The following is a 143,372-nucleotide window of genomic DNA, read 5'->3' on the forward strand; positions in this document are numbered from 1 at the left end:
CACGTAGATCTTTGTACAGTTGACTTTTTGACATAGCAAGGCCAAAAATAACTTTCTGAATATTTTTTTTCTTCGGTATAAGTTGAAAGGGCATTTTTCACACATAAGTGGGCTGTTATTTCCAAAAGAACTTTATCATTGTGCAACTAACAACAATAACCAGCCCTTAATTCAGGCGACACTTCCTTTTTGATGTGTGTGAGATTACTGTAGCAACTATTATTGTATAACACAGTTGGATGACTCCCCCCCACACACATCTCATCACCCAGATAATTTATAGGTCTATTAACAGTGAAATTAATAAAGTATTACTGATTTTTAAAAAGTAAGATAATCTAAGGGGAAAAAACAGAAAATTATTTGGTGAGGCCATCTTACATGCTTATGTCTTATACAAAAAGCTTAATATGCTAGCAGTGGTGTAATGCCAAGTTACAGCTGACTGTTGATGTACGTATGCTCTGGTACACAGATGTCATTTGTTGTCACAGCACTACAGTGAGATACATAAATAAAATCTTAAATTCATGTAATGACCTAATTGTATTATGTGTTAGAAGTTATAGGGCTGGGGAGATGGCTTAGCAGATAAGGTGCTTGTCTGCAAAGCCAAAGGACCCAAGTTCGATTCCTCAGTACCCACGTAAGCCAGATGCACAACATGGTGCATGCATCTGGAGTTCATTTGCAGTAGCTGGAGACCCTGGCATGCCCATTCTTTCTATATCTATATAAATATATATATATATATATCTGCCTCTTTCTCTCTCATAAATAAATAAAATTTTTTTAAAGAATTGATATTATAAACTACTTTTGCTTTGAAATTATTTTAAGCTTTAGTAAAATCATACTGAAATTTATTGTCTTACATATTGTTATCCCCGATAAATGGTTGTTATCTGATCACATAATTCTATGATTCACCACCATATTCGTTTATTTTGGGGTTTTTGTTTTGTTTTCTGAGGTAGAGTCTCACTCTAGCCAGGCCCTTGGCACACCCATTTATATTCTCTTTTTCCCCTCCATCCTGCTCTGAAAATATTTTTAAAATAAGACAGAATTTTTTTTTTAAAAAAGACCCTAGTATGGCTTGAATATGAATTGCCCCACCACAGGCTTGTGTTTTGGGCTACTTTGTTGGCAGCTGAGGGACTTTGGGGGAGTAATTGGATTATTAAGGCTCTGACTTCATAAATGTAATTAACACATTGGTGGTGTCATCACTGAGAGGTGATGGAAATGGAAACATTAGGAGGTGGGACCTAGTTGGGAGAAGGTTACTGGAAGTGTGACTTTGAAATTTTGTGTGTGTAAAGTGTGTGGTGTGTGCATGCATGTGTGTGCTAATGCACACACCCCACATGTGAATGTACAGAGGGCAGAGGAGAACATCAGCATCTTTTTGTTTAGCTCATCCACGAGTTTACCTGAGACAGTCTCGCTGAACCCACAACTACTGTTTTCAGTGAGACCGGCTGACTTGTGAACCCCAGCAATTTTTGATTCTCTACTCCCCATAGGACTGGGTTACAGACATGCATGGCTGCACCCGGGGATTATGTGGGGAGGGAACACATTATTTGCTTATTTTTTATTATTAGAATGGGTGCACCATGGCCTGTAGCCACTGCAAATGAACTCCAGACATATGTGCCAACATATACATCTGGCTCACATGGGACTTGGAGAATCAAACCTAGATTCTTGTGCTTTGGAGGCAAACACCTTAACCACGAAGCCATCTCTCCAGCCCTCAAAAGCACATTGTTAGTTAGGCCTGCACTTTTGTGCAGCAAGTACTTTTGCCCACCAAGCCTCCCCAGCCATGTAATTATGTTTTCTTTTTCTTTTTCTTTTTTATTTTAATTTAGTAGGGCTGGAGAGATGATTCAGCCATTAAATGTACTTCCTTGCTTAGCTTGCTGGTCTGCATTCAGTTCCCCAGCCTCCTAAAAAAGTAGATGGGCATTCATTTGCATCAACTAGAGATCCTATCACACCACACACAGAATTTAAAAGAATGTATGGGGCTGGAGAGATGACAGCAATTAAGGCACTTGCCTGCAAAGCCTAAGGACCCAGGTTTGATTTCCCAGAACTATGTAAGCCAGATGCACATGGCACACACGTCTGGAGTTCGGTTGCAATGGCTAGAGGCCCTGGCGTGCCCATTCTCTCTCCCCCGCTCTCAAAAAATTAAGTTTTCTTTTTTCTTTTTGTTTTTTTAAATTTAAGCCAGGCATGGTGGCACATGCCTTTAGTGCCAGCACTTGGGAAACAGAGACAGGATCACTGAGTTCAAGGCCAGCCTGGTACTACAGAGTTCCAATTCAGCCTGGACTACATTGAGACCCTGCCTCAAAAAAAAAAAAGCATGGTGGTGCACACCTTTAATCCCAGCATGTGGGAGGCAGAGGAAAGAGGTTAGCCATGAGTTCGAGGCCACTCTGAGACTACAGAGTAATTCCAGGTCAGAGTGGGCCAGAGTGAGACCCTACCTCAAGACTCCACCTCCCAAATTGCCACCAGCTGGGCACCTGAGGCTGTGGTTATGGAGCACATTTCACATTCGAGCCATCACAGGATTATGAGCTGAAAATAAAGCAAATATTTCATGCCTGCTGCAGTCAGGTTTGCATTGCTGTCAAAAAACACCTGACCAAGAGCAGCTTGGGGGGGGGGGTATTTTGGCCTCGAGGGGAAGCTCCATGATGGCAGGGGAAAACAATGGCATGAGCAGAGGGTGGACATCTCCTGGCCAACGTCAGGTGGATAACAACAGGGGAGTGTGCCAAACACTGGCAAGAGAAAGCTAGTTTTAACACCCATAGGCCTATCCCCAACAATGCACCGCCTCCAGGAGGCAATAATTCCCAAAATGCCATCAGCTGGAAACCTAGCATTCAGAACACCTAAGTTTATAGAAGACAACCTGAATCAAACCCACCTTTTTTTTTTTCTTTGTTTTTCTCACATCTTTCTTCCAGAGAAGAAAAACTTACGTCTCAAACAAAAAAAAGTGGGGGGGGGGAGGTTGCTGAGGCGATAGTTGGCTTAGCAGTTAAAGGCACTCATTTACAAAGCTTGTTGGTCCAGGTTTGATTCCCCAGAAACCACATGAAGCCAGATGCATGCATCGAGTTCATTTGCTGCAGCAGGAGGCCCTGTCCAGATAACTCTAAAAAGAAATATAGCCGGGCGTGGTGGTGTACACCTTCAAACCCAGTGCTCTGGAGGCAGAAGTAGGAGGATCACTAAGCTGGAGGCTAGCCTGGAACTACAGAGTGAGATCCAGGCTAGCTAGCCTGAGCTACACTGAGATCCTACCTAGAAAATGCTGAATAAGAAAGAGAAAGAAAGAAAAGAGGGGAAGGAGGGAGGGAGGACGAAAAGCAAAGAAAAATGGCTTGTAAGCTACCTACGTGAATCTAAATCTTGAACTAGTAATCTCATTTTTAATAATTTTATTTATTTGAGAGAAATAGGCAGGGAGAGAGAAAAAATGGCCACACCAGGGCCTTTGGCCACTGAAAACAAACTCCAGATGCATGCACCCTCTTGTGCATCTGGCTTATGTGGGTCCTGGGGAATCAGAGCTGGGTCCTTTGGCTTTGTAGGCAAGTGCCTTAACTGATAAGCCATCTCTACAGCCCCCCTTTTTACTATTGTTTCTTGACATATTTTTAAAAGGTTATACAGTTTTTTAATTTATTTATTAGAGAAAGAGGCAGACAGAATGAGTGTGCCAGGGTTTCCAGCCACTGCAAATGAACGTCAGATGTATGTGCCACTTTGGGCGTGGGAATCCTGTGGCGTGTAGCTCCCGAACACTTTTTGTCCTGCAACTTCACCTTCAGGCATCCCACACAGTCCTTAGCGTCGTCTCCAAGCACACCATGCCATCCCTGAGTTCACTGGGAAGCAAGTGAGATACAGCATGAGATGACCGTTGCAGCCATACCCAAGAATAAAGGTAAAAGACTTAGAGGTAAGAATGAAAATCAAGAGGTGGAGTTCATGGGCTGGAGAGATGGCTCAGTGGTTAAGCGCTTGCCTGTGAAGCCTAAGGACCCCAGTTCAAGGCTCGAATCCCCAGGACCCACGTTAGCCAGATGCCAAGAGGGCGCATGTGTCTGGAGTTTGTTTGCAGTGGCTGGAGGCCCTGGCACACCCATTCTCTCTCTCTCTGCCTCTTTGTCACTCTCAGAATAAGTAAATAAATAAATAAAGAGTTGATGTGCAAGAATAGGCTCATGTTGGCCCAGTGTGGTGCGCACACCTTTAATCCCAGCACTCGGGAGGCAGAGGTAGGAGGACTGTTGGGAGTTCAAATACCCTGAGACTCCATAAGTGAATTCCAGGTCAGCCTGGGCTAGAGCGAGACCCTACCTTGAAAAACCAAAATTAATAAAATAATTGATTGGTTCAGGTAATCCAAATGATGATAACAAAATTCAATTTGATGACCTTGGAGATGAAGAAGACATTGATGATACCAAGAGAGAACTCAGCATTTTACATTCCAGTCTTTCTGAAACCTGTCTACAAGTTTGGAATCTGGCTAGAGACCTCAAGAAAAAGTTTTTGCTCACATGATTGTAATTTGTTGAGGCAGAGTTATTTGTTACTAAAGTCACATCTTTTAAAAGTGTTAATGCTGAACTTTTTTTATTTTAAGGTAGGGTTTCATTCTACTTTTGGCTGACCTAGAATTCACTATGTAGTCTCAGGGTGGCTTCGAACTCATGGCGATCCTCCTACCTCTGCCTCCCCAAGTGCTGGGATTAAAGGTGTGTGCCACCAAGCCCAGCCTGATGTGTTTTTTTCTTAATAGTGTGCCAGGTCCTCTAGCCACTGCAAAAGAACTCCAGGGCTGGAGAGATGGCTTACTGGTTAAGCACTTGCCTGTGAAGCCTAAGGACCCCGGTTTGAGGCTCAGTTCCCCAGGACCCACGTAAGCCAGATGCACAAGGTGGGGCATGCATCTGGAGTTCATTTGTAGTGGCTGGAGGCCCTAGCACAGCCATTCTCTGTATACCTATCTGCCTCTTTCTATCACTCTCAAATAAATAAATAAAATTAAAAAAAAAAAAAAACTCCAGATGCCACCAGGTGCATCTGGATTATATAGGTTCTGGGGAATTGAATCTGGGTCCTTAGGCTTCACAGGTGAGTGCCTTAACCACTAAGCCATCTCTCTAGCCCCCTGAATGTTTGATCTTTTCATAGTATCCCAAATGTCTTGAAATTCCCATTTGTACCTGTTAGTTGGTATTTCTGTTTGTTGGACTGTATTAGATCTGCCACCTGGTCTTCTAGTTTAGATATTCTGTTCTCTCCTTCATCCATTCTAGTGGTGAGACTTTCTACAGCGTTTTCTATTTGACTTACTCTGCTTTTCATTTCTAATATTTCTGACTGGTATTGTTTCCTTATTTCTTTTTTAATATTTATTTATTTGAGAGCGACAGAGAGAGAAAGGCAGATAGAGAGAGAGAGAGAGAATGGGCATTTCAGGGCCTCCAGCCACTGCAGACGAACTCCAGATGCGTGCGGCCCCTTGTGCATCTGGTTAACGTGGGTCCTGGGGAATCCAGCCTCGAACCAGGGTCCTTAGGCTTCATAGGCAAGCGCTTAACAGCTAAGCCATCTCTCCAGCCCTGTTTCCTTATTTTTATTTCCTTACTCATGTCTTGTATTGACCTCCTTATTTCATGAAGTTGGTTTCCTGTGTTCCCCTTCAGGAGTTTATTTTCTTCTCTGATTCCTTTGAGTATAGACACAATCATTTATTTAAAAAATCTTTGACAGGCAATTCATCTGAAACAGTCTCACTGGAGATCATTTCTGATGATTTATAATTTTGGGTGGGATTGTATTGTCCTGATTCTTTGTGTTTCTTGTATTATAATGTAGAGATTTTTTGCATCTTGAGTTAATTTGATACTTGGATTTTCTAATTATCTGCAGTATTCTTAGTCATGTAAATCTGACTTTATATATCTTCAGTGTAGGAGCTTAAGGTGCCAGGTATGGCTCTTATGTTACAAGAAAACAACAAACGTGACCCCAGGTATTGAGTTTACCTGTTATTCAAGTAGTATAGTAGACTGGGTGGAACAATTTACTGGGAAATTCTAAAATTCAACTGAACAGTGTACACATTCAATCCAAACCAGCACAGAGTATTTATGCAAGAGTGGTGATTAAAACAAACAGATAGTCTAATAATTGCCAAAGTCCCTAAGGATGTGTGCTGCCCCACCCTTAACGCTGTCAACCGGCAAGTTGAGATTTCTGGTCTGAAATGGGCTCCAGGGGCCAAGTCAAACCCTACCCCCAGAAATGACAGAAGAAAAACACAAAGACCCTATGAATCAGAAAACTTTAAAAGCAATAACAGTAACCCCCAAAATACAGCTTATTTCAGAAGGGTAAAGCCAACCAGGAATATGTAACACATAACCTGCCCTGACATGGAAAGAGAGATCAGCACTTCCAGTACAGGCCTATGAACCTGGCTTTGGTTAAGAAGCTCCTGTGGAAGCCTAAGAACTCATGTTAGAATCTCCAGGTCCCACATAGAGCCAGATGTAGTGATGCAAGTGTGCAATTCTACACATGCCCACAAGGGGGCGCGTGCATCTGGCGTTTGTTCACAGTGGCTGAAAGGCCCTGGCGCCCCCCATTCTCTCTTTCTGCCTCTTTCTCTCTCAAAAATAAAATAATTAAAAAATAAAAAATAAAAAAAAAGAAGAAGAAGAAGCTCCTGTGACCTTTTGGGATGGCTTCCAATCTCACCCACTGTGAGTACTCACCTCGATCCCTCTCTGTTGCGCTGTGCACCTAGTGGTTCTGATCGGCTGTGCTGAATGCTGTGTGTCCAGGGGGGATGAGTTCTCCGGAGGTGCACGAGGTTCATGGCACTGACGGTTGAGAGATGGGAGACTGTGAAGGATGCCTGGAGTTGTTCCTGAGTTGCCCAGCCGGTCCCCGCTGACTTCATCGTCAGGTGTCCTTCACTTTCGAGGGGGCTGATGTTAGTGGAAAATCCCTCCAGCTGCTTTCTGCTCCTGCAGCTCTATCCTGGCCAGGTGGGTGGGTGTGTGCACAGACTGGGGTCGCTGGGGCCTTGGCAGGATTCTGGCCAGCTTCCTCCTCTCTGGAAGGTCTTAGTCTCTCCTGCTTCTTAGCTGTGGTTGATAATAACTTATACATCTTCACTTTTTGGTAAAAGATTGTATTTTGCTGCTTTTCTGCTTATTTCCCTCCCTGAGCTGCTTTGACGTGACTCCTATACCACCATCTTACCCAGAAGTCACCTAATATTTTAAGTCATTGTTACTTAATCATTTAAAAAGGTATTATGGACCCTTTTAAGGCTAAACTGAGCCAGGTGTGGTGGCGCACGCCCTTAATCCCAGCAGTTGGGAGGCAATGGTTGGAAGAGCCCCATGAGTTCAAGACCAACCTGAGACTACAGAGTGAATGCCAGGTCAGCCTGGGCTAGAGTGAGCCCCTACCTCAAGAAAACAAACAAACAGGGCTGAAGGGATGGCTTAGGGGTTAAGGCGTTTGCAAAAAAGGACCCAGGTTCAATTCCCCAGGACCCATGTTAGCCAGCTGCACAAGGGGGCGCACATGTCTGGAGAACATTTGCAGTGGCTGGAGGCCCTGGAGCGCCCATTCTCTCTCTCTCTCCCTCATTGTCAAATAAATAAATAAAAGGAAATCATTTAAAAAACAAACAAAAAGGATAAACAGAAACATGCCGAAGGATAAACTATAAAATATGTGGCACCATACCTCAAAAAACTATAAAACAAAACAAACAAGCAAAAGAAATTGGCAAACAGAATACAAGAATATATCAGAAAGATCATTTACCCTAACCCCTGGTGCACTCATTTTTTCTCTCTCCCTGCCTATTTCTGTATCTCTCTCTCAAATTTATAAATAAAAATAAAATATTTTTTAAAGGATACAGTTTGGAAAGGAAGAGATCAAGTTAACATTATTTATAAATGATATGATTGTATATAAGGGACCCTAAAGATCCTACAGCAAACTGTTAGAACTGATAAATACTTATTGCAATGTAGCAAGATACAAAGTAAACACACAGAAATAAGTAGTCTTTCTAGATGCTAACAATTCCCATCAAAATTCCAATGACAGCTGGGTGTGGTGGCACACGCCTTTAATCTCAGCACTTGGGAGGCAGAGGTAGAAGAATCGCTATGAGTTCAAGGCCACCCTGTGACTACGTAGTGAGTTCCAGGTCAGCCTGGGCCAGAATGAGACCCTACCTCAAAAAATGAAAAAATTCCAATGACATTCTTCACAGAAATAGAGAAAACAATCCAAAAATTAACTTGGAAGCACAAAATCCTCAAATATCTAAAAAAATTTTGAGCAACAAAAATAAGGCTGGTGGTATCACCATACTGGATTTTAGCCCATATTACAGAGCCACAGTAACAAAAATAGCATGGTGCTGGCACAAAAACAGACATTGTAGATCAATGGACGAGAATAGAGGACCAAATGAAAGTCCAGGTAGCTACAGCCACCTGATCTTTGACAAAAATGCAAAAAATGCTTTTTGGAGAAGAGACAGCCTCCCCTCAATAAATGGTGCTGGGAAAACTGGACATATATCTGTAGAAGGATGAAAATAAATCCTTCTCTCTCTCCATGCACAAGAATTAAGTCCAAATGGATCAAAGTCCTTATTATCAGACTTGAAACTCTGAAACTGCTAGATGAAAAAGTAGCGGAAAGCTTTCAACAAATTGGTCTTGGCAAAGACTTTCTGAATATAAGCCCACTTGCCCAGGAAATAAACCACTGATCAACCGCTGGGATCTTAGAAATTTGCAAAGCTTTTATATAGCAAAGGACACCATGAATAGAGCAAAGAGGCAACCTACAGAATGGGAAAGAATCTTTGCCAGCTACACATCTGACAGAGGATTAATATCTGGAATATACAAAGAACTCAAAAAACTACACGATAATAAATCAAACAACCCAATTCAAAAATGGACTATGGGGCTAGAGAGATGGCTTAGCGGTTAAAGCACTTGCCTGCAAAGCCAAAAGACGTCTGTGCAATGCCCCAGTACCATGTAAGCCAGCTGCACAAGGTGGCACATGCACCTGGAAGCCCTGGTGCATGCCTATTTTCTCTCTCCTTCTTTCCCTCTCTCAAATAAATAAATAAAAATTAAAAGAAATTTAAATGGACAATAGAACTAAATAGAGAATTTTCAAAAGAAGAAATGCAGATGTACAGATGGTATAGAAACATCTAAAAAATGTTCTATATCCTTAGCCATTAGGGAAATGCATATTAAAACTACTTTGATATTCCATCTCACTCCTGTCAGAATGGCTACTTTTCAGCTCACTTAATCAAACCTGTGGATGGTATTTGCTAAGTCTACACTGCTTGCTTTCCTTGGCTGCTCCAAGAATCTGTTCCAGAGCCCAGGTGAATGAATGGTGAATAGATCCCACTGTTCTGGAAGAAGGGAACCCTATAGGGAACTGACTGATCATGACCAGGCCTCAAGGAGAAAAGTTGCTCTGAAAAAGCATGGAGATTTTCTTTTCTTTTTCAGTTTAGTGACTCCTATCCCTATGTTCTCTTTATGCCTTTGGATAAAGGAGATTTTCCCAGAATGTTTTATTCCATTTGAACCTTAGGGACAGATAGCCGTTTCAACAGGCTTCACATCTTGGTGTTCTTTTACAGCCACCTGCACAATTAGTCCTTCAGCTTTTCAGAGCTTGGCTGGTGAGCCAAGCTCAAAACAAGCCTGACTGCATTTTGAGCGAAGATCAAATGTCCCTGTCAGAAAAGCATGTTGGGTTTTATGTGAGGTTATCCCTGATGCTTACAGCTGCAATAGCTTGTATTTTCTTTTCTTTTTTTTTCAAAGGTAGGGTTTCAGTCTAGCCCAGAGCCAGACCTGGAATTCACTATGTAGTCTCAGGGTGGCCTCAAACTCAAGGCGATCCTCCTACCTCTGCCTCCCAGGTGCTGGGATTAAAGGCGTGTGCCACCATGCCCAGCTAGCTTGTATTTTCTAAGATCCACCTGTAGTCTTGCCCACTGTTCGGCCACACAAGACCAAACTTGAAGAGAGGGTTGGAGAGATGGCTTAGTGGTTAAGGCGCTTGTCTGTGAAGCTTAAGGACCTAGGTTTGATTCCCCAGTACTCATGTAAGCCAGATGCACAAGATGGCCTATGCATCTGGAGTTTGTTTGCAGTCACTAAAGGGCCTGGCGGGTCCATATTCTTTTTCTCTCTTAAATAAATAAATAAGTAGTTTCTTTAAAAAAGCGAGATTCTTTTAAGAGAAGAAACAACTTGAAGGAAACAAAGATTGTCATTGTCATCTACTGTCACTTTGAGAAGATGGCCTGGAAGGCCAGTCCCTTTTCCCTGATCAGAAACTCAGAGTTAAAATTTACTACTTTCTCCACAGTTAACATAAAAGAAGGGATTATGATAACACATATTTTCATTTTATGATACACAGCCTTTGGACACTGTATAAAGCCTTCATCTGTGGGACTGGAAAAATGGCTTAGAGGTTAAGGCACTTGACTGCAAGTCAAAAGATCCAGGTTTGATTCCCCAGAACCCACGTAAGCCAGATGCACCAGGTGGTGTGCATGGGTCTGGAGTTCATCTGCAGTGGCTAGAAGCCTTGTTGTGCCCATTCTCTCTCTTTCTCTCTCTCTCTCTCTCTCAAATGAATAAAATTTAAAAATTTAAAATTTAAAAATTTAAAATTTAAAAATAAAATTGTTGGGCTGAGGAAATGGCTTAGCGATTAAGGCATTTGCCTGCTAAGTGTAAGGACCCCAATTGGATTCCCCAGGACCCATGTAAGCCAGATGCACAAAGGGGTGCATGTGGCTGGAGTTCATTTGCAGTGACTGGAGGTCCTGGTGTACCCATTCTTTCTTTCTATCTGCCTCTTCCCCCCGCCTCTGTCAAATAAATAAATAATAAAATATTTTTTAAAAAGAGAAGGAATAAAGTTGTTAATTCCCAATTAAAAAAATAAAAAGGCCTTCAACTGTGAGTCTTAATCATTTGAGTCATTTACAAGCTCTTTTTCCCTTCTTCCTTCCTAGAGATCGTCCCTGAAAAGAGATGCCAGCTCTTGTTTTCTATTATCCTGAAATGAGTCAAGAGAAATTGCAATGGGAAGTCAACCAACACACACACACACACACAGCTGGCCAGAGCACTAGTTCTGAGTTTATTGCTTGCCCTGTGGCTTCCCTGTTACTTGAGGGAATCGGAGAGAAGCTTGTGCCTGAGTCTGGCATCCCGACAAGGGACTTTGGGACCATATGAACCCTGTTAGGAAGACGACTTGGCTTTTTCAGGTACTTGTCTCTGCCTCCTGCGTTTCAAATGACGTGGAAGGGTGATCAGAGGATGCAGGCACACCTATTCAAGGAAGCAGCAGGAGCCAAGAGATCAGGATGTGGCTGCATTTCTGAGGAGTCACCCAGCGGTGAGCTGCCCCAGCCCAGGAAGGGCTGAGGGCCTCAGGCCCCAGGGAGCCCCTTCCCTTCCAAGGGACTGACAAGCCCTGGGACTCCAGCCCGGAAGACGGTAACCTCAGTTTTCCATTCCAGGCAGGATCTTTGTCTTCTAGAGGCCTGGACCAAAGCCAAAGTGTTTTTGGAGAAGAAAATACAGAAGTAGCCCAAACGGAACTAGGATTGGTTTACAAACCCTGTATTGACAAAGCTCAGAAATAACCCAGAATAGAGCTGGGCATTTAATCCCAGCACTCAAGGAGGCAGAGGTAGGAGGATCGCCATGAGTTTGAGGCCACCCTGAGACTACACAGTGAATTCCAGGTCAGCCTGAGCTAGAGTGAGACCCTGCCTCGAAAAACAAAACAAAACAAAACAAACAAACAAAAAAAAAAAAAACAGAATAAATTGCCTATAGCAAATTTCTGCTGCTCAGAACTGGCATTCAGAAACAACACTGTGGGCTGGAGAGATGGTCTAGTGGTTAAGGTGCTTGCCAGCAAAGTCTAAGGATACAGGTTCTATTCCCCGGTCCCCCACATGTAAAGCCAGGTGCACAAAGTGTCGCACATGTCTGCAGTTGGTTTGTAGTGACGAGAGGCCCTGGCACTTCTCTCTTTCAAACAAACAAACAAACAAACAAAATTTTTTTAAGAAAGAAACCATATTGTGTTAGCCAGGCACTTGAGAGACTGAAATAGGAGGATCATAGTGAGTTTGAGGCCTGCCTGGGTTACTGAATGAGTCCTGGGTGAGCCTGCTTCTGAAAAGCCAAGAGAACGGGGAAGAGGAAGAGACAGAACAAAAGAAAAGAAAATGACAAAGAGAGAGAGAAAAGAGATTCCCTCTTGGTATGTCGCAGGGAAACAGGTTGTTTAGTAACCCCTCCCTTCCTTAAAAAAAAAAAAAAAAAACAGGGCTGGAGAGATGGCTTAGCGGTTAAGCACTTGCCTGTGAAGCCTAAGGACCCAGGTTCAATTCTCCAGGTGCCACGTAAGCCAGATGCTCACAGTGGCACATGCATGTGGAGTTTGTTTGCAGTGGCTGGAGACCCTGGTGCACCCATTCTCTCTCTCTCTGACTATAATAAATAAATAAAAATAAAATATAAAAAAAACATTTTATTTCTTTTTTAAAAAGATTTTATTTATTACAGATAGAGGGGGAGAGAGAGGGAGAGAAAGCAAATGAGAATGGGCACACCAGGGCCTCTAGCCACTGCAAACGAACTCCACATGCATGCACCACCATGTGCATCTGGCTTACGTGGGACCTGGAGAGTTGAACTGGGGTCCTTAGACTTTGCAGGCATGCACTTCAACCGCTAAGCCATCTCTCCAGCCCACATTTTGTTTCTTTATGAGACAGAAAGAGAGAGAGAAAGAGGCCGATAGTGAGAGAATGGGCTCACTAGGGCCTCTAGCCACTGCAAATGAACTCCAGACACATGTTCCACCCCGTGTATGTGGCCTTATGTGGGTACTGGGGAATCAAACCTGGGTCCTTTGGTTTTGCCAGCAAGCACCCTAACTGCTAAGCCATTTCTCCAGTCCTGCCCTTGTTCTTGTTCTTCTTCTCCTTCTTCTTATTTTAAAATTTGATTAGTGCGCATAGGTCTCTTGCTAATGCAAAGGATTTCCCCTGCCTGTTTACATGAGCAAACTCTTTTTAACAACTGAGCCATCTTCCCAATCCCATGACCCCTTTTGTAAGGGTGTTTCTTTCCAGCTCTAGATGTGTTCAGTGCTACAACTCCAGAGGTGGCCAGCAGCTGACATGTTTCATGTAGTTGTGGTCTAGTAGATGTGTCCAGAGGCCTGTTGACCAGGACAGACAAGAAATGGTCCCAACCTCCTGCTTTTAGTTTCCTTTGTCCCGGGTTGCGGAAATTCTGACTATCCTGGTCACGATTTTTAAACAGTCCTGTAGAGGGCGCAGTTTCTTCGTCACTGAACCTTCCACTGTTAAGTATCCTCAAGTCCTTTCCATCCATCTGACAATCAGTTCAAAGCACCCAGAGCCAATATTGGAGGGAAAGTGTCAATAAGCGCATTAGGGGCCAGGCGTGATGGCACACATCCTTAATCTCAGCACTCGGGAGGCAGAGGAGGAGGATGGCTGTGAGTTCGAGGCCATCCTGGGACTACATGGTGAATTCCAGGTCAGCCTGGGCTAGAGTGACACCCTACCTCGAAAAACCAAAAAGAAAAGAAAAAAGAAGCAGCAGCTCATTGGAGGCTGGACAGATGGCTCAGTAGTTAATGGAGCCTGCTTGTAAAGCCTGCTGGCCAGGGTTCAAGTCCCATACTCATGTAAAGCCAGACGCACATGATGACACACACACACCAAAAAATATATATGTAATATGTATATGTAATATATGTATGTAATGTATGCGCCCACACACGCACACACACATGTAATTTTTTGTTGTTTGTTTTTTGAGGTAGGGAGTCCCTCTAGCCCAGGCTGACCTGGAATTCACTATGTAGTCTCAGGGTGATCTTGCACTCACAGCGAATGAATGAATGAGTATGGGTGTGTCAGGGCCTCTAGCCATTGCAAAGGAAATCCAGTGCATGCACCACTTTGTGCATCTGGCTTTATGTGGGTACTAGGGAATTGAACCCGACTCTTAGGTATTGCAAGCAAGCACCTTAAGTGCTGGGTCATCTAATTTATCTCTACAGCCCTCACTAAAGTTTTGCTTGTTTGTTAGTTATTTGAGGTAGGTTCTCACTCTGGTCCAGGCTGACCTGGAATTAACTATGTAGTCTCAGGGTGGCCTCGAACTCACGGTGATCCTCCTACCTCTGCTTTCGGAGTGCTGGGATTAAAGTAAAGGCGTGTGCCACCACGCCCAGATGGAACTCACTCTAGTTTCAGGCTGGCCTTGAACTCACAGCAATCCTCCTACCAACTGAGTGCTATCTTTTTTTTTTTAAATTTTTTTTGTTCATTTTTATTTATTTACTTGAGAGTGACAGAGAGAGAAAGAGGCAGATAGAGAGAGAGAGAGAGAAAGAGAATGGGCACGCCAGGGCTTCCAGCCACTGCAAACGAACTCCAGATGCGTGCGCCCCCTTGTGCATCTGGCTAACGTGGGTCCCGGCGAATGGAGCCTCGGACAGAGGTCCTTAGGCTCACAGGCAAGCGCTTAACCGCTAAGCCATCTCTCCAGGCCCTGAGTGCTATCTTTTATATTTTTTAATTTTTTTTTTTTTTGGTTTTTCGAGGTAGGGTCTCACTCTGGTCCAGGCTGACCTGGAATTAACTCTGTAGTCTCAGGGTGGCCTCGAACTCATGGCGATCCTCCTGCCTCTGCCTCCCAAGTGCTGGGAATAAAGACGTGCGCCACCACGCCCGGCTGACTTTTATATTTTTATTTATCTTTAACTTTTTACTAACAACCTTCATACATATGTAAAATATAGCATGACCATAATCTCCTCCCACCACTTCCTCTTCCCAAATCCCCTCTCCACTGAATCCGTTCTTATTTCCAACTAGTCTCTCTTCTACTTTGATACCATCACTTTTTCCTTTCCTATTATGCATGTCTTATATAGGTAGTGTCAGCCACTGTGAGGTCATGGACTTAAAGGCCACTTCAAGTCTGGAAGACAGTTTTGCAAAGCACTCCTCCCTTTCCTTTGGCTCTTATAATTTTTTTAATTTTTATTTCATTTATTTATGAGAGAGAGAGAAGGAGGGAATGGCCATGCCACTCTAACCACTGCAAATGAACTTCAGATACACGTACCACCATGTCCATCTGTGTTACTTGGGATCTGGGGAATCGAACCTGGGTCCTTAGACTTCACAGTGAGTACTTTAACCACTGAGTTGTCTCTCCAGCCCCTGACTCATCATTTTTCTGCTACCTCTTAAGCAATGGTTCCTGAGCCGTGGAGGGTGTGATAGAGATGTCTCACTTAGTGCTGTACACTACACTGTTACTTCTCAGCACTTTGGGAGTCTTCAGTCTTGCCAGTGGTCACCCGCATTTGAAAAGAGAAGGTTCTCTAACCAAAAGTGAAAGTAACATTCATATATGGACATAAGTATTTAGAAGGCAGTTTGGTGGGCATAATATATCCAATTAGCCGGACAACAGTAGTAGTTTCCCACTCACTGGGGCTTACGACCTTCCCAGCTATAGGCTTTTTTTGTTTTCTTTTGATTTGTTTTTTTGAGGTAGCGTTTCACTCTAACCCAGGCTGACCTGGAATTCACTATGTAGTCCCAGGCTGGCCTTGAATTCAGGGCGATCCTCCTACCTCGGCCTCCCAAGTGCTGGGATTTAAAACCAAAAAACAAACCACCACCACCAACAACAAAAAACACAACACTGGCTGGACAGACAGCTTAGGGGTTCAGGCACTTCCTGTGAAGCCTAAGGACCCAGGTTCCATTCCTCAGTACCCATGTAAGCTAGATGCACAAAGTGGCATATGTGTCTAGTTTGTTTGCAGTGGCTGGAGGCCCTGGCCTGCCCATTCTCTCTATCTCTCTCTCAAATAAAAAATAAAAAGTAAATTATTAAACATTGCCAGGTGTGGTGGTGCACACCTTTAATTCCAGCACTCAAGAGGCAGAGATGGGAGGATCACCATGAGTTCAAGTCCACCCTGAGACTACATAGTGAATTCCAAGTCAGCCTGAGCTAGACTGAGACCCTACCTCCTAAAACCAAAATAAATAAATAAATAAATAAAACAATGTCATTGTATGTGGTAATACTCTAAGCATTTTATTAACTCATATAATTCTCACAATATCATTATAATACTTAAACCAGTCTAGCATGGTGACACATCCCTGTAAGCCATCATTTGACAAGTGGAGGCAGGAGGATCAGGATCAAAGTCAGTCTGGGCTACACAAACAGTCAAAGACCAGCCTGTTCTCCGTGAGACCCTATCTGAAAATTTTATAATGCTATTCACGGACTGGAGAGATGGCTTAGCGGTTGAGGTGCTTGCCTCAAAGCCTAATGACCAAGGTTCAATTCCTACATGTCTACCTAAAGCCAGATGCAAAAAGTGGTGCATGCATCTGGAGTTCAGTTGCAGTGGCTGGAGGACCTGGCAGATCCATTCTCTCTGTACCTCTTTCTCCTCTCTCTATGCTTGCAAATAAGTAAATAGATAAATATTTTTAAAAATAATATTCATGTCTGTCTCTCTTTTTTCTTGTTTTTTTTTTTTTTTCTTGTTTTTTGAGATAGGTTTTCTCTCAACCCCAAACTGAAGAGCTTTCTTTTTTTTTTTTTTTTTTTTTTTTTTTTGAGGTAGGGTCTCACTCTAGCTCAGGCTGACCTGGAACTCACTATAGAGTCTCAGGGTGGCTTCGAACTCTCAGTGATCCTCCTATCTCTGCCTCCCAAGTGCTAGGATTAAAGGCATGTGCCACCACACCCAGCCTGCTTGCATTTTTATATGTGTGAAAATTGAGGTCCTAGAAAGTAAAGCAAGAATTTTGAGCCCAGGTAGATTGACTCCAGCATAGCTGCTTTTAACCACCAACCTTCACAGCTGCTTTCTAAAGTTTCCTTTGTTACTTTCTTGTCTTTTTTTTTTTTTAATTTTTATTTATTTATTTATTAGAGAGCGACAGACACAGAGAGAAAGACAGATAGAGGGAGAGAGAGAGAATGGGCGCGCCAGGGCTTCCAGCCTCTGCAAACGAACTCCAGACGCGTGCGCCCCCTTGTGCATCTGGCTAACGTGGGACCTGGGGAACCGAGCCTCGAACCGGGGTCCTTAGGCTTCTCAGGCAAGCACTTAACCGCTAAGCCATCTCTCCAGCCCTCTTGTCTTTTTTTTTCTCAAATTTTTATTTATTTATTTGCAAACAGAGAGAGAGAGAGAGAGAAAAGAGAGACAGACAGAGAGAATGGGCATGCCAGGGCCTCCACCCACTGCAAAAGAACCTCCGATGCATGTGCCTCTTGTGCATCTGGCTTACGTGGGTCCTGGGAATTGAACCTGGGTCCTTTGGCTTCACAGGCAAACACCTTAACCATTAAGGCATCTCTCTCCAGCCTCCCCCCCTTTTTTTTGAGATAGAGTTTCACTGAAGTTCAGGCTGACCTGGAATTCACTATGTAGTCTCAGGATGTCCTTGAACTCACAGTGATCTTCCTACCCCTGACTCCTGAGTGCTGTGATTAAAGGCGTGTGCCAAAACGCCCGGGCCTTTGTTACTTTTAAAAAAAAATTATTTATTTATTTGAGAGAGACAGAAAGAGGGAGAGAGAGACAGAAAAGAAGGGATGGAGAGAGTGAGAATGGATATGCCAGGGCCTCTAGCCACTGTAAAGGAACTCCAGACGCATGTGCCACCTCGTGCATCTGACTTACATGGGTCCTGGGAAAATGAACCTGGTAATGGCTAAGTCATCTCTCCAGCCCTCCTTTGTTATTTTTATGGCTTCACAGTATCTCACTGTACGGTTGCTCCATCATTTACCCAGTCCATCCCTACTGGTGGACATTTAAACTGCTTCTAATCTGTTGTTGCAAAAATGACAATTACTAGCTGGGTGTGCAGGTGAAGACCTGTGATCCCAGCGCTTGGGAGGTGGAAGCAGGAGAATTAGAAGTTCAAGGTCGCCACCATCATCTTCCAAGTTTTATATTGGAGGGGATGTGGGAAGGGGGAGGACGCGAAGGCTGTTAGGTAACAGAAGCACAGTGCCCAACACTTGAAAGATTAACTGCAAATGCTTATCAGCGTTTCGCACTGGTGTCAGGGGAACTTCCTGACAACTGCATCCTGTCTTATTCATCCACGCCTAACGCATGGCGCTTTGTGTCAAAAGGGCAATTTTCTTTTCTTTTTTTTTTTTTTCCCAAGGTCTCGCACACACTAAGCAAGAGCTCTACCAGAGCACTTGAAGTGGATTTTATTTGCAATCTTGGCTTTAAGTGAGGGGTTTGTCAGCAACATGGGAGAGAAGATAAAATTAGTCTCTTAAGGGCTTTTCATATTGTACCGCTTAGAAAAACAACGGAACAAAAAGTTTGGAATATTTGGGCTGGAGAGATGGCTCAGCGGTTACAGGTACTTGCAAAGCCAGGTGGCCCACATCCAAAGGCACTTGCTGGCAAAGCCTGACCACCCAAGTTCAATTCCCCAGTACCCTCATGAGGTCAAATGCACAAAGTGGCTCATTGCATATGGGGTTCGTTTTCCGTGGCTGGAGACCCTGGAGCCTTAAAAAAAATAAAATGAAGTTGGCAAAAGAGATTTTATGATCATTTCAAGCTACTTTCATTTTTTTCTTCTTTAAAAATCATGTTTATTTATTTGAGAGAAATAGACAAAGAGAATGGGTACACCAGGGTCTTTAGCCACTGCAAAGGAACTCCAGACACATTCGCTTCCTTGCGCATCTGGCTTATGTGGTTACTGGGGAATCGAACCTGGGTCCTTAGGCTTCGCAGGCAAGCGCCTTAACCGCTAAGAATCTCTGCAGCCCCTCTTTCACTTTTTTTTGGTGGGGGGGCTTTTCGAGGTAGGGTCTCATTGTCGCCCAGGCTGACCTGGAATTCACTATGTAGTCTCAGGGTGGCCTCGAATTCATGGTGATCCTCCTACCACTGCCTCCCGAGTGTTGGGATTAAAGGCATGCGCCACCACGCCGGGCTTTCAGCCCACTTTTGGACATTATTCTAATGCAAAGAGCCGATGAAAAGGGAGTAACGACTGCACAGCTACCCACAACTCAGTGACCGCAGGACCATTGGACGACGGCGATATTCTCACCGCCCAATCGCCGCGAAGTCCGGAGAGAACGCTCTTTGGATTGGTTAAAGCAAATATGTCTTCAGGCAGGGAGGGGCACGGGCTCGGTAGGGCTTCCGACCAATCAGAGGACGCCTGGGGGGCGGGTCCTGTGTAATAGGACCAATCACCGAGGCCACAGCCTACCGTCGCGCGGCGAGGGGGTGTGGCCTCGTGCTCCCCGGCCGGTGGGCGGAGCGAGCGGTGTGTCAGCTCGGAGCCGGATGCGGGCGGCGCCGTGCTCGGCGCGGCCCTAGGGATGGGCGGAGCCCGGGCCGCCAGTGCTAGTGGCCGCGGCCACAGCCGGAGCCCGAGGCCGAGACCGATCTCCCGCACGGCGCGCGCGCGCTGGCCTCCCAGGGCGGCGTTATGCTGGGCAAAGGGGTGGTGGGCGGCGGCGGCGGCACCAAGGCGCCCAAGCCTTCCTTCGTGTCGTACGTGCGCCCCGAGGTGAGTGCTCCGGGTCCGGTCGGGGCCAGGGGGCCCCGAGCTCCGTCCCTGCGGCGGCCCGGGCGCTTCCTGCCCGTGTGCCGGGTGGGGCGAGGCGGCAGGACGCACCGGGGCCTCCCCGGGACCGCTCCGGCGGGGACGGCAGGTGTCGTAGTGCGGAGCTCCGACTCCCGGGGTCACCCGGCGGGGGAGTGGGGGGAAAGAGGCCCGAGCCGGGACAGTCGTTGCGGCCCGGGGGCGTCCGGGCGCTGTGGGATGCGGGCACGGCTGGGAGGAGAAGGGCTGCGGAGTGAGTCTGCCCTGGACCTCGTCCGCCACCCTGGAGAGCTCGCCTGTCCCTGTGGCTGGCTTTGACTAGCGTGCCATTGGATGCTGCGAGCGGGATGCGGTGCTCTGCCTCCCCATCACTGCGGCGGTGGGGGCGGGGGGCGGCCCCGGCCAGCCTCGGTCACTTTCTGCCTGTCCCCGGTGGATTCCTCTGTCGCTCCCGAAACCCCTTTCGTCTCTCCTCTTCTTGAAATCCATCTGCAGTTTTGCTATCAAGAAGTTCATTCATTCAGAAAATCCTAGATGAGCTCCTACTGTGTGCCAGGCGCGGTTCTAAACGCCTGTGCTCGACATCCGGGAAACAGAGACAAAGCTCCTGTTACTCTGGGAACTCATGTAGAGGCAAGAATAGAAGCTGGATAAACTGTAGAAAGAACATAGAAGTACGTTGTATGATAAAGGGGATGATGGGAGAGAAAAGGCATCCTTTTCATCATTGGGAAAGATGGCATTTGAGCCTCTTGAAAAATGGGAGAGGGGCCCTGGAAAGATGGTTTAGCGGTTAAGGTGCATGCCTGCCAAGCCTAAGGACCCAGATTCTCCAGGTCCTACGTTAGCCAGATGCATCAGGTGGCGCCTGCATCTGGAGTTCGTTTGCAGCTACAGGCCTGTGGCGTTCCCTCTCTCCCTCTTTCTCTGTCCTTCTCTCAGTCTCTAATAAATAAATAAAAATAAGCCGAGCGTGGTGGCGCACGCCTTTAATCCCAGCACTTGGGAGGCAGAGGTAGGAGGGTCGCCGTGAGTTTGAGGCCATCCTGACACTACAGAGTGAATTCCTGGTCAGCTTGGGCTAGAGTGAGACCATACCTTGAAAAACCAAATAAAATAAAAGTAAATCAGAAAAATCAAAAAATGGGGGAGATCTGGGAAGAGTGGTCCAGGTAGGGGCCCTGCCCAGGCGAAGGCTGCTGGGGGTAGTGGTGGTGGTGGTGGGTGTGTCTGGAGGCCCAGAAGAAGCTAGCATTGCAAACCCCGCGGTGGGTTACAAGACAGCACCGATTGGAGGTTAGATCAGAACTCAAGCAGTAGCTTTCAGTCTTTTTATCAATGCCTAGTTAATGATGCCCTCTTGTTTTTAGATTTGCAAAGTATTTTCTTTCTCTGCTCCTTTTATCAGTAGCTCCCAGGTGCATTGCTAAATTCATGGTCCTCCTCCGGTATCTCTCCCATATCCCCCCCCACCACCACCCCATGTAGGGTCACACGGTAGCTCAGGCTGACCTGGAATTCATTATGTAGACTCAGGATGGCCTTGAACTCGGCAATCCTTCTACCTCTGCCTCTGGAGTGCTAGGATTAAAGGTGTGGCCCACCACACCTGGCTCTCCCGTTTCTTTTCATGTCTAAAACAGAAGACAGGTGGATGGAGGACAAGAAATCAGAGATCTGGGTCCTGCAGCCTTTGCATATGTTTCTTAAAAACAAGCAATCTTGGGCTGGAGGGATGGTTTAGCGGTTAAGGCACTTGCCTGTAAGGTCAAAGGACAGATGCACAAGGTGGCTCATGCTTCTGGAGTTCCTGTGCAGCAGCTGAAGGCCCTGGGGTGCCCATTCTTTCTCTATCTTCCTGTCTCTAAATAAATAAATTAAATAAATAAACAAGAGATTTGCGAGACTTGGTGGCACAGGCCTCTCATCCAGCACTCAGGAGGCTGGGGTAGGAGGATCTACTTAAATTCAAGGCCAGTCTGGGCCCACAGAGTGAGTTCCAGGTCAGCCTGGGCTAGAGTGAGACCAATCTTCAAAACAAACAAACAAACAAAAAGATCTGTGCTCTGTGGAGAGTACTCTTGAAATGGATCCTATTTTTAGACCTAATTTTCAAATATAAACCACTTCCTCTGTCAGCCCCTGATGGATGCAGGGTCATCTTAATGTTTTCAGCAGGCTTCCTTTGTATCTTCTCATGTAAGTAATAGGGCTCTCTCTCTTGGTTTTCCGAGGTAGGGTCTCACTTCAGTCCAGACTGATCTGGAATTCACTATGTAGTCTCAGCTTCCTACCTCTGCCTCCCAAGTGCCGGACGCTGCTCCACACCAGGCTTTCTAAGTCTTTTTTGGTTGGAAGCCTGGTTGGAAGATAACTGATCTTTAACCTTTCCTCTTCAGTGGGATTAAACTACAAGTGGAAAGGCTTCTGAAATGTGGCCAGAGTTCAAGAATGTTAAAAATCCTTCACCTCCAAATGCACAGCATGTAATGAGACATACTGTCACTCTTCCCCCACAGGATCTTACATATTTTCTTTGAGGGATATCTAGGGAAGGGGGATGGTTCAGCCTACAGTGATCATATTTTTTTCAGGTCCTTCTATTTGGCAGGTTTTTATTTTTTCGTGTGTAAAAATAATGCCTTGCAGATGCTATGCTTCTGACTCTAAAAATATTTTGTAAGAGGATAAAGCTCTCACCTAAATTGTACATGGTTTATTAAAAGATAATAGTAGGAGGAGGTGAGAAAGTGATTTATTTTTCAGTAGACATCACATTGTGGGAAGCTGCATTGAGGCATTGCTTTTGTACCTCAGAGCCATCCAGAGGAAGAAGTCCCTTTTTTTCATTTTAGCCCCCAACAGATGGTTTTTCTCTAGTCTCAAGGTGGCTTCGAACTCATGGTGATCCTCCTACCTCTGCCTCCAAAGTGCTGGGATTAAAGGCATGCATTTTTGTCTTTGAGGTAGGGTTTCACTTCACCCTAGCCCAGGCTGACCTGGAATTCACATGTAGCCAGGCGTGTGTGCATGTGTGTGTATGAGTGTGCCAGGGTCTCTTGCTGCTATATTGAATGTTTGTGTCCAGCTTTATGAGGGTGACTGAGGAATTAAACCCAGCAAATACCTTTAAGCCACTGAGGCATCTCTTCAGGCCTATAGGCTGGCTTTGAACTCACAGTGATTCTACTATCTTAGTAGCCTTCTGCGAACTGGGATTAAAGGCATGTGCCCCCATGCCCAATGACACTTATTTTTTTTTTGTTTTTTTTTTTTGAGGTAGGGTCCCACTCTAGCCCAGGCTGACCTGGAATTCACTATGGAGTCTCAGGGTGGCCTCGAACTCATGGCAATCCTCCTACCCCTGCCTCCCGAGTGCTGGGATTAAAGGTGTGCGCCACCACTCCCAGCTCCCAATGACAGTTTTTAACCTGTGTATGTGTGTGTGAGAGAGAGAGAGAGAATGGGTGCGTGTGTGGAGTTCAAAGAACAACTTTAGCTGTTGGTCCTTGCCTTCTTGAGGCTGGAGGTCATTGATGGTGACTGAACAGGCCATCAACGAATATTAATAGTTCTTCCTAAAACAATCACTTTCTTAGCTGTGGCTTTAGCCTGATGATCTGTCCAGAGCTTCCGCTTTTTCTCTCCTGCATGTGCTTCCTGCGGCATCTCCCTGGGTCAGCTCCAACACCACACAACTTGTTTTTTTTTTTTAATTTATTAATTTTTTATTTTTATTTTTGATTTTTCGACGTAGGGTCTCACTCTGGTCCAGGGTGACCTGGAATTAACTATTGTAGTCTCAGGGTGGCCTCAAACTCATGGCAATCATCCAACCTTTGCCTCCCAAGTGCTGGGATTAAAGGCGTGTGTCACCACGCCCAGCTATTTATTTATTTATTTGATATAGTGAGAGAAAGAGGCAGACACACACACACACATACACACCCACACACACGCTCGCGTGCGCACGCACGCACGCGCACACACACACAGACCAAGAATGGGCACACCAGGGCCTCCAGCCACTACAAAGGAACTCCAGATGCATGTTCTACCTTGTGCATCTGGCTAACGTAGGTTGTGGGGAATTGAACTAAAGTCCTTTGGCTTTGCAGGCAAATGCTTTTAACTGGTAAGCCATTTCTCCAGCCCTGAAGCACAAGGCTGTGCAAGCGGTACTTTGTGCGGTCTGATCAAACAGCTGTGGCTTGCACAGCCATCCTCCTAGGGTCAGATACACCTCCCTCCCTGCCTCCACCTCTCATGTTAGGCAGGGCTCTCGGGGATGGAGACTTTGGTCCGAGGTAGAGCTGTAGCATAGGCAAGACCCAGGCTTTCATTTCCAGCACCGAAAGGCAGAGAGGAAGGAGGACTATGTCACGATCTTGGGATGTGAGAACCATATAGTTAAAAGTTTAAAGTTCTCAGGCCTGGCGTGGTGTTGCGTGCATTTAATCTAGCACTCAGGAGGCAGAGGTTGGTGGATCACTGTGAGTTACTACATAGTGCATTCCAGGTTAGCCTGGGCTAGAGAGCAAGACCCTATCTCGAAACCCCTCCCCCAAACAAAATTTTTTTTTTAAATTTTTTATTTATGTATTTGAGAGCGACAGACACAGAGAGAAAGACAGATAGAGGAAGAGAGAGAGAATGGGCGCGCCAGGGCTTCCAGCCTCTGCAAACGAACTCCAGACGCGTGCGCCCCCTTGTGCATCTGGCTAACGTGGGACCTGGGGAACCGAACCTCGAACCGGGGTCCTTAGGCTTCACAGACAAGCGCTTAACCGCTAAGCCATCTCTCCAGCCCAAATAAAAATTTTTTAGACTTCTCTCTCTTTCTCTGAACATCATCAGCAGGGTATTGGATGTATGTGGAATATTTTTGCATGGAACATCTGTGGGAGACAGCGTTCTTTAGAATCTGATTTTCAGGGCTAATGTTTTTTTTTCCCTCAGGGCTAATTTTTTTAGGTAGGGTTTCATTCTAGCTCGGGCTGACCTGGAATTCACTATGCAGTCTCAGTGTAGCCTCGAACTCACAGTGATCTGCCTCTGCCTCCCAAGCGCTGGGATTAAAGGCGAATACCACCATTTCCGGCTTTTATTTATTTATTTATTTTTTTTTTTTTTTGAGGTAGGGTCTCATTCTAGTCCAGGCCGATGTGGAATTAACTCTGTGGTCCCAGGCTAGCCTTGACCTCCCACCCATCCTCCTACGTCAGCCTCCTGAGTGCTAGGATCAAACCTTACTATGATAAAAGTAACTGTAACAAAGCTAGAGTGATACTTGGGGAGTTTAGAAAAATAAAGCTAATTTTAACTATGGTACCACAAATACAGTAGCCATTCACTTTTATTTTTTTGGTTTTCTGAAGTAGGGTTTCACCCTAGCTCAGGCTGACCTGGAATTCACTATGTAGTCTCAGGGTGGCCTTGAACTCACAGTGATCCTCCCACCTCTGCCCACTGAGTGCTGGGATTAAAGGCATATGCCACCACGCCCGGCTGTGATTCCACTTTTGAGTATGTCAAGTGGCTTCATCCATGCACGTGTGGCATGTGTAAGAGTTTCCGGACAGCACGTGGTGTCAAGTTTGAAGATGGCTCTGTTGATCTGTAGTGTCAGAGCATAGACTTTGAGTCTTTTCCAGCCAGGGAGCCACCCTTGTGTTTCCCATCCGTTGGTTTGCAGCTTTGACATGAGTGATAAAGTCAGTTCAGGGAAGGATTGGAGCCGCATCCCTGGCCTGTGGAGACTTACATGAAGTTCAATAAATAGTAGAGGTGGATGTTCGAGAGATTGAGCTTTGATCACATACATCTTCCATATTGGTAAAGCAAAGTCTTAGTCTAACAACCCGAGTTTGCTCACACTGAGATAGGTTTTATGGTGGACGGGAGTCATATAAAAATGCTTCATAAATCTTCAGGAATCATTTAAGAGGCTTATGCTTTACTGACTGAGCTAGCTGGGAAGCTAGGAGTCGTTGAAAACAAACTTACTTACATGAGACTTCTTGTGTCATGGAGCCCAGGCTAGTCTCAAATGCTTTAAAAATGTTTTATTAGGGCTGGAGGGATGGCTTAGTGGTTAAGGCATTTGCCTGCAAAGCCAAAGGACCCAGGTTCAATTCCCCAGGACCACGTTAGCCAGATGTACAAGGGGTTGCACATATCTGGAGTTCGTTTGCAGTGGCTGGAGGCCCTGGGGCACCCATTCTCTCCCTCTTTCTCCCTCTTTCTGTGTCAAATAAATAAATAAAAACAAAAGATATTTAAAAGTATTTTATTGCTGGGCATGGTGGCACGTGCCTTTAATCCCAGCACTCAGGAGGCAGAGGTTAGGTTAGGTTAGGTTATTAGTTTATTTGAGAGAGAGGTAGAAAGAAGCAGAGAGAGAGAGGGAGGAAGGGAAAGAGAGGGAGGAAGGGGGGAGGGAGAATGGGCATGCCAGGTCCTCCAGCCACTGCAAATGAACTCAGATGCATGCACTTACTTGGGTCCTGGAGAGTTGAACTGGATCCTTTGGCTTTGCAGGCAAACACCTTAACTGCTAAGCCATCTGTCTAGCCCAAATCTTATTTATTTATTTGAATAAGAGATTATGGGTGTGCCTGGGCCTCTTGTTGCTGCAGATGAACTCCAGACATGTGTGCCAGACTTTACATGGATACTAGTGAATTGAATTTAGGCCAGCAGACTTTGTAAGCAAACTCCTTTCACCGCTAAGCAATCTCCCCAGCCCAATAATAACAATAATAATTTTTTTAAGTAGGGTCTTGCTGTAGCCCAGGCTGACCTGGAATTCATTATGTTTTGAACTCACAGTGATCCACCCACCTGTGCCTCTTGAATGCTAGGATCAAAGGTATGCGCCTCCACACCTGGCTCCAAGAATAATTCTTTGAGAATGTCTTAATTTTCTGTTGTTTTGGGAGGGAGATAAAAAGATGTAGAAGTGGAGATGTTCTCTAGGAGGAAGTCAGGCTATCAGCCAGGTGGAAGGACTCAAAGGCATCACACTGCACACCTTTGGGTCACAACTCTTAAGGACAACAAAACTTTGTCAGTGCCAGCTGAGGATAAGGACAGTTACTTAAACCTTAGGTTTTTTTTTTTTTTAAATATTTTAATTTATTTACTTGAGAAAGAAATAAGCAGAGAGAGAGAATGGGTACACCAGGGCCTCTAGCTACTGAAAATGAACTCCAGACGCATGTGCCACCTTGCGCAGCTGGCTTACCTAGGTCTGTAGGCTACTCAGGCAAGCGCCTTAACCACTGAGCTATCTCTCCAGCCCGTCTCAGCTGTTTACTCCCTGAACATTTGGAATGGTGATAGCACACATCTTGTACCACAAGTATGTGTGAACATTTATGATTGTTAACTGTGATTGTGCATGCAAAGCCTTTGGCAAGGTAATTGGCATATAGCCTTCAATAAACCATAGACTCTTATTCTCAAGTCGGCTCAGAGTCAGGAGGAGGGCATCATAAAGTACTTAATCAGGAATCTTAGCTACAGAACTCTTTCTCTGCTAAGTGGCAATGAGTGGAGTATTTTGTTGGGGTTGTTGTCATGGTGTCATGCCAGGAAAGTTCACTGGGTGGTAACTCTTTCTTGGAATATTTTTCACTATCTCTAGAAGTTTCTTTTCCTCTTTTCCTTGTTCCTTCATACATTTGAGAATGATTAAATTTAAAACTCCAACCTAGTGAAAACTGTTCACTGTTAGATTTTTCCTTTTCCTTTCTTTTTTTATTTTTGGTTTTTTGAGGTAGGGTCTCACTCTAGCCCAGGTTGATCTGGAATTCACTACTCGAACGCGTAGCGATCCTCCTACCTCTGCCACCTCCTGATTGCTGGTATTACAGGTGAGGGCCACCACACCTGGCTAGCTTTTTGTTAACCTTTGGCCTCTGACATCGGGCTGGTTTCATTGTGTGGACTTTGTTTTCTTTTTCCCTCGTTTCTAACGGGCCTTTCTATCAAAGACCAGGTTTTGTCCATTCATCATGTGTTGAATGATTCATTTAGGATATTAGTGAATTATAATTAGCCTGAGGAAAACAGAATCATCTTTGAGAGTAATAACTTTATTTCAAATACGTTTGTGAGACTGTTTTGGTTACATATTTATTTAAATGCCTTTCCATAAATAATACCAATTTCTCTTCTTTTGGTTTTTGGGCTGGGGTCTCACTGTAACCCATGCTGACTTGGAATTCACTATGTAGTCTCAGGCTGGCCTCAAACTCAAGGCAATCCTACTTCTCTGCCTCCAGAGTGCTAGGATTAAAGGTATGTACCACTGTGCCTAGTGCTTTTTAAAATTAATATTTTATTTATTTATTTATTTATTTATTTATTTATTTATTTATTTGAGAGGGAATGAACATGGGTGCATGTTCCAAAAGCAGGGGCTAGAGCGATGGCTTAGTGGTTAAGGCACTTGCCTGCAAAGTCGAAGTACCCAGGTTTGGTTCCCCAGGACCCATGCCAGATGCACAACATGGCGCATACATCTGGAGTTCGTTTGGCCAGATGTCCTGGTGTACCCATTCTTTCTCTCTCCCTCCCTCTCTCTCTGTCTGCCTCTTTCTGAAATAAATAAATAAAAATTCCAGACACATACACCATCCGGTTTTACATAGGTACAGGGGAATCAAACCCAAACCATCCGGCTTTGTAAGCAAATGCCTTTAACTGCTGAGTCATCTTTCCAGCCCCACTGGTGCTTTTTTTTTTTTTTAAGACTTAGACTTTACTGGGTTAAGGGAAGGAAAGGTACAGAGAGCTGCTGCCATTGGAAGGCAGGAGGGGTAGAGAGCCCATGTGGGAGCAGGGATCTGTACTGATCTCACCAGAGCTAGGGCCTGGAAGCTCAGGAGAGGCAAAAAGCCAAAACAGCCCTTATGGCTGGGCGTGGTGACACACGCCTTTAATCCCAGCACATGGGAGGCCGAGGTTGGAGGATTGCTGTGAGTGTGAGGCCAGCTTGGGCTACAGCAAGACCCACCTGAAGAAAAAGGACTCTTTCTGGGTGGCAGGCACACCCTGGAGGGACAGGAACACGGCTGGAACACAGAGACAGCTGAGAAGCAAATCAACTACAGTGGGAATTTGGGATGGGAAGAGATACCATAGGATCATGAAAACACCTTCGATTCTGGAGGTTTCCAATTCTGGTTCAGCCACTTGGTGGTAATGACTTCACTTCTCTGATATGTCTCCTCTGTGACATGTGGTGACTTTCTTACAGGTTTATTTTGAGGATGAGAAGAAAAATTATGGCTCAGGACCAGGCATGTTGGCAGATGGCCCACAGCTACTATATTCTCTTATTAATAATGCCTTCAACTGGAAGAGGTTTTATTTTTTATTTTTATTTTTATTTTTGTTTTGTTTTTCAAGGTAGGGTCTCACTCTATCTCTCAGGCTGACCTGGAATTCACTGCGTAGTCACAGGGTGGCCTCAAACTCACTGTGATCCTCCTACCTCTGCCTCCCCAGTGCTGGGATTAAAGGCGCGCGTCACCACACCTGGCTGGAAGAGGTTAAATTTGATAAACATTTTTAAAAATGTATTTAATTGGAAGCAGAGAGAGATGGAAGGGGAGACAATGGATGTGCCTCCAGCAGCTGCAAACTCCAGATGCATGAGCCACTTTGTGAATCTGCTTTACATGGGAACTGGGGAATCGAACTCAAGTTGTTAGGCTTTGCACACAAGTGCCTTAACCACTGAGCACTCTAGCCCTTCCTTTTTAAAAAAATGTTTTTAGGTAGGGTTTCACTATAGCCCAGGCTATGACCTGGAATTCATTATGTAGTCTCAGGGTGGCCTCAAACTCATGGCAATTTTCCTACCTCTGCCTCCCGAGTGCTGGGATTAAAGGCGTGTACCACCACGCCTGACTTTTTTCTAGTTTTTTGAGGCAGGGCCTCACCCTAGCCCAGGCTGACCTGAAATTTGCTACGTCTCAGGCTGGCCTCGAACTCCTAGTGGTGGTCCTCCCTCTGCCTCTCGAGTGCTGGGATGAAAGGTGTGCGCCACCACACATGGCTTTGATCAACATTTGTGTATCTACCTGCCACTTGCTAAGCACTAGATTAAAATTCGGAATCCCGGCTGGAGAGATGGCTTAGCACTTAAGTTGCTTGCCTGTGAAGCATAAGGACCCAGGTTCAACTATCCAGATCTCATATAAGCCAGATGCACGAGAGAGCAAACATGTCTGGAGTTCAGTTGCTGTGGCTGGAGGCCCTGGCGCGCCAATTCTCTTTTTCCCCCCTCCTTGCTGTTTCATTAAGGCGTATGACAGCACACCCAGCCAAACAAAAAAGAATCGAAAGATACAGTGGGCACATGGGCGCTTCATGCTCTGTTGGGCACACAGCTGGCTCTAATACACGGAGGTAGGTGCTGCTACTGAAGAGGGGTGTGCCCAGAACGCTCAGCACTAAGGAGTGCCTGTGCACGGTCCTCAGCAGCAGGGAGCTCATGCGAAGGCTGTGTAGGTCAGCCTTATGGTGGGATTTGGTGTGGGACCGACGGGTAATAATGACATGCAGACAAGAGAGTCAGCCCCCAAAGCTCATAGGTATCTTGGGACTGGATAGTTGTTGGAGCATCTGTCCCCATCGTTTGTGAATGACAGTAAGAGAAGTATTTTTCTTTTGTTTTTGTTTTCTTTTTGTCTTTTGAGATAGGGGCTTTCTCTAGCCCAGGCTGACCTAGAATTCACTATGTAGTCTAAGGGTGGCCTTGAACTCACAGTGACCCTCTTACCTCTGCCTTCTTAGTGCTGGGATTAAAGGCGTGCACCCACCATACCGGCTTTTTTTTTTAATGCTATTTCTTGGCAACTTCCATAAATAAAAACAATATACCATGATCATAGTCCCCTCTTACCACCCTCCTGTTGCCCCTTCCCACCTTCCACTGAATTCCTTCTTTCCATTCTTTCCAAGTATTCTCTCTCCTATGTCTGTGTGTATATATTTAATATTCTTTTATTTATTTATTTATTTGAGAGAGAGAAAGTCATGAGCTCACAGTGGCTGATGCTACCTACAGAGACCTGCATAATAGAGGAGAGAAATGATGGCATCAAAATAGGAGGGCTGGAGAGATGGCTCAGCAGTTAAGGCGCTTGCCTGTAAAGTGGCACATGTGTCTGGAGTTTGTTTGCATCTGGCTTACATGGGTACTGGGGAATCGAACCTGGGTGGTTAGGCCTTGCAGGCAGTGGCTTAACTGCTGAGCCATCTCTCCAGGCCCACATGCTTTAGCTTTGATTGATTGTAAGGCAGTGACAGCCCTGTAGCTGCCATCTGACACCTTTCTTCTGGCACGTGTACACGTCTCAGGAGGACTGTCTTTACGTGTGATATAGTTTGTTAAGAGCATGGCTTTGGAATGAGCCAGAGTGCTGCTTGCCATCTCCTGACCTGCAAAATGGGAATAATATCAGTACTATCTAGTTCATAAAGTACTGTTAGTGTTATGTGAAGTGATTCCTAGAAGGCTGTTAATACCTGGCATGTGCTGATGTTTTTGCTTACACTGACTTAGTTACTGGTGCTGGGGATTGAGCCTGGGCTTTTTGCATGCCAGGCAGGCAATCTCCAGATGCATGTGCTGTTGGTGCATTTGGCTTCACGTGGGTACTGAAGAATTGCACCTGAGCTGGCGGGCTTGGCACGCAAGCAGCTTGAACCACGGAGCCATGTCCCTTGTGAGGCTCTTTTTCTTTGTATCTCTTGGTGTGTGTGTGTGTGTGTGTGTGTGTGTGTGTGTGTGTGTGTGTGTGTTAATTATATTGGGTCTTCCGTGTGAACTCTGACTCCACAGTCTATGTCCTGTAATCATCTTTGGCCTTAGTTTCTTTGTGCTAAGATAGCCCTTTTACCTATCACTGTGAAAGTTAGTTGTTAACCCAGTCCTGGATGCCCGGAGCTCAGCTGCTCCCCTGGGATGTGTCTCTAGCCACCCTGTGCCCACCAGCAGCTAGCTCCATGTTCCTTGGAGCCTGCTGCCCTTCCTTGTGGGTGAGGCTCACAGAGCACAAGAGAACCAAACCAGTTAATTGCAGAGGCCATGCCTGTGGGCTCTTAGGCTTACATTGGTATTTAGGTCTTAGCATTTTTCTCTGACCTGAACTGCTTGGCTCGTTAAGAAGTGTGAATGAGCCAGGCGTGGTGGCGCACATCTTTAATCCCAGCACTCGGGAGGCAGAGGTAGGAGGATCGCCATGAGTTCAAGGCCACCCTGAGGCTACATAGTGAATTCCAGGTCAGTCTGGGGCAAAGTGAGACCTTACCTCAAAAAACCAAAAAAAGAAGAAGAAGTGTGAATAAGTTAAAATTATTTATTTAGAGAGAGGATATGATATGGATGCTCCAAGCCTCTTGCCACTGCAAATGAACCCCGACGCTTGCATCACTTTTGTACCTGACTTACGTGGATGGTTTGGGAATGGAACCCTGGCCAGCAGGCTTTGCAGGCAGCACCTTTAACTGTTGATCCCTAACCCTGAATGAGTAACTTTTTCACTGACTTCAATAAAATGCTGAGCTGCCAGAAAGAGTAATGGATTTTGTGTGTATTCCAATGAGCAGTGACTTACTTAAAAAAAAAAAAAATAGGGTGCTGGAGAGATGGCTTAGCAATTAAGGCACTCGCCCGCAAAGCCTAATGACCCAGGGTCAAGCTCCCAGTTCCCATGTAGGCCAGATGCACAAAGTGGCGCATATATCTGGAGTTTGTTTGCAGTGGCTAGAGGCGCTGGCATGCCTACACACTCCCCCCCCCAATCTGCTTGCAAATAAATAAATAAAATACTCTTTGTTTTTCAAAGTAGGGTCTCACTCTAGCCCTGGGTGACCTAAACTTCACTGTGTATTCTCAGGGTGGCCTTGAACTCACAGCGGTTCTCCTACCTCTTTCTCCCAAGTGCTGGGATTAAAGGTGTGCGCCACCACGCACAGCAAAAGAAGGATTTTAAATGGCCTCCTGAGTAAGTGTTGTTTTGCTATCAGAATAGTGCTTTGTCATAGGTCCTTCTCAAGCTGGACATGGAGGCTCACCTCTAATTCCAGCACCTAGGTATGAGGATTGCCCTGAATTCAAGACCAGCATGGGCTATGGAGTAAGTTCCAGGCCAGCCTGAGCTACAGTGAGACCCTGCTTAAAAAATAAAATAAAAGGGCTGGAAAGATGGCTTAGTGGTTAAGGCGTTTACCTGCAAAGCCAAAGGACCCAGGTTCAATTCCCCATGACCCACGTTAGCCAGATGCACAAGGGGCATATGCATCTGGAGTTCGTTTGCAGTGGCTGGAGGCCCTGGCATGCCCATTCTCTCTCTCTCTCTCTCTCTCTCTCTCTCTCTGTCTCTCTCTGTCAAATAAGAATAAAAATTTTTAAAGTTATTTTTAAAATAAATAAATAAATAAAAGATCTCGTGGAAAATGTTAATAAAAATTAAAAAAAAAAAGATCCATGACAGTTTAATTGCCCCAGAAATGAAAATTTCTTTTTTCTTTGGTTTCCTGTTTGTGTAGACAGTGGCAAATTTAGCTGAAACTAGTCTTGAAGATGTTATTATTAGATAAGAAAAAAAAGGCTTAAGGTTGGGGATTGCGATAAACACATTGTAAGTTTGGTTGTGCTGATGGTCATATAACTGTGTGAATGTCCTGAACACCACTTCAATACTTTATATTGTTAAACATCACAATAAACTGTAAGTGGGCAAATGGTGTGGTAAATGAAGTTTGTCTTAAAGCTTTTTTTTTTTTTTTTTAATTTATTTTTTATTTGAGAGCGACAGACACAGAGAAAGACAGATAGAGGGAGAGAGAGAGAGAATGGGCGTACCAGGGCTTCCAGCCTGTGCAAACGAACTCCAGATGCGTGCGCCCCCTTGTGCATCTGGCTAACATGGGACCTGGGGAACTGAGCCTCGAACCAGGGTCCTTAGGCTTTACAGGCAAGCACTTAACCACTAAGCCATCTCTCCAGCCCATCTTAAAGCTTTTTACAAAAACAAGAGTTTAAGGATCATGATTACTAAAGCTAGTATCAGGAAAGGTAGGTTGATAGCTTTGCCCTGTGTTTGCCTGTAAGAACCTAGGGCATATTTAGCCTCTTGAAGCTAGAGCGACATTGCTCTTTCCTGTGAAGTGGGACAAAAATACCTTACAGCTGGGCTGGAGAGATGCTTAGCGATTAAGAGCTTGCCTGTGAAGCCGAAGGACCCCGGTTCGAGGCTCGATTCTCCAGGACTCACGTTAGCCAGATGCACAAGGGGGCGCACGCGTCTGGAGTTCGTTTGCAGTGGCTGGAAGCCCTGGAGCGCCCATTCTCTCTCTCTCCCTCTATCTGCCTCTTTCTCTCTGTCACTCTCAAATAAATAAATAAAGATGAACAAAAAAAATTTAATATTTTTAATTTAATACCTTATATCAGGTTGTCAGGATAAATGAGGACCTCTGGAAGTGGACCCTGGAAAACTTACATTTTGATGCACATCTTTTTAAAAAACTATTTTATGGGCTGGAGAGATGGCTTAGCGGTTAAGCGCTTGCCTGTGAAGCCTAAGGACCCCAGTTCGAGGCTCAATTCCCCAGGACCCACATTAGCCAGATGCACAAGGGGGCTCACATGTCTGGAGTTCATTTGCAGTGCTGGAGGCCTTGGCATGCCCATTCCCTCTCTCTCTCTCTCTCTCTCTGCCTCTTTCTCTCTGTTGCTATCAAATAAATAAATAAAAATAAGCAAAGAAAAAACTATTTTGTTTATTCATTTATTTGAGAGAAAGAGAAAGAGGGAAGCAGGTAAAGATAGAGAAAATGGGTGTGCCAGGGCCTCTAGCCACTGCAAACGAATTCCAGACGCATGTGCCCCCTTGTGCATCTGGCTTATGTGGGTCCTGGGGAATCGAAGGGGGGTCCTTAGGCTTCACAGCAAACGCCTTAACCGCTAAGCCATCTCCCCAGCCCTTGATGCACATCTTTGTGTATAACAAATGCTAAGTTTGAAATGCTTTCTGGAGTTTCCAGCCTGCCCTGGAGTGAAGACTTCTCATGGCTGAGAACTGATTTGCGTAATGAGTAAACAGCAGAGCCTTAAAGACTAGGTACAGCAGTTACCTGTGTGGTCTGTTACCTTGAGCAAGACAGGGATTGTCAGTCAGCCTCTGCCTGCCTGCCTGGCTGCCTGCGGATGCTCTCTGTCAGTTCAGCCTGGAGTAATTGGTGCTTGCGGCTGCTGGGGGCAGGGAATAGTTAGTGGAGCCGAGCCTGATCAGCAGAAAGCCCTTACGCAGTCCTGCTTGCAGAGTTAAGAGCTTAGGATCTGGGAATCTGAGGGAGCCAGGCCTGTGGAAACTGCTCCAGAAACAAGACCTATGTCAAGTTCTAGCGCCCTAGACGTGCTCTGTGGATAGATCAGTCACACTGTCACCTGTATCAATGATGGGAAGAGGTCAGGTTTTAGAGTCTCACCTTGAATGATGCCCCTGCGCCATCATCAGTGACCCTAGAGGATATTTCCAAAAGCCAGGTAAGGCTGCAATGTGACAGTAATTAGGCTCCATCTGGTACTAATCATATCATTATTCAGCTTATCAAAGGAAGAGACTGACTTGGGCTCACATTTGGAGGGTCTAGTCCATGGTGGGTGGTCTTCGTTGCCTCTGGGCCTGTGGAGAGGCAGTTTTATTTTATTTTAATTTTTTATTTATTTTCATTTTTTTGATTTTTCAAGGTAGGGTCTCACTCTAGCCCAGGCTGACCTGGAATTCACTCTGTAGTCTCAGGGTGGCCTCGAGCTCACAGCGACCCTCCTACCCCTGCCACTCAAGTGCTGGGATTAAAGGTGGGTTCCATCACATCTGGCTTAAACAGACTTAATATTTTATTTATTTATTAGAGAGAAAGAGTTAGATAGAGAATAAGTGTGGGTGCACCAGGGCCTCCAGACACTGAAAACAAACTGAATGCATGTGCCACTTTGTGCATCTGGCTTATGTGGGTACTGGGGAATTGAACCTGGGTCCTTAAGCTTTGCAGGCAAGTGCCTGAACAAGCCATTTCTTTTTTTTTTTTTTTCCTCAATTTTTATTAACATTTTTTAAATAACATTTAAAAATTTATTTATTTATTTATTTGAGAGTGACAGAGAGGAGGAGAGAGAGAGAGACTGAGAGAGAGAGAGAAAGAATGGGCGCGCCAGGGCTTCCAGCCATTGCAAACGAACTCCAGACGCATGCGCCCCCTTGTGCATCTGGCTAACGTGGGTCCTGGGGAATTGAGCCTTGAACCGGGGTCCTTAGGCTTCACAGGCAAGCTCTTAACCGCTAAGCCATCTCTCCAGCCCTATTAACATTTTCCATGATTATAAAAAATATCCCATGGTAATACCCTCCCCCCCCTTTTCCCTTTGAAACTCCATTCTCCATCATATCCCCTCCCCATCTCAATCAGTCTCTCTTTTATTTTGATGTCATCTTTTCCTCCTCTTATGATGGACTTGTGTAGGTAGTGTCAGGCACTATGAGGTCACGGATATCCAGGCCATTTTATGTCTGGAGGGAGCACGTTGTAAGGAGTCCTACCCTTCCTTTGGCTCTTACATTCTTTCTGCCACTTCTTCCGCATTAGATCCTGAGCCTTGGAAGGTGTGATTGAGATGTTACTCAGTACTACAGTCACTTCTATCCAGCACTATGATACCTTCTGAGTCATCCCAAGGTCATTGCCATCTGAAAAGAGAAGATTCTCTACCCAAAGTGAGAGTAGCATTAACATAAGGGTATAAATATTGAGTAAGTGCTTACTGGGAAGTTTGATAAGCATAGTATATATGTTTTTCCAGACATCAACAGATGTTACATCCCTAGGGCTCATGACTACCCTTTATTTAAGTTTTCAGTATCAGGGATGTGTTCCCCCCCACCCAATGGACGGGCCTCCAGTCCAATTGGAGAGCAATTGGTTTCCACCATGACAGACGTGCCACTCTTGCACCCGTTGGCTCATTTGGCCTGGCTGGCAACAAGCCATTTCTACAACCCTCTTCCGCCTTCTTTAAATAAAAAAAATTTTTTTTGTTCATTTCTATTTATTTATTTGAGAGTGACGGGGGGGGGGGGCAGATAGAGAAAGAGAGAGAGAGAGAGAGAATGGGCACGCCAGGGCCTCCAGCCACTGCAAACGAACTCCAGACGCGTGTGCCCCCTTGTGCATCTGGCTAACATGGGTTCTGGGGAATCGAGCCTTGAACCGGGGTACTTAGGCTTCACAGACAAGTGCTTAACCACTAAGCCATCTCTCCAGGCTCCCCCCCCTTTTTTGTATGAGAGAAGGGGAGAGAGAAATGGCATGTTAGGGCCTCTAGCTACTGCAATTGAGCTCAGATGTGTTCACCTTGTGTGCATGCATCCTCTTGTATGTCTGGCTTACATGGGTTCTGGGGAGTTGAACCTGGGTCCTTGAGCTTCACAGGCAAGTGCCTTAGCTACTAAGCCATCTCTCCAGCCCACTTTTGTATTTTTTTCAGTCAGGGTCTTTCAGTGGCCGGAAGCTCACCTATCAGCCTCCACTGGCTGAGGCCCCAGGGGTCCTCCTGTCTCCGCCTCCCCAGTGCTGGCATTTCAAGCATGCTCCTGGCATTCTTACGTGGGTTCTGGGGACCAAACTCAGGTCCTCACGTTAGAGCAGCAAGCACTGTACTGACTGAGGTAACTCCCTAGCCCTGTTCTCAGGTACATAGTTTAGTAGATTTTGAATTTATTACCTGTCAGAGTTTAAATGCTAGGAGCTGAGGCTAAAAATTCATGAAGGTACAACCTAAGCCCTAAGTTTGCATCATTGGTTGACAAGATAGACTTAAGTACGAGGTCACTGCAATGCGGCGTCGAGTCCTTTAACGGCAGTGTAGGGTGAATGAGGTTTGGGCATCAGTGGTCTGGACAGGATGTTAGATGGACAAGGCTGCATCGGGTGGACCCAGTACATTCACACAGGGTCCACACAAGGCAATACTGGCAGTCACTGGAGCATACTGAGTGGCAAAGGGTGGTTGGCCTGAAGTAAGAATAACGGTAGGGAAGGATGGGCATGGGCACACAGGAAGCTGTTAACAAAGCAGAGCGTGGGGCTGGAGAGATGGCCTAGCAGTCAAGGTACTTGCCTATAAAGCCAAAGGACTCAGGTTCGATTCCCCAGGATCCAAGTAAGCCAGATGCACAAGGTGGCATATACATCTGGAGTTCATTTGCAGTGGCTGGATGCCCTGGCACACCCATTCCCTCTCTCTCTATCTGCTTCTTTCTTTGTTGCTCTCTTAAATAAATACATAAATAAATATCCTGCTTTTTTTCATCTTCAAGTGTTGGGATTTTGAAAAAAAAGAAAAAGCAGAGCATAAAGCTGGGCATGATGGCTCAGGCCTTTAATTCCAGCACTTGGGAGGCAGGTAGGAGGATCACTATGAGTTCAAGACCACCCTGAGACTACATAGTGAATTCCAGGTCAGCCTGGGCTAGACCCTACCTTGAAAAACAAAAAACAACATCATCCTCATCAAAGAAAAACCAGCGCACAGCACACGGGAGGCAGGGAACAGTGAAGAATGACTCCATGTTTCTGGTGTGACTAGTGGGTCATCCTGGGCCCACAAGTGACCCTTGTCAAGGGCTGGGGTTGGGAGAGGTGATGAAATTGGCTTTGAAGTACGGATTTGAAGAACCCAAGGGACATTCCAGTGCAGGTGTCCAGGGGACTGTTGGGGTGTCCAGGTTGGAGCTCTGTCAGTGAAGAGCTGGTTGGGGGTCATCAGCTGAACATATTGAAACATCTTGCATGCGAGTTCTTGTCCAGGGAGCACAGTGCTTAGGAGGGTAACAGAACCTGACCAGACAGGGGACTTGAGTAAGAGCAGCCTGACAGAGTATTGCCCTCTGCTCATTTTCAGGTCTCAGTATGACTCTTTGTGAGGGTGACAGTGTTCTTTAGCCCTTCCTGAAGCTGTGCGTGGGAACAGTGGTGCCTACCTGCAACCCTAGCCCTGCAGAGGCACAGGGAGAAGAGCAGGGTTTCTTTCTTCTTTCTTTAAATGTTTTTATTTATTTATTGGTGAGGAGGGAGAGTGTCAGACAGACTGTGGGCATGCCAAGGCCTCTTGTGATTTTACACAGACTCCAGATGCATGTGCCACTTTGTGCATCTGGCTTATGTGGGTGCCGAGGAATTGCAGCCCAGGGTGGTAGGCTTTGCAAGCAAGTGCTTTAACTGCTGAGCCATCTCCTCGGCTTGAGGAGCAGGATGTCAAGGACACCCTCTGCTACGTTGAAAGTTCAAGGCACGTCTGGTCTACATGAGGCTGTGTCAAAACCAAAACAGGACAAAACAGGGCTGGAGAGATGGCTTAGTGGTTAAGCGCTTGCCTGTGAAGCCTAAGGACCCCGGTTTGAGGCTCGATCCCCCAGGACCCATGTAAGCCAGATGCACAAGGGGGCGCACGTGTCTGGAGTTCGTTTGCAGTGGCTGGTGGCCTTGGCACACCCATTCTCTCACTCTTTTTCTCTCTGTCGCTCTCAACTAAATAAATAAAAATGACCACCAAAAATAAAAATTAAAAAAAAACAAAAAACCAGAACAAAACAGAAGTGGGATGAGGAGCTTTCTGAATGATCATGACTAGATACTTCTGCCGTGTTCCACTGGTACTTCTCTAACCTAAAAGCCCACGTCCTTGTTGGTGCTGTGCTTGGTGCTGGTGGGCTCGACGTGCTCCGAGGAGGTCGTGTGTGCGGTTTGTCCCTAGGTTTGTCGTGTGTTGCAGTTAACCTCTTGTGGCTGGGACGAAACACCCAACCCCTAGCAGCTGATAGGAGGAAAGGATTTATTTTGAGTTACAGTCTCGAGGAGGAGTTTCACCGTGGCAGAGGGGATGGTAGAGCAGAGGCTGGACATCATATCTTGCCACAGCAGCTGGCAAGAGGAAAAGTGGGCTGTATCACCCCAAAGCCTGTCCCTAGCAACACACCGCCTCCAGCAATGCTATATCTCCCAAATGGCCACCAGCTGGGGACCACGCACTGAAAACACGTGAGGCCATGGGGGAACGTTCCACATCCAAACTACCCAAAACGTGCATGTATTCAGTCTCCACATTTAAGCTGTCAGACTGCCTGGACTAGAGCAGCTGCCTAGGGAACCGAAGAGAACGTGTGCTTGCTACGGAGGGCTGGCATGCTCCGTCTCCAGGGGGAGGTGGTCACCAGGCAGAGAGGCAGGTTTGATTATAGTTAAGAGCCCAGGGAGTCAGTAGGCTGGTGTCATTACACCTAAGCTGGCCCAGTCTCATTTCCTTTTTCTCTGTAATGAGAACAGTATGGGTGGTTAGCAGTAGTGAGGATTAAGTGAGGTGATGTATAGAGATAGAACCTTGGTAGGCTTCTGTTACTCTTTGCATCCATTACCCAAGGTTCTAATTATGATTGTTTTTCAACCAGAGACCCAGGGGCATGGGAAGGTGGGAGGGGAGGGAAGTATGGGCATGCCAGGGCCTCTCATCTGGCTGTATGTGGGTACTGGAGAATCAAATGCTGATGGCTTCGCAGGCAAGTGCCTTAACCGCTGAGCCATCTCTCTAGCCCAGGCTAACCTAGAATTCGCTGCGTATTCTCAGGGTGGCCTTGAACTCATGGTGCTCCTCCTACCTTTGCCTCCCAAGTGCTGGGATTAAAGGCATGCACCACCACCCAGCTTATCATGCATTAAAAATATATTTTATTTGTTTATTGGAGCGAGGGAGGGAGAGAAAGGCCAACAGAGAAAGAGAGAATGTGCTTACCAGGGCCTCCAATTACTGCAAATGAATCCCAGGTGCATGCACCACCTTGTGCAGCTGGCTTTCATGGGCACTGGGGAATCAAACCTAGGTCCTTAGGCTTCACAGGCAAGCACTTTAACCGCTAAGCCATCTCTCCAGTGCTGTCATGTATTTTTATATGGGTTCTGGAGAGCTGTTGCAAACAAACTTCAGATGCATGTGCCACTTTTTGCATCTGGCCTATATGGGAGCTGGGGTATAGAACCTGGGGCATTAGTTGCAGGCAAGCTCCTTATTAACTGCTCAGCTATCTCTTCAGCCCCTGGAGTTTCTGTAGTTCTATCTCCTTTGTGTCCTAGGCTGGCTGAAGAATGGATGACAGTTCTCAAACTGTTCTGCCTGGCTCAGGCATTACTGAGAGGAGAGTGCTTCCGCCTCAGCCTGTGTGGGGTCCTAGATGATGGGGTGGCAGCCGTAGGTCCTGGGAGCTGTCGATACAGCAGGAGCTAGAAGAGATGGAGCTAGCTCCTTTTGATCTGTGGGGTGAAGCTTTTGGAAACTGAGACTTGTTTTCCACGCCCTTTTTTAAAAATTAAAACAAAAAGAATAGCCTTACTCTCCTGTTGGTATTGTCCACCTGATGTTGACCAGGAGGTGATGTCCACCCTCTGCTCATGCCATTGTTTTCCTCTGCCATCATGGAGCTCCCCCTCGAGTCTGTAAGCCACAATAAATCCTTTTTTTCCCCACCTAAATAAATAAAAGAATAGCCTTAACATTGATGTAAACACTGAAATTAGGAATAACCAAAGTCCAGCTCTGATCCTGTCACTCTGGGAGGACTGTTTTTTTCATTGTGTCATGACTGTATTCTAATCGAATTAAGGCCACTAAGGTATCTTAGCTTTATAATTATCCCATCATGGCCTCAAACTCAGCGCCATCCTCCTTCCTCTGTCTTCCTGAGTGCTGGGATTAAAGCCATCACACCCGGTGCCAGCACTTTTTAAAATCTTTTGTGCCACAGTAGCAGGCTTTGCTCAGCTCCCAGTGGCATAGGGAAAGGTGCTAGGTAGAACACATGGCCATTTTTTACCCACACACCTGTTGGAACGCTCTGTAACTTTCAGCTGAGTTTTGAGAAGTCTGTCGGTGTAACCGGTAGAACTAGTCCTGCCTGGTCGCTGAAGAGCCGCGCCCCTGCACGCCGAAGCTGCCGGCTGATGAGGCTGGGCCCGGTTTCTCTGTCGTGTTTGACAGCTGTAGAAGCAAGAGTGCAACCTTTTGCTGATTTGTCAGTCAGCAGCGAGTGTCAAGAGCCGGATAGTGTGACAGGAGAAGCAGAGGCGTGGTGGCTTAAAGAGCTTCCATCACCCACAGAAGGCCGGCCCATAGCCAGCAGGCTTACGCACTTCCCTGACTGCAGGCTGAACTAGAGATTCTGGGATGGTGCAGGCCCGCCAGTCTGTCTTTCTGGGTTAATATGTCACATGATAGCCTTAAAGGAATGCTTTCTGTCCCCTAACTGCTAAACCATCTCTCCAGCTGCCCCTCCCCGCCCCATTCTTTTTTTTTTTTTTTCTTTTTTGAGGTAGGGTCTCACTGTAGCCCAGGCTGGCCTGGAATTCACTATGGAGTCTCAGGGTGGCCTTGAATTTACGGCAATCCTCCTACCTCTGCCTCCCAAGTGCTGGGATTAAAGGCGTGCGCCACCACGCCCAGCTTTTTTTTTTTTTTTTTAGTTTTTTTTTTTTTTTTTTTTTTTTGGTTTTTCGAGGTAGGGTCTCACTCTAGCCCAGGCTGACCTGGAATTCACTATGGAGTCTCAGGGTGGCCTCGAACTCATGGCGATCCTCCTACCTCTGCCTCCTGAGTGCTGGGATTAAAGGCGTGCGCCACCACGCCCGGCTCTTTTTTTTTTTTTTAATTGAGTTAGGGTCTCCTGACTTAGATCTCATTCTTTATTCAGGCTAGCCTAGAACTCTCAGTGATCCTTCTACCTCTGACTCCCAAGTGCTGAGATTTATGCCCAGATTATGGAATATGGATTTTCCAGGCTACCAAACCTGGAAAACTACTACTTTTTAAAAGTTTTATAAAAATAAATTTCATATTTACTTATTTGAAAGAGGCAGAGAGAAAGTGAAAGGCTTCAACACTTCTTTTAAAAATATTTTATTTACTTGAGACAGGGGGAGGCAGATGGAGAGAATGGACATGCCAGGGCCTTCAGCCACTGCAAATGACCTCCAAACGTATGCGCCACTTTGTGCATCTTGCTTACGTGGGTCCTGGGGAATCAAACATGGGTCCTTTGGCTTTGCAGGCAAGCACCTTAACTGCTAAGCCATCTCTCCAGCCCCAAAACTGTTATTTCTTTATCTCCTATATGCTGTTGTAATTCCTGTTGATTTTAGAATCACTGATTAGGAAATTTTAAATTATTTTTATTTATTTATTTGAGAGCAACAGAGAGAGAGAGAGAATGGGCACACCAGGGCTTCCAGCCACTGCAAATGAACTCCAGATGCGTGTGCCCCCTTGTGCATCTGGCTAACGTGGGTCCTGGTGAACTGAGCCTCGAACCAGGGTCCTTAGGCTTCACAGGCAAGTGCTTAACCACTAAGCCATCTCTCCAGCCCCAGGAAATTTTAAACATATTTTTAATTTTTAGTATTTATGTATTCATTTATTTGCAGCATCTCACTCCATGCCCAGGTGGCCTGGAACTCAGCTTCCTGCCTCAGGCTCCTTAGTGCTGGAACTATGGGCATGAGCCACCAAACCTTTTTTTATTTTACATTTTTTGTGACAGGGTCTCAAACTATATAGCCCTTGGTTGGCCTTAGACTTTCATTCCTGTCTCTTCCGAGTACTCAGATTATTTTCCTACCTGGCTGAAAATGACTTAAACTATATGAAATTGCAATTGTGACAAATGTTAGGAGAGAGACACACAAGGGTGTAGGAACCTGGTGACAAAAGTTTCCCTGGGGAAATGATACTGTCCTGAGAACCATGGATTCACAAAAAATTCACAGAGCCAAAAGGGACAGGAAGGAATTCCAAGCAAGAGGAACTGCCTGTGGAAACAACTCCAGATGGGAGTGAGGCGCGCATGAAAGGTGTGGGAGGCTAGCAGAGTAAGGAAGAGGCTATTAAGAGACCAGATTGGACAATGCCAGGCTGTGCAGGACCTTGTAGGCTTTGAGATGATATTGTCTTCATCCCACGACTAAGCCAAAGTAGGCTGTGTTCTGGAAATATCACTTCTACTCGGGAGTGGAGAATGGATTAGAAAGAGCAAATAGAAAGAGACTAGCTGTTACAGTGGTCTGGGTAAGAGATGAGACTGCCTTAGCTAAAGAGCCCGTGGACATAAGAGAGGAGCATGGATTCTGGAGGTACTTAGTAGGTAATAAAAGTAGAATTTGATGATAGATTGGATATTGGGGTGGTAGGAGGTATAAAAGGGCATTATTTGGATGGCCTGTAGGTTGTATGCTCTTAAAGGGAGGCATAGGGTCTGGAGAGATGGCTTAGCGGTTAAGTGCTTGCCTGTGAAGCCTAAGGACCCCGGTTCGAGGCTCGATTCCCCAGGACCCACATTAGCCAGATGCACAAGGGAGCACATGTGTCTGGAGTGCGTTTGCAGTGGCTGGAGGCCCTGGAGCGCCCTTCTTTCTCTCCTCTGCCTCTTTCTCTCTCTGTCACTGTCAAAATAAATAAATAAAAATAAACAAATTTAAACAAAAAAAGGGAAGCACAGGGCTGCAGGAATGGCTTAGTGGTTAAGGCGTTTGCCTATAAAGCCAAAGGACCTAGGTTTGATTCCCCAGGATCCATGTTAGCCAGATGTACAAGGGGACACACATGTCTGAAGTTCGTTTGCCGTGGCTATAGGCCCTGACACACCCATTCTCTCTCTCTCTCTCTCTGTCAAATGAATAAATTAAAACAAACAAACAAAAAGATATTAAAGGGAAGCACAGAATTTCCCAGGGTAAAGGGCTTGGAGCCATTACTGGTTGATGATCCCTATTGAACTCTCCAGGCTGGGTGAGGAACCTTAGGATACAGTGGAGTAAGTTCTAAGCTGAAACTCCTTCAGCTGGTGAGGAGGAAGCCCAAGATTCTCTTTCCCCTGAAGCTGGCCAGCATCACTTAGGTTCATTACTTAGAGAGTAGGTGTAATGGTTGATCTTTGTTGTCTGTTTAGTTGGATTAAGAAACACCCAGAGCACCAGGAGTGGTGGCACACGCCTTTAATCCCAGCAGAGATAGGAGGATGTGAGTTCGAGGCCACCCTGAGACTACATAGTGAATTCCAGGTCAGCCTAAACTAGAGTAAAACCCTACCTCGAAAAACCAAAAAAAAAAAAAAAAAAAAAAAAAAAAAGAAAGAAAGAAAAAGAAAAAGAAAAGAAAAGAAAAGAAATACCTAGACTAGTAACTCATCATGTCTCTGGGTGTGTCAGTAAAACATTCCTCAAGTTAATTAGACCATGAGAGCTCTAACCTAATGAATAGATTCATCATAAGAAGGCATTATTGAGAGGCGGAAGAGCCAGGCATGGTGACACACACCCGTAATCTCAGCACCAGGGAGGTATAGGCAGGGGGATTGCATTGCTAGCCTGGAACCACCGAATGAGTTCTAGGTCAGCTTACCTCGAAAACAAACAAAATCACCTTCATTTCTCCTTTCCATACAAGAGGTATGAATTCCACTATACCTTATACCAGTTGTAACCTATCTCTGTCTGTAAAATGGAGCTGCTCATGGGTATAACTATTTCAAAGTTTTGCTATGAGGATTAAATAATAATAATAATAATAATAATAAGAGCTAATAAGTATAAAATTTTCTCTAAACAATGCTGGATGCTTAATGGCCAAGAAGCATTCATCCATGCTCACCTGTCCACATCAGTAAGACCAATTGTATTCACTTTGGAAAGAGGGACAGTAGACTTTGGCATGCCCAGATTGGACAACTGTAATTTCATAGTCTGCACGTGACTCCTGAGTCATGATGCAGTAACTTCTCATGTGGTAAGGAAGAGATTTTGTTTATTGGCCCAGTCGTAAAAGTCAGATTGCACACTTGTGGTCCTTTGTCTAGTAGAGTGAGTTACTGATGAGAACAGCAGTTATGTCCCCTCAGAGCACAGCATGATCAGGATCAAGAAGAGCATGTGGGAGTATGTGTTTGAGAGAGAGTCTCATATAGCCCAAGTGAACCACTCATTTTTCCTCTGAAATTTCAGGTAGGTTACTGATCCTTTTTTGCTTTTTCTTAAGAGAGAAAGAGAATTGGTGCACCAGGGCCTCTAGCCACTGCAGTTGAACTCCAGATACCTGCACCACCTTGTGCACATGTGTGACCTTGTGCACGTGCATCAAGTTGTGCATCTGGCTTACGTGGGTTCAGGGGAGTGAAACCTGGGTCCTTAGGCTTCGCAGGCAAGCACTTTAACTGCTAAGTCATCTCTCTAGCCCCTGATCCTTTTTAAATCTCAACTTCCTCATCTGTAAATCGGAGGGTAACACTAGAATAGCTGAGGCGTATGTATTTGGTATACAATAGAACTTACTGAGTGTTGGCTGTTATTAGCATTAGAGTTAAGAGCATGCAGTTGAGGAATCTTTGGGGCAGATTTGAAGCGCTTTGATCACTGCACAAAGTTGGACGCCTTTGTTGTAACTTGGGATGTGGCCGCAGCACAGATAGGTGAGGCTGGTGATCTGCATGTGGGCCGAGCAAGGGTGGGGAGTAGTCATGTAGTGGTGTTTGAGATGGGGCCTGGTGTACAGGTGATGACAAGGTTATCTTTCCCAGGTACCAGCTCTCCAGCGGCAGACTTGGGTCTTGTGTGCGTTCTCACCTTTCCTTGGCACTCTGGGAGGAAGTGGAGCGCTTGGTGGGACTCTGGGAGGTTTCTTGGTCCCCCTTCTGATGGTGAAATTACTACATATGTGGCTCCTGGACGACATCCTTGCTTTTGGAGTGCTCCCTTTTCTCTACCAAATCGACTTTTGGTCAGCAGCTTGGGGCCAGTATTAAAATGTGTTTAGCATTATTCTAAGAGGAAGAAGCTAGTGCTTTTAAAGTGAAAAGCTGTGGTAAGCCCAGTGTCCTCTCTGCAAGAAGCGCTGCAGGTGGCTGGTGGTCACTCTTGCTAGTACCCTGCTCGCTGAGAGCCGATGGGAGTGGAGGGACTCCCTTCTCCCGTTCTTTTTCTCTTTTTGTCAGTGCTGAGGCTTGGACCCAAGGCTTCACACCCTATGCATGTGCTCTGCCACTTGTCAGCCTTCCTTCGGCTTTGTAGTGAGGGAAGGCTCTATGAGCACCTGCCTCCTTTCTGGACACTTCCATGTTGGGACTTGTCCAAGGACATCGTGGTATCTTTGTTCACTGTGGCCTGCCCATGTTCCTGAGTTAGTCTTGTGCTGTTCTTGAAGGACATTCATTGGAGGTAGCGATCTCAATTCACTCCCTACTTAGGATTCCCCAGGTGACGCTTCACGCTGCCAGCCAGCTTGTGCTCCGGTGCGCTGGTACTGCTCTGCCCCTTCCTCTTCTCGGTGCCCTCCACGGAAGAACCCTCGGTGCCCTCAGTGTGCTGGTCTTCAGCGCTGCCTTGAGTTGTCTCTTCCCTACCTCTTTGGTTGCTGTCCTATAGTACAGCTAGGTGCTTCTCTCCCGTACTCCAAGCAATTCCTTTATGCGCGCAGCCTTCATTTTATATTATGGTTGTGAAAGTGCTTTGTTATGGCCTGTTCTCCCACACTGGTCTCTAAGCCCATGTATCGTCGGGTGCCTGGTACCTAGCACTTGGTAAGAAATTACCTCTGTCTTGTATAAATGACCTCTTCCCTGTCCAGTTACAAACTTTAGCTACCTTGAATATAGTATATTCTGCTTTAAGAAAAATTAAATTATATATATGTGTATATACATATATATACACACACATAGCACATATGACTTTGTTGGGAAATTACAAGGTTAAGAATGATTTTTTTTTTTTAAGTTTTTTATTGCTGAGGAAAAAGTTGTTCCTACTAAGAGTCCGGGGGAGCCAGGAATACTGTTCTGCGGGAAGGAAATTGGGGCTTTGAATGCCAAATGACGCCTCTGGATTGTTTTGTTTCTGGATTGTAAGGAAAGAATTTCACACCTGCCATGGTGGTATACACTTGTAATCCCAGCATTCAGTAGGCTAATGCCAGAAGATCCTGAGTTCAAGGCCAGCCTGGTCTAGAGTGAACAAACAGGATAATATTTGTGCTGATGTCACAAGCAGCTGGCTGGCTCCAGTGTTTGGGGTGAAATGGAAGCACTGGTCAGGATGAGCACTGTAGCTTCCAACAGACCTTCGAGGTAAGGGATGGCTTTGCTTTCTCTTCAGAGGAAGATGACAGAACCTGTCAAAAGTAATTGTGCTTTCATGTAGCTCTTTGCCAGTGGCAGATAGTGCGAATTTTCAGTGAGGTTGGCTAAATTACCCAAGCCCCCGTCTTAGGCGCATGTGCGTGACTGTTGCTCCTGCTCAGACCCCAGAGCAGTGGGGCGGAGCCAGAGGAGAGCATCTGGAGCGCGTTCCCTAGCAACCTGCCCCAAGTTCAAGAAGCACTGCTTGTCCACAGAGGGAGTTGACTTGTGCCGTCTTCTGGGATGGAGATTATAGTCACTCCCACAATGCTATGTTCAAATGGCTCCTCTGGGAAAGCGTGGCATTCATTCTCCTTCATCCTTACAGTGGTGCCTAGTCTCTCAGTGCCTCAGCTGGGTCCAGGTTTCCTTAACAGTTCAGTCTGACTTCAGTTCACGGGCTGGGAGACAGAGCTCGGTGTTAGAGCGCTTGTCTAGCATATGGAAGTCCCTGGGTTCAATCTGTAGCACCAGAAAGCCAAAAGGGGAAAATTTATAGCCTTGTACCAAAGCCAAAGTGAACTTTAGACTAAATAAAACATGGCGGCCGGCAGTTGGCTCAGCGGTTTGAGGAGCTCCAGCAGTACACAAAGTGTCACAAGCATCTGTAATCCCGGTGGGGCCACAGACAGTGGGAGGCCGAGTGAGGAAAATCCTTCAACCTGCCAGACGATGAGTCTGGTCTTCCCAGCAGCACACAGCAGAGAGCCCTTTACCAAACAAGGTGGAAGGACTTCCACCCTGAAGTTGTCCCGTGATCAGTGTGCACACTGTGCACACCAGACATACAAATCATGATAATAAAATTGTAAACCATAGGCTGGAGAGATGGCTTAGTGGTTAAGCACTTGCCTGTGAAGCCTTAGGACCCCGGTTCAAGGCTCGATTCTCCAGGACCCATGTTAGCCAGATGCACAAGGGGGCGCACGCGTCTGGAGTCCGTCTGCAGTGGCTGGACGCCCTGGCGTGCCCATTCTCTCTCTCTTTCTCCATCTGCCTCTTTCTCTTTGTCTGTCGCTCTCAAATAAATAAAAATAAACAAAAATTTTTTTTTTAATTTGTAAGCCATAAATACCTAGTTTCATTTTCTGACAAATCTATTCACAATTTTAATTTTTAAAAATGGTTTATTTTATTTACTTATTTGTAGGCGGAGAGAGAGAATAGGCACATCAGGGTCTCTAGCTTCAGCAAATGAACTCCAGATACATGTGCCACTTTGTGCATCTGGCTTTACATGGATACTAGGGAACTGAACTCAGGTCTTTAGGTTTTGTGGGCAGGCAGACACTTTTAACTGCTGAGCTATCTCTACAGCCCTATACAGTTAAATCCCCCCCCCCCCCCCCCAGGTAGGATCTCGCTCTAGTCCAGGTTGACCTGGAATTCACTATGTAGCCTCACAGTGGCCTGGAACTCACAGCAGTCCTCTTGCCTCTGCCTCCCAAGTGCTGGGATTAAAGGCGTGTACCACCATGCCTGGCCAATTTAATTTTTTTTTTTCCAGGTAGGGTCTCACTCTAGCCCAGGCTGACCTGGAATTCACTATGGAGTCTCAGGGTGGCCTCGAACTCACGGTGATCCTCCTACCTCTGACTCTTGAGTGCTGGGATTAAAGGCGTGTGCCACCATGCCCGGCCAATTTAAAAATTCTAAGTTTATTTGCATGTGTATGTGTGTATGGGCCCACAAAGCCACTAGCTGCTGTAAACAAACCCCAGATACTTATACTACTTTTGCACCCAACTTAACGTGGGTGGCAGGGCAGTTGAACCCGGGCTGTCAGGCTTTGCAAGCAAGCATCTTTTAATTGCTGAGCCATCTTTCTAGTGCTCCCAAAATGTTATGGCCAGAATTTCATTGATTTCATTGCCTGGTATCATTTACTGTGTGCTTCTCTATCCTGTTGTTTTTGTGGTACTGGGAATTGAACTCAGGGCCTCATGAATGCTAAACAAGTACTCTACTACTGACCTATACCCCTAGCTTATCCAATCTCCTTTTGCTTTTTTTTTTTTTCTTATTTAAAATAGTTTATTTATTTACAAGCAGAGAGAAAGCAAGACAGAAGAGAGACAGACAGACAGAACGGGTGCACCAGGGCCTCTAGCCACTATAAATGAACTCCAAATGCATGTACTTTTTTGTGCCTCTGGTTTTACATGGGTACTGGGGAATTGAACGTAGGTGGTTAGACTTTGCAGGCAAGTGCCTTAACTGCTAAGCCATCTCTCCAGCTCCCTCCTTTTGCTTTTTATTTTGAGACAAGGTCTTCCTCTTGCCTCTACCTCTGAAAGTTAGGAATACAGGCTTATAACAATCAGGCCTTGCCCTTTCTTTTCTTTCTCCTTACCCTCCTCTCCAATACCTTTGTATTTTATTTATTAGAAAGAAAAAGAAAATGGGCACACCAGGACCTTCAACCACTGTAAATGAATTTCAGACCTATATACCACCTTGTGCATATGGCTTAAGTGGGTCTTGGGGAATTGAACCTAGGTCATTTGGCTTTGCAGGCAAACACCTTAACTCTTAAGCCATCTCTCCAGCCCTCCAACCCCTTTTTGAGACATTTCTCAGTGTAGCCCAAACTGAACTTGAACTTGCAGTGGTAGTTTTCCTGCCTCCACCTACCAAGTACTAGATCATGGGAATACATCACCACGCCTAGCCTTAAAATATGTTTTTTTTTAATTTTTAAATTTTTATTAACATTTTCTATGATTATAAAAAATATATGTTTTTTTTAAAGTTTTTAAAAAAGATTTTATTTTTATTTATTTATTTGAGACAGAGCAAGAATGGGCGCACCAGGGCTTCCAGCCACTGCAGACACACTCTGGATGCATGCACCTCCATGTACATCTGGCTTAGATAGGTCCTGGAGAATCGAAGCTGGGTCCTTAGTCTTCACAGGCAAGCCATCTCTCCAGCCCCATTTTCAAAAGTTTTTTTTTTTTTAATTCTTTTTTTTTTTTTTAACTTTATTTATTTGAGAGCGACAGACACAGAGAGAAAGACAGATAGAGGGAGAGAGAGAGAATGGGCGCGCCAGGGCTTCCAGCCTCTGCAAACGAACTCCAGACACGTGCGCCCCCTTGTGCATCTGGCTAACGTGGGACCTGGGGAAGTGAGCCTCGAACCGGGGTCCTTAGGCTTCACAGGCAAGCGCTTAACCGCTAAGCCATCTCTCCAGCCCCCATTTTTAAAAGTTTTGATGCAGGGTCTCACTTTAGCACTTGGTAGCCCAAATTCACTGTGATCCTCTTAATTCTGCCTCCCGTGTGCTGGGATTAAAGGCTCTTAGTGTATATTCTGACAACATCTGTATTGTTATTTCTGAGCCCTTAAACAAAGAAAAATATGACCTTTTGCTTTCTTTTTTTCCTTAGGAAATTGACACAAATGAAAAGGAAGTAACAGAGAAGGAAGTAGCTCTTCACTTGTTGCCAGGTAACAATCATGTTAGCATCATACCTCCCGAGCACCTCGGAGCCACAGTTAGCTGACGTCATCCCCAGTGTATATATAAACCTCTTTGTGTTCAGGCTCTGGCATGCACAGGGATGAGTGGGACAAAGATATCAAGGTCTTCCATTTAGTAACTACACGCTCCTCTGGCTCTGAGGGGTGTGACATCTGGAAAGAAAGCATTTCCCTCTCCTTCTCCCTGCTGAAAAGAAACCCGGGAGACTCTCACATCTTTCACAAGCACACGAGGCCTCTCCTTGCTTTCCTGCGTGCCTCACCCAGTGTTTCTAGACCCCGGGCAGGAAATCCTGACCCTGAAGACTCCTGCTCCCTGCACTTCCTCTCTGCTGCCCAGGTCTGTACTTCTCTTGACCAGCCCAGCTGCCTGGGCCTCCCCCAGTGTTGGGGGGCCAGCTGACCTGTCCATCTGCTGCTGTTCTCTGAGCAGGGGGACTGAGAAGGCTGGGGTTTAACTCTGGGATCATTCACTATGAAGGCACTTTTTTTTTTTTTTTTTTTTTGGAGGTAGGGTCTCTCTCTGGTCCAAGCTGACCTGGAATTCACTATGGAGTCTCAGGGTGGCCTTGAACTCATGGCGATCCTCCTACCTCTGCCTCCTGAGTGCTGGGATTAAAGGCATGCACCACCACCCCGGCTGAAGGCACATTTTATGGTGTTGGTTGACTTGTTTTTAGTATTGTTGGAGGCTGGGTCTCATTCTGGCCCAGGGTGACCTGGTACAGCCATCCTCCTGTAAAGGTGTGCACCACCTCATTTGGCTGGTTCTTTCTCTCTCTCTCTCTCTTTTTTTTTTTTTTTGGTTTTTTCAAGGTAGGGTCTCTCTCTAGCCCAGGCTGACCTGGAATTCACTATGCAGTCTCAGGGTGGCCTTGAACTCATGGCGATCCTCCTACCTCTACCTCTCAAGTTCTGTGATTCAGGGCGTGTGCTACCAAGCCCCGTTTGGTTCACTGTTTTTGTTGTTGTGTTTGTTTGTTTGTTTTTGGTAGTCTCTAGCTCTAGCAGGCTGACCTAGAATTCTTGAGTTCAAGAGATCCTCCTATCCCTGCTGGGATTAAAGGCATGTGCCTGGCTGGTTGACTGTTTTTTTTTTTTTTTTTTAATTATTTATTTCTTTGAATAAGAGAGAGGCAGATAGGATGTGCGTGTCAGGGCCTCTAGCCACTGTAAATGAACTTCAGAAGCACGTATCACCTTGTGCATCTGGCTTATGTGAATACTAGGGAATTGAACCTGGGTCCTTAGGCTTCACAGGCAAATGCTTTAACTACTAAGCCATCTCTCCAGCCCTTAATCATTATTTTTAATAGTGGGCTATTTGGTAGTCTCTTCTAGGTGTCCAGCTATGCGTTTACAGCTAATGTCTGTGAGCCTCAGTTTCCTAAATTATACTAGCAGCCTTTTCAGCACCCAGCTCTTATGATTCTGATGTATGCCTGATTCAACCTGTATGTTTTTAATTGAGAACTTTATTGTATGAACGTACTGCATTTTGGTCACAGTCCCATCAGGTTACACTCACAGGTTTGCTCTCCCCAGCCCCCATTCTGCAGAGGACCCTCCTCAGTGGGCCTTCAGTATTCACTGAGGGTCATGAGGCAGCAGCCTGTCTAGTCTATTTGTTGTTGAAAGCTGAAGCTCAGGCAGCTTCTCAGTGCCTTTCAACTTGACCTTAGCTGAGACACTGTTTGGGGACTGAATGGTGAGATGAGAAAACGCCATAAAATGTGCTCCTGAACGGGCTTAGTGGCTGAAATTCTAAGTTTTCTTATGGAAAGCTAGGCTCAATGAATTTTCAGTCAACCAGTGGATTTGAAGGTAGGCAAATCCAGAAGGAGGTCCTTCATTTTTATTTCCTCTGAAGCAGGGCTCCCTAGCCCAGGGTGACCTGGAACTCACTCTGTCATCTTAGGGTGGCCTCAAACAGTGATGCTCCTGCCTCAGCCTCCCGAGTGCTGGGATTAAAGGTGCACACCACCTCTTGGGGAGAGTCTGAGGGAGTGATGTCATCTTTTGGTTGGGAAGAAAATTCCTTCTCCTTTTTTGTTTCAAAGAATTTATACTTGCTTTTTAAGGTTTTTGATTTCACTTGTTTTTTTGTTTTTTTTTTCTCCTGCCTTCCAGACACCTGGCCTTCAGGAACTTATGTGTTGCTAGGAATACTAGTTTATTTTTTAAATTTTTCTTAATTATTTGAGATAGAGAAATAGGGAGCGAGGGAGAGAGAGAGAGAATGGGCACGCCAGGGCCTCCAGCCACTGCAAATGAACTCCAGATGCATGTGCCACCTTGTGCATCTGGCTTACGTGGGTCCTGGGGAATTGAACCTGGGTCCATTGGCTTTGCAGAAAAGTACCTTAGCCACTAAACCATTTCTCTAATCTGGAATACTAGTTTTTTTTTTTTTAAATTTTATTTACTTATATATTTATTGGCAGAGAAAGTGGGGGAAAGAGAGAGAATGGGCATGCCAGGGCCTCCAGCCACTGCAAATGGACTCCAGACGCATGTGCCCCCTCATGCTTCTGGCTAACGTGGGTCCTGGAGAATCAAACCAGGGTCCTTTGGCTTTGCAGGCAAATGCCTTAACTGCTAAGCCATGCCTCCAGCCCGGGAATACTAGTTTTTGATAGTGAAGAAAAGTCTTTTTCTCTCCAGGAGCCACAGGCTAGGTGCCTGCAAATGGAGCAGGGAAAAATGGTTCATTGAGAGGAAACATTTTTCAACTAAGAAGGGACATGGCATTTTTTTTTTTTCTCCCCACCAGCCTCTCTCCCTCTCCTCCTCCTGGCGTGCTGCTGGGATGGTTTTGGTGCTGCAGAAAGCTGTCAGCTGCGCTGTCTGAGCCAGCTAGCTGCCTGGCCAGGCCCGCGGGAAAGGGGTGGGTGTCCAGGGCCTGCTCACTTAGGGTGGCCTGGCTGTGGACCCTTTGCTGGGTCAGGGAGGTGAGGATACTAGATCGACACGAGAGAGCAGCTGAAAGTTGGGTGTGCAATGGCTCATAACCTAATCCCAGTACTTAGGAAGCTGAGGCAGGAGGATGACTGCCACTTCAAGGTCATCCTGGGCTACATAGCGACTTGGAGAGCAGCCTGAGCTGAGTGGTAGGGAGAGAGGGATGAAGAGGAAGAGGAAGCCCAGTGTGCAGGTGTCTGCGAGGCCTTGGGCTCTCCGACCCTGCCTCACTCCTGCCCTCAGTTTGCAGCTCCTGACCCGGCTTGTGAAGGGCTCACTTGCACTGCGCTGTCCCCATGGGATCGAGCAGGGAGTCCTGCGTCTGCATTCTGTGGGTGTGCTCCCTGAGGACTTGCTTTGCCTTCCGCCAGGTGAGCAGCTGCTCTGCGAGGCCAGCACGGTGCTGAAGTGTGTGCAGGAAGACTCGTGTCAGCGCGGGGTCTACGGGAGGCTCGTGTGCACCGACTTCAAGATCGCCTTCTTAGGAGACAGCGACCCCGCCCTGGATAGCGACGTGAGCACGGGCTGCTTCTGCTTAGTCTGGAGGGAAAAATGCAGCTGTGGTTCCACGGTTTCTCCTCCAGCTTCTTAGCCCCTCCCAACACAGAAATACCACCAAACATGGAAACCCTTCTTATCAGGGGTCTGCTTCTGCCCTTCTGGGGCTCCTTTGAGCTGCAGGGCCGTTTAGAAATTGCCCACCCGTGCCTCCTTGGCTTGCTTTTGCCCTCATGCTCACTCAGTGTTTCCTTCTTTTCTTTTGTATTTGAGCACAATGTAACCCACTCATTTGGAGTGGTATCTCCTCAAATATACTGGCTCCCCGTGTTTTCTGTGTACTAACCTCTTCTACAAAGTCAGAAACTAAATGGTTGTTTTGTTTGTTTTGGGTTTTTTTATTTTTTTTTATCTTTATTTTTTTTTTTAGTTTTTTGAGGTAGGGTCTCACTCTGGCCCAGGCTTACCTGGAATTCACTATGTAATCTCAGGGTGGCCTCGAACTCATGGTGATCCTCCTACCTTTGCCTCTAGAGTGCTGGGATTAAAGGCGTGCACCACCATGCTCGGCTTTTAGTTTGATTTTTTGAGGCAGGGTCTCGCTTCAGCTCAGGCTGACCTGGAATTCACTATGGAGTCTCAAGGTGGCCTCAAACTCTTGGGGATTCTCCTATCTCTGTCTCCCAAGTGCTAGGATTGAAGGTGTGTGCCACCACGCCCGGCTTCAGGAACTAAGTTTTATAGTGAAACTGATGGAAAGTGCACCCTTTGTACTTGGGTTTATCTTATTTTTCTTTTTATTTTTAAATTTTATTTTATTTCAGAGAGAGGAGAGAGAGAGGCAGATAAAGATAATAGGAAGAGAGAAAGCCAGGCATGGTGGCACACATCTTTAATCCCAGCACTTGGGAGGTCAGAGGTAGGAGGGTCGCCATGAGTTCGAGGTCACCCTGAGACTACATAGTGAATTCCAGGTCAGCCTGCATTAGAGCAAGACCCAACCTCAAAAAAAAAAAAAAAGGGCTGGAGAGATGGCTTAGCGGTTAAGCACTTGCCTGTGAAGCCTAAGGACCCCAGTTCAAGGCTCAGTTCCCCAGGTCCCACGTTAGCTAGATGCACAAGGGGGCGCACGCGTCTGGAGTTCGTTTGCAGAGGCTGGAAGCCCTGGCGCGCCCATTCTCTCTCTCCCCCTCTGTCTGTCTTTCTCTCTATGTCTGTCGCTCTCAAATAAATAAATAAATAATTTAGAGAGAGAGAGAGAGAGAGAAAGGCTACACACCAGAGCCTTTAGCTATTGCAAAGGAACTCCAGACACATGAACCAACTTGTTCATCTGGCTTACATGGGTCCTGGGGAATCCAACTTGGGTCTTTTGACTTTGCAGATAAGTGCCTTGACTGCTAAACCATTTCTCCAGCCCTGCCTTATGCTTTTTACTTTTACTTATTTATTAGAGAGAAAGAGAATGGGCACACCAGGGCCTCTAGCCATTGCAAAAGAACTCCAGACGTATGTGCCACCTTGTGCAGCTGGCTTAAGTGGCTACTAGGAAATCGAACCTGGGTCCTTAGACTTTGCAGGCAAGTGCCTTAACCACTAAGCCATCTCCCAAGCCTGGGTCTGCCTTTTGTTTGTTGTTGTTTTTTTTTTTGTTTTTTTTTTTGAGGTAGGGTCTCGCTGTAGCCCAGGCTGACCTGGAATTCACTATATAATGTCAGAATGGCCTTGAACTCAAGTGCTTCTCCTACCTGTGCTTCCTGAGTGCTAGATTAAAGGAGTGCGCCACCATGCCCGGCTGCCTTTCTTACGTTTAATCTGCACCTAGTAGCAGTGTCCTTATGAGACCTATCTCTATTTAGGAATGAGTAGTCAAGGAAGGAGGGCACTACATGTCAGTGGAAACCTCACCAGGGCCCTTCCTGGACAACAACAGTGTCCGCCAGAATCTTTTGTCTCCCCGTGTTTTCCCCACACTGTCCTTGGGTAGCCCGTCAGTCACCCCTGTTTTTGTGGCTGGTGGGTTTGCCCGGGAGCAGCGCAGGTTAGCAGTATGCCGCTGGAACTTGAAAAGCTCACGTCATACATTTGGATACACTTAGTCACTCCATTCTTTGGGACATGCCTTCACCAGCTCCATCTTAGTGCACAAGATGGAGAGGGGTGCTTTGCTCTGTCTGTAAACCTCTTAACGGTGCGTAGAAAGGAGTCACAGTTGTTTCCTTTTGAATTTTTTAGGAAACTCAGTTTAAGAATAAGGTCATAGGAGAAAATGACATTACACTCCACTGTGTGGATCAGATTTATGGAGGTAAGTATGCTTTCTACCTTTGAGTTTTTACTGCTTTTGAGTATATAATTAATAGTGATGGTAATACTCCTTTTTAAATTTTTTATTTTTTTTTAGAGACAGAGAGAGGGAGAGAGAGAGAGAGAGAGAAAATGGGCATGCCAGGACCGCTAGCCACTGCAAACGTTTGGCACCTGGTTTACGTGGGACCTGGAGAATCAAACCAGGGTCCTTAGACTTTGCAGGCATGCGCCTTAACTGCTAAGCCATCTCTCTAGCCCAATATTCTTTTTAAAGAATATTTTTTAAGCCAGGCGTGGTGGCGCACACCTTTAATCCCAGCACTTGGGAGGCAAAGGTAGGAGGATAGCTGTGAGTTTGAGACCAGCCTGAGATTACATAATGAAATCCAGGTCAGCCTGGGCTAGAGTGAGACCCTACTTCGAAAAACCAAATATATATATATGTAAGCAGAGAGAATGCATGAGAGGGAATGGGCACGCTAGGCCTCTAGCCATTGCACATGAACACTAGTTGCATACACCTCTTTGTGCATCTGGCTTTACATGGGTACTGGGGAATTGAACCCAGGCCATCAGGCTTTACAAGCAAGTGCCTTTAGCCACTGAACCATCTTTTCAGTCTGATAATATTCTTAGAGTCCTTGATGGTCCACTGAAATGTGTTCATATAAGTTATCTTATTTAAAGCAACTTTATGGATATCTTGAGATGTGAAATAGATTGGAGTTAACATAGTTGGAAAAACTCCAAGTTGAACTTGGAACCTGTTCTCACTATATGTATCTCACTCACTCTTTCATTCTCTGTCACTTCCCTTCCCTTCCTCCCTTCCTGTGTGAGACGGGGTCTCACTCTATCCCAGGCTGACCTGGAATTCACTCTGTAGCCCTGGCTAGCCTCTAACTCAAGGCAGTTCTACCTCAGCCTCCTGAGACTGGGATTAGACAGGAACTATGACACCCGATTCCGTATAGTTTTTTTTAAAATTTTATTTATTTATTTATTTGAGAGCAACAGACACAGAGAGAAACACAGATAGAGGGAGAGAGAGAGAATGGGCGCGCCAGGGCTTCCAGCCTCTGCAAACGAACTCCAGATGCGTGCGCCCCCTTGTGCATCTGGCTAACATGGGACCTGGGGAACCGAGCCTCGAACCGGGGTCCTTAGGCTTCACAGGCAAGCGCTTAACCGCTAAGCCATCTCTCCAGCCCTTTTTTAAAATTTTTATTAGCATTTTCCACGATTATAAAAAAATATCCTATGGAAATTCCCTCCCTCCCCCCCCACACTTTCCCCTTTGAAATTCCATTCTCCATCATATTATCTCCCATTTCAATCATTGTACTTACACATATACAATATCAATCTATTAAGTACCCTCCTCCCTTCCTTATAGTTTTCTAAGATAGGGTTTTACTGTGTAGCCCACTGGCCTCAAACTCCTGACCCTGCTGTGTCTCCCTCCCAAGTGCTGGGTTTACAGGCATGAGCTACCACTCCCAGTGTGAAGCCTGTTTGTCCGATACTCTGCATAGGCCATTCTGTGTCAGATGCTGGTATGTAAAGGTTGGTTGTACAGGGTGCCTTTTCTGCTGACTAAACAAGCCTTTCCTGCCAAGTCTCTCTGGAGCTCTCTGTTCCTCTTCTCCATTTTTGGGTTCAGCATCTTCAGGAATCCTTCGGTAGCCATTTGTGATGTTGTCAGTATGAGGCCAGGCTCTAACAAGCAGCCATCCTCTGTGATCTGAGCTCTGAGCTGGCTTTTCTTCAGGGCGTTTTTCCTGCCGACAGTGGCCAGTGGGACAAACTGGCCTTAGAGCTTTGACAGTGTACCTTGTTTCTCTAGCATTAACTTGTTGCCACTCAACATTAATTTCTCCTCCTCATTTCATCTCTGATCTGTAGTGTTTGATGAGAAAAAAAAACCTCTGTTTGGACAACTGAAGAAGTACCCCGAAAAACTCATCATTCACTGCAAAGACCTCCGAGTGCTGCACTTCTGTCTGCGGTTTACAAAGGAAGAGGAGGTCAAAAGGGTAACTAGTTGCATGTGTTTCTAGGTTTTATTTCCCTTCAGATTTTCCCCATTAGCTCTGTTTTGCTTCTAGTGCCAGGGGTGGAGGGGCCTTTCTCCGGGAACTCATTTGTAATTCCATATTCTTTCTTTCTTTCTTTTGGATTTTTTGAGTTAGGGTCTCGCTCTAGCCCAGGCTGTCCTTGAACTCACAGCCATCCTCCTACCTCTGCCTCCCAAATGCTGGAATTAAAGGCAAGCGCCACCATGCCCGGCTCTGTTTCTACTTTAGACAGCTTTTCTAAAGACAGTAGCGCTCACTTCCTGCTCCTGTGAGTGAATGAACGCACCTCTGGGAGGTGTACAGGCCACATGAGCAAAGCCAGGTTACCAGGTACACCTTTGGAGGCTAAGGTATGCATCATTTCCTTGTCACTGCAGAAAGTTGAGTTCTGTGACTGGCTGAACTCAGGAGGTGGCTTTAGCAATCTGATATTTGTTGTAACTTCAAAGATTCTTCTTACTGAGACAGTGAAGGGCTGAAATTTGTCACTCTCAGGGTAAAAACAGGAAAGCCAGGTGTGGTGGCATATGCCTTTAGTCCCAGCACTTGGGAGGCAGAGATAGGAGAGATCACTGTGAGTTCAGGGCCAGCGTGGGACTACAGAGTAAGTTCCAGGTCAGCTTGGGCTAGAGTGAGATCCTACCTCAAAAAAAAAAAAAAAAGAAAAAAGAAAATAAGAAACACCCAGGGGAAACCAAGCAAGAGGTCAGTTATGTGTTTTATCTGTGATGAGTTATATAAGCAGGTAATACCTTAAAAAAAATTTTTTTTTCAGATAGCATGGTAGTTCAGTTAGAATAATAAACATGAGGCAGGGCATGGTGGCACATGCCTTTAATTCTAGCTTTCATGAGGCAGAGGTAGGAGGATTGCCATGAGTTTGAGGCCAACCTGGGACTAAAGAATGAGTTTCAGGTTAGCCTGGGCTGGAGTGAGACCCTAAGTCGAAACAACAAACAAACAAAGAATAATAAACATGACTCCAGTATTCTTTTTAAAGAAGGAAATTCATATATATATCTTACTACAATAAAAATGTGATAGAGCCAGATGTGGTACTGCACACCTTCAACCTCAGCACTCTAGAGGCTGGAGTAGGAGGGTCCCCATGAGTTCAAGGCCAGCCTGGGGCTACGGAGTTCTAGGTCAGCCAGGGCTAGAGTGAAACCCTGCCTTGAAAAAAAAAAGTAGTGGAGTGATAATGGTCCCCAAAAGATAACGTAAACTTATAAAATAAGTAATAAAAAATAATATTTTGCACAAGCAGGCACATGCGTCTGGAGGTGGTTTGCAGGGGTTGGAGGCCCTGGCACGCCAATTCTTTCTCTCTACCTGCCTATTTCTGTATCTCTCTTTTTCTCTCAAATAATACGATATTTTTAAAAAATATTTGAGGTGGAGCTGGACAAGAAGTAGGAAGATCATGTATTATTCTGGAATTCAAAGGAAGGAAAATAATGCTGGACTGTGGGATCCACCCTGGCCTAGAAGGAATGGATGCTCTTCCTTATATAGACTTGATTGACCCAGCTGAGATTGATCTCCTGTTAATTAGTCATTTCCACTTGGATCACTGTGGAGCTTTGCCCTGGTTTCTCCAGAAGACAAGTTTCAAAGGAAGAACGTTTATGACTCATGCTACAAAGGCCATTTATAGATGGCTTCTCTCAGATTATGTTAAAGTGAGGAGAGTTAGAAGATATGATAGAGGGCTGGAGAGATGGCTTAGCGGTTAAGTGCTTGTCTGTGAAGCCTAAGGACCCTGGTTCAAGGCTTGATTCCCCAGGACCCACGTTAGCCAGATGCACAAGGGGACGCACACATTTGGAGTTTGTTTGCAGTGGCTGGAAGCCCTGGTGCGCCCATTCTCTCTCTCTCTCTGCCTCTCCTCTCTCTGTCTGTTGCTCTCAAATAAGTAAATAAAAATTAAAAAAGTTTTAAAAAATAATATTTTATTAGTGCAAGAAAATATAACTAGGAGGCATATGTCCCCTACAACCAAAACAAGAAATCTACTCAGGAGAATATTTATGCAGAATTAAGAAAAATCTGGGTCATAATTTTCATGAACAAATTGTTCATTGGTGTGTTCTCAGCTTCCTGTATCTATTCTGAGAAAGCACAGTGTGAGAGACAGTTCCCTGAAAAAACTTGATACTTCATCTTGAACAAAGACACTTTTGTTTAACACAGTAGACAGTATCATAGAGTGATTTATTTCCATATTTTCTAGAGGGTCCTAAAGACCACAGTGGGTTCCAACAGCCAGTTGTCTTGGCATCTGCTATGACAAGTTGGATATTTAGAAGACTTGACAAAATATATGGCACTTGAATTTTATTTATTTATTTATTTTTTGCGGGGAGGGTTTTGAGGTAAGGTCTCGCTCTAGCCCAGGCTTACCTTGAACTCATGGCTATCCTCCAACATCTGCCCCCTGAGTGCTGGGACTAAAGGTATGTGCCACCATGCCCAGCTCAGGGTTGTTTTTTTGTGTTTTGAGGTGGAGTCTCACTCTAGCCCACACTGACCTGGAATTCACTATGTAGTGAGTCTCGGGGGGGGGGGCTCGAACTCACAGTGATCCTCCTACTACGTCTGCTTCCCAAGTGTAGGATTAAAGGCATATGCCACCATGCCCAGCATATAAATATTTTTTTAAATACTTTTATTAGCTGGCCGTGGTAGCGCATGCCATTTATCCCAGCACTCAGGAACCAGAGGTAGGGAGATCATTGTGAGTTCAAAGCCACCCTGAGACTCCATAGTGAATTCCAGGTCAGCCTGGGCTAGAGTAAGATCCTACCTTAAAAAAAAAATGTTTATATGCAAACAGAGAGAGATAGACAGAGAGAGAGCGGGCACACCAGAGTTTTTAGTCACTGCAAACAAACTCCAGATGTGTTGTCACCTTGTGCATCTGGCTCGACTTGAGTACTGGAGAATTGAACCCCAGTCATCAGGCTTTGCAGGCAAGTGCCTTAACTGCTGAGCCATCGCTAGCCTGAACTTTTTTTTTTTTTTTTAAAGCCCAGGCTCCCCTGGAATTCACTGTATAGCTTTAGCTGATCTATCTATCTATCTATCTATCTATCTTTCTTTCTTTCTTTCTTTCTTTCTTTCTTTCTTTCTTTCTTTCTTTCAGCATTTGGTTTTTGGGAAATTAGATGGCATTCAAAATTTTTTCCTAGAAATTCGGAGCTCCTAGAAAACATGAAATAATAGTATTCTGTTGGTCAGGCAGTATTCCAAAAGCTAAGTCACAGGTGCAGACTTTGACAATGGTGACCGAGTAGTTTCATAGACAGCTAAGCTCCTGCCTTTCTTAGAGCTGATCAGTGACAGCATAACTACCTCCATGGGTCTCTTCTTTTCTAGATTGTCAGTGGCATAATCCACCACACCCAGACTCCTAAACTGCTTAAAAGATTGTTTCTGTTTTCCTACGCGTCTGCTGCACAGAACCACACAGGTACGTGTCGCCCGAGTTTTGATTTGAGGACAGGCAGGATCCTCTCCGTTCCTTTTTTTTTGCCCATGTGTTTATATGTGTGTGTGTATGTGCGTTCATGTTGCATATGGAGGTCAGAGGTTGGTGTTGGAGGTCTTCCTAGATTGCTCTCCACTTCATTTACTGAGGCAGATCTCTCACTTGAACCCAGACCTTGTCATTTTGGTTAGTCCAGCCAGCTTGCCTTGGGGATCCCATGCCTCCACCGCTGGCACTGCAGAGGGCACCGTGTTGTTGGGCATTTACGTGGGTGCTGGGGACCTGAACTCCAGTCCTCAGGCTTAACAAGAGGAGCTTTATTCATTGGGCCATCTCCCCAACCCCTGATTTCGTTATTTTGCAACAGAGTCTTTTCCTATAGCCCAGGTTTTCCTCAAATTCATGATTCTCCTGCTGTAGCCTAATGAGTGCTGGGATTACAGCTATGCACCATCAGCCCTGATAAGATCCCTTCTGACCTCACCTGCTTGTACCTGGGAAGATACTTCTCTCTGTTAGTTTTGCGGCACTGTGACCAAATGACAGAAACAAGGGAGGAAGGACCTATTCTGGCTCATGGCGTTAGCGGTTCGTGGCTGCTTGGCCCTGTGTGTCTCACAGAAGAACATCATGGTGGCAGGCGACAGAGAAGTCCCTCCGCTTCTTGTGGACAGGAAGCAGACTGAGAAAGAGAGAGTGGGAGCAGGGAGCAGATACCACACCCCAAAGCACAGTCCTGGTGACGTGCTTCCTCCATCCAGGCCTCGGATGCTGGAGTCTCCACCCCGATCCACACGCAGTCAGCACGTGACCCTGCGGGCTGCGTCTCACATCAAGACCTAACACCACCCTTTGCCCCCACTGCTCTCTTCTAGCATTTGGTTAACTTTTTTTTTGGTATTTATTTATTTATTTGAGAGCAACAGACACAGAGAGAAAGACAGATAGAGGGAGAGAGAGAGAATGGGCACGCCAGGGCTTCCAGCCACTGCAAAACGAACTCCAGACGCGTGCGCCCCCTTGTGCATCTGGCTAACGTGGGACCTGGGGAACCGAGCCTCGAACCGAGGTCCATAGGCTTCACAGGCGAGCACTTAACCGCTAAGCCATCTCTCCAGCCCTTGGTTAACTCTTGCAGAGGTGATTCATTCAGATTTCTTTCTTCATTTTTCCCTGTAATCCTTGTTTAATTTACCTTTTAGGTCTGTTTTCTTGCTTTTTTTTTTTTTTCTTTTCGCATGCATGCATGAGTGTGTGTGCAGTGGTGTGTGTGTGTGGTGTGTGCATGCATGTGGAGGCCATAGGGAACATACCTTCCAACGTGGCTCCTCGGTGGGTTTCCAGGAGCTGCCATTTTTTCCATCAGACCAGCCAATCCCAGTGGTTCTCCCGGCTGTGCTCCACAGCACTGGGGTTAGGGATGTGTGTGGCCCAGCTGTTCACGTGGTGCGTGGGGCTTGAACTCAGGGTGAATCAGGCCCTCCTGCCTATGTGCCAAACATCATTCTTATCTGTTGAGCCATCTCCCCCAGCCCTGTTTGCTTGTTTGCTTGGTTGTTTTGGTTTTTCAAGGTAGAGTCTCACTCTGGCCCCAGGCTGACCTGGTGGCCTCAAACTCATGGTGATCCTACTACCTCTGCCTTCCCAGTGCTGAGATTAAAGGTGCGCCACCACACCTGGCTCCTTACAACTTTTTTTTAAAAAATATGCTTGATTTATGTATTTATTTATTAGAGAAAGGGAGAGACAGAGAAAGAGAGAATGGGCATGCCAGAGCCTCCAGCCACTGCAAATGAACTCCAGATGCATGCGCCCCCTTGTGCATCTGGCTTACGTGGGTCCTGGAGAGTCGAACTGGGATCCTTTGGCTTTGCAGGCAAACGCCTTAACCGCTAAGCCATTTCTCCAGCCCTTCCTTCAACTTTTAATATTATTTATGTCCTTGCATATATCTATGTATATGAGAGGCAGGGTCACACTCTGTACCCTTGCCCAACCTCGAATTCATGGGCACTCCTGCCTCAGCCTCCCAAGTGCTGAGATTAACTAGTATAAACCACCATGCCCAGATGCTTTGTATTTAGGAGATCGTGACTTAAAGTTGTTTTTCCTGCTCATATATATTTGGGTTCAAAATGTCTCTTGTGTTTGTTTTTTCATTTTAAAAACGGCAGTATTGCTGGTGGTGCACACCTTTAATCCCAGCACTCAGGAGGCAGAGGAGTTCAAGGTCACCCTGAGACTACTTAGTGAAATCCAGGTCAGCCTGGGCTAGAGTGAGACCCGACCTCAGAAAAAAGAAAACAAAACAAAAAACCAATAGTATTCATGCCTCTCTTGAAGTCTTATGACTGTTTAAATGTTAAATGTTGACTTTAAAAATTAAATGTGCTGGGCATGGTGGTGCATGTCTTTAATCCCAGCACTCAGAAGGCAGAAGTAGGAGGAACAGTGTGAGTTCAAGGTCAGCCTGAGACTAAATAGTAAATTCTGGGTCAGCCTGGGCTACAGTGAGACCCTGCCTCAAAAAAAAAAATAAAAAATGAACTGTACACAAGATGCAGCTACAAAATGAAAATCAGTTGAGAAGAAAAATGCATATTATTCAATGTGGCTTGTGTTTAGAGAATTACCCTTTACACTGGTATTTTTAGGCTAAAAAATTTGCCCTTTTATTCAGTCAGTTCATCTTTATAAATTGACAAACTTTGTCTCCCAGCTTGTGACAGTGAGAGGTGATAAGCGCGGCTTTGGCTCGTCGATAACCACAGTTTAGGCAAACACTTGTTGGGTTCATACTTGAAAAGCTGTACTCTAAGTTTTAGGAATTTTACCTCTTTTTTATCCTGATTCTTGCTTGGGTGCTGGTTTACAGTTTTTGGCAGTATGAGACATACTAATGTCACTTGTTGGTTGATTCATTTACATAAACATCATACTCCATTTTGAGGAATTCATCTTCTATAGATGCTGAGCTTTGGTCTGGTTCTAACTGGGGTAATTTCTGGGCTTGCCAACATGTATTGGTCAGTGTGCCAAAACCTCACCTTTTGTACCTCTGCAGTTTCATTACCTTCTGGTGGCTTTTTGGCACCAGATGCCCATATTACATAGCACCTTTATTCTATTTTAATTCCATTCTTCTCTTCCTTCTAAACTCTTTTTTCTTTTGCCAGATTTGGGGGGGGGTTAAAGTGAAGGTTATATAAATGATAGATGCTAACTGGCCAGTTAGCTTTTTATTTTCTCTTTCTTCTTCTTCTTCTTTTTTCTTTTTTTTGAGGTAGGGTCTCACTCTAGCCCAGGCTGACCTGGAATTCACTATGTAGTCTCAGGCTGATCTCAAACTCTCTGCGATCCTTCAGCCTCTGCCTCCCAAATGCTGGGATTAAAGGCATGCGCCACCACCCCCAGCTCAGTTAGCCTTTTCATTCTGTAGTTTCATTAAGGTGAGAGCTTTGTAACCTGAATAGCTTTATTCCCTGGCATAGTAATTAACAAGTATGTTTATATGTGTTTTAGCTGAAAGGTTCTAAAAGCCTATGTCATAGCATTTTATTTATTTATTTTTTTGTGGTTGCCTAAATATTTTATTTCTTTTTTTTATTTTCACAATTTTTATTAACATTTTCCATAATTATAAAAAATATCCCATGGTAATACCTCCCCCCCGCTTATTTTTATTTTTATTTTATTATTATTGGGTTTTTGAGGTAGGGTCTTGCTCTAGCCCAGGCTGACCTGGGACTCAGTTTGTAATCTTAGGGTGTTCTCAGACTCATGGTGATCCTCCTACCTTGACCTCCCAAGTACTGGGATTAAAGATGTGGGTCACCATGTCTGGCCTTTTTAAAAATATTTTTATTTATTGAGATAGATTAAAAATGGGTACAACAGGGTTTCTTGCTGCAGCTGCAAACGAACTCCACTGATGCATGTTCTAGTTCATGCATCTGGCTTTACCTGGATCCTGGGGAAATGAACCCAGGCTGGCAGGCTTTGCAAGCATGCACCTTCAACTGCTGAGCCATCTCCTCAGCCTCTGTTGTGGCATTTTAGAAAGGATCTGCCTTGTATTGCTAAAACATGGCGTGCTGTGCCAAGCGTCAAGTATTCTTATCACATACTAGTGCTTTGAATTCCAGTTCCATCACTGCCTAGCTCTGTGAGCTGGGGAAATTATTTTACCTTTGTCTGCCACATCTGTAACAGGGAGAAAATAACACTGCAGCTTGCAAACCTAGTTTATAGGGCTGTGAGGATTAAGTCAGTGAAGTATGTTATGCTCAGAACAGTGTCTGGGATACAGTAAGTGCTGTACAGGTTGAGTGTCCCTTACCCAAAATTCTTAGGAGCAGAAGAATTTTGAATTTTAGAAGATATGTACATGCAGAATGAAGTGATCTGGGGAGAGGGCCTAAGTATAAACACAAAATTCATTTCATATACATGTTGTATCCAAAGCCTGTTACAGTTATTTCTTGGTGTATGTGTGTTGGGGGTGTCTGTGTGCACGTGTGTGTGCAAGCACACTGAACCTGGAGCTCCCCCCTTTAAAACATATTTAATTTGTTTATTTGAGAGAGAGAAAGAGACAAATAAAAAGAGAATGGGGCGCCAGGGCCTCCAGCCACTGCAAACGAACTCCAGATACACGTGCCCCCTTGTGCATCTGATTTATGTGGGTAGTGGGGAATTGAACCTGGGTCCTTAGACTTGGTAGGCAAGTGCCCTAACCATTAAGCCATCTTTCAAGCCCCCCGTTTTTTTTTGTTAGAGTGGCTGACTCAAGGGAGCCTCGGCAATCCTCCTGTCTGCCTCTTCCAGTACTAGGGTCACTGGCACATGCAACCATGCCCAGCTTCTTACATGGGTGCCAGGCGCTGAACTCAGTTCTTCATGTCTGTGCAACAGGCACTTTTACCCACTGAGCCATCTCCCTCGCCTCCTGACGGTGATCTTCTGTAGTTTACACAGAGAACTAGATCGTTATAGCTGCCTATTTAGGCCTCACTATGTAGCCCAGGCTGTCAAGCTCAAGATCGTTCTGCCTCGGCTTGTAAATGCTGGGGTTGTTGGCGAGGGCCACAGTGTCTGGTTATGCAGCGTTCTTAGTGCTCCTGTGTTTTGACTGACATGTGGTCAGATTGGGATTTTCTACTTGGGATGTCACACTGGTGCTCAAGTTTAGTATTTTGGAATACTTAATCTATATAAACATTGATTATTATTTTTTAATGTAATTTTAAAAATATAAATATATATGTATTTATTTGAGAGCAAGAGAGAGAAGTAGATAGACAGACAGACAGACTAGAGAGAATGGTGCTCCAGGGCCTTCAGCCACGCAAACAAACTCCAGACTATGCACCACTTTGTGCATCTGGCTTACGTGAGTCCTGGGGAATCGAACCTGGGTCCTTTGGGTTTTGCAAGCACATGCCTTAACCACTAAGCCATTCCTCCAGCCCTAATGTGTAATTTTTTATTGACAACTTCTATCCTTACAGACAGTAAACCATGATAATTCTCTCCCCTCCCCCACTTTCCCCTTCACAGTCCACTCTCCATCATATCCCCTCCCTCTCTCCATTAGTTTCTCTATTATAACTTGAGGCTTCCAATGTTTGGTGTTTTTACCGATGATGACTTCTGTCTCCCATAGAGCTGCATACAGGGCAGCTTTCTCCAGCTTTCAGTTGGCTGGTCTACAGGAAGAAGGTTTTCTGCTCAGCACCAGCTTGATTTCTCAGTGACCTTGCCTCCCAGGCATGTGAAGTCTTCAGCAATAGGGTCTTACCATCTGCTTCTCAAGGGAAGCCAAGGGCCTTGGCAACAGTCTATAATGTTTCAGAGGCATCAGGGACCTCCCCGGCCAACAACTCACTGGAAAGTGTCCCATCCTTGGCACTGAAAATTTTCTAGCAACAATCTATGGTTTCTGGAAAACATTAATTATTTCCATCATTCTTATTATTTTACAATGCTCTTGTTATATTTAAGAGTACCAGGCTGGTAGTTTTAGCAAACACTTCATTTTTTTCCCCAGAAGGCTTAGTTTTTCAGATGATTTGGTCCTTATATTGGCCTCTCCCCTCACTGTGGCTGCCTGATCTGTTGATGCCTCAGTAACCAAGTGTCAGCACATACAGTCCTCCTCAAGTGTTCAAAGCAAAGAAGGATTTACACTCCAGAATCTGACACACTATTTAAATCAGTTTGCTGTCATATGCACATATGGCAGGACTAAAAATAATTCGTTACTTAGGTTTTGTGCCAAGCCCAGCTTTCAGACCTTTCACACAATCTTTTGGTTTTATATAAAGGATCTCATGGTCAGATGACTGAAAATGTGATTTTGAGGGAATGGAACTAGAACAACTCCTTTCCGAAACTATGGCAAGACCAGGGCGGTTGTCGTTTTAGATAAGTGGCAGAAGGTGGAGCAGCAAAGCAGTTCAGTCTCCTTGCATGGAAAGGCCTTCATAGGCCATTGTGTTAATCTTGTTTTACCAGCCTCTGATCCCCGGAACCATACGGTCATGTTCGACACCCTTCAGGACTGGTGTTGGGAATTGGAGCGGACCAAAGGCAGCATGAAGTACAAGGCAGTGAGTGTCAATGAAGGCTACAAAATCTGTGACAGGTAAGCTTTCTGTGCTGGCCTACATGTCTACCGTACAGTTTACTCATTTGCCCAGCATGTGCTTTTTGTTGTTGTTTGGTTTATTTGTTTTGTTTTTTTAAGGCAGGGCAGGGTTTTTATGTAACCTTAGGTTGTCTCAAACTCAGAGTGATAGTCCAACCTCAGCTTCTCAAATACTGGTAAATCAACATACCCTACCACAGCATTTTTTTTTTCCACAGTAGGTTTCTTTCTTTCTTTCTTTCTTTTTTTTTTTTTTTTTTTTTTTTGGTCTGGTTTTGGTTTTTTGAGGTAGGGTCTCACTCTAGCCCAGGCTGCCCTGGAATTCACTATGTAGTCTCAGGGTGGCCTTGAACTCACGGGGATCCTCCTACCTCTACCTCCTGAGTGCTGGGATTAAAGGTGTGCGCTGCCACGCCCAGCGCACAGTATGTTAAATAATGTATTTATTTGCAAGAACAGACAGAGAGGAGAGAGGGAGAGAAGAGGAAGGGAGGAGAGGGGAGGAGGAGAGGAGAGAATGGGTGCATCGGGGCCTCCAGCCACTGCAAATGAACTCCAGATGCATGCCCCACGTTGTGCATCTGGCTTTACATGGGTTCTAGGAATTAAACCCGGGTAGATAGGCTTTGCAGGCACGTGCCTTACTGAGCAATCTCTCCAGCCCCCCATAGTGTTGTACTGCATTAGCATTGCTATTGCCATTGTCATCATAGTCGGTTTTAGAACACGCTCGTCGTCGGGCAAAGAAGCTCCAAAGCTACGTTTCCTACGAGGGTCTTCGCCGACTGCCACTGGCTCACTTTGTGCCTGTGCCTGTCCTGGACCTCCCATATAAATGGAATCAATGATATGTAGTCTTTGGTGACATCCTTCTTTTGAGACTGTCTTGCTGTGGTGTCAAGGCTGGTCTGGAACTTGCTGTGTAGCCCAAGCTAGGTTCAAACTCAGACTCACGTTTCTCTTGCCTCTACCTCCCAAATACAGAGATTACAGGTGTGTACTACTACACCCGACTCATTCTTTTTATTGCCGTGTAATAGTCCATGGTATGGATAACCTGTTTTATTTATCCATTCACTGTTGATGAGCATTCAGTTGTTTTTATTTTGGGGCTCTTGTATATAAGGTTGTCATAAATATTTGAATGTGTGTTTTTGTATGGTTACATTTTTTTTAAATTTTTTAATTTATTTATTTGAGAGCGACAGACACAGAGAGAAAGACAGATAGAGGGAGAGAGAGAGAATGGGCGCGCCAGGGCCTCCAGCCTCTGCAAACGAACTCCAGACGCGTGCGCCCCCTTGTGCATCTGGCTAACGTGGGACCTGGGGAACCGAGCCTCGAACCGGGGTCCATAGGCTTCACAGGCGAGTGCTTAACCGCTAAGCCCTCTCTCCAGCCCTGGTTACATTTTTTAAACATTATGTTTTTATTTGTTTTATTTATTTGAGAGAGAGAGAGAATGGGTACGCCAGGACATCCAGCCACTGCAAATGAACTCCAGACGCATGCGCCCCCTTGTGCATCTGGCTTAACGTGGGTCCTGGGGAATCAAACCAGGGTCCCTTGGCTTTGCAGGCAAACGCCATAACCCAGCCCTACATTTTTTTTTTAACATGAGAGAAGGGGAGGCGAGAATGGGCGCGCCAGGGCCTCCAGCCGCTGCAGCCGAACTCCAGACGCGCGCGCCCCTGTGCAAATGCAAAACCCTGCGCTCGGTCACCTCGTGCTTCCGGTTCATGTGGAGAGCGGAACGTGGCTCCTTAGGCTTCGTGGGCAAGTGCCTTAAGATGGCGCTAAGCCACCTCTGGCCTGGTTACATGTGTTTGTTTTTCTTTGTTTATAATCTTGGGGTGAACTCTCACAGAGTAAGGTTTAACTCTATGACTTGGAGAAATTACCAGACTGACTTCCATAGTACATCAACGCTAGTTTTTACTTTTACTTATCTATTTGAGAGAGTGAAAGAGGCACAGAACTTGAGCATAGTGACACCTGCCTTTAATCCCAGCACTCAGGAGGCAGAGGTAGGAGGATCGCCATGAGTTCGAGGCCACCCCGAGACTCCATAGTGAATTCCAGGTCAGCCTGAGCTACAGTGAGACCCTACCTCGAAAAAAAAAAAAAAGGACCTCTTAGAATATCTCCTGTGGTGGGACCTCATGGTGCAGAGATAGCACGTCTGAATACCTCTTGTATTCAGTCAAAAGTGACTCTGTGTTTTTATTTATTTTTTACTTTAAAAATTATTTATTTATTTGAGAGAGAGAGAATGGGTGTGCCAGGGCCTCTAGCCACTGCAAACAAAGTCCAGATGCATGTATTACCTGCGGAATCAACCCAAGGTCCTTTGGCTTTGCAGGCAAACACCTTAACTGCTAAGCCATCTCTCCAGCTCCAAGTGACTTTGTGTTTTTGTTGTTGTTGTCATTATTTTTCTACAACCCAAGTGTAAAAGTTAGAAGCATTTCTCAATTTATATTGTATGTCTTCTTTTCTTTTTATTAAGCACTTCATTTATTCATTTACCAAAAATGCTTGGGTGTCATTTTTGTGCAAGGAGGTTTGCACCGGAGCCTTTTTGTTTGTTTTTATTTGAGAGCGACAGACAGAGAAAGAGGGAGAGAGAGAGAGAGAGAATATGGGCGTGCCAGGGCCTCCAGCCACTGCAAATGAGGTCCAGATTCATGCCCCCTTGTGCATCTGGCTTACTTACATGGGTCCTGGGGAGTCGAGCCTCAAACTGGGGTCCTTAGACTTCACAGGCAAGCGCTAAACCGCTAAGCCACCTCTCCAACCCCTTTTTATTTTTTTTAATGAGAGAGAGAGCGAGAAAGATGTTGGCATGCCGGGGCCTCTAGCCACTGTAATCAAACTCCAGGTGCATGTGTGCCTTGTGTGCATGTGCCACCTTGCACATTGCCACCTTGTGTGCATATGCCACCTTTCACATTGTCACCTTGTGCATCTGGCTTATGTGGGATCTGGGGAGTCGAACCTGGGTCCTTGGGCTTCAGAGTCAAGCGCCTTAGCTGCTAAGCCATCTCTCCAGCCCCAGCACAGCACCTGGAAACCTCTGTCTTCCTGGAGCGTTTCTTCTAGAGGAAGGAGTTGGATGAGTGAAGTGTAGCGTATGAGTCGATAAGCACTGGAGAGCTAGAGGTATAGCCCCGGAAGGAACTCTTGCTTAGCATTTGTGAAGCCCCGAGTTGGATTTCCAGCACTTGAAAGAATGCTGTGGAGAAACAAGATCAGGCAAAGGGTTGGCAGTCAGGAAGGACTCCCTAGTGAAGTGGCCTTTAAGGAAGGTCCTGAAGGAAGGGAGGATGGAGTGTGCTAGGTGGAGGAACAAGGCAGCCAGGCTCCCGGGGAATTGGGAGGAGCAAGTTAGTAGGAGGAGAAATCACAGTTGGATGCTTCCAAAAGAATTTATGCCGGGTTTTGTTGTTGTTGTTTGTTTTTTGTTTTGTTTTGTTTTGGTTTGGTTTGGTTTTTCAAGGTTGGGTCTCTAGCTCAGGCTGACCTGGAATTCACTATATAGTCTCAGGATGGCCCCAAACTCACAGTGATCCTCCTGCCTCTGCCTCCCGAGTGCTGGGATTAAGGGTGTGTGCCTCCATGCCCGGCTGAATTGATGCTTTTTGATTCTGAGAACAGTGGGGGGAGTTTGAGCAGAGGCAGATGTGATCTGGCCTACATTTTTAAAGGGTGACTCTACATGATCTGTTTTTAGAAACTTGAATGTTGTCATTTGGGTACATAATTTCCTCGCTCTGTGACAGTGTCTGAAGTGCTGTAATTTTGTAGAGTTTACACTCTGGTTCCAAAAACCTGCATCAGCACATCAGTTTTGATTTTGCTCACTCTAAGACATTAATTAACATGTTGACCCTCCCTGCCCCAGCAGGGCAGTGGGAGGGGTCTGCAGGGTCTGCACCCCACCCAGAACTTCCCTGTCAGCCATACCCCGCCCCTTGCTCCCCCTCCCCCACTGAAAAGTGAGAGGGGAGGGCTAGCCTTGCTTAGAAAGAGGAAACCCCGCTGCTAAGGGGTGCACTGTGAGAGCAGTAGTAAACTCGGGTGCCCCCAGCCCCAGCATTAGCTTTCTGGTTTTTCTGGTTTGTTTTAGAGAGGATGGGCATGTGTCACCATGAAAATCCAGCCAAATACTATTTTGTGGTGGTTTTATTTCTTTTTCTGAGGTAGGGTCTCCCTCTAGTCCTGGTTGACCTGGAGTTCACTATGTAGTCTCAGGGTGGTCTTGAATTCACTGTGATCCTCCTACCTCTGCCTCCTAAGTGCTGGATTAAAGGCATGCACCACCACGCCTGGCTTCCTGCAGCCTTTGTAGGAAACAGAGGGGAGTCTGTGGGCCTTTGGGTCACTTTATTCACCTTAGGCAAACTTATAGGGTGCTGAGCAAGTGGCTGCCTGGAGACCACCCATCAGAGTCCGGCAAAAGAGGCTAAGGGACGCCCTACCTTCAGCGGTGCTGGGATCCCAGTCCGGTCGTGTGGAAGGGAAGACCTCGTCAGTAACATATTGGGGTTCTCTGTGAAGCGGCCGTCAGCTCCCCACACTAGTTTGTTGGCTTCCGTTCAGATTTTCTCATGTTCCTCTGTGGTGAAGAGGGTCTGCAAGAGCTGCTGACAGTCCTCCCTGTGGGCTGAGACCCTCTTGTCTCAGGTTCCCAAGTAGCTAGGATAATAGGCCTAGCTCACATTACTGCCCTTCCTTCCTTCCTTCCTTCCTCCCTCCCTCCCTCCCTCCCTTCCTTCCTTCCTTCCTTCCTTCCTTCCTTCCTTTCTTTCTTCCTTTCTTCCTTTCTTCCTTTTTTCTGAAGATCTTTAAAGTACTTTTTAACCAATTTTAAAGGAGATTTTTTTTTTCAACAGAATGATTTATTTGTTTGTTTTGTTTTCTAAGGTAGAGTCTCACTCTAGTTCAGGCTGACCTGGAATTCACCATGTAGTCTCCGGGTGGCCTCTAACTCACAGTGATCCTCCTACCTCTGCCTTCCAAGTGCTGGGATTAAAGGCGTGCGCCACCACGCCTGGCTTCAGAATGATTTTGACCCATATATTCAAAGATGAGGACAAGACAAATGAACACAACACCAAACACAAACATGCTAGCAATAACAGCTTTCCTGACACTGCCCTGCAGCTGCCAAGCTGAAACTGAACCAGAAACAGACCTGCTATCAAACCGAAACTGAACTAGTAACAGACTCTGTCAAACCAAAACTGAACCAGAGACAGACCTCAGTTGAAATCTCTGAACAGAGCCAGAGAGGGTCAAGGGCAGCCCCTTGATCCCTTGTCCAGGGTTATTAATGCTGCATCCAGCTTCTGTCTGGGACCCAGGAAAGCGTGCAAAACCAGAAAAAGAAAGAAAAACAAAAAGAAGAGTGGAAAAAGCACCTCTGGAGGTTTCTCACCCAGTAAAGGAACGAGCTGGCAGTCCTAGGCAGAAGTTCCCTGTCAGTGGCTTGCTACCAGCTCCAACACCGGGAATATGCACATGGGTGGAGATCCGGTTCTCAGGCCGAGATTAGGGGTCCTTCCCTGGTTCGGTTGTCCCAGAGTTGGAGAGGGAGGTCTTCAAATGTTATGGGGTCCAGTGTTACACAAGTACAACCATCAATTCACTGAATGTGACACAGAGTTTTATTAGGTAAAAAGAAAGAAAAGAAAAGAAAGTCTAGTGCATCAAGTCTGCACCCCTGAGGTTGGGGTCTCAGGATGCAGCCCCAAACTATTTGGATTGTCAGCTTTTATTGGAAATAACCACATGATGTTTATAGAAGAAACAGGATGGGAGGTAAACCATAAAGTTACTGTTAAATGGGGGGGGGCTCTGTTACAAGAAGTCACAGGTATTCATTACATGGATCACACAGGGGGAACTGAGGCAAGAAACATTGTATGCTATGTAATCACCTAGGTATTTAGAAACAGAGAGGTACAGGAAGGTCATGATACATTGCACATAGGGGGTCATCCCATTTCTTAGATAACAGAAAACACCTGCATTTTGCAATAAGGCCTGTGCTAATGATTCCTGGACTTCTTTATCTGTCAGGAAGATCAGCTTGGGTGGTGGCCTCCATTCTGTGTGCCTAAAGGCAAGGGCTGAGCAGGAGGGTGTTGAACCAGCTCTGTTGTCTCTCTTTACATTCCATTTTCCAGGTTCCTCATGGATTAGATTACATTTCAGGGCCACTTTCCCGGGAGTCTGCCAAAAGCTGGCTCTATTGAGAACTTAAAAAAAAAAAAAAAAATTATTTATTTGAGAGAGAGAGAAAGAGACAGAAAAAGAATGGGCACACCAGGGCCTCTAGCCATTGCAAAATGCTCCAGATGCATGTGCCACATTGTGCATCTGGCTTATATGGGTGCTGGGAAATTGAACTTGAATCTCTGAGCTTGCAGGCAAGCTCTATTATTAACACACATTATTAACCAATAAGCCATCTCTCCACCCACCCCACCTCCCAGGACTTTCATTGTCTTGCATTTTTTGAAACACTTCCTGTCATTCTGAGCTTTTTTTTTTTTTAAACTTTTTGTTGTTTATATTTATTTATTTGAGAGTGACAGACACAGAGAGAAAGAGGCAGAGAGAGAGAGAGAGAATGGGTGCGCCAGGGCTTCCAGCCAGTGCAAACGAACTCCAGACGCGTGTGCCCACTTGTGCATCTGGCTAACGTGGGTCCTGGGGAATCGAGCCTCGAACCGGGGTCCTTAGGCTTCACAGGCAACGCGTAACCGCTAAGCCATCTCTCCAGCCCATGAGCTTATTTTTTTGTTTGTTTCACGGTAGGGTCTCACTGTAGCCCAGGCTGACCTGGATCTCGCTCTGTAGTCCCTCAAACTCATGATGATCCTTCTACCTCTGCCTCCCAAGTAGATACTGGGATTAAAGGCTCTTGTGACCACACCTGGCCTAAATTTGTTTTTATTTGGGTCATTATTTGGTTCGAGTTTAATTCTGCAAACTACAGTTCTATGAATTGAAGAGTATTTGCTGTTTTTGATTTTCATTGTAGTCCCCATGCCAGACACAATACCTGGCTTCTGAGAAGAGCTAAATAAATAGGGGAAAGTGAATGAAATGAATAAAAGCCCCAGTAGAGGAGAAGACACCAATCAGTCTGAGAAAGTTTGCATCACCTTCCCCGCGGTTGGCAGAGCTGACAATTCAAGGGCCAAGTGACACTCCTTCTCTTCCGTAATTCCCTTCCCAACCCCACCTCCTCGTAGAGGTGCAAGAAGGACTGTCGCCCTGTGAGGACTGGGTAGCTCAGAGGGACCTGCAGGTTGATACTTGGGTGTCCCTCCCCAGCTGCACTTGGGCTAGACTGGATCATCAGCTGAAGTTGTCCTGTGTACAGAAGGCCTGTTTGTTTACTTTATATTCTTTTTATTTATTTAGCTTTTCAAGGTAGGGTTTCACTCAAGCCCAGACTGGCCTGGAATTCACTATGTAGTCTCAGGCTGACCTTGAGCTCACAGCGATGCTCCTACCTCTGCCTCCCAAGTGGTGGGATTAGGGTTTGCGGCACCACATCGAGCTTGTTTACTTTATATTCTAAACTCATCCTGATGACGCTTTTTCTTATAGTCTCAAGAGAGACTCATGGTATCCACCTGAGCTATGAGGGACAGGCAGGGAGATCATCTGCACCCCTCCCTGGCTGAGGTGCCCCTCATCACAGCTGGAGGATAAAGCTGCACTCATTAGTACACTTGGTTCTGACGTCATGATAGTGTGAAAGGGCGCTCATCCCAGACAGTGAGCTGGTGAGTTAACACCGGTAAACACTCCACCAGACGGGAAAATAGAAGAGGGCACCATAGCTTTACAGCGTGAGGAAGGAGCTGAGATCTCCCGGGGACCGTCCGCCGGGCTGGGCTTCCCACACTTCGAAGCACTGGCCATCACCTAAGGGCCTTGCTTGTTAAATTATTTTATCCTTTCATTCTATTTTTTAACTTTTTTATTGACACCTTCCATAATTATAGAGAATAAACCATGATAATTCTCCTCTCCCCCCTTTCTCCCTCACAAATCCACCCTCCATCATATCCCCTCCTCCTCTCGATTAGTTTTCGAGGTAGGGTCTCACTGTAGCCCAAGCTGACCGGGAGTCACTATGTCAGTCTCAGGCTGGCCTCAAACTCAAAGTGATCCTCCTACCTCGGTCTACCGAGTGCTGGGATTAAAGGCGTGCACCACTATGTCCAACCCCTAAACAGTCTTATTCTTTCAGAGATGCAGTTTTCTCCTATAGAAATAGAAGTACAATGATTGTAATGGGGAGGTAATATGATGGAGAATGGAATTTCAAATGGGAAAGTGTGGGGGTGGGGAGGGAGGGAATTACCATGGGATATATTTTGTAATCATGGAAAATGTTAATAAAAATTAAAAAAAAAAAGAAGTAACAACACTCTGGGTCTGGTCCCAGCCCCGCTCCATGGCTTACTGTTGAATGGTGTAACTTGGGCAAACTTCAGTGTTGTGTCCCAGCTTGTTCATTTGTAAAATGGAAATCAGCATAGTATGGAGCAGATAGGGCTGTTGTGAGGATTAAATAGTATAGCAGTGCGTGCCACACAGTGACGCTCAAATGCTTGCTGTTGTCAGAGTATTTAATAAAATGTTTGGAAGCCAGCCGTGGTGGCGCACGCCTTTAATCCCAGCACTCGGGAGGCAGAGGTAGGAGGATCAATGTGATTTCGAGGCCACCCTGAGACTATGTAGTGAATTCCAGGTCAGCCTGGGCTAGAGTGAAACCCTACTTGGAAAAACCAAATAAAATAACATAAAATGTTTGGGTAGCAGTCATCAAAATCACTGTTTTTTATATTAGTTTAACTGAAAGCAACACCCGAGTTTAGAATTCATACGCTTCTAGAATACCACATTTCCCAACGCCCCACCTTAGTGCTGTGGTTCAAACTGAAGACCTTCTGCAGGCTACGTAAGTCCTCTGTCACTGAGCTGTATCCCTATCCCTGCCCTTCATTTTATTTTATTTTTATTTTATTTTATTTTATTTTATTTTATTTATTTTATTTTAATTAATTTAATTTAATTTAATTTTATATTTTATTTTATTTTATATTTTATTTTATTTTAATTTATTTTATTATTTTTTTTTTGGTTTTTCGAGGTAGGGTCTCACTCTGGCCCAGACTGACCTGGAATTCACTATGGAGTCTCAGGGTGGCCTTGAACTCATGGCGATCCTCCTACCTCTGCCTCCCGAGTGCTGGGATTAGAGGCATGCGCCACCACGCCCGGCACCCGCCCTTCATTTTATACAAGGTGAAACACACCCAGGAAAGTACTGGAGTAGCTTGCCTAGGGTTGTGCAGAATCAGTCGAGCTAGAATTTGAATGCAGATTCCTGGCTGCTGTCGTTGGAGTGCTGGTCACCAAGCTGAGAATGCCCGCTCGTGTGAGCCGGGTCCTCCTAATAGGAGCTGTGGTTCTCTTGTAACGCTTTGCTTAGCTTCCTCATGTTCATCAACGTTGACCTTTCATATTTGTGAATTGAGTTCAGTACTAAAACCTGGTAACGTCTCTTTCCTCTAGGTTGCCAGCATACTTCGTTGTCCCCACCCCACTTCCTGAAGAGGATATACAACGCTTTCAGGGCCACGGCATTCCAGTAAGTGCACCTGGAAATCCCAGGAGGCGTCAGCTGCTCCTTGGCCCATCCTAGCACAATGATCCCACCTAAAGCCCTTGGCTTAGATACTCAAGCATGTGTCCACAACCCAGGAATAATCCAGACATGTCGTGGGGACCCCCTAGAGGAGTCTGCTCAGCATGAGGCCCCCTGGGACAAAGCTACCAGAAATGCACCTGAGATTTCAGCACAGATGTTGAAAAGCCTTAAGAGGCTTGTAGGTCTGCCTGCTGGTGAAAGCAAGCCTCGCTTAACACTTCTGACCTGAGCTTTCTACTTTAAGGGTGGTAGGATTTAAGATACTTTGGGGCCAGAGCACGATTACTCCTGGTACACCTGTGCTTTCCACCACAGACAGCGTGGCAAGCGTCAGCGCTTCCACAGAAAAGAACGGCTCAGCACCGTATTTGATGTGCAATCACTGGTCTGAGAAAGCAAGCACTCCTGTTTCTAATTGCTGACTGGGAGTTGCCAAGCTCGCAGGGAATTTAGTAAGGAATGAGAATTATAAATAAATGCTGTGCCTTGCACATGCCTTGCTCACCAGAAGTCATTCCTGAGTGGGAGGCAAGTTGTTGAAACCTGGCCCCGTGTCCAGGCTTTTGTGGATGCCGGACCAGTGGCCTTCAGCCTGTCCCAGAAGGGCAGCTCTTCACACCGTGTGGCAGGAGTTTTCAGGGAAAGCCAGAGATGCAGACTTCTGTGTAAGTTTCCCTGATCTCCAAATACACACAGCTGATTTATATGTAAAATAAACAACCACAAGTCTTTTAAGCCAGGCATGGTTCCTGACCCCTGTCGTCCCAGCACTTGGGAAGCTGAGGTAGCGGGATTGCTGTGAGTAGACCAGCCTGGGCTGGAGTGAGTGAGGCCCTGCTTTAAAAAATAAACAAGGGCTGGAGAGATGGCTTAGTGGTTAAGCGCTTGCCTGTGAAGCCTAAGGACCCACGTTAGCCAGATGCACAAGGGGGCGCACACGTCTGGAGTTCATTTACAGTGGGTGGAGGCCCTGGCATGCCCATTCTCTCTCTGTCTATCTGCCTCTTTCTCTGTCTGTCACTCTCAAATAAATAAAAAAATATAAAAACCAAACGCAAGGATGCAGCTGGATCCTATCCCCCAGTGCACGAGCTGATGCACGGCAGCCTCTCCAAACTTTCTGGGCTCAGGACTCTTTACATTATTTTTTCTTTCTTTTTTTTTTAAATTTATTTTTATTTTTATTTATTTGAGAGCAACAGAGAAAGAGGGGGGAGAGATAGAGAGAGAATGGGCATGCCAGGGCCTCTAGCCACTGCAAGCAAACTCCAGATGCGTTTGTCCCCTTGTGCATCTGGCTAACATGGGTCCTTAGGTTTCACAGGCAAGTGCTTAACCACTAAGCCATCTCTCCAGCCCTTCTTTATTTTTATTTATTTTTTATTTTTATTTATTTATTTATTTTTTTTTTGGTTTTTCGAGGTAGGGTCTCACTCTGGTCCAGGCTGACCTGGAATTAACTCTGTAGTCTCAGGGTGGCCTTGAACTCATGATGATCCTCCTACCTCTGCCTCCCGAGTGCTGGGATTAAAGGCATGCGCCACCTCGCCCGGCTTGCCCTTCTTTATTTTTTTTTTATCTTTTTATTGACAACTTCCATAATTATAGAAAATAACCCATGGTAATTCCCTGCATCCCCCCACTTCCCCTTTGCCAATCCCCTTCCCCCTCTCAATCAGTCTCTTTTATTTTGATGTCCTGCTCTTTTCCTCCTATTATGATGTCATGTGTAGGTAGTGTCAGGCACTGTGAGGTCATGGGTATCCAGGCCATTTTGTGTCCGCAGGAGCACGTTGTAAGGAGTCCTACCCTTCCTTTGGCTCTAACAGTCTTTCTGCCACCTCTTCCGCATTAGACCCTGAGCCTTGGAAGCTGTGATAGAGATGTTTCACTAGTGAGCGCTCCTCTGTCACTTCTTGTCAGCACCATGGTGCTTTCTGAGGACGCTACCCTCTTGTTTGTTTGTTCCTCTGAGGCACTCAACCCCAGGCTGATCTGAAGCTCACCCTGGCTGGCCTCAAACTCCTACCTCTGCCTCCCAAGTCTTGGGATTAAAGGCATGTGCTAACATGCCCAGCCTTTCTTTAACTCTTAAAAATTACCAAGGTGGGAGGAGGGGTTGCTGGAGAGATGGCTCAGCAGTTAAGGCGCTTGCCTGCAAAGTGCCTAACAACCCTGATTTGGTTTCCCCAATACCCACATAGAGCCAGACACACAAAGTGGCACATGCACCAGGAGTTCGTTTGTAGTGGCTAGACACTCTGGCGTGTCCATTCTCTCTCTGTGTCTCTCTTCTCTCTCTGTTGGAGAGATGCCTCAGTGGTTAAGGCACTTGCCTGCTAAGATCGATTTCCCAGTACCCACACATTGCAATCAAGTTCACACTGTTGTCAGAAAATACCTGACCAAGAGCAGCTTGTGGGGGAAGAAAGAAAAGACTCGAGGGGAAGCTCCATGATGGCAGGGGAACGTGACGGCATGAGCAGAGGGTGGACATCACCTCCTGGCTAGCATCAGGTGGACAACAGCAACAGGAGAGTGTGCCAAACACTGGCAAGAGGAAGCTGGTTATAACACCCATAAGCCCACCCCCAACATTACACCACCTCCAGGAGGATTCATCCAAAATTGCCATTAGGGCTGGAGAGATGGCTTAGCGGTTAAGCGCTCGCCTGTGAAGCCTAAGGACCCCGGTTCGAGGCTCAGTTCCCCAGGTCCCACGTTAGCCAGATGCACAAGGGGGCACACGCGTCTGGAGTTCGTTTGCAGAGGCTGGAAGCCCTGGCGCGCCCATTCTCTCTCTCTCCCTCTATCTGTCTTTCTCTCTGTGTCTGTCGCTCTCAAATAAATAAATAAAAAATGAACAAAATTGCCATTAGCTGGGGAGACTAGCATTCAGAACACATAAGTTTATGGGGGACCCCAGAATCAAACCAGCGCAACACATGATGCAAGATGCACAAAACGGCACGTGCGTTTAGAGTTTGCAGTAGCGCGAGGCCCTGGTGCTGTAGCCTTCCTCGTTCTCTTCCTCCCTCCCTCCCTCCCTATCTCTCTCTCTCAAATAAATAAAAATAGAAAAACAAATTTAAAAAATTGCTGCGGTGGTCAGTTTTTGTTTATGTGGGTTGTGTCTACTGATATTTCAATCAAATAAACAAACCCAACTTTATACGCTTTTTTTTTTTTTTTTTTTTTTTGCTTTTTTTACAGTGACTGACTCGAAAATGTCTTAGGTCAGTCACTCTTCAGTCCCATGAGCGAGGCAGCCGTGCCGTTCTCGGCTCACTTGCCTAGGCGCTTCATCTCGGGACAAATGTACTTCTGAGCAGCTTTTCCACTGCGACCCCAGGACTAGGGGTGCGCGCTAGTGCATGGTGACAGCCCATACTGTCGCGTCACCTGCCTTGCTCAGTGCTGGGCCTCCGGTTCCCCTCCATACCGCTGCATTTGCACAACCATGCACGTACCACAGTGGAGAAGACAAATTAGATGTCTGTATTGGTGGGAAACTGGTCCTGGCTTCCCAGAGCACCTGAAAGGGTCTTGGTCGCTTGGCAGGTGCTCAGTCAGCGAACTGTTAGTCTGTTGCACTAATGTTTGTGTGTGCACTCTTCCCCACCTCCATCTTTGTACAGGGTCTCACTTTGTAGCTCTAGGGGCCTCAAGCTCAAAAGCTTTCTGCCTCTGTCTGCGCTGCATTATTGTATTTGAGAATAGAAGCTCTCAAGGTAGAACAGTATCTTAGTCATCTTTATGTCTTCACACAACCTGGCATGCACTTTCTCTGCCTGTGGTTGCTGTCCAGGAAGAGCATGGCTTTTACTTGTTTATTTATCGGGGGGAGGGGCACAGATAGAGAGAATGGGCACACTAGGGCCTCCAGGCACTGCAAATGAACTCCAAATGCATGTGCCACCCTGTGCATCTGGCTTACGTGGGTCCTGGGGAATCAGACCTGGTTCCTTAGGCTTCACAGGCAAATGTCTTAAGTGCCAAGTCATCTCTCCAGCCTAAGCACGGCTTTTAAAGTGGTACTACATCTACTTGGCTGCAACTGGGAAAGTCCTTTGTTCTCTGTGAGCATCAGTTCTTTCTGTGAATGGAACTAACAATCATATTTGTCACACAAAGTGACCACAAGAATTGAAGGAGTTAGCCAGGTGTGGTGGCACATGCCTTTAATTCCAGCACTTGGGAGGCAGAGGTAGGAGGATCGTCTTGAGTTCAAGGCCACCCTGAGACTACAGAGTGAATTCCAGGTCAGCCTGGGCCAGAGTGAGACACGACCTCCAAAAAAAAAAAAGTTAATTTGCACAAAATGACATGTGAACTATACTCCGGTGACAGCTACTATCCTAATAATAATAATGCTGTTGCCTTTAATCCCAGTACTTGGGAGGTAGAAGCAGGAGGATCATGGTGAGTTCCAGGTCAGCCTGGGCTACAGTGAGACCCTATCTTGAAAAACTAATAATAATGATGCTCTTATTTTTGTCATCATTTAAGTTACCAACCCAAAAACTAAGTTAAAAAGTGAATGTTGGGGCTGGAGAGATGGCTTAGTGGTTAAGGTGCTTTCTTGCAAGCCAAAGGACCCAGGTTTGACTCACCAGGACCCACATAAGCCAGATAGGTGCATGGGGGGAGGGAGTTACATACATCTGGAGTTTGTTTGCAGTGGCTGGAGGCCCTGGCTGCCCATTCTCTCTCTCTCTCTCTCTCTCTCTCCCTGCCTATTTCTGTATCTCTCTCTCTCAAATAAATAAGTAAATAATAATTTTTTAAGTGAATGTTAGCCAGGCGTGGTGGCGCATGCCTTTAATCCCAGCACTCAGGAGGCAGAGGTAGGAGGATCACCATGAGTTCGAGGCCAACCTGAGACTACATAGTGAATTCCAGGTCAGCCTGAGCTAGAGTGAGACCCTACCTCAGAAAACCAAGGGGGCGGGGAGGGAAGAGGTGAATGCTAGACAATAAACATATCTTATTACCTGGTCCTCCTATTTTCTTATGACTAAGTTGGTCTTTTTTTGATTGAGTATATCCTCCCTGATTTAATAAAGTTGAATATATCCAGCCATTTCATATTGAAGTTGTAAGCGTCCTTACCTGAATTTAATAAACTTAGCTTACTGGCTGCTTGTTGGGTTGTTTTCCTTCTGCAGATATGGTGTTGGTCTTGTCACAATGGAAGTGCCCTTATGAAGATGTCGGCGCTGCCCAAAGAGCAGGATGACAGTGCCTTGCAGGTCCAGAGGAGCTTCTTGGATGGGTCAGGACTCCTCCTTTCTGCACGTGGTTCTTTCTGAGTTCAGATTTTGTTTTGTAAGAAGCAGGGAACGGTTCTTTTTTGTAGCTTTGTGTTAGAGGACTATGCATTTTACATATCTAGAAAGTGCTCAGCATTACATCATCATTGAGGAAGTCAGCTGTGCGGTGTTTAGAGATGTGCACTCAAGTATTTGGGGAGGGGCAAGTGGTGACTTTCTGTACATTGGAAATTGTTCAAATCTAAGCCGGGCATGGTGGTGCACGCCTTTAATCCCAGCACTCGGGAGGTAGGAGGATTGCTATGAGTTCGAAGCTAGCCTGAGACTCAATAGTGAATTCCAGGTCAGCCTGGGCTAGAGTAAGACCCTGCCTTGAAAAACAAAAACAAAAACAAAAACAAAAAAGAAATTGTTCAAATCTATTCCAGGCTGACGTAGAACTCACTTTGTAGCCTGGACTGGCCTTGAACTTACAGCATTCCTCACACCTCAGCTTCTCTGTGCCACTAAATGAGAGCTACCATGCCCAGCTATGCAAATTTTAAATCCAAAGTGGATAAGTTAAAAATAACAAAAGGGGGCTGGAGAAATGGCTTAATGGTTAAGCGCTTGCCTGTGAAGCCTAAGGGCCCCGGTTCGAGGCTCGGTTCCCCAGGTCCCACGTTAGCCAGATGCACAAGGGGGCGCACGCGTCTGGAGTTCGTTTGCAGAGGCTGGAAGCCCTGGCATGCCCATTCTCTGTCTGTCTCTATCTGCCTCTTTCTCTGTCTATCGCTTTTAAATAAACAAACAAAATTTTTTAAAAAAATAACAAAAGGAGTAGATTTTGGAATTAAATAGCTTTGGTCCAGATTGTAGCTCTGTTAATGAGTTTAGAAAGAAACTTGGTAACTCTGGGCCGGGTTGGCCTGTTCTGCTCAGTTAGCTGCATTCCCACAGGCAGTGAACATGCCTCCAGAGCCAGGTTGAGAGAGCTGACAGTTGCAGGGCTCCATCCAGATCAGAGCATACAGTATGGGCCCAGCAAAAATAAAATGTGTATTTTTCCCATTAAAAAAAATTATTTTAGCTGGCCATGGGGCCACGTGCCTTTAATTATAGTACTTGGGAGGCAGAGGTAGGAGGATCGCCAAGAGTTTGAGGTCATCCTAACACCTCGTAGTGAATTCTAGGTCAGCCTGGACTAGAATGAAGCCCTATCTCACCCCCCCCAAATAACAATAATAATAATAATAATAAATATGTGTGTGTGTGTGTGTGTGTGTGTATAATTCTATTCACTTATTTGCAAAGAGAGAGAGAATGAGAATGGGTGCGCTAGGGCCTCCAGCCACTACAAACAAATTCCAGATGCAGGCACCACTTTGTGCATCTGGCTTTATGTGGGTACTTGGGAATCAAACCCAGGTCATTAAGCTATTCAGGAAAGCACCTTAAGCACTGAGCAGGCTCTCCAGCCCCTTTCCCATTTTTTGACAATTTCTCACATGTGCACAGTGCATTTTACTCTTTTTTCATTACATCACATCCTACTTCTATGCTTTGTTTATTTATTTTACTCTATTTAATGTTGCTAATTTTCTTTTCTTTTTTCTTTCCTTTTTTTTTATGTTTGTTTTTTCAAGGTAGGATCTTGGTTTCACTGTAGCCCAGACTGGCCTGGGATTCCCTTTGTAATCTCAAGCTGGCCTTGAACTCATGGTGATCCTCCTACCTCTCTGTCTAAGTTTTGGGATTAAAGGCATGCACCACCACACCCAAACTTTATTATTATTATTATTATTAAAGTGTTTTTATTTATTTGAGAGAGAGAGTGAATATGGTCATACCAAGGTGCCTCCTGTAAATGAACTCCAGACACATGCACCCCTTCATACATTTTACTTTATGTGGGTACTAGGGAATTGAACTTGGGCCGTTAGGCTTTGCAAGCAAGTGCCTTTAGCTGCTGAACCATCTCTTCAGCCCCTATATTTTTATTGACTCACTGAGTTAAATTAGAATTACCTGTGTAATCATAGGTAGAAGGTTACTTATTGGAGAGGGCAATCATCCAGTGGACCCTCTGCCAACAATCATCTGTGTCTACTATTTGTTCTGGTTTATTTGTGTATTTATTGGTTTTGTGAGGTAGGGTTTCACTCTAGCCCAGGCTGACCTGGAGTTCACTATGTAGTTTCAGCGTGGCCTTGAACTCTTGGCTGTCCTCCTACCTCTGCCTCCCAAATGCTGGGATTAAAGGCATATGCCACCACACCTAGCTTAAACTGTTTTGAATTCTGTTTGTGCCCAGCTTAAGCTATTTTGAATTCTGTTTGTTTTTCTAATCTCGTGTTATTTTTTGCTCCCTAGCGTTTACAAGACTATCCACAGGCCACCCTATGAAATTGTCAAAACTGAAGACTTGTCAAGCAACTTTGTGCCCTTGCAGGAAATCCAGACTGCATACTGTAAATTTAAGCAGCTGTTTCTGATCGGTAAGGAGAGTCCTGAGTACTGAGCAAAACCTTTCTGTCAACTGGGAAAGACTTGCCACGTGGAGCAGGTGAAAGTCCATGGCCTTCCCTGGGATCCCTGTGGTGACATGCAGAGGGCTCAGTATTCAAGGGTCCCTGTCAGGCTGTCACCCACAGCCACCTCCTGTTGAGTGGTCACCCAACCATCTTCCTTCTGTCCTTTCCTGTCCTTTCCCAGCATACCAGGTTATCCCATGTGGATCATTCTGGTTTTTCTATAAGTCTTCCAAGTGCACAGTGCTTGTAGTCACTGATCTTCATAATCGTTTATTTTTTTAAGATTTATTTATTTACGTGTGTGTGTGTGTGTGTGTGTGTGTGTGTGTGTGTGTGTGTGTCTTTTGCCTGTTGGGAATTGAATCCAGGCCTTCAGACTTTGTAGGCAAGTGCCTTTACCACTGAGCCATCTCTCCAGCCCTTTCATAGTCATTTAGAATGTAAATGATTTGTTCATTTTCTTTAGTGAACATGTTTTCTCCAAAGTGGTCATACCTAGGCTTTTCCCCCCTTACTAGGCATGTACACTTTCTTACGATGGAAAACAATGGAATTAATGAGAAATGTGCAATGTCGATTTTAGCTATTCCGGACCCCCCATTTATCTGTTCTCATGGCCTACTAGTAATTATTTACCTAACAACTTTTTCCATTCTTTTTAAAAATATTTCTTATTTCTTTGAGAAGATATGGTTGTACCAGGTGCCACTGCAAACAAACTTCAGATGCATGTGCCACGTGCCTTTATTGGGTACTGGAAATTGACAGCAGGCTTTGCAAGCACCTTTAACTGCTGAGCCTTCTCCCCAGCCCAGCTGTCACCATTCTTGAGTGAGTTTTTACTCTCAGATTTGTGATGCTTTTAGGTAACTTTTTCTAACGTTGACTTTTTTAGCATGGCACATTCTTAACTGTTTTAGGGACTTGCTCAGTTGACATGTGTTGAATTTCCATCATCTATACTAACTTGCAAAAACGGGTGATCAAGATCACTAACCCTTTAAAGGCTTTACTTCTAACTACAACAGGTAACACACGTTACAGAGCAGCTTGGCAAGAATTAGGGCCCTAGGAGAGCACTGATTCTGCTGTTTGGACCATGGTTCTCGTGTGTGCACAGCTGCGCATGTGTGTAGGTGTGAGTGCTCTTCACATTACGTGCACATGTGTGTGCGGGCCAGATGGCACACTTGGGTGTCACTATTGACCTTTTACATATTTGTTTATTTTTCGTTCTTCAAGATATGGTCTCACTCTAGCCCAGGCTGACCTAGAATTCACATTGTAGTCTTAGGGCAGCCTTGAACCCATAGTGATTCTCCTACCTCTGTCTCCCAAGTGCTGGGATTAAAGGCGGGCGTCTCTATACCTGACCCATGTTGACCTTTTTTTTATAAAAATTTATTTTTATTTTTATTTATTTACTTGAGAGAGACAGAGAGAGAGAGAAAGAGGCAGAGAGAATGAGAGAGGAGAGTGGGCATGCCAGGGCTTCCAGCCACTGCAAACAAACTCCAGACGCGTGCGCCCCCTTGTGCATCTGGCTAACGTGGGTCCTGGGGAACCGAGCCTCGAACCAGGGTCCTTAGGCTTCACAGGCAAGCGCTTAACCACTAAGCCATCTCTCCAGCCAGTCTCGCTGATCTGGAGCTCATCAAGTAGGCCAGTTAGACTGTGGTCAGTGAGCCCCAGGGATTCTCCTGCCTGTCTCTCCAGTGCTGGCACTGTACATGTACCACCGAGCCCCGCTTTTTTGTTTGTTTATTTACCTGGGTTCTGGGTACCAAACTTAAGTCTTTCTGTTTGTATAGCAAGCACTTTACCAACTGAGCTGTCTTCCCTGCCCCCAAGACCATCGTTCTACAGTACTGTTTTCTTCACCCAAGATTTCCTAAATGTGTCCCTTTTGCTGATCTGAGCTGGGGTTTTTGTTTTGTTATACTTTTGTTTATTTTTTTATTGAAAGAGTAAGAGGCAGATAGAGAGAGAATGGTCATGCCAGGGCCTCTCACCTTATGCATCTGGCTTACCTGGGTACTAGGCAGTTGAACCTGGGTCCTTTGGCTTTGCAGGCAAGCACCTTCACCACTAAGCCGTTGCTCCAGCCCTAGTTTTTATCATATTGCTTAGCCAGGCGTGGTGGTGCACACCTTTCATTCCAGCACGTGGGAGGCAGAGGTAGGAGGATTGCTATGAGTTTGAGGCCACCCTGAGACTACATGGTGAATTCCAAAGCCTGCTGGTCTGAGTTGCAAGTACCCAGCACCCATGTAAAGTCATATGCAAAGTGGTACACACAGCTCTGATCCCCTTATACCCATGGCCATGGAAGGTATATCCAGAAAATGGAGCAGTTTGTAGGCCAGCTAGACTGGCACGGCACACAGGGCGAGGGGTGGCAGGGAAGGGTGCCCCTGTTTCAGAAAGGACGTAGAAAGGGGATAAACGCCTCTGGCTTTCTCACACACACTGTCACACTGTGGCATTCCTTTCCACACGTCACACACACACACACACACACACACACACACACACACGCCCCTACATAAATGAAAAATTCCAGGCTTCTCTGTTTCATTAGATGTGTAAAGAGGAATCCTATAGTATTATACAAGGTAGATGAGCTTGTGTTTCTAGGATTCTAACAAAGGCAGGTGTGGCGGCACATGCCTGTAATCCCAGCAGGAGGCTGAGACAGGAAGATACATGTGGTTGCATTTCCTTTAGAAATAGCAGTCTAATTAACGCTGACTGTTTCTCTCTAAAGCACATCACTCTGCTTAGCAAATGATGGGGTTGACCATGGTTGTGTGTCAAAGGCATTTCTCCTTGTTTTCTTTTTCTTTTTATCTTTTTACTATCTTATTTAGTTATGGGGGGGGTCAGATAAAGAGAATAGGCACACCAGAGCCTCCAGACACTGCAAAGGAAGTCCAGACCATGTTCATCTGGCTTATGTGGGAATCAAACCTGGGTCCTTAGGCTTTGCAGGCAAGTGCCTTAACCACTAAACCATCTCTCCAGCCCAAGAGGCATTTCATATTTCAACACTGCATGTCTCTTTTTAAATTATCCTATTCTTCTAGAGACCTACAGTTGAAAACTTCTTTCAGGTGAAATCTTGAATGCCCTCCACCTGAAGTAGAGCCCGGAGCGGCGCCGGTGCTCTGTGGTGAGCCCGTTCTTCTTTTCCTTCTTCCAGGTAACAGCTCGGAGTTCTGGGACACAGATATCAAATGGTTTTCTCTCTTAGAAAGCAGCAGCTGGCTTGATGTGATCAGGTATTTTCAAACGATTATTTTGCTCCTGGAGTTTACAATTTTCTGATTCAGGGATGAAGAGTAATTGACAGAAACTTCAAAGTTAATTATTCCCCCCTCCAGGTAGGGTATCACTCTAGGCCAGGCTGACCTTGAATTCACTCTGTAATCCCAGGGTGGCCTTGAACTCCCAGTGATCTTCCTCCCTCTGCCTCCCCAGTGCTGGGGTTAAAGGTGTGCGCCACCACGCCCAGCTTAATTATTCTAAAATTACTGTTCTGTTCATGTCTGAGCTGGATTTTACATTTGCTGTCTATAATTTCTTTACACATTTGATAGAAATTTACCAATACACTACCTACTTACAAAGAAATGCACTCTATAGGCAAGACACTGAAAGACTACAGAAAAGAGCCTAGGGCATGATACCCACCGCTGAAATCAAAGCAGCCGTGTTGGCCTCCAAGTGGGAATTGGAGAACTACGGGCTGAGAAGGGCGGGGAGATTGACTTTGCACTGAACACCTTTCTAAAGTTTGAGTCTAACATCTACAGCTCCACTGTAAAAATTTGAAGTCATGGGTAATGTCAACAAGTCACTTTTGGTTTAGAGTTAGGTTGGAGCCTCAGAGAAGGGCTGCGTTGTCTTATCTAGTTCATGACTCTTCTCTGTTGAACAGAGGATACAGCAGAGGAAAGTATAAAAACAGGACTGGAAAGATGGCTCAGCCAGTTAAGGTGCTTGCCTGCAAAGCCTAAGGACCCAGGTTCAATTCTCCAAGTCCCACATTAGCCAGATGCACATCGTAGCACATGCATCTGAGGTTCATTTGTAGTGGCTAGAGGCCCTGGTGCTCCCATTGTCTGTCTCTCTCTCTCCCTCTGTCTCAAATAGATAATAAATGCGATTAAAAAAGAAGCTGGGCATGGTTGGTGGCTCACGCCTTTAATCCCAGTACTCGGGAGGCAGCCGTAGGAGAATCTCTGATTTCGAGGTTACCCTGAGACTACATAGTGAATTCCAGGTCAGCCTGGGCTAGAGTGAGACCCTACCTCAAAAAAACAAAAGGAAAGAAAAAAATGGAGGATAGACCAGGAAAGGGTAATAAAGGGAGTGGCGAGACCGAGAATCAAATGTTTTCTCACGTGTAGAGTCTAGTTGATACTCGTGTGGTGCTGGGGTGTCTGTGACGGACTGTTTAGAGGAAGGCAGGGCCTTGGTTGGAGGGTAAAATGGAGGCTGAATATAAGCAAGGTACAATAAATGATGTATGAAAATTTCATAGTGAAAACCTTTACTCTGTAGGCTAACAAAATTAGTTTTAAAAAAATCAAAAAAAATCCAGCAGCATCTTGCATCAATTTTGTGTTTCAGTTCTTGAATTTTAAAAAAATTTGGGGGCTGGAGAGATGGCTTAGCAGCTAAGCGCTTGCCTGCGAAGCCTAAGGACCCTGGTTCGAGGCTCGGTTCCCCAGGTCCCACGTTAGCCAGATGCACAAGGGGGCGCACGCGTCTGGAGTTCGTTTGCAGAGGCTGGAAGCCCTGGCGCGCCCATTCTCTCTCTCTCTCCCTCTATCTGTCTTTCTCTCTGTGTCTGTCGCTCTCAAATAAATAAATAAATAATTAAAAAAAAAAAAAAAGAAGCATTCTGAGTTCCAGGCCAGCCTGAGCTACAAGACTACCAAAAAAATAAATAAATAAATAAAAATTAAAAAAATTCGGCCTCATGTCTTTGATGCCAACACTTGGGGAGGCAGAGGTAGGAGGATCACCGGCCGTTCAAGGCCAGCCTGGGACTACAGAGTGAGTTCCAGGTCAGCCTGAGCTAGAGTGGGACCCTACCTTGAACAAACCCCCCAAAAAAGTAGGTTACACATGTTTGTGGTGGTATTGGTGCTTCGTGTGTGCCAGGTAAGCACTGTGCTGCTGAGCTGTGCCCCAGCCAAGGTACATGTGATGGCCATACCCGTGTTGTGCCCTAGTGCCCCAAACCTAGCTGAATGTTTGTACCCTTGACCGGTATCAGCCCATTTCCCGCTGCACACCACCAGCCTACTCTGGTTGTGAGAATTCAACGTGTGTAGATTCTACATGTGAGATTATATAGTATTTACGGTTCTGTGCTTGGCTTATTTTACTTACCGTATTTCTTTTAAAAAATATTTTATCTATTTATTTATTTGAGAGAGTCAGAGAGAGGAGGAAAGGAAGAGAGAGAGAATGGATACGCCAGAGCCTCCAGCCACTGCGAACCAACTCCAGATGTATGTGCCCCGTTGTGCCCTTGTGCATCTGGCTTACGTGGGTCCTGGAGAATTGAACTGGGATCCTTTGGCTAAACCATCTCTCCAGCCCAGCTTATATTTCTTCATGTTCATATGTGTTGCTGCAGTGGTAGAATTTCATTCTTTTTCATTGCCGAATAACCTTCCAGCACGCGTGTGTGCACACACATGCCGTTGTATTTGCCTGTTCATTTCCAGGGATCTCTTAGGACACTTCCACATCTCAGCTATTGTGAATAATGCCACAGTGCACCCAGGTGTGCAAATATTTGAGAAATTGATTGTTTTTTAATATTTAATTTATTTACTTGAGAGAGGCAGGTAAAGAGATAAAGAATGGATGCACCAGGGCCTCCAGCCACTGCAAACGAACTCTAGGTGCTTGCGCCCCCTTGTGCATCTGGCTTACGTGGGACCTGGGGAATTGAACTGGGTCCTTAGGCTTCAGAGGCAAGCACCTTAACCGCTAAGCCATCTCTCCAGCCCTGGGAGATTGATTTTATCCCTTTATTGATTTTATCCCTATGTGCCTGTACATGTGTGTATGTACATTATCAATTCCTTTTAGGTAATTGAGTATGTCTCAGTAAATAGTATTTATTTCTTTTTCTAACAGATTTTAGCATAAAAAGAGAGAACAGGGCGGGAGAGATGTCTCAGCAGTTAAATGCACTTGCTTGCAAAGCCTGCTGGCTCAGGCTTAATTCCTCCGAATTGAGGTGGTGTAAGCATCTGGGGTTTGGTTTGCAGCAGCAGAAGACACACATGTGTGTGCACACATACATGTGCAAGTGAATAATTTAAAATTTTTTATTATGAGAGAGAGAAAGGCAGAGAGAGAATAGGAGAGTCAGTGCCTCCAACCGCTGCAAGCAGACTCAAGATGCGTGCGCCACCTTGTGTGTCGGGTTTCAGTGGGTGCTGGGTATGCAACCTGGATCCTTTGGTTTTGCTGGCAAGCACCTTAAGCACTGAGCCGTCTCTCCAGCCCAGTAAATAATTAAGAAAAAAAGAAAGAAAGAGAGAGAGAGGAAAAGAGGGAGGGAGGGAGGGAGGGAGGGAGGGAGGGAAAAGAAAACTGAAGAACAACTCTGACTACCTCTAAACTTGATGGTTTATGGCACCCTGCCCTGGAACTAATGTCCCTGTTTCTTGTCTCCTTTCCTATTTAGACGTTGCCTGAAAAAAGCAATAGAGATTTCAGAATGCCTGGAGGCCCAAAACATGAACGTTCTTCTTTTAGGTAACACATTTAAAGGGCAAAGGGTGGTTTCCATTCTCCACGCACAGTGATTTGTGTGTATGTCTAGCAAGCTAATATACACATCCCATTTCTTTCTCCCATCCCTTGGATTTTAGTGTTACAGTTTAAAATAAAATTCTTTCACTTGGAACTTGGCACACCTGATCATAGCCCAGGAAGGAATGGTTTGATATCTTTACCAAAGCTCACATGTCTTAATGTTTCTGATTAACTCTGCTTGGTTTAAAGTACAATCTTTTGCATAAGATTTGTAGGTGGTTAGATACCTTCCTTGTTTGGTTGGTTCTGTCATGTCCATCCGCCCCCTCCCGCCCCCCCAACCACCACCCCTCAGGGTCTCACTCTAGTCCAGGCTAACCTGTACCTCACTCTATAGCCCCTGGCTGGCTTCAAACTCACTGCAATCCTCCTGGCTTATCCTGTTGGGTGGTGAAATCATATGTGTGAGCCACCACGCCCTGCTAGATTACTGTTTTTATTTCTGTGTTGCTGACTTTGAGCAGCTGCCGTGATAAGTGATTTTCTTCCCCTCAGTGGTTTAGTTTGCTCTGCATGAGAACAATGATATAAACCCACTGAGCTATGAGAACAAGCAAGGTTAAAGCGCCCAATCAATGATGTAAATAGTTAGGTGTGAATTGAAGTGTTTTTAATATGCTTTCAGGAGATGGGAGCCTCCCACAATATTGCCCAGGCTGGTCTCAAACACCTTCAGTAATCCTCCTGCCTCTGCCTTACTGAGTATTGGGACTTCAGATATGTACGACCATGTTTGGTTTGCTTTTGAAATAGTTTGGCTGAGCCTGGTGGCCCACTCCTTTAATCCCAGCACTCAGGAGGCAGAAGTAGGAGGATTACAATAAGTTCAAGGCCAGCATAAGACTACATAGTTATAGAGATGGCAAGACTTTTTTTTGCAAAGCGTAGTAGCCTGGGTCCAAGTCCCCAGTACCCAAGTGTTGTTTACAAAGACCTCAGGATGAAAGAGTTTGGTAGTATGTGCCCCTCCTTGGTTCAAGTTTACTCGAAGTTTTTCCAACCCGGTGATAGGAGAACTGTTTTCCACAGGACATTGAAATTCATTTTATTTTATTTATTTATTTTTTTAATATTTTTGGTTTTTCATGCTAAGGTCTCACTCTAGCCCAGGCTGACCTGGAATTCACTGTGTAGTCTCAGGCTGGCCTTGCATTCACGGTAATCCTCCTACCTCTGCCTCCCAAGTGCTGGGATTAAAGGCGTGTGCCAGGCTGGAGAGATGGCTTAGCAGTTAAGGCCTTTGCCTGCAAAGCCAAAGGACGCAGGTTCAATTCCCCAGGACCCATGTTAGCCAGATGCACATGGGTACGCACATGCGTCTGGAGTTCTTTTGCAGTGGCTGGAAGCCCTGGCACGCCCATTCTCTCTCTCTCTCTCTCTCTCTCTCTCTCTCTCTCTCTCTCTCTCTCTGTGTGTGTGTGTGTGTGTGTGTGTGTGTGTGTCTCTTTCTCTCTCTGTCACACTCAAATAAATAAAAATAGACAAATTAAAAAAAGAATTTAAAGGTGTACACTACCACACCTGCTGTATTTTTTGTTTTCTTCCTTTATTATTAATTTTTTTTTGAGGTAATGTCTTGATTTAGCTCAGGCTAACCTGGAATTCACTATGTCGTCTCAGGGTAGCCTTGAACTCACAGCAATCCTCCTAACTCTTCCTCCCAAGTGCTGGAATTAAAGGCGTGTGCCACCATGCTGGGCTTTATTTTATTTTATTTTCTTAAAAAGGTTAATCTCTATTTTAATCGAATACCTTTATAGTGCAAATATAATAAATTTACATGCATTCTACTTTTGTATACTCATAACAAGATTGGTACATAGACATTGCAATGTTTTCCAAATAAATCTTCATTTTAATCAAGCCTACAAAACATTTATTGAAATTAACATACCTGGTAAAGCCACTTACTTGTATCAAGAGCATCAATGCTGTGGTATTAAAAAGTAAACAAAGAAACAAGGTGCAGCCATATCTAACAACTACTCTTTTGAGGAAGGACCTATATACAATCTTTGCCCAAGAACTAGGTCAGGCCACCTCTAAAGAGTCTACGCACTAAACAGTGTGCTTGCATCACACAGTGAAGACCTTTGCAGAGGAAAAGGTTCATATTGATACATTCTGCTTTTGCTTTTTAAGGAGACTGCAGTAGAAATATATTAAAGATAGTCTCAAATATCCAATATTCTTTTACCTTGTATTTTATTTATTTATTTTTGGGGGGGTTTGAGGTAGGGTTTCCCTCTAGCTCAGGCTGTCCTGGAATTCACTATGTAGTCTCGGGGTGGCCTCAGACTCACTGGCGATCCTCCTACCTCTGCCTCCCGAGTGCTGGGATTAAAGGCGTGCGCCATCACGCCTGCTTACCTTGTATTTTAAATCAAAGTTATAAGAATCTATAGGTCTTTATAAAGAACTCACTTCACAGCACAGCTGTAGTTCACTTAAAAACAAAAAAGTTCCCTTTATGCTATAGCCTTACAAATAAACATCATATATTTAGAAATGAACAGTTCAGTTATGCATCAAGCATCGTTCAATCTTGCCTTTGATATAAACCTGAATATAGTAAAATTTGCAAAGTGTTCACGTAATAGTTTAGTTGACATAAATTTAAAAAGAACTTGAGTTTTCAGCAAGGGAGACCTTTGTAAGCTTCAGCAGTGTCCTCGGCACTCAGAAGCTCAGCTGAAGTCCCGTGAGGCTGGTGAGGACAAATGGAGCCACAAGAGTCCAGACGTAAAGGAGCAGGCAGACCCAGCTGACTTTGACCCACACAGCTACCCACTTGCTGCTATTGTTCTGAAACTTGCCATCAGGACTGTACCAGTTGGTCATGATCATCGTGATGTACAAGGAGGCACAGCAGAGCATCAGGTGGAATAGGGAGCAGCTGTACTGCACCCCCTCCTTCTCGTTGTCCATGGCCCGCCTCAGCTGTCCATCTTCTTCGTCACTGGCTCCATTGGTGTCGCTGAGGATCACACTGCCGCTCCCCGAGAGGGTCAGCTTTTTACCTGACTTGAAGTACGGAAGCTAGAGTACGCAAAGCATATACCACAGAGAAGCACCACAAAAAAACCATTAAAACTCAGAAAGTGTCCACTGTTTGATGATGGAGGAGAGGCAGGAGCAACAGCAGTCGTGTTTCCAGGAGCCAAAGTTGGTGCAGTTAAGTGTGTAATGATGCTCCAAAAGGAAAGGTTGCAGGAACGATCAGGTTCATTGGTCATAGCTGAGGTACAGGGTGTAGACAGTAATTATAGAGGACTGAAGGAGACCTGAACGAGGCTGATATTCCTGAATTTTTGGGTGGATGGATATAAGAGAAACCACAATGCACAAAATCAGGTTAATACTGATGAAGCACTTGTTTTCTGTGCAGCCATCTGGTTTGGTGTAGAATATATAAAGTGCCGCAACAATGCCAATTGACAAAATATAAAAGCAGCTTGTGCGCTGGAGAGATGGCTTAGCGGTTAAGTGCTTGCCTGTGAAACCTAAGGACCCCGGTTCGAGGCTCGGTTCCCCAGGACCCACATTAGCCAGATACACAAGGGGGCGCACGTGTCTGGAGTTCGTTTGCAGTGGCTGGAAGCCCTGCCATGCCCATTCTCTCTCTCTCTCTCTCTCTCTCTCTCTCTCTGCCTCTTTCTCTCTCTGTCTGTCACTGTCAAATAAATAAATAAAAATAAACAAAAAAATTAAAATTTTTTTTTAAAAAAGCAGCTTGTAACAGAGAGCAAAACCCCATACCAGACCCTTGGATTTCCTTCTTCCATACGATTTTCCCATGATTCATTCAAAGAGTGAGCCATGTCTACCAACAGCACCAGCTGGATAAGGATGAACAAAGTGGCCAACTACAAACCACACTGAAGTGAAATAGCCCCCAGGAATGTAGAAAGATCCAACCATGATACCAACAATAGCAGCAGTTTTGAAGAACCAAAACCCGTTGTGTATTGATGCTCTGAGATCTTTACTTGTTTTTACATTTAGCATGAGCAAAAAGAAGGCAAAGAAAAAGATGGCCAAGGCAAAATTAATCTGATACACAGCTTTAAAACCAACCAGCACATCACGGTCTTTTTCCGCCTTTAAATCAGATGCCTTCGTTTGAAATTCTCTTTCGCACCATCCCGGAATCTTCTTCAGCTCAGTTTCTATCCTCTCTGTCCTCATGAGACAATGTGCAACAGTGCCCAGGAGAAGAATACAAGCATAGAGTAACCAGCCGCAGTGGAATCCTCAGTGTTGGGACAGCAACTGCACAGCCAGCATGGTGCACCTCTGCAGAGCCATGAAACCCAGCTGCCCATGGAGAAGGCGCCCAGCATGCCCCCATGGTGACGCTGGCTGGTGACACCAGCCGGCCGGGGGGCTTCCTGGGCGCTGGTTAGCTGAGATGTCGCCTCACAAGAAACGCGACGGTTTCTCCTTTATTTTATTTTTGAAGTAGGGTCTCACTCAAGCCCAGACTGACATGGAACTCTGTAGCCCAGGCTGGCCTTGAACTCACGGTGATCCTTTTACCTCAGACTCCAGAGTACTGGGATTAAGAATATGACCCACCATACCCAGCTTCTCAAGGATATTTTAAAAAATATTTGCTTGAGCCAGGAGTGGAAGAGATAGGAGGTTCACCATGAGTTCAAGGCCACCCTGAGACTACATAGTGAATTCCAGGTCAACCTGAGCTAGAGTGAGACCCTACCTCAAAAAAAAAAAAAAGTTTGTTCTGATCACAGTGGCTGAAGGCCCTGGCATACCAATTTTCACCTCTCTATCCCTCCATCTATCTACTCTCTCTCTCTCTCTCACTCTCATTTTAAAAAAAGAAAACACTGGAGGGATGGAGAGATGCTTAGAGGTCAAGGCGCATGCCTGTGAATCCTAAGGACCCAGGTTTGATTCTCCAGGTCCCATGTAAGCCAGATGCACATGGTGGCACATGCATCTGGAGTTCATTTGCAGTGGCTAGAGGCCCTGGCACAACCGTTTATTCTCTCTCTCTCTCTCTCTCTCTCTCTCTCTCTCTGTCCCTCTCCCTGTCTCTAATAAATAAATAAATGAAAATGAAATATTTTTTTAAAAATATTTTTGGTTCATTTTTATTTATTTATTTGAGAGTGACAGAGAAAAAGAGGCAGATAGATAGAGAATGGGCACGCCAGGCTTCCAGCCACTGCAGACTAACTCCAGATGCGTGCGCCCCCTTGTGCATCTGGCTAACGTGGGTCCTGGGGAATCGTGCCTCGAACCAGAGTCCTTAGGCTTCACAGGCAAGTGCTTAACCGCTAAGCCATCTCTCCAGCCCGAAAATGAAATCTTAAAAAACAAAACAAAACATTAGAGCCAGGTGGCGCATGCCTTTAATCCTAGCACTGGGGAGGCAGAGGTAGGAGGATTGCCATGAGTTCAAGGCCACCCTGAGACTACAGTGAGACCCTAAGTTGAAAAAAAAAAAAACAAAAAGATTACCCTTATGTTCCCATTGACCCTTGCCTGTAGAGTAAGAGGCTGGCCATTAGGAGCCCTGCTTTTAGCTGTGCAAGTAAGAACACTGCAGGTTTGTAACACTTCTGCCTTCCTTCCTTGCTGCTGCGGGATGCGTAGAGGAGAACGCCTCTGACCTCTGCTGCCTCCTCTCCTCCCTGGTGCAAGTGATGATGGACCCCCACTGTCGAACCAGGACTGGTTTCCAGAGCCTCATCCAAAAGGAATGGGTCATGGGTGGCCACTGCTTCTTGGATCGCTGTAACCATCTCCGCCAGAGCGACAAAGAGGAGGTGAGTGTCCTCACTGCTGACTGTCTGAGGCCTGGGCGGGCGCTACCGAGTCTCCTGTCTTGACAGTCTGACACCGGCCGTAGGGTCTGGAAAATGGATCAGTTCATCATGTGCCACCCAATGCTTTAGACATTATGGGAATCCTTTCCGGGGGAAAAGAATATTAAGCAGATTCTGAGTCTTCTAAGTAGTGCATATTAAGGCTGTACATCATTGTTGGAAAAAGGCTGATTTCATAGCACTTATATATAAAATAATACAAGAAGAATGACCTATATAAATTCTGCTAAATTAACTTTGGCAGTGAGTGACATTCAGGGTGTAGATTTCCTGTAGAAAATACATTTAACAGAGAGTAAATTTTCCTTACACGTAAACTTCATCCAGGCAAAGTGCCGCTTAATGCTCTCCATGGCCAGCGTCCTTGCCAGGGATGTGAGCTGGCTCACAGTGTGTTCCTGCTTCGGTTTAGGAGTTTTAGGTGTCCTTGTTATATTGCGTCTGGGAGTCTCATTATGTTTCTTAGACTGGCCTTGAACTTGAGATTGTCCCACCCCATTTACAGGTGTGTGCCACCGCACCAAGCTTGCTTCTGTCTAAATGAATGTTTCGGGCTTGGGCCTCTGAGATCAGCACACCAAATTGTGGTGCGCTTATCTAACAAGCAGTTACATAAACTTCCTTGATTCCTTATTGATAACTGGTGAAAGAAAAACAGACCCAACTTTGTTTTTTGTTTGTTTTTAAGGTAGGGTTTCACTCTAACCCTGGGTGCTCTGGAATTCACCATATACCCTCAGGGTTAAAGGTGTGTTCCACCTTGCCCAGATGACCCAGTGTTTTGGTGGTACACACCTTTAATTCCAGCATTTGGGAGGCAGAGGCAGGAGGATCACGCTACCCTGAGACTACAGAGTGAATTCCAGATAAGCCTGAGCTGGAGTGAGACCCTACCTCGAAAAAAACAACAACAAAAAGCCGGGCGTGGTGGGGCACACCTTTAATCCCGGCCCTTGGGAGGCAGAGAGAATTACCGTGAGTTCCAGGCCACCCTGAGACTACATAGAGAATTGAATTCCAGGTCAACCTGAGCTAGAGTGAGACCCTACCTCGAAAAAAAAATATATATCATAACTCATCTGTATGGGATGACTTGGCTCTCCTACTCCAGAGAATCAGCATGCTTGGCGGGTGCAGACCAGCCTCAACAGTGGCTCCCACCTTCGGGGCTTTACAGGTTTCTGGGGAGGCCCAGTCCTCTGTTACCAGGCCAGCTGGTTCTTGTGCCATTAGCTGAGGGCAGGTCACCATCTTTTAGTCTTAGAAAGGACTTGAGGGAAGTAATTTGAAAGGCTGATGGGACCAAGAGTGATGCTGTATGGAAAAGTGTTATTTGGTATATCTTGAGAAAGAGGGGCTGACGGGTGCCGGGTCGGGTGGGAAAAGAGGCCAAGAGAAGACTTGACGTGCTGCTCACCCAGCCTCAGAGAGCCGCTCACGCTACGAGCCCCTTTCCCTGACTGTACAGTGGGCCTCATGGAGTTCACACCCTGTTTAGTGACGGTGCACATAAAGTGAGATAAGAAACTGAGTCACTACATAATAGTTCTTTTTTAAATTTTTTATGTATTTATTTGATAGTAACAGACAGAGAGAGAAAGACAGGTAGAGGGAGAGAGAATGGGCGTGCCAGGGCTTCCAGCCTCTGCAAACGAACTCCAGACTTGTACGCTTCCTTATGCATCTGGCTTATGTGGGTCCTGGGGAACCGAGCCTCGAACTGAGGTCCTTAGGCTTCACAGGCAAGCGCTTAACCGCTGAGCCATCTCTCCAGCCCGCATAATAGTTCTTAGCATATCAATACCAACATATCAGAGATTTTGTGTGTGTGTGCATGTGTGTGTACATATGTGTGTGTGTGTGTGTGTGTGTGTATTTTTTTTTTTTTGAGACAAGGCCTGATACAGCCCATGCTAGCTTTGAATTTGCTGTGTGTCTTGTTTCCACATAGGTTCCCGTGTTCCTGCTTTTCCTAGACTGTGTCTGGCAGCTGGTGCACCAGCATCCTCCAGCATTTGAATTCACGGAGACTTACCTGACAGTTTTGTCAGATAGCCTGTATATTCCTATTTTCAGCACCTTCTTCTTTAATTCACCTCATCAAAAAGATACTAACATGGTAAGAGTCACTCTCGACCTCGCGTGCCAGAGGAGCCGGAGTTCCCAGATAGGGTGCAGCAGCATTGGTGCGGCAAAAGCCATTTGTCTAACACTGGCTGCACGTCAGGCTGTTCTAAGTCTTTTCAGCCATGCATACCCTCTAAGGTATTTACTCTTTATAACACTTTGCCAGTTAGGTGGCAGCAACACCATTCTCATCCCCACCATCATAGGTGACCATCCCTGAGCACGTAGAGACAGAATAACTAGCCCAGGGGCTGGAAGCAAGTATAGGAGCTGAGCAGTTATGCCAAAAGAGAAGGAAACGTTCTCAAAGGTAGACCAGATGCCCCCTTTGTTAGCGTGAAGACTGGAGTCACTTTGGGACAGGAGTTGACACCAGGGGAACAGAGAAGACAGGCTCCGAGTTTGCATCTTCAAGCCCTGTTGTCCCTCCTGAGCCTGTGCTCCCAGGATAAGCTCTCTGTGTTAGTCTTGGTGGCTCCAGCCAGCCTTCTGTTGCCTCTGGGAAGGCTCAAGTTGGCAGAACTGCCAGATTTTACAAGGAACTGGGCACAACAAAACCTGAGTGTCTGAATCAAATGGCCCTGCGTTCAGACCCCAGCCCTGCAGCTTGCTAATTAGCTTCAGCTTTCTGAGCCTCGGTTTCATCAACTAAGAGACTGGAAAAAATAGGAGTTAGCTCATGAGTTTGTTGTGAAAGTGCCCAGCCAAGTGGCTGGCATGAGGTATACTGAACACAAGTGTCCTTGTCACCCTCCCCACCAAGAGCTTCTGGTAAGCCTCAGTCTCAAGAAGTGAGGTGCCACAGCATTCGGCTGCAGCCGGGCTAGAGCGCCTTCCTGGTGCCTGTTGCTGAGAGGCTTGCTGCCCAGCCTTCCCTGGAAGCCTTGCTGACCTCTGCTTGTTTTGGCAGGGTAGGGAAAGCCCGGATGCACAAAGCAAACCTTTGACTCTGCTCACCGTGTGGGACTGGTCCGTACAGTTTGAACCCAAAGCCCAGACACTGCTGAGAAACCCTCTCTATGTGGAAAAACCAAAACTGGACAAGAGCCAGCGGAAAGGAATGCGTTTCAAAGTAAGCAGTGTGTGTCTCACCCCCTTCTCCTGCCCCCATGCACACACACACCAGGACGAAGCGACTCGCATCTCAGCGCGTGCTTCGCCCTTGAAGAAGCGTGCAGGGCCAGGATCTGGGACGCGCAGGTCGTTGCGACTCGAGAGAATTCTCTACTCCAGTTAGGCAGCCCTCCCTCTGACGAGATGTGGCTGTTGGCAGAATGCCACGGAGAATGCTGTTGTCCCGGTCACACTGCACGGAAGGAACCATGTCTCAGAACCCTGTCTTCATGTGCGGCCAGTGGTGTGAAAGGAGCGTTGGGCCAGGCGTGGAGGTGCACACCTTCAACCCAGCCCTCAGATGGCTGATGTAGGAGAATAGCTGTGAGTTCCAGGCCAGCCTGGGCTAGAGTGAGGCCCTGCCTTGAAAACAACAAAACACAGCCAAAAATGGAACACTGGGTCTCATAGATTTCACTCAATACATGTTAGTGCATCGACTTCATCATAAGACTTTTCTTACCATGCAGAGGGTTGGCAAGCTTTCTGTCCAAGGCCATCCTGTCTGTCCCAAGTATCTGCTCTGTTATGTAGCATAAAAGTAGTTGTAGTCAGGCGTGGAGGCGCATGCCTTTAAACCCCAGCACCTGGGAGGCAGAAGTAGGAGGATCACCGTGAGTTCAAGGCTACCCTGAGACGACATAGTGACTTTCAGGTCAGCATGAGCGAGAAAGAGATCCTACTTTAAAAAAAAAAAAAAAAAAAAAAGGTAGTTCTAGACGATACATAATGGGCACCACTGTGTTCCAGGGTTTACAGAAACATGTGCCATGCCAGCTTTAGCCCAAGTGCTACAGTTTGCCAAGCCGCATTGTAAACCACAGATCTCAAAGCTTTATTTTCCTTTTAGGCATTTTACTAGTTACTGCACCCCAAGGTTCCCTGAGTGATAAGCAACTTAAACAGCATTTCCCAGCTGCCCCTGCCCTGGAATGGCTCACTGAAGAACCTAGAACAGGAAGAGCAGTGACGACCAATCCAAGTCAGCGTTCTGCCACCATCTGCTCCACCACTGCCCTTCCTGGAGCCCACTCCACCCCGGTGTGAGGCATGGTTCAAGTCTAAAGAGGGCTGGGGGCCTTGGTGACACAGAGCCAGTACTTGGAGACAGTGTCGGCTGCCACTCGGCCCTTTTTGCTGCACTGAGGCCTGGGTTGGAAGGTTCCTTTTTTGGTACAAGCTTCTTTTAGCTTGACCAGAATTGCTGTGGCCAGAGATGAACTTTTCTGCACTGTGCTCTGCCCCCTGGTGGTTGTCTGACCACTTCTCCCGAGCTCAGCTAGGTGTGCGCGGGGCCAGAGACCCCAGACAGTTAGGCCGCCCCTCGCTCAGAATGCATTTCACCCTTTTCCTGTTCTGGTTTCTCTACTTGTCTTTTCTTCTCATAGTGGCTAGTGATGTCAACTCCAAGATAGGCTGGAAGGAGAGATGTGACCCCAAAGGCTGGAATGTTTCAGTTCCAGCAAATAAAGCAGGGTTGGGGCCAGGCACCGAGGACCTGAGGCCTTCAGGTAGGAACTAGGTGCTGTGTTGGGGCACCCTGATGAGAGAACAGATGGCCCAGGAGAGGCTCTGCCAGGCATGGTGGCGCACACCTTTAATTCCAGCACTGGGGAGGCAGAGGTAGGAGGATCGCCAGGAGTTCGAGGCCACCCTGAGACTACCTGGTGAATTCCAGGTCAGCCTGGGGCTAGAATGAGACCCTACCTCGAGAAACCATAAAGAGAGAGAGAGGGAGACCTGCTCGCTCAAGCATGCAGTGCAGCGTCAGCTGAGCCCTGGGCCACCCCCGGCTCTGCACTTGTCCTGCCCCATCCGTCCCCCCTGCTGTTCCCTTCCCTTGGGAGATGGGGAGGCAGCGTTTCCAAGACCAGGGTGCGTTCAGAGCTTGGCAGCCAACAATCCTCACTGGCAGTTAGGTTTCCCTTCTGTTCCCTGTTCCTGCCCAACCCAGCTTGGTCACTGCAGAGACGAGAAATCACAATGTCTGCCTTTACCTTTCCTTCCCGCTCCCAGATAGAGTCCAAACAGCCCTGCCCACCTCTGAACTGTGCCGTTACAAAAAACTGCTTTCACTCTTTTTTCTCCTTCACACAGGATCTCGCTCAGTGGTCCTACCCTAGCTTCCTGAGTGCTGGGATCACAGCTGAGCCCCCGCACCCTGCTGCTTTGTGTTTTTATTGTTAATCTATAATAAGGAAATACTCCTTTTATAAGCATGTGTCTAAGGAATACCCACTTGTAGAAATGTCACACATGATTACAGAGTTAGTCCAAAAGTAACGGGTGTGTGTGTGTTTGAGTAGGGTCTTATTGTAGCCCAAGCTGACCTGGAATTCACTATGCAGTCTCAGGATGGCCTTGAACTCACAGTGATCCTCCTACCTCTGCCTCCGAAGTACTGGGGTTAAAGTCATGCGCCACCCCTCTGGGCTTAAAAGTAACTTTATAATCGGGTCATTGTTTGTTTGTAGCATTGTTGCACATTATAGCCCACGTTGGCCCCAAACTCATGATAGTTTTCCTGCTTCAGCCTTCCAAGTGCTGGGGTCACAGCTGTGAGCCACATGCCCCTCCATTTTCACTGTGAAGGGTGGTCTTAAATTCACAGGCTTGGCAGAAAACAGCTTGTGGGTTTTACTCCTTTAGCCACTGATAAATTCCCAGAACCTCCTGGTCTATCTTCATAACCCTCTCACAATGTATGTTTGTTTTTTGTTGTTGTTGTTACAAATAAACTCATAGAGGAGGAAGATAGTTTAATGCTTTTAGGTTTTCTGCTCCACACAGGTTGTCAGACAACAATATCTGGCCAAGTTAACCAGTTCCTCATAGCAAAATTCCTTTTTGCTCCCACCTGCCTCTTTTCCTAGTCGTTCAGCCACAATTCCCACTGATAAGCTAATATTTTGTTCCTAAAATAGATTCTTCAACATTCCTCCCTTGAAGGCATTCAAAATACCATCACTCAGGAGGCAGACGTAGGAGGATCTCCATGAGTTCAAGGCCACCCTGAGATATATATATATATAGTGAATTCCAGGTCAGCCTGGGCTAGAGTAAGACCCTACCTTAAAACACCCTTCTCCCCCATCCCCCCAAAAATACTTAATAACAGCTCTAAAGTTCTCAAAAAACATTTGGCTCCCTTAGAAAAATGTGCCAGGTATATCAGTACACACACTTAGGATCTCTGCCCTCTGGAGGCAGAGGCAGGAGGATTGCTACAAGCTTAAGGTCAGCCTGTTCTACATAGCAAGTTCCAGTCAGCCAGGGCTATATAGCAAGACAGTCTTAAAAACTCAAAGGGGCCTAGCGAGATGACTTAGCAGTTAAGGCATTTGCCTGTTAAGCCTAAGAACCCATGTTCAGATCTCCAGATGCCACGTAGCCAGAAGCAGTGACACAAGCACACAATGTCACACATGTGCACAAGGGACACAAGCGTCTAGAGTTTATTCGCAGCAGGCTGAAGGTCGTGGCGTGCCCATTCCCTCTAAATAAAGGAATAAATAAAAGTCAAAGTCGGGCGCGGTGGCTCGTGTCTTGCATCCCCGCACTTGGAAGGCTGAAGTAGGAGGTACACCCTGAATTCCAGAATAGCCTGGGCTACAGAGGGAATTCCAAGTCAGACCCTGCCTCAAAAAATAAACAAAGACAAGAAAAAGCCAGGCTCCCTTAAATCTAAGCTATCTTCAGTTAAACTGGCTCCTCAGACCTGCTTTGGTCGGCAAGTCCTCCTCACGTCTCCTGAGGCTGGTCAAAGCAGTTGTGCTCCCTGGGATATACCGACTGCTCAAACCTTGCTTGTTGTAGTAACAGACATTCTCTTTTGTGTTTTCTCTCAAAGCATCAAAGACAACTTTCTTTGCCACTTACCCAATCTAAGTCATCTCCCAAGAAAGGATTTTTCAGGGAAGAAACGGATCATCTAATTAAAAACCTTCTGGGCAAGAGGATCAGTAAGTTTATTAACTCTTCGGACGAGTTTCCCGACAGCTTTCGCGAATTCTACGAGAACTGGCATAGTAAGCCTGTGGACTACCATGGCTTGCTCTTGCCACACATCGAGGGGCCAGAGATCAAAGTCTGGGCCCAGCGCTACCTGCGCTGGATTCCGGAAGCCCAGATCGTAGGTGGTGGCAGAGTGGCCACCATGGGCAAACTCTTGGAGATGATGGAGGAAGTACAGAGCTTGCAGGAGAAAATCAACGAGCGACACCGGGGCGCCGAAGCCCTCCCTGCCGGGGCTCCCTGCCTGCCCAGGAACTCTGCCCGCCTGTCCTCCCTGTTCCCTTTCGCCCTGCTCCAGCGGCCCTCGTCCAAGCCCGTTCTTCCCACCAGCAGCTGGAAAGCCTTGGGAGATGAAGACGATCTGGCCAAACGAGAAGATGAGTTTGTAGACCTGGGCGACGTGTGACTTCTGTCCTCAGCCATGGTCCAAGGAGGCCTGTGGGCTATTGGGACAGTTGTTGCAAGGGCTGGTGTCACATCAGCGCTGGCGGGCTCGTTAGTCCAGTGCTCTGCTGGAGAAAACCTGGGTTTTCAGGAAGAGAGCTGGTTCTCTCTCCTCTTTGTTCCATAGTTTTGGACGACTATGCAATTAAAACCATCTCTAGTTGTGTTAATAGGAAGACATTCCTACTCGACCTGCCACAGGATCGTGGCCATTTTCTGATGCTGAAATGGAATATAAAATAGGTAATGGGGTTGGGCATGGTGGCACACGCCTTTAATTCTGGCATGCAGGAGGCAGAGGTAGGAGGATCACTGTGAGTTTGAGGCTAGCCTGGGACTACTGAGTAAATTTCAGATCAGCCTGGGCTGGAGCTAGACCCTACCTCAAAAAAAAAAATCTTTAATGGCTAGTTTGCTACTAAAAAAATATCCTTTTTTCTAATCTTTTCTGTGCCAAGAAACATGACAGCCATTGGGAATAAGATTCGCTACAGCCCATCCCAGTCACGAGTAGGTTCACCATACGTGTGACGTTCGTGTCAAGGAAAGATGGAGGTGGAGCGTTAAGATGTGTGGACTTACTTAAACCTAGCATCTTCGCTTTCTCCTGCCCCTCCTGCCTCCTCAGCAGTTGCCTCCTGGTGTGCACCACCACAAGCCCCAAGTCCCTTTCTGCGCCCCTCGTCTTCAGAAAGCTGCAGGTTCCCCTGGTGCCCGTCATCCGGGCACTCAGCCCCTCGGCCCTTCCTCCTGGACCGCAGCATGTCACAGGGGCAGCGGGCTAGCCAGCCACCTGTCTCCTTTCCTGTGCTGACAACTCCAGGGTTTCCTCTTACTCCATGCCCCTCGCCGCGTCCCCCTCTGCCGCCTGCCTTGGTGCACATCTGTCCTGGTGTCTTGCCGCTGAACTGTTTGGTTACACTGGGGAGTCTCTGCCTGTGTCCAGAGAGCTTCCATTCTTTGGAGCCTCTCCATGTGTGCATTCATGTTTTTCTTTTCCAATCACAGCTGGAGCGCCCGCCCGTGACCTTGCGGTTTTTACAGCAGCCCCTCAGCTCCTTCCCTTTCCTTCTGAGTTAGTCACTTTCACAAATGCTGGAGTGGGTCACTTTTGAATGTGGCTTTCACAGGAAAACCTAAGTGTCAGAAGTGATGATTATCACATGATACCTCAGTGATTTCAAAAGCCATAGAAGAAATTTCACTATGCCTAGTCACCTTCATAGATCTAAAAGACTTATATTTTTTTAATATATGAAAGTATGCTTTGTAATGATCCGTTTTATCAATGGAACCTTGTCCAATCCCACAGAGGGAAGAAGGAAAAAAAAAAAACTTGTGTTAGAATGTCTCAAGTGGTTTACCTTTTATATTATTTGCTGTTCAGAGTATCACCCAGCCTGAATGTTCTGTAAGGAGAAGAACTTGTGGTTCCTCCAGGGCAGTGAGAAGTTTGGAAGCTGTTCGTGGCGAGGAGTTTCTGAGTCGCACTGAGCCGTCTTTGGAACATGCCGTCGCTTTGTGTGTCTCCCACTCCACGCTGATGCGTGAGCCACGCCAGCTTGTTGGGATGACCCGTTGGGGGGTGGACAGGGCTTGGGCTTCTGGGGCCAAGTGTGCTCAGTCTTAGTTGCCTTAACAAAGTCTTTCAGAGCCAGGAGTGGTGGCGCACGCCTTTAGCCTCAGCTCTTGGGAGGCAGAGGTAGGAGGGTCCCTGTGAAGTCAAGGCCAGCCTAGGACTAGAGAGTGAGTTCCAGGTCAGCCTGGGCTACAGTGAGACTCTACCTCAAAAAAGAAAGAAAGAAAGAAAGACAACCCCAGTGTGGTGGTGCACACCTTTAATCCCAGCACTCGAGAGGCAGAGGTAGGAGGATCGCCATGACTTTGAGACCATATAGTGAATCCCAGGTCAGCCTGAACTAGAGTGAGACCCTACCTCAAAAAAACAATGATAACAAATCAAAACAAACAGAGAGTCTGTTAGGTTTGCGTTAGGCTTGCAGTAGAAGTTGTCAGTATATATTGTCCTTTGGCTTGGCCCCTGCGATCTGTGGACCTCCCAGCTCTCTCTCACTTCACCTGCTTCTCCGCTCACTGCCCCAGGACGCTATGAGCTGTTTCTGGTACCATATATATGGTAGCCTCTGCAGTCTGTCCTTCCCACTCCAGAAATGCCCGTGTGCTGCTTTACACTTCACACCGTGTGGTTTAAAGGCACAAGGTCATGGCCTTTGTCATAGCAGATGAATGTGCTTTGAAATTTTCTACGATTTTTTTAAAATCACAATAAAAATATAAGCAAGCTCTTGTAACCTGTAAGGTCATGACGATTTATGTATTTATATTTGGAATCAGATATCTATAACTTGTATTTGTGTACAGAACTTTCAGTGGGTTTATATATTGTGCAATTTTTATTCAAGATTAAGATGTGGATTATACTTAACAGTAAAAGCTGAAATCAGATCGTTTCTTTAAAATGCTGCACTGTGCAAGTTTGGAAATGTACATTAATAACTTACTGTATATAGTATCATAAGTTTGTTTATACCTCCAGGTTTTTACACTGAAGATAAACTAGCTTTAATTAAATTCAAAAAATTTTAAGGGAATAAGCTGTTGGGCTAAGTCTGTATAAATGTGCTGTTTATTTTCTTGATGCATAATGAAAGTTTGTACTTGTGTCTCACTGCATCGTGTCTCATTGCAGAAATTAAAGCACAACTTACAAGTGGAACTGCATTTGGTGTGGTTGCCCTAACACATGGATTAATCCTTTCATTAGTCCAGAAAATGTGAAACATGCTCTGGTTCCTGACAGGCCTTAAAACACACAAAGCCGGGCGTGGTGGCACATGCCTTTAATCCCAGCACTTGGGAGGCAGAGATAGGAGGATCGCTGTGAGGCCAGCCTGGGCTACAGCAAGACCTTACCACAAAACTAACAATAATAATAATAATAAATAAAACAAAAAGAGATACAGAACCCTAAGGAGCTTGAGGCACTGCTTTTCTGGAAGCTTGTATCTGTGTATGTGTGTACACATGCATGTGCATGAGTCTGCATGTATGGTTGGCTAATGACCAATATCCAAACAAATATTTTAAATTCCAAAACTAATAAAAAAAAAAATTCCAGGGACTGGAGAGATGGTTCAGCGGTTAAAAGGACTTGCTTGCAAAGCCTGACAGCCTGGATTCACTTCTGCACTGCAGATGTACGAGGTGGCACACCTATCTAGGATTTATTTGCAGTGACAGGGAGCTCTGCCACACCCTTTCACACTCACAGACACGCACGCACACACACTCTCTCAAATATTTGGAAAATAAAATATCAGCAAATGTAAAAGTTCCCATTGAGTGTCATTGGTCAATTTACTCTTTTTTTTTTTCAAGGTAGGGTTTCACTCTAGCCCAGGCTGACCTGGAATTCACTATGTAGTCTCAGGCTGGCCTCAAACTCATGGTGATCCTCCTACCTCTGCCTCCCGAGTTCTGTGATTAAAGGCATGCGCCACCACACCCGGCTTTCAATTTACTTTTTAAAAATTCTGGATAGTGCTGGGTGTGGTGGCCCATGCCTTTAATCCCAGCACCTGGGAGGCAGAAATAGAATTGCTGTGAGTTTGAGGCTACCCTGAGACTACATAGTGAATTGCAGGTGAGCCTGGACTACAGTGAGACCCTACCTCGAAAAACAAAAACAAAAAAAATTTCTAAATAGTGATAGAATGCTATGAAGAAATGAAGACAGAGTTAGCAGGCACTACAGGGTAAATAAAACTTAAAAAAAAATTTTGGTTTATTTTTATTTATTTATTTGAGAGAGAGAATGGGTGCACCAGGGCCTCCAGCCACTGCAAACAAACTCCAGATGCATGCGCCCCTGTGCATCTGGCTAACATAGGTCCTGGGGAACCGAGCCTCAAACCTCAAACCGGGGTCCTTAGGCTTCACAGGCAAGCGTTTAACCCCTAAGCTATTTCTCCAGCCCAAGTAAACGTTTTCTTATCCCCAAAATTAAGTACCAGGACTTTGCTTTTATGGGGATATAGGATAATTCTTTTTTTTTATTTTAAAAACTATTTTATTTTATTTTATTTTTATTAACATTTTCCATGATTATAAAAAAATATCCCATGGTAATTCCCTTCCTCCCCCCCACACTTTCCCCTTTGAAATTATGATGTTATAATTCTATTATTGTATTGCTGGAAGGCAACTGAGTTCACTTGAAGCTAAAAGAAAGGCTCTGTCTTCCCCTTTAGAGGGGCTGAACCAGCCCACACAGAGTGAATGAAATAAATGATTGAATTAGTTTTGTTCCATGCTTATTAAGTTGAGTCTCGTGTGTTTGTTTTGAGAAGTTCCAATGCTTTGACCTTCCCTTCCTGCACCTTGGTTTATGCACACCCTATAACACCCTTCCCTGTGGGGCCCAGCCCCTCTCTGGTGTCCACAAAGCCATCCTTGAGGTGCCCCTGGCATCTATTGAATTTTCATTGCTGCCGTATTTAGACTTCTTAGTTCTTTGATATCTGTATTAAATGCCCAGCTAATTATGACCCTGGACATGAGCAGCTTTTGGTCTTTTTATCTGGCTAACTAACAGTTGGGGTCCTGGTGAGCTCTAGTCTCTGACTTTACTTTTTTCATGTATGTGTGTGGTATGTATGCATGTTTGTGTACATGGGCATGTGTGTGGGTGCACATGTGTGCATGCCTATGGAGACCAGAAGTTGATGTCTGTTTCTTCCTCAGTCTCTCTCTACTGTATTATTTTTTTTCTTTTGTTTTTTCAAGGTAGGGTCTCTCACTCTACTAGCTCAGGCTGACCTGGGATTCGCTATGTATTCTCAGGGTGGCCTCGAACTCACAGCGATCCTCCTACCTCTGCCTCCCAAGGGCGCCACCACACCCGGCTTCTACTGTATTCTTTGAAGTAGAATTTCACTGAACCTACAGCTCACCAGTTCACCTAGACAGGCCAGCCAGTAAGCTCTAGAGTTCCTCCTGTCCCCATCTGCCCGGTGCTTGGCCAGACAGGTATGTGCCACAGCACACGGTGGCGTCTGGGCATCCGAGCTCAGGGTCTCAGGCTTGCGCAGCGGGACTTGGGCCACTGAGCCACCTCCCCAGTCGCTCTCCATTCCGCATGCTCTGGTTTCAGGTGAGGGCGTGGAGGGACCTCATGAGAACCGATCTAACATCTCCAGTTCAGTGTGAAACAATGGGGTGGGGGATGGTTCCTGGTGAGAACTGGCCCGGTGCCTAGTGACAACAAACAGAGCTTGGCTAAAGCCCATCTTCTGAGTGCGAGGTACTCCCTACGGCTAGGCTTATGCCCCCACTGTGGCCCCAGAATATAAAGTTATCTCTGGCAGGACAAATTGGGACTCAGTGCACACCTTGCTCCGGGGATAGGATCGGCAGTGGTGTCTTAAGCTGACACACACCCTGTGTGATGGTTGATCTTGTCACCATGGAGCACCTAGGACACAAACCTCTGGGCGTGTCTGTGAGGGTGTTTATAAAGGTAGGAAGATTCACACGCTGAATGTAGGCAGTACTAATCCATGGGCAGAGGTCCTGGGCTGAATAAAGAGGAGAAAGCAGGGCTGGAGAGATGGCTTAGTGGTTAAGGTGCTTGCCTGCAAAGCCAAAGGACCCAGGTTTGATTCCCCAGGACCCACGTAAGCCAGATGCACAAGGTGGCGCATGCATCTGGCATTTGTTTGCAGTGGCTAAAAGCCTTGGTGCGCCCATTCTCTGCACACACACACCCTCCCCTCTCCCCCCACCTGCCTCTTTCTCTCCCTCTGTCTCTCTCAAATAAATAAAAATAACTTAAGAAAAGCAAAGCAAGCAAGCAAGCACATGAAGCTGCAGCATTCATGTCTCTCTGTCCCCTACTGTCCTGCCGTGCTGGACCAGATCCTAACCCTGGGAGCCAAAATAAACCCTTCCTTAGCTTGCTTGTCAAGTGTCTTGTCACAGCAGTGAGCAAAGTAACTAAGAGACCGTCCATCTCCCCAACACACACATAAGGCACCCTGAAAAAAATAATTAGAATGGGGGGGAGAGACAGTCCCTCTTTGCTGTGAGTTCCGGTATAGCCAGGGAGGTGTCCACGTGCTTTCATGTGAGATCGTGTTACCCAGGCCAGCATGGATGATAGAGAAGCAATGTTTGAAAGGTCCTTCAAACGAGGAGAGTGCTTGCCAGGCGTGGTGGCGCACGCCTTTAATCCCAGCACCCAGGAGGCAGAGGTAGGAGGATCGCCATGAGTTCGAGGCCAGCCTGAGATTACATAGTGAATTCCAGGTCAGCCTGAGCTAGAGTGTGATCCTACATCAAAAAATGAAAAACAAAGTGGGTAAAAGGGCTTGCTGCAAGTGTGAGAGCCTAAAGCCTGAGACCACCTGAGTTTGATTCCCCAGAACCCACATAAACAACAGCTGGGTGTGGTCACACAAGTTTGTCATTCCAGCCCTGCAGGAGGAGACCTAAGAATCCTATGAAGCCAAGTATGGTCTTTAATCATCTCAGCACTCAGGCACAGGTAGATGGCTCAGCAGCTAAGGCACTTGCCTGCGAAGCCTACGGACCCATGTTCAACTCTCCAGATCCCACAGAAGCCAGACGCACAAGGTGACACATGCACAAAGTTGTGCGTATGCACAAGGGGGCGCACACATCTGGAGCTCCACTGCAGTGGCTAGAAGCCCTGGTGTGCCAATTCTTTCTCTCTGTGTGTTTCTCTCTCAAGAAAAAAAAATAATTAAATAAATAAGGGGCTGGAGAGATGGCTTAGCGGTTAAGGCATTTGGCTGCAAAGCCAAAGGACCTCGGTAAGCCAGATGCTCAAGGGGGTGCATGCGTCTAGAGTGGCTGGAGGCCCTGGCATGCCCATTCTCTCTCTCCCTCTCTCTGCCTCTTTCTCACTCTCAAATAAATAAGTAAAAATAAAGTTAAAAATAAATAAATAAAATATGATAATAATAGGAGCTGGAGAGATGGCTCAGCACTTAAGGCACTACTTTCAAAGCCTAACAGTTTGATTCCCAACATCCATATAAAGTGGCACATACATCTAGAATTTGTTTACAGTGGCTAGAGGCCCTGGTCTGCCCATTCTCGCTCTGTCTCTGCCTCCCTAGTGCTGGAATCAAAGGTATGTGCCACCACACCTGACTTGCTTATTTATTTGTTATTCTTTCTTTTTTCTTTTCCTTTCTTTTTCTTTTTTCTTTTTGACTTTTTGAGGTAGGGTCTCGCTCTAGCCCAGGCTGACCTGATATTCACTATGTAGTCTCAGGGTGGCCTTGAACTCATGGCAATCCTCCTACCTCTGCCTCCCAAGCACTGGGATTAAAAGTGTGCACCACCACACCTGGCTTGTTTTATTTTTTTATTTTTGAGAGAGAGAGAGAGAGAATGGGCATACCAGGGCCCTTCAGCTGCAGTGAATGAACTCCAGATATGTGTGCCCCTTGTGAGTATGTGCAACACTGCACACTTGTGTCACTGTGCGTCTGGCTACATAGGACCTGGAGATTTGAACATGTGTTCTTGGGCTTTGCAGACAAGTGCCTTTGTATGAAACAGCTATACAATGGCTTCAAAATACAAAGCTGGGCATGGTGGCACGCGCCTTTGATCCCCAGTACTCAGGAGGCAGAGGTAGATGGATCACCTGGAGATCGAGGCCACCCTGAGACGACATAGTGAATTCCAGGTCAGCCTGGGCTCAAGCGAGACCCTACCTTGAAAAACAAAAAACAAAAATGAATAAATAAATAAATACAGAGTGCCTTTATAATAGCCATCTGAGTTTAAGAACTTCTGCCAACCCTTAAAACCAGTGGGCCATTCTGAGTCACAAACTCCACCTTCCAGAGCCACCAAGCTACCCAGCTCAGCAAAAGACAGCTGGAATCAAGAAAGAAATGCTTTGTGACTTTCACAAGAAGAACTCAAAGCCAAGAAATTTAACCCCCTCTGTTTACAGTAGGTGGTAAGAAAAATGTAACATAGCACACTGGTTGTTGTTTTTTTGTTTTTTTGTTTTTCCCAGAATTGATTTGGTCCATACTTCTGTGTGAGCAAATTAAAAACTTGGTTTTCAGCCAGGCGTGGTGGCGCACGCCTTTAATCCCAGCACTCGGGAGGCAGAGGTAGGAGGATTGCCATGAGTTCAAGGCCACCCTGAGACTACAGAGTTAATTCCAGGTCAGCCTGGACCAGAGTGAGACCATGCCTCGAAAAAAAAAAAAAAAAAAAAAAAACCAAAAAAAAAAACAAAACTTGGTTTTCTTCATAATAATGTAGCAGACCCCAGGGCATCAGGGTTCAGTGTGGTCTAGGCACAAGGAGAATTTATCCAGGACTGACCTGGGCAGAAAGAAACCAAGCTGTCAAGACAAAGCAATGGGGATGCGTGAATTCAAGCGTGGCATAGCTGCTCGGTCCAGGACATGGCCCTAGGTTTGTGTCACAGCACCCCAGATTTTTGATAGGTCCCCTCCACTTAGGCCATGTGGTTTAAGGTTTTCATGACTCTCAGAAGAAAGTAGCCTGGTACCAGTTTCTTTTTTTTTTTTTTTTAATATATTTTATTTATTTGAGAATGAGAAAAAGAGAGAGAGAGAATGGGCGTGCTAGGGCCTCCAGCCACTGCAATCAAACTCCAATTGCATGCTCCCCCTTGTGCATCTGGTTTACATGGGTCTTGGAGAATCGAACCGGGATCCTTTGGCTTTGCAGGCAAACGCCTTAACCGCTAAGCTGTCTCTCCAGCCCTACAAGTTTCTTTTGGGGCACTTTCTTTGCATTATGGCTGCTGGCCTGAGGTTCATTCAGGTAAGCAGCTTTAACCACTGAGCAATCTCTCCAGCCCATAGCTTCTTCCTTCAAGCATGCTCACATCCGCTTCACCTCTGCGTACACAGGTTGAGCACGTGCTTTGGGACGCGGGTAGGCCATAGGCCATAGTGTGCCCTCTGTTGTAATCCCTGGGAAGTAGTATAGCTAATGATGAACCACACTACGTACACACTAGCCAACACGTTAAGGCAGCCATTGCCGTGGAGGTTAATTTACATAGCAGATTTGATATTGTAGACCAAGGGCTGGAGAGATGGCTTACCTGTCGTGCTTTGATTCAGGTGTCCGCCATGAGCTTAGGTGCGCTGAATGCTAGGTTTCCAGCTGATAGCAATTGGAAATTAAAGCCTCCTGGAAGCAGTGTATTGTTGAAGAAGGGCTTACAGGTTTTATAGCTGTTTTCCCCTTGCCAGTGTTTGGCACACTCTCCTGTTGCTATTGTCCACCTTATGTTGGTCAAGGGGTGATGTCCACCCTCTGCTCATGCCATTGTTTTCCCCTGCCATCGTGGAGCTTCCCCTCAAGTCTGTAAGCCAAAATAAACCTCTTTTTCCCACATGCTGCTCTTGGTCTGGTGATTTCTGCCAGCAATGTGAGTTTGACTGCAACAGCTGTCAAGGCACTTGCCTGTGAAGCCTAAGGACCCGGATTCGATTTTCTAGCACCCATGTAAGCCAGACGCACAAGGTGGTGCATGCGTCTGGAGTTCATTTACAGTGGCTGGAGGCCCTGATGTGCCCATTCTCTCTCTTCCTCAAATAAATAAACAAATAAAAATAATTAGAAAAAATACAGCAGATCAAGTCTGTATATATGTATGTGTAGAACAATCTTCACACATACACAACTCTTTAAAAATTTATTGACTGGGCTGGAGAGATGGCTCAGTGGTTAAAGGAGCTTGTTTGCAGAGCCTGACGGCCCAGTTTCAATTCTCTAGTGCCCACATAAAGCCAGATGCACAAAGATGCACAAAACGGTACATGCATCTAGAGTTCATTTACAGTGATAAGAGGTCCTAGCATGCCCATACTATCTCTCTGTCTCTCTCTCTTTTTTTTTAAATTATTTATTTATTTATTTGAGAGCGACAGACACAGAAAGAAAGACAGGTAGAGGGAGAGAGAGAGAATGGGCGCGCCAGGGCCTCCAGCCTCTGCAAACGAACTCCAGACGCGTGCGCCCCCCTTGTGCATCTGGCTAACGTGGGACCTGGGGAACCGAGCCTCGAACCAGGGTCCTTAGGCTTCACAGGCAAGCGCTTAACAGCTACGCCATCTCTCCAGCCCTCTGTCTCTCTTTTTTAGGATCTCACTCTAGCCCAAACTGACCTGCAATTCACTACGTAGTCTCAGCGTGGCCTCAAACTCACAGCGATCCTCCTACCTCTGCTTCCCAAGTGCTGGGATCAAAGGCGTGCGCCACCATGCCTGGCGCCCACAAGGTTTCTGTATGAATGTTCTGGGACTCTTTTGAACCTGGAAAAGGTGTTTCCTTTGTGCACCCAGTTGATGATCTCCTGATTATATATAGTCTGTATCCTGGCATGCAAAGCCTTGTGCTCATTGCACTCAGCACTGAAGTTCTACTTGCAATTCTAATGGTGTTTATAAGAGACAATGGAGATATATATATTGGTTTTTTAAAAATGTTTCTGGTTAATTTTTATTTATTTGAGAGAGAGAGAGAGAGAGAGAGAGAATGGATGTGTCAGGGCCTCCAGCCACTGCAAATGAACTCCAGACGCATGCGCCCCCCTGTGCATCTGGCTAACGTGGGTCCTGGGGAGTTTAGCCTTGAACCAGGGTCCTTAGGCTTCACAGGCAAGCACTTAACCGCTAAGCCATCTCTCCAGCCCTATATATATATATATTTTTTTTTTTTTTCATGGTAGGGTCTCATTCTAGTCTAGATTGACCTGGCACTCGCTCTGTAGGTTCACACTGGCCCTGAACTCTCAGTGATCCTCCCACCTGTGCCTTTCCTATACTGGGATTGAAGGAATTAGAGGTGTGTGCCACCACACCCTGCAATAGTGTAATATTTCATCAAATAATCTGGTAGTTCGATTTTTGTTTTTCCAGGTAAGGTCTTGCTCTAGCCCAAGCTGGCCTCAAACTCTGCCAAATGTGGAGCAGTTCAATTCTTTAAGAATTTTTGGCCAGGCATGGTGGTGCATGCCTTTAATCCCAGTACTCTGGCGGCAGAGGTAGGAGGATTGCCATGAATTCAACGCCACCCTGAGACTACGTAGTGATTTCAAGGTCAGTTTTTAAAGATTTTAAATTATTTATTTATTTATTTATTTGTAAGGAGAGAAGGATAGAGAGAAAAGAGACCAACAGAGAGAATGGGTGTTCTAGGGCCCCCAACTGGTGCAAACAGATTCCAGGTGCATATGCCACTCTGTGCATCTGGCTTTACATGGGTACTGGAGAATCAAACCCGGGTCTTTGCAGGCAAGCACTTTAACCACAGAGCCATTTCTCCACCCCCAAGAATTTCTTTCTGTCAGTGAAATTATAAGGTGGTTTTATGAGGTGCATTGCTCAGGTTTAGGGAGGTGAAAGGATTGCTAATACTGGCTGACAGCAATCCTTCCCTCCCCACCAACCAACTCAGCTCAAAGGTCACCAGCATTTTGGTCCTGAGTAAGCATAGTTCATCTTTTTATTTATTTATTTTGAGGTAGGGTTTCACTCTAGCCCAGGCTGACCTGGAATTCACTATGGAGTCTCAGGGTGGCCTCAAAATCATGGTGATCCCCCCTGCCTCTGCCTCCCGAGTGCTGGGATTAAAGGCGTGCGTCACCACGCCTGGTTTATAGTTCACCTTTTTGAGTTATCTTTGTAGGTTACCTTAATTTGTCAGTTGTGCTGAACTTTATGCCTCTCAGCCAGCAGGAAACACAGCTGCTTTTGTCCCTTCTTATCCATGTTTCCCATCCCTTTAGTTTTCTCTCTCACTTTCTGTTTTGTTTTGTTTGCTTGTACGTTTTCAAGGTAAAGCCTTGCTCTAGCCCAGGCTGACCTGGAGTTCACTATGTAGTCTCAGAGTGGTCTCAAACTTACAGTGATCCTCCTGCCTCTGCCTCCCAAAGTGCTGGGATTAAAGGCGTGCACCACCATGCCCGGCCAGGTACTTTTCTTTTGTAGGTAGTCAGAGACACAAGTCTGAAAGAAATGCTGACCTGCCCTGGCAAGTTTAGGAGGCAGGCAGCTCCAGTTTGAACCTAACCCTGACTCACCTGATCCAAGGTGGCACTGTGGATAGCTTCCTGGTCCTAACTAAATTTTCCTTGGGCTTTTTTTCCCTGGCTGACAGCAATCCTCCCCTCCCCACCAACCAATCAAAGTCCTCCATATACATTTGAACTTGGCAATGAGGATTATCCAAACTGGATGTATAATTTTTATCAGCAAAGTTACATATATATTCCTAGCCGGGCATGGTGGCGCACGCCTTTAATCCCAGCACTCTTGAGGCAGAGGTAGGAGGATCGCCCATGAGTTCAAGGCCACCCTGAGACTACTTAGCGGATTCCAGGTAAGCCTGGACTAGAGGGAGACCCTACTTCGAAAACCCACAAAACAAACAAACAAACAAATCCCGATCCAAGTTACTATGCGGCTTTTCCTGTTGGAACCCCTCCCAGCTTGGGAGCTTTTCCACCTTATTTCCTGTTTTATTTTCATAAACTAGACTTTTCTTACCTTACAAGTCTGTGACGCTTGTCAATTTTTTGCGGATCATAAGACAAAGAGCTCGAGAGTCTCTGAGGGTCTGGGGAGATGGCTCAGCAGTTAAAAGTGCCTGTTTGCAAATCCTGTCAATCCAGGTTTAATTTCCCAGTACCTACATAAAACCAGAAACAAAAAGCAGCATTTATCTGGAGCAGCAAGAGGCCCTGGTGTGTCTATACCTTCTCGCTTTCTCCTCTCTATCTCATAAAATAAATACAAATATATATATATATGTTTTAAAGTTACTGGCTTGGGGAATTAGTGTCCAGCACTCTAACCCATAGAGTGCTAGGAAAAGTCCCATTGCCCTCAGCACCTGTAACAAGCCCTGCCCACATTCTTGTTTGCTTGTTTTAATCTTCCCTACAGCAATAGTTGGCTAATCCTTGCGGTCAGACTTTACTGCCTGCTGAGGGCACTACTGTGAATTTTATAAAGCAAAGTTCACTTATTACTGAGTTGGAAACAAACTGGAAAATAACTCTAAAGTAAAAAGATCTTGTAAGAACTGGTATATATCTTTAAAACAATTTTTTTTATTTGTTTATTTGAGAGACAGTGAAACAGAAACAGGGAGGGAGGGAGAGAGAGAATGGGTAGGCCAGGGCCCCCAGCCATTGCAAATGAACACCAGATGCATGAGCCTCCTTCTGTATCTGGCTTTATGTGGGTTTTGGGGAATCGAACTCTGGTCCTTAGGCTTTGCAGGCAAGTGCCTTAACCACCAAGTCATCTCACCAGCCCTGACATTTCTCTTTTCTTTTTATTAATTTTTTTTGTTTTGTTTTGTTTTTGAGGTAGGGTCTTACTGTAGCCTAGGCTGACCTGGAATTCCCTCTGTGGTCTCAGGGTTGCCTTGAACCCTCAATCCTTCTTTTTATTTATTCATTTATTTGAGAGAGCGAGAGAGGGAAAGAGTCAGACAGAGGGAGAGGGAGAGACAGAGAATGGGCATGCCAGGGCCTCCAGCCACTGCAAACGAACTCCAGATGCATGCGCCACCTTGTGCATCTAGCTTATGTGGGTCCTGGGAAATTGAACCGAGGTCCTTTGGCTTTGCAGGCAAATGCCTTAACCACTAAGCCATCTCTCCAGCCTTCACAGCAATCCTTCTACCTCTTCTTCCCAAGTGCTGGGATTAAAGGTATGAGCCCAGCCTAATTAATGTTTTTTTTTTTTTAATTTTTCTTTGTTTATTTATGAGAGAGAAAGAGGTAGATAGAGGAAGACAGAGAATGGGTGTGCCACAGGGCCTCCAGCCACGGTAAATGAACTCCAGATACATGTGCCGCCATGTTCATCTGGTGTACGTGGGTCCTGGAGAATGCTTCTGGAGTTTATTTGCAGCTGCTAAAGGCCCTGGCATGCCCATTCTCTCTCTCTCTTTACCTCTTTCTCGGTCTGTGTGTCAAATTAATAAAATAAATGAGTAAATAAATCATGATAATTCCCTCTCCTCCCCCACTTTCCCCTTTACAAATCCACCCTCCATCATATCCCCTCCCTCTCTCCATTAGTCTCTCATTTATTTTGATGTCATCATCTTTTCCTCCTATTATGAGGATTTTGTGAAGGTATTGGTAGGCATTGCAAGGTCGTGGATATCAAGGCCAATTTCTGTCAGAACAGTTTCCTTGTAAGCAATTTTACCCTTCCTTTGGCTCTTGCATTCTTGCCGCCTCTTCCGCAATGGATCCTGAACTCAATCAGGCTGAATTTACTGAAATGGGCCCATTGAGCAGAGATTCTAGATTTAACACTGCAGCCCATGCAGTTGGAAGAGGTGCCAAGAATTTATTTGATTGGTTGGCTGAGGTATGGATCCAAAGATGGCCTACTGTGAATGAGCTCAAACTGCCTGACAGCCCTTGGCTTAATGTTGATGAAGGCATTAAAAAGCTCAGCGAGAACTTGGAATGCTTGAGTGGATTTGCCATGTAAACTCATTGTTGCCTCCACCATGGGAGCATCCAGAAGATGTGCCCTTCACTAAGACCATAAGAAACAGATGTGTGAGGGGAGCGCCAGCATACTTAAAGTCCTCTATCAGTGGTCTTTTATGTAAAGAAGACCTCACAGTGGGAGCTGCAGTTGCTGCATTAGGTGACGTAGATGCAATGGGTCTAACTGGAACTCGCGGTAACAAGGGCCAAGTGGCAGCGCTGAATGGCCAAAGGCGAGGTGAGTGTGTTTATCATAACAGACAGTGTAGGCAAAACAATGCCCAGGAAGGTATGACTGGCATGGACCTTTGGCACTGGCTGATTAATCATGGTGTTCCCAGAAGTCAAATAGATAAGAAGCCTACTGAGTTCCTGCATGATCTGTACAAGCAGAAAAGTCCCAGAGCAAAGGAACAAAAGGCCACTTTGAATTATAGCAACTGAGAATCAAGGCCTCTTAATCAGTTTCCAGACCTGAGCCAGCTGACAGATCCTGAGCCTCTTGATTGAAAGGGGTGTCCGGGAACCTTCAAGGAAGGACTCTCCTACAATCCCCAGAAGTTTCAATATTAAGCTTACTCCTATCCTTCCTCAGAGGGACCTGTGGCCTTTTGCTAGGGTAACTGTACAGTAGGAAAAAGGAAGGAATCAGAGCTTCCGGGGCCTACTGGACACTGGCTCTGAACTGACCTTGGTTGACATTGATTGATCCTGGAGTCCAGCCTTAATGAATTGACATTGAGAGAGCTCTTGGCCTGCTATTGGGCCTTAGTGGAAATTGAACGTTTGACAGTGAGCCATCAAGTTACTCTGCGACCTGAGCTGCCCATTATGAGCTGGGTGTTATCTGACCCACCAGGCCATAAAGTTGGACATGCATAGCAGCAGTCCATCATCAAGTGGAAGTGGTATATATGTGATCGGGCTTGAGCAGGCCCTGAAGGTATGAGTAAGTTACATGAGGAAGTTGCCCAAATGCCTATGGTTTCTACTCCTGTAACAATGCCTCTGTCCCCAAGCAGGCACCTATGGCCTCATGGGGTGTGCCCTATGATCAACTGTCTGAGGAGGAGAGATCTAGGGCATGGTTTACAGATGGTTCAGCATGTTATGTGGGCACCTCCCAGAAGAGGACAGCTGCAGCATTACCGCCCCTTTCTGGGACAACTCTGAAGGACTGTAGTGAAGGGATGTCTTCACAATGGGCAGAATTCGGGCACATGGTTGTGCATTTTGCTTGGAAGGAAAAATGGCCAGATGTGCGGTTATACACTGATTCATAGGCTGTGGCCAATGGTTTGGCTGGATGGTCTGGGACTTGGAAGGAGCACAACTGTAAAATTGGTGAGAAGGACATTTGGGGAAGGTGTATGTGGATAGAACTCTCTGAACGGGCAAAGGATATAAAGATAGTTGTGTCCCATGTTAATACTCATCAGAAGGTGACCTCATTAGAGGATGAGCTTAATAATCAAGTAGATAAACTGACCCGTTCTGTGGATAGTGGTCAACCTCTTTCCTCGGCCACCCCTGTCATTGCCCAATGGGCCCATGAACAAAGTGGCCATGGTGGCAGGGATGCAGGATATGCATGAGCCCAACAACATGGACTTCCACTAACTAAGGCTGACCTGGCTACGGCTACTGCTGAGTGCCAAATTTGCCAACAGCAGAGGCCGACTCTGAGCCCCCGATATGGTAGTATTCCTCGGGGTGACCAGCCAGCAACCTGGTGGCAGGTTGACTACATTGGACCTCTTCCATCATGGAAAGGGCAGCGTTTTGTCCTTACTGGAATAGACACTTATTCTGGGTATGCATTTGCCTTTCCTGCACGTAGCGCTTCTGCCAAAACTACCCTCCGTGGGCTTACAGAATGCCTTATCCACCGTCATGGCATTCCACACAGCATTGCTTCTGACCAAGGAACTCCCTTCACCGCCAAGGAAGTACGGCAGTGGGCTCCTGATCATGGAATTCACTGGTCTTACCATGTGCCCCACCATCCTGAAGCAGCTGGCTTGATAGAACGGTGGAACGGCCTTTTGAAGAAACAGCTACAGTGCCCGCTAGGTGGCAAATAGCTTGGAGGGCTGGGGGAGTGTCCTCCAGCAGGCTGTATATGCTCTGAATCAGCGTCCTATATATGGCACTGTTTCTCCTATAGCCCAGATTCACAGGCCCAGGAATCAAGGGGTAGAAATGGGAATGGTCCCACTTACCATTGCCCCAAGTGACCCATTAGCCAAATTTTTGCTTCCTGTTCCTGCAACCTTACATTCTACTGGCCTAGAGGTCTTGGTGCCAGAAGGGGGAGTGCTTTTGCCAGGAGGTACAAAGAACATTCCATTGAACTGGAAGCTAAGACTACCCCCTGGCCACTTTAGGCTCCTGATGCCCTTGAGTGAACAGGCAGAGAAAGGAGTTTCAGGGTTAGCAGGGGTGATTTATCCAGACTATTCACAGGAAATTGGGCTGCTCCTCCACAATGGCGGTAAGGAAGAGTATGCCTGGAGTGCAGGAGATCCTTTAGGGCGTCTCTTTGTGTTACCATGTCCTGTTGTCAAAGTCAATGGACAACTGCAACAATTCAATCGAGGTAGTGTGATAAATGGCCCAGATCCTTCAGGAATGAAGGTATGGGTTACCCCTCCAGGTAAAGAACCAAGACCTGCTGAGGTGCCTGCTGAAGGTGGAGGGAATACAGAATGGGTAGTAGAAGAAGGCAGTTACAAATACCAGCTAAGGCCATGTGACCAATGACAAAAAAATGAGGCCTGTAATTGCCATGTTTCTGTCTTAGCTTGGTACAGAGTGTTTGTACCTATTTACACCAAGATTAAGATTACATCACTAGCTAATTGTTGTTGAATTTGTATTAAACCTATTATATTAGAGACTAAGCATTCCTCAAGGAACCTTGCTTTGTGTTGGGAGAAGATTCTGCGTTCCTGGTTGTATGTGGGATAGTTATATCATGTTAGGCAGAATTATGAGCTTGTTACTATTTTCACCTGGAAATTATGTATGATGTAAGGAGATATGGTTTGGTGTCCAGTTGAGAAAGGGCGGACTTTTGATGGTCAAGGTGTTGTCAACTTGATCTATTTAGTAATCCAGAGATCCCTTTACGGTGGGTCTCTGAGGTTGCTTCCAGGAAGGATTAACTCAAGGAGGAAGTCCTGGAAGGGAAACAGAAACTTAGGCCTACTGATGACTCTGAAGCCTGTCATGGCGTCCCTCTGGTTCCTGAGTCCTTCATTCACTCATAGGACTTCACCCTAAAGAAACACATCACACATGCACTTACCTATTGGAAATGTTTTAGTGTAATATGTATCTGATGTGTTACATTGTGAAATACTCTGGTCATTACCATGATAGATCAGGTTAGCCCCCGGTTAGGACCCCGGTTCGAGGCTCGGTTCCCCAGGTCCCACGTTAGCCAGATGCACAAGGGGGCGCACGCATCCGGAGTTCGTTTGCAGAGACTGGAAGCCCTGGTGCGCCCATTCTCTCTCTCCCCCTCTATCTGTCTTTCTCTCTGTGTCTGTCGCTCTCAAATAAATAAATAAAAAATTAAAAAAAAAAAACAGGCACCTTCTTCTGCCATTATGGAACTTCCCCTGGATCTGTGACCTTCAATAAATCCCTTCCTCCATAACTGTGCCTGGTCTGGACATTCATTGAGATGAACCTGAAGCTGTCTGCTACAAATATATTTTATTTATTTATTTGAGAGAGAGAAAGAGGTAGAAAGGGAGAGAGAGAGAGAGAGAGAGAGAGATAGATACATGTGACCCCTTGTGCATTTGGCTTACGTGGGTCCTGGAGAATTGAACCGGGATCCTTTGGCTTTGCAGGCCAATGTCTTAACTGCTAAGCCATCTCTCCAGCCCCCGGCTTTATTTTTGAGTTAAAAATAAATCAGGGAAGTTAAGGATGATAACTTACTGAACAAAATTGGAATCCATAGCCAGGCATGGTGGTGCATGCCTTTAATCCCAGCACTTGAGAGGCAGAAGTAGGAGGATCACTGTGAGTTCAAGGCCACCCTGAGACTGCATTGAATTCCAGGTCAGCCTGAGCTAGAGTGAAACCCCACCTTGAAAAACCAAAAAAAAAAAAAAAAAAAAAAAAGGAATCCACAATTCCTAGTAAAACACACACACACACACATACACACATACACACGTCATCACTTCATGGTGATACTAATAGGTAAATAAACGTGGGTGGGTAGAGAGGGCTTTTTCTTACTGTGTGATACAGAATGAGTGGGTGGAGGTTGGAGTTGCAGAAAACCATTTTGAAATCTTCACAGTAAAAAATGGTTTGGACAGGAACAGCAGGGATTACTAAATCTAGGCGATAACATGTGATAAGGAATAGGATATGTACTCAGTTTTAAGTGTCTCTCACACATTCTTTTTTCATTTTCATGGGAAAAATGGCAACTATGCAGTGGAGCAATCAGATAACATGTGAATCAGGTGATTAGCATAAACCTGTGGGGACAGAGTGATGTGGTGCCCTCCAGTTAAGATGCCCTGACCAAACTGGGTGTGGTGGCACATGCCTTTAATTCCAGCACTCGGGAGGCAGAGGTAGGGGGATCGCTATGAATTTGAGGCCACCCTGAGACTACATAGTGAATTCCAGGTCAGCCTGAACTAGAGCAAAACCCCACCTCAAAAACAACGACAACACAAAAAGATGCCCTGACAAGAGCATGCCACCACTGTGCCCATGTCTTCCCAGGGCACTCCAAACCTTGATCAATCATGAGGACACACCAAGAGCAATCAAAGAACAGTTTTTTTTTTTTCCCTCTCTCTCTCTTTTTCAAAATTTATTTACTTATTTGAGAGAGATAGTGAAGAGAGACAGACACAGAGAGAGAATGGATACACAGGGCCTCCAGCCTCTGCCAACCAACTCCAGATGCAAGTGCCACTTTGTGCATCTGGCTTTACATGGGTACTGGGGAATCAAACTTGGGTCATTTGCAGGCAAGCTCCTTAACTGCTGAGCCATTTCTCTAGACAAAGGAAAGTCTTTTTACCCTGTGCTTTGATGATGTCGCTCTCTCTTTTTGGGGGGCGGGTTTCAAGGTAGGCTGTCACTCTAGCTCAGGCTGACCTGGAACTCACGATGGAGACTCAGGTTGGCCTTGAACTCATGGCAATCCTCCTACCTCTGCCTCCCAAGTGCTGGGATTAAAGGCATGCACCACCAAGCCTGGCTTCTTTTTTTTATTTCATTTATTTATTTATTTGTTTGAAAGAGAGAAAGAGGCAGATAGATGGAGAGATCGATCAATTGATAGATAAATGAGAGAGAGAGAGAGAATGGGTACACTAGGGCCTCTAGCCACTGCAAATGAATTCTAGATGCATGTGCCACCTTGTACATCTGGGTAATTGAACCTGGGTCCTTAGACATCACAGGCAAGGTCCTTAACCACTAAGCTATCTCTAGAGCACGATGTCTCTTTTATTCCCTTCCTTCCTTCTTTCCTTTTTTTTAAAAAAAAAAAAACACACACATTTTTATTAATGAGCGAGAAAGGGGGGGGGATGGGCACGCCAGGGCCTCCAGCTGCTGCAAACAAACTCCAGATGCATGTACCACCTTGTGTATCTGGCTTACATGGGCACTGGGGGCACTGGGGAATTAAACTTGGGTCCTTAGGCTTTGCAGGCAAGCGCCTTAATCGCTGAGCCATCTCTCCAGCCCTCCTTCCTTCCTTTCTATTTAAGTACTAGAAATTGAACTCGTGGATTTATGAATGCTGGGCAAGGGCTCTACTCCAGAGCTGTTTACCTATTTCTGGTATTAGCTGGGATAACTGGGGCTGACGGCTTCATTTTCAAGACAGTTTCACATACATGCCTGGTAAGTTGGTGCTGACCATTGATTGTGCTTTCAGCCAGGGCTGTAGTCCACGTGGGCTTCCTTGCAGCTCACTGCCTGAATTCAGTCTGCATTCCAAGAGAACAAAGCTGGCTTGTGTTTGCTTGTGACCTAGCCTCAAAAGTTGTATAATTCAGTTCCATCAAACCCCAGTCCTTGAGGCAGTCTCAAGAAGTAGGAACACAGAAGCCACTTATTTTTAGTTATTTATATATTTTTTAAAGATTTTATTTATTTATTTATTTGTTTGTTTATTTATTTATTTATTTATTTATTTGAGACAGGGAGAGAGAGAGAGAGAGAGAGGGTGAGAATGGGTATGCCAGGGCCTCTGGCCATTGCAAACGAACTCCATACACATGCGTCACCATGTGCATCTGGTTTACGTGGGACCTGGAAAATCGAACCTGGGTCCTTAGGCTTCACAGGCATGTGCCTTAAGTGCTAAACCACTTCTCTAGCTCTTGTTTGTTTTTTGACTGTTTTGAAGTAGGGTCTCCCTCTAGCCCAGGCTGATCTGGAATTCACTATGTAGTCTCAGGTTGGCCTTGAACTCACAGTGATCCTCCTACCTCTGCCTCCCGAGTATTGGGATTAAAGACAGTTGCCACCATGCCTACCATGCCTAGCCAGGAGCTATATCTTGATTGGGGGAAGAAATGGTGGAAATATTGTAAAATATAGACCAACTATTGGCCACTCCAGTTTTGAGAAATAGTACAGATAAACTTGGTCAGATCCAGGCATGGTGGTTAATGCCTTGTCCCATCCCTAGGGAGGCTGAGGGAATGATTGCCATGCGTTCAAGGCCAGCCTGGGCTAGGGTGAAACATGTACCTTGAAAAAAAAACCCAAAAAAATAAAATAAATAAAGGGCTGGAGAGATACATGGTTCAGTGGTAAAGGTGCTTCCTTGCAAAGCCTTAAAGGCCCAGATTTGATTCCCCTAGTCCTCACATAAAGCCAGAAGCACAAATTTCTTTGCAGTAGCGGGAGCCCTGGTATGCCCATCATGTCTGTCTATCTGTGTCTCTGTCTTTCTCAAATAAATAAACAAAATTATAAATAAATAGATAAAACTGGGTTAGTAGATTTGAAGAAGAATACTTTAATATTTAAGCAAACACAGATGACCATCTGTTGTTTTTTTTTTTCTTTTTGGTTATTTAAAGTAGGGTCTCACTGTAGCCCAGGCTGACCTGGAATTCACTATGGAGTCTCAGTGTGGCCTTGAACTCCCAGTGATCCTCCTACCTCTGCCTCCCGAGTGCTGGGATCAAAGGCGTGCACCATCACGCCTGGCCCTGTTTTTTTTTTTTTTTTGAGGCAGGGCCTGACCTGGAATTCACTCTATAGTCCCAGACTGGCCTCAAGCTCACAGCGATCTATCTTCAGCCTTCTGAGTCCTGAGATTAAAGGTGTGCACCACCGCAGTTTTACTTTTTAAAAAGTGGCCAGGAAGTAACAGCAGATCATAAATTCTATCACCATGTCAGCTAAGGACAATGGCCAAGGGTAGTCGGTGCCGTCATTCGTTCCTGACAAAGAGCATTTATAGAAATGCTAAATAAAATGTGCTGACAGTTGGAGAGGGGAGATGTTTGGATTGGGGCAAAGGAAGCGGAAGAGGCTGCAAGTGAGCAAATGGATTACATCTGTGTGTGAGGAGCAGAGAACCAACACCTCCACAGAACAGGCAGAGGTGGGCTGGTGGGTGTCACGGCAAGGGGCAACAGGAACTGTCTGCTAATGGACATGCATTTTGGGGAGAAGGGTGGTGAAAATGTTTGGAGTGAGCATTATACAATTCTGTGCATATATATATAAATATATATATATATATGGTGATAGAGCCTAATTTTATCAAGTTTTCATCTTAAGGATCTTGCTTTTTTTTTTAAGCTTTATTTATATTTAAGACAGAGAGAGTGGGCTGGAGAGATGGCTTAGCGGTTAAGCTCTTGCCTGTGAAGCCTAAGGACCCCGGTTCGAGGCTTGATTCCCCAGGACCCATGTTAGCCAGATGCACAAGGGGGCGCACGCATCTGGAGTTCATTTGCAGTGGCTGGAGGCCCTGGCGCACCCATTCTCTTTCTCCCTCTCTCTCTCTGCTCTTTCTCTCTGTCTGTCGCTCTCAAATAAATAAATAAAAATAAACAAAAGAAAAAAGAAAAAGACAGAGAGAGCGAGAGCAAGAGAGCTAGAATGGGCATGCCAGGGCCTTCAGCCACTCCAGATAAACTCCAGACACATGTGCCACCACGTGCATCTGGCTTACATGGGTCCTGGAGAATCAAACCTGGGTCCTTTGGCTTTGCAGGCAAGCACCTTAACCACTAAGCCATCCCTTCAGCCCTTTGGGCTTATTCTTGCAGTCTCCACTTTGCTAGAGATCAAAGTATGATCTGACTGCTTAGCTCTTCCCTAGATGTGTTTTTCCACCACTTGGGAGGGAAGTCTCTCCTAGGATTTAAATCCAGTCCTAACACTGTGGTTGGTCGAGTTCAGCCCCCAGAACTTGGTTGTTTGAGACTAGCCTCTTACTGAGCCTGTCCCTAGCCCAGACCAATCAGCTGTCTCTCTGGCTCACCTGAGCTGGAGGGTTATAAATAGATGCAAAGGAGGGGTCAAGTCTCTTTTCTTGGTGGCCAGTTCATCACTTCTGGTGAGTTTTTCCTTATCTTGGCCCAGCAGAGCTGAACAGGGGGGAGGGCCCCCTAAGGCCCTACTTTCCACACGGGCTCTTTCTCCCCATGGCAGAAGCTCTTTGTACTTTCTTTTTTCTTTTTTTTGGTTTTTCGAGGTAGGGTCTCACTGTAGCCCAGGCTGACCTGGAATTCACTATGGAGTCTCAGGGTAGCCTTGAACTCACGGCAATCCTCCCACCTCTGCCTCCCGAGTGCTGGGATTACAGGCATGAGCCACCATGCCCGGCTCTTTGTACTTTCTTTTCTGTCCTCTTCATGGTTTTTCCATGCCTACCACGTGGATATATTCATCTTCCTGTGGTTCTATATTTCCCCAAATAAAAATGATAATGCAATAATTATCCTCCTCAGTCTTGTTTTATTCAATTCTTCCATTAAGTTAGACATGAGCCTAGGGTTTGGGATTCAAGGACTTCCTGTGACAGACTGAACTCGGCTTCCTATGCTTGTGCAGCCAATGCTGTCAGCTACTGAGACCTCTCCCAGCCTCCCTCTATGGATATATTAAAAGCCAGGGGGCTGGAGAGATGGCTTAGTGGTTAAAATGCATGACTGTGAAGCCTAAGGCCCCAGGTTTGATTCTCCAGGTCTCATGTAAGCCAGTTCCATGTGGTGGCACGCCCATTCTCTCTCTCTTTCTCTCTGATTCTAATAAATAATCCCGGCATTGGGAGGCAGAGGTAAAAGGATTGCTGAGTTCAAGGCCACCCTGAGACTACGTAGTGAACTCTGGGTGAGCCTGAGCTAGAGTGAAACCCTACCAAAAAACAAGGTGAGCTTTGTGCTATATAGATTATATCCCCATAGAGCTGATATTTTGAAAAATAGATATGAAGTAATACAAATAAGCCACATACATATGGATTTTTTCATTTTACAATATTTTATTTTTATTTATGAATTTATGAGAAAGAGAGGGAGAGAGAGAATGGGCACACCAGGGCCTCTAGCCACTGTGAACAAACTCCAAATGCATGTGCTACCATGTGCATCTGGCTTGCATGGGTTCTGGGGAATTGAACCTGGGTCCTTAACAGTTAAGTCATCTCTCCAGCCCCATATATATAGATTTTTAAAAATTCTGCTGCTTAGAAACCATTAACACATCACCTCAATGTCAATCTACATTCCTGTGTTAATCACCAAATTGTGTAACTCCTTTTATTAATTTTTGTTAGGCTTTGATTCTCTTTAGGTTTTTTAAAATGTACACATAAACGCCAGGTATGGTGGCATATACCTTTAATTCTAGCACTTGGGAGACAGAGGTAGGAGGATCACTGTGAGTTCAAGGTCACCTTGACACTACATAGTGAATTCTGAGGCAGAGGTAGGAGTATCACTGTGAATTCAAAGCCAGCCTGGGTTACAGAGTGAGTTCCAGGTAAGTCTGGGTTAGAGTGAAACTCTACCTCAAAAACAAATCAAACAAAAACAAAAATAGACAACAGGGCTGGAGAGAAGGCCAGTGGTTAGTTAGGGTGCTTGCCTATAAGACCTAATGGCCTAGGTTCGATTCCCCAGAACCCATGTGAGCCAGATGCACAAGGTGGCACATGCATCTGTAGTTCATTGCAGAGGCTATAGGCCCATTTATTCTCCTTCCCTCCCTCCCTCCCTCCCTCTCTCTCTCTCTCTCAATCTGGTTGCAAAGAAAACTTCAACAAAGGGCTTAGTGGTTAAGGTGCTTGCCTGCAAAGTCAAAAGACTCAGGTTCAATTCCCCAGGACCCACGTAAGCCAGAAAACACATGCATCTGGAGTTCATTTGCAGTGGCTGGAGGCCCTGGTACACTCATTCTCTCAATCTCTGCTTCTTTCTCAAATAAAAATAAATAAATAGTAAAAATTTAAAAAACAAAAACAAAGAATTTATGGCCACTGTAGACACTCAGGTGAGTCCCAGTGGGTGGGTATTTCTGTCCTCCCCTCCTCTTGAGTGTGACATGACACTAAAGGTTAGTTTCTAACAATAGAGTTTAATCAAGGGTGACGGTCCAGCATGCCATCCCTGCACCCACGGGGCTGAAGCAGGGAAATTTTGAACTGCAGGCCAGCCTGGGATACATAGTAAGACCTTGCTTCAACTGGGATTAAGGTGTGCACCACCACACCCAGCTCATACCTGGCTTTTTTAATGTGAGGCAAGCCCAACAGACTGGCCTTTTTATTTTTATTTTATATATTTGAGAGAGAGAGACAGAGTCAGAGAGAAAGACAGAGAGAGAATGGGTGCGCCAGGGCCTGCAGCCACTGCAAACAAACTCCATTCGCATGCACCCCCTTGTGTATCTGGCTAACGTGGGTCCTAGAGAATTGAACCTGGGTCCCTTGACCCTGCAGACACCCTAACCACTAAGCCATCCCTCCAGCCCAAACTGGCCTTTTTCTTTAACGAGACAGAGGGAGAATTGGTGTACCAAGGCCTCTAACTACTGTAATTGAAGTGCATGTGCGACCTTGCCCATGCATCACCTTATGTGTCTGGCTTACATGGGATCTGGGGAATTGAACATGGGTTCTTAGGCACAGGTAAGTGCCTTAAGTGCAAAGCCAACTCTCTAGCCCATACCTAGCTTTTAATACGAGTTTTGGGGAGTCAAACTTGGCAGTCTCCAGCTCATTTGGCCCTCATGCTTAAGCAGTGAGTGCTCTTAATCCCTCAACTATCTTCCTAGCCCAAGATAATTCATTTTCATTGTTGACTGAGAATTTTTTTTCTGAGGAAGGGTCTCGCTCTAGCTCAGGCTGACCTGGAATTCACTCTGTAGTCTCAGGGTGGCCTCGAACTCATGGTAGACCTCCTACCTCTGCCTGCCCAGTGCTGGGAATAAAGGTGTGCGTCTCCACACCCGGCCCTTTTTTGTAATTTTATGCATTTTTTTTTTTTTTTTTTTAATCAAGGTAAGGTCTCACTCAAGCTCAGGCTGAACTGAAATTCACTATGTAGTCTCTAGGTGGCCTTGAACTCACAGCAATTCTCCTACCTCTGCCTCCCTAGTGGCTGGGATTAAAGGCATGTGCCACCACACCTGGATTTTTTTATTGTTGTTGTTTTGAGATAGGGTCCTATTCTAGGCCCAGACTAACTTGGAATCCACTATGTAGTCTCAGGGTGGCCTCGAACTCATGGAGATCCTCCTACCACTGCCTTCTGAGTACTGGGATTAAAGGCATGTGCCATCATACTCAGCCTATATATATACACATATGTTTAATTAATACATTTTATTAAATATGTATATTTTTAATTTTTTAAATTTTTATTAGCATTTTCCATGCTTATAAAAAAAATCCCATGGAAATTCCCTCCCCTGCCCACACTTTCCCCTTTGATATTTTTAATTTGTAAAGCCACTTTCTAGATAGTGAAGTTTTCACTGAACTAAGAAAAAGAGGGTATAAAAGATTATACCTAGAGTTGGAGGGATGGCTTAGTGGTTAAGGGGCTTACCTGTGAGGCCCAAGGACTCATGTTTGACTGTCCAGGTCCCATGTAAGCCAGGCGCAAGCATGCAAGGTCACTCATGTGCGCAACGTAGCTCACATGTCTGGAGTTCGATTGCAGTGGCTGGAGGCCCTGACATGCCAATTTTCTCTCTTACTCTTCTACATGGAAAAAAAAAAAAAGCCAGTCTACTGGGCTTGCCTCAAAAAAGAAAAGACGATTCCTAAACCTGAAATAAAATCCCAGAAAGACAGCTTTGGGATAACTTACGGCTCACCATAGAGAACCTCACTTAGAAGTTGGGAGCTGCCTCTTTCTCTGGGTCAGTTTCTTCTCTCATATAGACCAATGATTAAGGATTTGACCTAGACTTTCAGAAGACTTTGTCATAAACTTCTAGACTTCTAGAATAAATAGAAGGCAGAAGTGCCCCAGCATTGTGAACGACCTCCTGAGGAGAGCTCCTTCAATTATGTACTTCTGTAATTTGGGTGACAGACTGCTGTGTAAGCAAAGAACCATAATTATTTCCATAGATTAGCTAGTCTGTGTTCTTTAAAAAAAAATATTGTGTTTATTTTTATTTATTTGCTTGAGAGTGAGAGAGAGAGAAAGAGGCAGAGAGAGATAGAGAGAGAAAAGGGGTGTACCAGGGCCTCCAGCCACTGCTAACAAACTCCAGATGCGTGCGCCCCCTTGTGCATCTGGCTAAAGTGGGTCCTGGGGAATCGAGCCTCGAACTGGGGTCCTTAGGCTTCACAGGCAAGTGCTTAACTGCTAAGCCATCTCTCCAGCCCCTTTTTTTTTTTGAGGTAGGGGCTCACTCTAGTCCAGACTGACCTGAAACTCACTATGTAGTCTCAGTGTGGCCTCGAACTCATGGCGATCCACCTACCTCTGCCTCCCAAGTGCTGGGATTAAAGGCGTGCACCACCATGCCTGGCTGTGTGTTCTTTTTTTTTTTTTTTTTTAAAAATTATATTTATTTATTTATTTGATAGAGAAAGAGGAAGAGAGAGAGAAAGAGAAGGGGAATGGGTGCACCAGGGCCTCCAGTCACCGCAAGCGAACTCCAGATGCTTGTGCCCCCTCGTGCAACTGGCTAACATGGGTCCTGGGGAATCGAACCTGGGTCCTTTGGCTTTGCAGGCAAACATCTTAACTGCTAAGCCATCCCTCCAGCCCTAGTCTGTGTTCTTGAATGTTTATTTTATTTGTTTCCTCACTATACTGTTTAGTGAAGTCAATAAAAATGTGCTCTATACTGGTCTCAAGCGTTAAAATCTACCCAAAAAGACTGGATTTTAAAAAAATGTAAAAAAATAAAAATAAAAATTCAGGCTGGAGAGGCGGCTTCGTGATTAACACACTGGACCTGTGAAGCCTAAGGACCCATGTTTGACTCTTCAGGTCCCACATAAACCAGTTGTACAAAGTGACACAAACCCAAGGTTGCACGTGTGCACAGGGTGGCACATGCATCTGGAGTTGATTGTACTGTCTGGAGGCCCTGGCACACCAGGCCTCTCTGTTTCTCTTTCTCTCTGTCTTTTTTTTTTTTTTTTTTTTTTGAGGTAGGGTCTCACTCTAGCCCAGGCTGACCTGGAGTCTCAGGGTGGCCTCAAACTCATGGCAATCTTCCTACCTCTGTCTCCCAAGTGCTGGGATTAAAGGCGTGCACCACCACGCCCGGCTGTTTCTCTCTCTTGCTCAAAAGAAAAAAAAAAAAAAAAAGTCAGTCTGTTGGGATTGCCTAAATAAATAAAAATTCAATCTGGGCATAGTGGTGCACGCCTTTAGTCCTATCACTTGGGAGGCAGAGGTAGGAGGATTGCTGTGAGTTCAAAGCCACCCTGTGACTTCACTATGTAGTTTCAGGATGGCCTCAGACTCACAGCAATCCTCCTACCTCCGCTTCCCGTGTGCTAGGTTTAAAGGAGTGTGTCACCATGCTGAGCCTTATTTTTATTTTTAAAAGTTATTGACAGCTTCTGTCATTGTAGATAATAAACCATAATAATTTCCTCCCCCACCTCCCTTCCCCCCTCTCAAATCCATTCTCCATCAATTCCCCTCCCCCGTTCAATTGGTCTCTTTTATTTTGATGTCATCATCTTTTCTTCCTATTATGATGGTCTTGAGTAGGTAGTGTCAGGCACTGCAAGGTCATGGACATCCAGGCCATTTTGTGTCTGGAAGCACTGTAAGCAGTCTTACCCTTCCTTGGGCTCTTACATTCTTCCCACCACCTCTTATGCAATGGACCGTGAGCCTTGAAGGGTTTGATAGGGATGTCTCAGTGCTAAACACTCCATTATCATTTCTTCTCAGTACTCTGGTGACTTTTGAGTCATTGCCGTCTGAAAAGAGAAGCTTCTCTAACTAAAAGTGTGAGTAGCATTAATATATGGGTATAAACATTTTATTTAAAAAAAGTGCTTATAGGACAGTTTGGTGGGCATAACATATGCATTTAGCCAGACAACAACAGGCATTACTCCCCTAGGGCTCATGACCTCCCCTGCCATAGGCTTTTGACTAGGTTTTCAGTACCAGGCATATATTTCCTCCTGTGGATGGGCCCCCAGTTCAATTAGAGATTGGTTGGTTTCCCCCAATACAGAAATGCCACTATTGCACCAGTTGGCAGATGTGGCCTGGCTGGCTGATCTCAAGGCATGCAAGGTCCACTATTTACCACCATTGATGACTTCTCTCCTATAGGGCTGCACAAAGCAAAGCTTTCTCTAGCATTCTTTCAGCTGGTCCACATGGAAACGATTTTCAAGCTCAACTCCAGATTGATTTCTCACTGACCGATAGCCCAAGTGTGTGGTCTTCAGCAGTAGGGTCTGACCATCTAGTTCTGGTGGGAAACCAAGAGCCTCAGCAATGGCTTATAATGTTTTGGGGGCATCAGGGACCTCCCTGGCCAACAACTCAACTGGAAGGTATCCCATCCCTGGCACTGAAATTTTTCTGGATATGCCATTATCCAAAGAAGTTGGTTTCCAAATGGCTTATTCATAACATCTTGATTTTTATTAACAATTTCCATAATTAGAGACAATAAACTATGATAATTACCTCCCTTCCTCAACTTCCCCCTTCACAAATCCACTCTCCATCATATCCCTTCCCTCTTAATTAGTCTTCTTTTTTAATTTTTATTTCTCTCTCTCTCTCTTTAGTTTATTAGAGAGGGAGAGAGAGAGTCACAGAGAGACAATGGGCACACCAGGGCCTCTAGCCACTACAAATGAACTCCAGATGCATGTGCATCTGGCTTACATGGGACCTGGAGAATAGAACCTGGGTCCTTAGGATTTGCAGGCACAAGCCTTAACTGCTCAGCCATCTCTCCAGCCCTCTGTTTTGTTTTTTTGAGGTAGGGTCTTGCTCTAGCCCAGGTAGATCTGGAATTCACCCTATAGTCTCAGGCTGACCTTGAACTCATGGCAATCCTCCTGTCTCTGCCTCCCAAGTGCTGGGATCAAAAGTGCCTTACCATGCCTGGCACTCTTTTATTTTGATGTTGTCATAACATCTTAAATATATATATTTTTTGAGGTAGGGTCTCACTGTAGCCTAGTCTGACCTGGAATTCACTTATGTAATCTTAGGGTGGCCTCAAGCTCATGGCAACCCTACCTTGGCCTCTGAAGTTCTGGGGTTAAAGGTGTGTATCACCACATCCAGCCTTAGACTCATATTTTTAAAAAATATTTCTTTTTTTGTTTTCTGTTTTTTTGAGCGAGAGACAGAATTGGCAGGCCAGGGCCTCCGCCACCATAATCGCACTCCAGATGCTTGCTCCACCTAGTGGGCATGTGTGACTTTACACTTGCCTCCCCTTTGCGCATCTGGCTTACTAGGAACCTGGAGAGTTGAACGTGGGTCCCTAGGCTTTGCAGGTAAGTGTCTTAACCACTGAATTATCTTTACAACCTTCATACTTTTTAAAAAATGTTTTATTTATTTGTGAGAGAGAAAGCAAGCACCAGGGATTCTAGCCACTGCAAATAAACTCTAGATGCATGTGCTCCCCTGTGTCTCTGGCTTACGTGGGTCCTAGAGAATCGAACTGGGGTCCTTTGGCTTGCAGGCAAATGCCTTAATTGCTAAGCCATATCTCCAGCCCCCTCATATTTTTTTTATTTATTAAAATGAATTTGTCATACCACAAAATTTACCCTGCAAATTCCATGTTTAGACACAGATGTGCAACTGTCTCCATGATCTACGCTCATGGGTTCACAGGCATGCAGCTGTCCCTGTGATCTACTTTAACAAGTTTCCATCATCCCCAAAAGAAACCCATCAGCAGGTGCTTCTTTCCCCAGCTGTAGGCAGTCATTAATTTTTTTTTGTTCATTTTTTTTTAAATTTATTTATTTGAGAGTGACAGGAAAGAAAGAGGCAGAGAGAGAGAGAGAGAGAGAATGGGTACGCCAGGGCCTCCAGCCACTGCAAACAAACTCCAGATGCATGCACCCCCTTGTGCATCTGGCTAACGCGGGTCCTGGAGAATTGAGCCTCGAACCGGGGTCCTTAGGCTTCACAAGCAAGCGCTTAATCGCTAAGCCATCTCTCCAGCCCTCATTCATTTTTTAAAAATTTTTTATTTATTTGAGAGCGACAGACACAGAGAGAAAGTCAGATAGAGGGAGAGTGAGAGAATGGGCGCGCCAGGGCCTCCAGCCTCTGCAAACGAACTCCAGACGCGTGCGCCCCCTTGTGTATCTGGCTAACATGGGACCTGGGGAACCGAGCCTCAAACCAGGGTCCTTAGGCTTCACAGGCAAGCGCTTAACCGCTAAGCCATCTCTCCAGCTCCAGTCACTAATTTTTTAAAAAATATTGTTATTTGCAAGCAGAGAGAGATAAAAGAGAGACCGATAGAGAACGGGTGCATCAAGGCCTCCAGACACTGAAAACAAATTCCCAATGCTTGTGCCACTGTGCATCTGACTTTACATGGGTACTGGGGAATTGAACTCATGTCATTAGTCTTTGCAGGCAAGCACCTTAGCCACTGAGCCATCTCTCCAACCGTACTTTTTTTTTTTTTTGAGGTAGGGTTTCGTTCTAGTCCAGGATGACCTGGAATTTACTATGTAGTCGCAGGGTGGCCTTGAACTTATGGTGATCCTCCTACCTTTGCCTCAGACTGCTGGGATTAAAGGCGTGCGCCACCACACCCAGCTTACCTTTTTTTTTTTTTTTTTTTTAAAGCCATGGAGTCATTCTAGCCAGGTGGACCTGGAACTCACTTTGTAGTCCAAGCTGGCCTCAAACTCACTGTGATTTTCCTACCACAGTCTCCAAAGTGCTGGGATTACAGGTGTGTGCCAGCTACCATGCTGTTTATGTGGTGCTAGGGATCAAACTCAGGGCCTTCTGCTTGCTAGGAAGGCACCCTACCAACTGAGCTATATCCCCTGCCCTATTTCTTTCATTAGCTCCCCCCCTTTTTTTTTTAAAGAAATAGTATTCTTTTCAAATTTTTTGTATATCATTTATTTTTTATTTATTTAATTTATTTATTTTTTGTTCATTTTTTATTAATTTATTTGAGAGTGATAGAGAGAGAGAAAGAGACACAGAGAGAGATTGAGAATGGGCGTGCCAGGGCTTCCAGCCACTGCAAACGAACTCCAGACGCGTGCGCCTCTTTGTGCATCTGGCTAACATGGGTCCTGGGGAACCGAGCCTCGAACCGGGGTCCTTAGGCTTCACAGGCAAGCGCTTAACCACTAAGCCATCTCTCTAGCCCTTGTATATCATTTTTATTTGAGAGAGAGAAAGAGAGAAACAGAAAGAATGGGCACGCCAGGGCCTCTAGCCGCTGCAAACAAACTCTAGATCCATATGCCATCTTGTACATCTGGCTTACATGGATCCTGGAGAATCAAACCGAGGTCCTTTGACTTTGCAGGCAAATGCCTTAACCGCTAAGCCATCTGTCCAGCCCCCATTTTGTACATTAACCACTGTGATTTGCTTAGTATCTGCACGTTGCAATAACAGCTTCATGAAAGCTAGGATTGTCTCTTCTGGCTTACTATTAGATCCTCATTGTTTAGTTTAATGACTGCGCCAGCGCACATGTATACATATTTGTTTAGTGGTTGTGGGTTGTAGTCTAGGCTTACAACTTGCCAGATGGGTTATGCTGGCAGATTACTTCTCAGAAACTCTCTTTCCAGGGTAGGACAAGTGTCTTAGTCTGGGCTCCCTAGGAAGCAAGTCTTTTGTCCCACAGCTTCGTTAAGGGAGTGCAGCTGCAGGAAGCAGAAGCCAGGGTGTCACAACAAACTCATGTCCTGTGAAGACTGAACCCATGATAGGGCTTAGGGTGCAGACCAGAGAACAACTGCCTCAATGCCAGTCCAGTGGACCTCAGTGGACCAATGGGTTTATTGGGGTCACTTACAGAGCATGGAGGGGGATTATTTATACAAACATGGAGCCCCCAAAGAAGCCACTCTTTTTTGTTTGTTTGTTAACTTTTAATTTATTTATTTGAGGGAGAGAGAAAGAGGCAGAGAGAGAATGGGTGTGCCAGGGCCTCCAGCCACTGCAAACGAACTCCAGACACATGCGTCCCCTTGTGCATCTGGCTAACGTGGGTCCTGGGGAATTAAACTGAGGTCCTTTGGCTTTGCAGGCAGACGCCTTTAACTGCTGGGGCTCTGTGTGTCAAGATTACTCCTCAGATGCTCCCTAAGCCACAGGGTGAGAGTTTACTTACAGAGTATGGAGACCCCAGAGCAGCCACAACACAGAGAAGTCTCATGTCACGCTGAATGCTGACTTCCCAGCAGCTGCTTGAAGGGGCTCCTGGTCATGTGCAAGGGACAACAGAGCCGCAGGCCAGTGAGGCTCGGGTTTAATCTCACAGGCGCTCCTCCTTCAGTCTCACCGAGAGCAAAGGAGCCCCCAAAACAGGAAGTCGGTAGGGCTATGTCAGCATTATGCCATGAAGGCTCTCTCCTGGTCTGGGGGTGAAGGCTTGCTTACAGAGCAAGAAGATGACAAGCTGAGACTTCAATGGAGATCATCACTATATTGGGATTACGCCCACGGGTGCTCGTCCCTCAGTCTTGGGGTGAGAGTTTACAGAGCATGAGACCCCCAAACTCAATTTTAGGGGGACTCATTATTTCAGGACTAACCTGGAAGACGCTCCACCCACAGTCTCGGGGTGAGGACTTACAGAATCTGGAGACCCCCAAGCGCTACTTCAGTGGGGCCCATTATGTCGGGACTTACCCCTCCCATACTCTTCCCTCAGTCTCCAGGAGCATGGAGACTGACCAAGTGGGGTTCACTCTGTTGGGTTTACTCACATAGATGCTCCTCTCTCAGTCTTGGGATGAGGGCTTATTTACAAAGCATGAGATTCCCCCAAGAGGAATTTAAGTGGGGCTCACTATGTCAGATTAGTCGTGGGGTGAGGGCTTACTTACAGAGCTTGAGACCCCAAAGTCTCTCTTCAGTGGGCTATGTTGGGATTAACCCCATGGCTGCTCCTCCTCACTGTGGGTGTGAGCGCTTTCTTACAGAGCATGAAGACTCTAAGGAAACCACCTGATGGAGCTCATTGTTTTTTCATCTTTTGCCCTCTATATATGCTATTTCCCTCATGGGCCAAGAGAGCTCGTGCATAATTGTATATCACTGGCATTGGTGCACCCGCCTCAGGTTGGGGGAGGTCTGGTGAACCTTTCCTTTACCTTCTTTGGTAAGTGGTCCCAGCTGCTTTTTTTTTTTTTTTTTAATTTATTTATTTGAGAGTGACAGACAGACAGAGAAAGAGGCAGATAGAGATAGCTAGAGAATGGGCACGCCAGGGCCTCCAGCCACTACAAAGGAACTCCAGATGTGTGCGCTCCCTTGTGCATCTGGCGAATGTGGGTCCTGGGGAGTCGAGTCTGGAACCGGGGTCCTTAGGCTTCACAGGCAAGTGCTTAACCACTAGACCATCTCTCCAGCCCTCAGCTGCTTTTGATAAAAGCTGACAAGTGTTTATTGCTTTCACTGGGAGGAATTGTGCCCTATCACTCAGGGCTAGGAAGGGAGGACTTGAATGTGGTTGAACTTGCTGCATCTAGCTGTCACTGAGAAGGTCTGTGACCAAACAATCTATGTGGGAGGCCGAGCGTGACACTGCATGCCTGTAATCACAGTAAAGGGAGGCTGAGGCAGGAGGACTGGCACCTGAGGCCAGTCTAGGCTATAGAGCAAGAATGAGGTCAGTCAGAGCTACACAGCAAGGAAAAAGGAAATCAGGGGCTGGGGAGATAGCCCAATGGTAAGTGCTTGGCTCACGCATGAAGAACTGAGTCTGATCCCTGAGACTTTCATAAAATCCAGGCCTTGGCTGACAGCATGTCTGAGGACAACACCCTCTGGCCTACACACACCTGTGGACAGATATACCTTCACACAGTCCTGATACACACACACACACATGCAACAAAAAGAGAAAAAAAAAGTCAGGGGTGGTGGCACATGCATTTTCTAGCACTTGGGAAGCTGAAGCAGTAAGATTGTGACTTTGAAGCCAGCTTGGAATTCAGAGTTCCAAGCCAGCCTGACCTGAGGCTCTATCTCAAAAAACAGAACCAGGGCTGGAGGGATGGCTTAGCAGTTAAGGCATTTGTCTGCAAAGCCAACAGACCCAGGTTCGATTCCCCAGGACCCACATAAGCCAGATACACAAGGAGGGGTGCATGCATCTGGAGTTTGTTTGCAGTGGCTGGAGCCCTGGAGCACCCATTCTCTCCCTCTCTGTCAAATAAATAAATAAAAATAAAATATTAAAAAAAAAACAAACAAAACAGGGACAATCTGGGGAAGGTATGCAAACTGTTACACTGCAACTCAAAGTGTTAATCCCTCATACTTCTAGAACCTCCAGATGCTGTCAGCACAGTGGCAGCATCCACTCAAAGGGCTCTGAACGGGGAGATAAAACATGCCTAGCATATATTTAGCCGTCAATAAAGAAAAGGTCATGGCCAGGTGTGGGGTGGCTCTTGCCTTTAATATCAGCATTTGGGAGGTACAGGTAGGAGAACTGCCGTGAGTTCAGGGCCACCCTGAGACTACACAGTGAATTCCAGGTCAGCCAGGTGAGAGGCCCCAGCGGAGTCCCCATTAGTATTCTCACTT

General features: G+C 45.9%; 2 protein-coding genes and 1 pseudogene across 4 annotated transcripts in view; 2 read left to right on the plus strand and 1 right to left on the minus strand.

Moving 5' to 3' along the window:
- Window positions 1-531, plus strand: part of Zfr (zinc finger RNA binding protein) — a 92,191-nt gene extending 91,660 nt beyond the window's left edge. For both annotated transcript variants that reach the window (XM_045132428.1, XM_045132429.1), the window contains one exon: window positions 1-531. This exon is cut by the window's left edge and continues 992 nt beyond it. The gene's annotated coding sequence lies outside the window, so the exon portion shown is untranslated.
- A 19,197-nt stretch (window positions 532-19,728) lies between these two features.
- Mtmr12 (myotubularin related protein 12) lies at window positions 19,729-108,894 on the plus strand. 2 transcript variants are annotated; one of them, XM_045132648.1, is made up of 16 exons: window positions 19,729-19,822; window positions 51,537-51,597; window positions 54,963-55,105; window positions 57,325-57,397; window positions 59,305-59,435; window positions 62,856-62,949; window positions 69,484-69,613; window positions 79,223-79,298; window positions 84,527-84,633; window positions 86,984-87,108; window positions 90,347-90,425; window positions 93,863-93,933; window positions 99,616-99,788; window positions 101,800-101,967; window positions 102,886-103,047; window positions 106,939-108,894. In XM_045132648.1, exons 1-16 carry the CDS (start codon window positions 19,742-19,744, stop codon window positions 107,506-107,508), a joined length of 2,244 nt encoding a protein of 747 aa, XP_044988583.1. In that variant the 5' UTR covers window positions 19,729-19,741; the 3' UTR covers window positions 107,509-108,894. The 2 variants fall into 2 exon arrangements, with proteins under 2 accessions (XP_044988583.1, XP_044988584.1); XM_045132649.1 differs by having other exon boundaries at window positions 62,940-62,949.
- Window positions 96,673-98,336, minus strand: LOC105943662 (annotated as a pseudogene).
- Window positions 108,895-143,372: the final 34,478 nt, after the last annotated feature.

Source organism: Jaculus jaculus, chromosome 13 (genome assembly GCF_020740685.1).
Source record: "Jaculus jaculus isolate mJacJac1 chromosome 13, mJacJac1.mat.Y.cur, whole genome shotgun sequence".
Lineage (NCBI taxonomy): Eukaryota > Metazoa > Chordata > Mammalia > Rodentia > Dipodidae > Jaculus > Jaculus jaculus.

Excerpts from the sequence above, each read along its gene's own strand:
- Mtmr12 (XM_045132648.1), top strand. The coding sequence starts at position 19,742 with ATGCTGGGCAAAGGGGTGGTGGGCGGCGGCGGCGGCACCAAGGCGCCC. Across the intron at positions 59,436-62,855 it reads AGGAAGAGGAGGTCAAAAGG|ATTGTCAGTGGCATAATCCA; the intron begins GTAACTAGTTGC and ends CTTCTTTTCTAG. Across the intron at positions 103,048-106,938 it reads GGAAAGGAATGCGTTTCAAA|CATCAAAGACAACTTTCTTT; the intron begins GTAAGCAGTGTG and ends TTTCTCTCAAAG.